The 144179-nt window shown below is 41.9% G+C and overlaps 3 protein-coding genes, 1 long non-coding RNA gene and 3 pseudogenes across 15 annotated transcripts in view; 5 read left to right on the top strand and 2 right to left on the bottom strand.

The window, feature by feature from the left end:
- The first annotated feature begins 4239 nt into the window (after positions 1-4239).
- On the top strand, positions 4240-5664 carry LOC100407040 (5'-nucleotidase domain-containing protein 1 pseudogene; annotated as a pseudogene).
- Positions 5665-10135: 4471 nt separating this feature from the next.
- Positions 10136-12980, top strand: LOC100396367 (homeobox protein Hox-A13 pseudogene; annotated as a pseudogene).
- Positions 12981-21484: 8504 nt separating this feature from the next.
- Positions 21485-42020, bottom strand: PRKAB2 (protein kinase AMP-activated non-catalytic subunit beta 2). Of its 5 annotated transcripts, XM_008984212.5 has the most exons (9): positions 40099-40240; positions 39685-39863; positions 35485-35651; positions 34587-34680; positions 34235-34355; positions 29033-29166; positions 28009-28077; positions 27117-27153; positions 21485-25990 (listed from the first exon to the last, which is right to left on the bottom strand). In XM_008984212.5, exons 2-9 carry the CDS (start codon positions 39838-39840, stop codon positions 25758-25760), a joined length of 1011 nt encoding a protein of 336 aa, XP_008982460.1. In that variant the 5' UTR covers positions 39841-39863; positions 40099-40240; the 3' UTR covers positions 21485-25757. The 5 variants fall into 5 exon arrangements, with proteins under 5 accessions (XP_008982460.1, XP_035135392.1, XP_017821694.1 ...); XM_035279501.3 differs by lacking the exons at positions 35485-35651; positions 40099-40240 and adding an exon at positions 41916-42020; XM_017966205.4 differs by lacking the exon at positions 35485-35651.
- LOC108589009 (uncharacterized) lies at positions 40376-57562 on the top strand. Of its 2 annotated transcripts, none has more exons than XR_004736450.3 (4): positions 40376-41192; positions 45670-46626; positions 54998-55251; positions 55358-57562. It is a non-coding gene; the product is annotated as an uncharacterized LOC108589009 (long non-coding RNA). The 2 variants fall into 2 exon arrangements; XR_013529301.1 differs by having other exon boundaries at positions 40376-41267; positions 55358-55656.
- Positions 45523-87683, bottom strand: FMO5 (flavin containing dimethylaniline monoxygenase 5). 5 transcript variants are annotated; one of them, XM_078355435.1, is made up of 9 exons: positions 87469-87683; positions 86982-87152; positions 68391-68579; positions 64909-65071; positions 63693-63835; positions 59767-59966; positions 54839-55191; positions 49011-49083; positions 45523-46455 (listed from the first exon to the last, which is right to left on the bottom strand). In XM_078355435.1, exons 2-9 carry the CDS (start codon positions 87114-87116, stop codon positions 46110-46112), a joined length of 1602 nt encoding a protein of 533 aa, XP_078211561.1. In that variant the 5' UTR covers positions 87117-87152; positions 87469-87683; the 3' UTR covers positions 45523-46109. The 5 variants fall into 5 exon arrangements, with proteins under 5 accessions (XP_078211561.1, XP_078211558.1, XP_078211559.1 ...); XM_078355432.1 differs by having other exon boundaries at positions 86982-87157; XM_078355433.1 differs by having other exon boundaries at positions 87364-87683.
- Positions 87684-89473: 1790 nt separating this feature from the next.
- LOC100405938 (dihydrolipoyllysine-residue succinyltransferase component of 2-oxoglutarate dehydrogenase complex, mitochondrial pseudogene) lies at positions 89474-92024 on the top strand (annotated as a pseudogene). The gene has a single exon (XR_013529300.1). The product of XR_013529300.1 is annotated as a dihydrolipoyllysine-residue succinyltransferase component of 2-oxoglutarate dehydrogenase complex, mitochondrial pseudogene (transcript).
- Positions 92025-102595: 10571 nt separating this feature from the next.
- The window catches only part of CHD1L (chromodomain helicase DNA binding protein 1 like), a 61238-nt gene continuing 19654 nt past the window's right edge, over positions 102596-144179 (top strand). Inside the window, exons 1-15 of one of the 2 annotated variants that reach the window (XM_035279488.3) lie at positions 102596-102744; positions 110785-110897; positions 113015-113121; positions 113980-114094; positions 114714-114745; positions 118665-118746; positions 125282-125444; positions 126804-126959; positions 128300-128392; positions 129662-129758; positions 131445-131518; positions 132688-132798; positions 136164-136278; positions 137170-137323; positions 141658-141823. In XM_035279488.3, coding sequence (XP_035135379.2) covers positions 102618-102744; positions 110785-110897; positions 113015-113121; positions 113980-114094; positions 114714-114745; positions 118665-118746; positions 125282-125444; positions 126804-126959; positions 128300-128392; positions 129662-129758; positions 131445-131518; positions 132688-132798; positions 136164-136278; positions 137170-137323; positions 141658-141823 — 1705 coding nt within the window. In that variant the 5' untranslated portion in view covers positions 102596-102617. Of the gene's footprint in view, positions 102745-110784; positions 110898-113014; positions 113122-113979; positions 114095-114713; positions 114746-118664; positions 118747-125281; positions 125445-126803; positions 126960-128299; positions 128393-129661; positions 129759-131444; positions 131519-132687; positions 132799-136163; positions 136279-137169; positions 137324-141657; positions 141824-144179 lie in introns of those variants that run through there. The other variant, XM_078355437.1, reaches the window with a different exon arrangement.

Here is a 144179-nt window from a genome sequence, read left to right on the forward strand (position 1 = left end):
CCTGAGACTTTGCTGAAGTTGCTTATCAGTTTCAAAAGATTTTGGGCTGAGACAATGGGGTCTTCTAGATATACTATCCTGTCATCTGCAAATAGAGACAATTTGGCTTCCTCCTTTCCTATTTGAATACGCTTTATTTCTTTTTCTTTCCTGATTGCTCTGACTAGAACTTCCAGTACTATATTGAATAGGAGTGGTGAAAGAGGGCATCCTTGTCTAGTGCCAGATTTCAAAGGGAATGCTTCCAGTTTTTGCCCATTCAGTATGATATTGGCTGTTGGTTTGTCATAAATAGCTTTTATTATTTTGAGATACGTTCCATCGATACTGAGTTTATTGAGGGTTTTTAGCATAAAGGGCTGTTGAATTTTGTCAAAAGCCTTCTCTGCATCAATTGAGGTAATCATGTGGTTTTTGTCTTCGGTTCTGTTTATGTGGTGAATTACATTTATAGACTTGTGTGTGCTGAACCAGCCTTGCCTCCCTGGGATGAATCCTACTTGATCATGGTGGATAAGCTTTTTGATGTGCTGTTGCAATCAGCTTGCCAGTATTTTATTTGAGATTTTTGCATCTATGTTCATCATGGATATTGGCCTGAAGTTTTCTTTTCTTGTTGAGTCTCTGCCGAGTTTTGGTAACAGGATGATGTTGGTCTCATAAAATGATTTGGGAAGGATTCCCTCTTTTTGGATTATTTGGAATAGTTTCAGAAGGAATGGTACCAGTTCCTCTTTGTGTGTCTGGTAGAATTCAGCTGTGAACCCATCTGAACCTGGGCTTTTTCTGTGTGGTAGGCTCTTAATTGCTGCCTCAACTTCAGATCTTGTTATTGGTCTATTCAGGGTTTCAACTTCTTCCTGCTTTAAGCTTGGGAGGAGGCAAGTGTCCAGGAATTTATCCATTTCTTCCAGGTTTACTAGTTTATGTGCATAGAGTTGTTTGTAATATTCTCTGATGATGGTTTGAATTTCTGTGGAATCTGTGATTTCCCCTTTATTGTTTTTATTGCATCTATTTGGTTATTCTCTCTTTTCTTTTTTATTAATCTGGCTAGTGGTCTATTTTGTTGATCTTTTGAAAAACCAGCTCCTGGATTTATTGACTTTTGAAGGGTTTTTTGTGTCTCTATCTCCTTCAGTTCTGCTCTGATCCTAGTTATTTCTCCTTAAGAGTATTTATGCAGTTGATAGAACTTCCCATGTGCATGTCTGCTTATGTGCACTGTTACATTTGTAAAACTTAGAAGCCAATAGTATCCCTTATTTTTAAATTTAGCATTCAATAATCTGTCCAGCAATATATAGCATTAGAGACTCTGGGATGGTCTTCAGTGATATAGCCATCAATCATGAGTCGGTACCTGATCCTGGTTAGTCTTATTTCTGATATGATTTATATAAAATGAGACCAAAGCTTTAAAATAACTAATAATAATGGGCTGAGAGGGTTTCTCTGTGGAATACTCAAAGAATCCAGTAGATCCCACTCTGCATGTGAAGTAGGAGTCCACTCCCTTCAGTATGTAAGCATCAGGACCCTGATTCTGCAGTGGAATCTGCAGTCCCCTGCTGTATCAGCTTCATTACCTCAAGGGAGAATGAATGGCCTTCAGTTTTTTATGTCTCAGTTGACATGTGCAGCATATTTGAGTGCCTCTTTAGTTATTTACCCAGATTTATGTGCAACCATGTCAAGCTTGCTCACCTGGGTGAGTCACAAGGTTACATTCCCAGTGGGTCATTACACTGTGTCACAAAAAATCAAACACGTTCATTTGTCATTATGTATCTCTCCTAAAGTTCAACCTTGATAGGATAAAAGATGGTCCACGAACAGCTTTAAAGGTGGTTTCTTAAATGTTTGTCTGTGGTTTACAAAAGTCACAATACTCAAATTAATTTCTCTTTTACTCCAGTTTTTAGTTTTCCATGTTCTGCCTCTATGAGAAAACCCAAAAGTCAGTATAAATTTATTCCCACTGATTTGTAACCAATCAACATTATGTATATTACATAGGATTCTGTAGATTGGGTTGCCAGCCTTCTTCCTTCTTTTACCTATTTCCTATTGGATGGTAAGATAATAATGGGCCAGGCTTGATGACTCAGGTTTGTAATACCAGCACTTTGGGAGGCTGAGGTGGGAGAGTCACTGAGGTGGGAGGAGTTCAGGAGTTCAAGACCAGCCTGGGCATCATAGTACAACCTCATCTTCTTTTTTAAAAATAAATGTTGTAATGTTATTTGCCACTTCTATTAATATCCCTGGACTACAGTTCTACCATGTATTTTTTTAACCATATATTATTATAAGATATCATTAAATCTGCATATTTGTAGGCATCATTAATATTAATAGGATCTATAGCAGTGAATTCTTTGGTTAAGTCAGAGACTACAATATGAAAACTAGAAATTCACCATTTCTTTCAGGTGTGTGTATGCTGTTGTGCGAATCACTCACGCTTCAGAAAAGTCACTGTGGGCCTAAGCCAACAGGTAGCCAGTCTGTGAAAGAATGAACGAAGATCCTAGAATAAATACATAGTGCCCACCGAGTGGAAAATGCGCTCAAGTTGTTTCTCTACAATTGTGGAATGTTTCCCTGAGCCAGCTCATCTGATGCATCAAAGGCCCCAAATTGTTTTCTTCATCCTCTTATGGCCATTGTCATTAACTCCATTCTGCCCTTGCCTATGCCATTGACCGTGCAACTCTTTCACTGCATGGCCCTAGACGCAGAGCCATTTTTCCAACTTTAAGTGCATTAAAGGGCTCCTGTCTCTGAAAGACAATGGAAGTCAGTGGTTCTCTTTATTTTTTGGTATTTAAAGCCATCATTAGGGTCAAGTGGGAAATACGTTTTCTCCAGACGTTTTTAGGGGCTGTTCAATGCAATAACTTTTCACTTCCTACACTACAATTGATGCCATCTGTGATGATTAATGCTGAGTGTCAACTTGATTGGACTGAAGGATAAAGGGTATTAATCCTGGCTGTGTCTGTGTGGGTGTTGCCAGAAGGGATTAACGTTTGAGTCAGTGGGCTGGGGAAGGCAGACCCACCATTGATCTGGTGGGTACAATCTAATCAGCTTCCACTGAACATAAGCAGACAGAAAAATGTGAAAAGAGAGGTGAGCCTAGCCTCCATCTTTCTCCCACGCTGGGTGCTTCCTGCCCTCGAACATTGAACCCCAAGTTCTTCAGTTTGGGGACCTGGACTGGCTCTCCTTACCCCTCAGCTTGCAGACACCCTATTGTGGGACCTTGTGATTGTGTAAGTTAACACTAATAAACTTCCATCTAATATTATATATATATTCACACACACACACACACACACACACACACACACACACACAGAGACACCCTATTAGTTCTGTCCCTCTAAGAGAACCCTATGTGCAGGGCATATAGGATAAGACATTTTTTCCTAACCAGAGAGTGGGACATTGAGAATTCTCAAAGGCAATCCCGTTCTCATCCGCGGGAGGATGTCTCAGAGAAGAAAGGATGGTGGAAGGCAGGTCTTCTCTAAAGAAGAGTGTTTGCCACAGCCTTAGAAAGTGCAGAGAATCCCCCAGAGGATTGCTGGGATAAGAAGCCAGGGAGCTAAAAGGAATTCAAATAGGGAAAGAAAGTAAAATTACGTCTGTTCATAGGCGACATAATCTTAAATGTCGTAGAATACTGAAGATTTCACAAAAAAACTATTAGAAATAATAAGTGACTTTAGCAAAGTACCAGGACACAAAATAGCACAGAAAAAGAATGTGTGTTTCTATACCCTAACAATTACCAGTTAAAGGAGGAAATTCAAAAAATAATTTTATTTACAACAGCATAAAACAATACATAGGAATTAGCCAAGGAGGTGGAAGACTTGAACAATGAAAACTACAAAATATTGCTGAAAAATATTAAAGAACACATGGAAAAAGTGGAAAGACTCCCCATATTTATGGATTGGAAGATTTAACATTTCTAAGATGTCAGTACTACCAACGGCGATATACAGATTCAATGCAACCTCTATTAAAATCCCAAAACCTTTTTTTTTTGCAAATTTAGAAAAATCCATCCTACATTCATATGGAATCTCAAGGGACCCTGAATAGACAAAACAATTTTGAAAAAGAACAAGCTGGGTGTGGTGGCTCATGTCTGTAATCCCAGCACTTTGGGAGGCTCAGGCAGGAGGATTGCTTGAGGCCAAGAGTTCAAGACTAGCCTGGGCAACATAGCAAAAACTTTTCTCTACAAAAAGCTTTTTAAAAGAACAAAGTTGGGGCACCCTCCCCGGCCGAGGTGCTCCCTGGTGCTCCTCGTGCAGCCATGGGTCAGCACTTCTCCCTGGCCACCTGCGACATGGTCGGATTTGACCTGGACCACACTCTGTGTCGCTACAACGTGCCCGAGAGCACCCCACTCATTTATAATAGCTTTGCCCAGTTCCTAGTGAAGGAGAAAGGGTATGATAAGGAATTGCTTGATGTGACCCCAGAGGATTGGGATTTCTGTTGCAAGGGTTTGGCATTGGATCTAGAAGATGGGAACTTCCTTAAACTTGCAGATAATGGCACTGTCCTCAGGGCAAGCCATGGCACCAAGACGATGACTCCAGCAGTGCTGGCAGAGGCAGATGGCAAGAAAGAGTGGAAGTGCTTGTCGGACACTGGATGGCTTGCCGCTCAGGGCAACTACTTTGACCTGCCAGGAGCTCTTCCATGTGCCAGGGTGGCAGACTATTTAACAAAACAGAGCAATGGTCAAAAAACATTGGATTTTTGGAAGGACATAGCTGCTGCTATACAACACAATTATAAAATGTCAGCTTTTAAGGAAATCTCTGGAATATACTTCCCAGAAATGAAAGGAGATCCAGGCAGGTACTTACACAGTTGTCCTGAATCTGTGAAAAATGGCTTCAACAGCTGAAGAATGCTGGGAAAATTCTTCTGTTAATTACCAGTTTTCACAGTGATTACTGTAGACTTCTCTGCGAATATATCCTTGAGAATGATTTTTGACCTTTTTGACATTGTGATTACAAATGCATTGAGGCCTGGTTTCTTCTCCCACTTACCAAGTCAGAGACCTTTCCGGACACTTGAGAATGATAAGGAACAGGAGGCACTGCCATCTCTGGATAAACCTGGCTGGTACCTCCAAGGAAACGCTGTCCACCTCGATGAACTTCTGAAGAAAATGACTGGCATTTTATTTTGGTGACAGCATGCATTTAAACATCTTCCCAGCTCAGCACTATAGTCATTGGGCGACAGTCCTTATCCTGGAAGAACTCAGAGGGGACGAAGGCACAAGGAGGCAGAGGCCTGAGGAGTCAGAGCCCCCAGAGAAGAAAGGAAAATATGAGGGACCAAAGGCAAAGCCTCTAAATACTTCATCTAAAAATGGGGCTCTTTTTTCATTGATTCAACTTTGGGACTGGAACATACAGAAGACTCCTTGGTTTATACGTGGTCTTGTAAGAGAATCAGTACTTACAGCCCTATCGCGATTCCAAGTATTGAAGCAATCACAGGATCACCTCTGGACTCCAAATTTACAAGATGCTCTTCAGGCAATTCCAAAACAGCTGGCTACTATCCAAACCCTCCTCGGTCTTATCAAGTGATGACAGACTGATAACCAAATAAGTTGTCTTTACTGAAAAATGAAGACCCATATACGCAGTTAAACAAAAGTTACTTTTCAAAAATTCCTGTAAAAGGCTTTCAGGAACAAGTTTTTAATGACAATTGACCAAGAAGTTGATACTTGTCCATAGATCTCCTTTCTATAAACCATCTTGATGTCTAGCAACTCTTATTATATTAAAATCTCAGCATCCTAGAACTTAGAACCGTATTGATGTTTTCTATACAATAGTTTTAAGATTAGAATTCACCTGGGGACTATAAGGACACATGCATACGAATGTTCATTGCAGCACTGTTTACAATAGCAAAGACTTGGAATCAACCCAAAGGCCCATCGATGATATACTGGACTGGGAAAATGTGGCACATATACACCATGGAATACTATGCAGCCATCAAAAACGATGAGTTCGTGTCCTTTGTAGGGACATGGATGAACCTGGAAACCATCATTCTCAGCAAACTGACACAAGAACAGAAAATCAAACACTGCATGTTCTCACTCATAGGTGGGTGTTGAACAATGAGAACACATGGACACAGGGAGGGGAGCACTACATGCTGGGGTCTGTTGGGGGGAAATAGGGGAGGGTCAGTGGGGGGTGGTGAGTTGGGGAGAGATAGCATGGGGAGAGATGCCAGATATAGGTGAAGGGGAGGAAGGCAGCAAATCACACTGCCACGTGTGTGCCTATGCAACAATCCTGCATGTTCTTCATATGTACCCCAAAACCTAAAATGCAATTAAAAAAGAAAAAGCAAAAAAAAATCAATAAAAAAAAATTCACCTGGGGATGGACACACACACACACACACACACACACACACACACACAAACTCAGTCTTACACATATGCCTAGTCCAGTGGTTCTCAGAGTGTGTTCCATAAACTAATAGCATAGCATGACCTGAGGACTTCATAATGCACATTTGCAGGCCCCACCCAAAACCTGCTGAATCAGAAGCTCTGAGAGTGGGGCCTACCAATATGCGGTTTAACAAGCTCAGCAGGTGATTCTGATTTACCTTATAGTTGGAGAACCCACTGGCTAGACCACATCCTCCAAATACGGGCTTAATTGGTCTGGATAAATAAAGCTGAGCACTGTTATCTTTTGTGTGCCCTAGGAAACTGCAGCCAGAATTGAAAACCAACTGACCTATACCAGTTCTTTCAACTCATAGTCAAGAACACTGAGTCCAGTCAGATTAAGTGATTTTCAAATCCTGTGTTTTCCAAAACAAGAAAATATAAAGACATGATGTGTTCTTTGTTCATACAGCAAGTATGGAAGAGAGATGCTCTAGAGGTCAACTATCTCAACCTCCATTCTTACCCACTAGGTTTTTTCCTAATCATGTTAAAGGCTGTTTAATTTACTTAATCAACTTTAAACCTTCCATTCTCAACTGGGGACAAAAATTGGTTCTTGGGGTGAAAAAAAAATCTTAGATATGGATTGTAGACTTCCAGAATCATCCTATTCAACAAAATGGTATTCCTTAGTGTTAATTGATCTCATGAGGAAGAAATGTGTAGTTAAAACTATGAATTTAATTTGAATTTGATTTCTGTAATTGGAAAGGGTGGTCATAATGAACAGCAAGTTTGAGAAATGCTTGACCGGGTTTGACAGGAATACTACAACCCAGGCCTGTTGTGTTCCGTGTGCTGGCTGTAGTCATATTAGTAGCTATTTGTTGCAAGATACTTGGAGCCAAATAATGTTTGTAGTACAGGTTCCTGGCTACTGTTTATGCTGTAATTTCATTCTGTCTGTCTGTCATGGGCAGTATTAGAAAACACACTGATTTTCACTATCTGGTTTTCAAACTCTGTCATTATTTTACCTGGATTGTAGTGGAGAATTTAGCATATCAATGCATGCAATGGAAAGAAAAGAATTTTGTTAAAATTTATAAATGTTCAGATAAATCCCAGATATACTGTGGGATGAGCATCTCAGGGTAGGTAAAAAAAAGAAAATATATATATATATATATATACTGAAATTTTTCCCTACCAGTAGCTTTGTTTGATATTTAGCAATAAGTATAGGTGATATACTTGAAATTTATTTCCAGAATGTCATTGGAATATTACAATGAGCATAAATAATCAAGCTTAGGATTAAAGGATGCTATCTCATGTATGCTTTAAATAGATAACTGGTTTCTTTTCAAAATAAAGCTATTTTTTCTTAAAATAAAATAAATAAAAAGAACAAAGTTGGAAGACTCATATCTCCTGACTTCAAAATGTAATACAAAGTTCAAGTAATCAAAACAGTGTGGTACTAACACAAAGACATATAGACCAATGAAATAAAATAAAAAGCCCAGAAATAAACCCTGTGTATATGGTCAAACGATTTCTGAGAAGGGAACCAAGACCATCCAGTGGGGAAAAGACAGTCTTTTCAACAAATGGTTCTGGGAAAGCTGGATATCTAATTGCAAAAGAAAGAAGTCGAACCCTTGTTAGGCTGCCCCTTTCCTGGTTCATGAGCTAAAGAGAGCAGACAACTAACTGTCATTTTTGGACCTTGAGGTCTAGTCAGTCTGCCCTTTTCAGAGTCTCCTTATGTTTATAATATAGAAAATGTCCAGGGTTTTAGTTCTACTTACCGGGGGGACTAGGGAAAAGCATGGCTATCCCATCTTCCTGGAAATGAAAGTCACTCTGCCAGCCATTTTGTTTTGCTTTTGTTAGAGACAAGGTGTCACTCTGTCACCCAGGCTGCAGTACAGTGCATCATAGCTCACTGCAGCCTCCCACTCCTGAGCTCAGGAAAGCAACTGCAATACCCTTGTCCCTTGTCCCAGTCTCCTGGGTAGCTAGGACCACAGGTGCGTAACACCACAGCTGACTATTTTTTTTTAGAGATGGGGTCTTGCTATATTGCCCAGGCTGGTCTCAAAGTCCTGGCCTCAAGCCATCTCCCTGCCTCAGCTTCCCAAAGTGCTGGGATTACAGGCATGAGCCATCATGCCTGGCCTCAGTTTTTTAATGTAAGTTCTTACTTCACCTTCATTTTCTGAAACATAATTTTACTGGGTAAATAATTCTAGGTTGAGGGTTTGTTTCCTTCAGTACCTAACAGATGTTGGTCCACTGTGTTCTAGCTGACAATTTTTTGATGACAAAACTGCTATCACCCTTCTTCCTTTGTACATAACTAGTTGTTTTTCCTCTGGCTGCTTTTACAATTTTCTAACAGGTTTTGAGAGATTGTATTAGGCTTTGCCTTTGTGTAGTTATTTTCCTATTTCTTGTGCTTGGGGTTAATTGAGCAAATTAGATCTGTGGCTTTATAAGGTTCATCAAATTTGGGGAAATTTGGGTCCCTATTTCTACTAATAGTTGTTCTATTCCTCTCCTTGTTCGGGCATTCCATTTGTCTTGGTTCATTCATTCCATAATAAAATACCACAGACTCGGTAATTTTGAAATAATAGAAACTTATTTCTTGTAGTTCCGGAGGCTGGGAAGCCCTGGATCGAGGCACCAGCACTGGTGTCTGGTGACAGGGGTTCTTTGCTTTCAAGAAATGCCTTAATCCCATTCACATGACCTAATCTCTTCCTAAAAGGCCCCAATTCATACCCCCACAATGGAGATTAAGTTTGAACATGAATTTTGGAGGGGACACACATAGTACCAATTATTATGCCTCTTGAACTTTTTCCACAATTCACTGATATGCTGTTCATTTTTACGCCTTTTTTTCTGTTTTATTTTGTGTAGTTTCCATTCTTTTTTTTGAGACAGAGTTTCGCTCTTGTTACCCAGGCTGGAGTGCAATGGCACGATCTTGGCTCACCGCAACCTCCACCTCCTGGGTTCAAACAATTCTCCTGCCTCAGCCTCCTGAGTAGCTGGGATTACAGGCACACACCACCATGCCCAGCTAATTTTTTTTGTATTTCTAGTAGAGACGAGGTTTCACCATGTTGACCAGGGTGGTCTCAATCTCTTGACCTCGTGATCCACCTGCCTCAGCCTCCCAAAGTGCTGGGATTACAGGCTTGAGCCACCGTGCCCGGCCTGTAGTTTCCATTCTTATGTCTTTCAAGTATAATCTTTCTTTGCAATGTCGAATCTAATGTTCATCCTATCCAGTATATTTTTCTTCTCATGATTTGTAGTTTTAATCTATGAAGTTCAATTTGGGTCTTTCAGACATGTGACAAAACAGACATATATTTATATATATAAACATGTTCAATTTTTCCTCCAGCCTTTGAACATATAAACTTATTATTGTTTCAACTGTCTGCTATTTCTATCCTCTGTATCAAGTCTGAGTCGATTTCAGTTGATGGATTTTTTTCTCATTACGGTTTTATTTTTCTATTTTTTTGAATGCCTCATAATTTCTTTCTGATGTCGGATATGGTGAATGTTTTCTTGTTTGGTGCTGAACATTTTTCTTTTCCTACAAATATTCTTGGGCTTTGTTCTAGGATGCAGGTAAGTTACTTGGAAATGACTTGATCCTATGGCTCTTGCATTTAAGATATTAGATCAGACCTTAGCCGTGTTGTATTCATTTTTTATCACTGCCGTTGACAAATTACAACAAACTTAGTGACTTAAAAACAATACAAATGTATGTCCAAAATGGGTCTTCCCTAACTACAAGCCACACTGTTTCTTCCTGGAGGCTCTGAGAATCCATTTCCTTGCTCCTAAGGCTACCCATATTCCTAGGTTTATAATTCTTTTTCATCTTCAAAAGCCAGCAACAGCAAGTTAAGCTCTTTTCATGTCCTATCGCTCTGACTTACCTCTTGCACTTACTAGATTGGGCCTAATTATATAATACAGGGTAATCTTTCCATCTCAAGGTGAGCTGATTAGCAAACGATTCCATCTGCAGTCGTAGTTACCCTTCAACACGTAACCTAACAGAATCACAGATTCTGGGAATTACTATGCAGACATCTTTGGAAGGCCGTGGTTCTGCCTACAATAAGCATTTAGTCTTAGGCTAATTGTTCTCCACCACTCATGCAAAACTCTTCTGAGTTCTGTACTTCTGTTCTCAGCTCAAGGAGTTCACCAGGCTGGAAACTCAGCTTTCCACTTGTAACCCAGAAACACTCTCAGGGCAGTAAGCTGGGCAACTAAAGGGATCACCTCATTTGTTCCCCATACTTTAGGGATCCACTGCTTGGTATTTAATGTCATTTGACCCATCTAATGTCCTCTGTCTGAGCAAAGGTCAGTCCTCAGTTCATGCGCAGAGTCAGCAAATGGGCCCCGGGGATAAAATGGCTAGAAACCTCAGTTCACCTTGGACACTTTTACCTTATCTCCTGAACTTCAGTTCATCTAGTGCCGGCTACTGTCACAATGCTCAGCTCCATCTAAAAATAAAATGCCAGATTTTGCCTCAAAATCCTCTCTGAGCTCAGACTGGCTCTTAATCTGGTAGATTTCTGGACTGTCATATTCCTTTACATCATCCCTAGATATTCTAACTCTAGACTGACCCCCTCCCAGATGACCAACAGAACACAGCCCTGCTAATTGGGGAAGAAAAAGAAACACCGTCTTCAGGTTGGCACAAGTGTTTCCAAACAGCTATAATATTCACGGCCTATCCCGACCCCCAGAAATATTTTCGAAGATTCTGTTGAGTCCAACACCCATTCCACTACCCAATCCCAATACCTGATTTATAACTGTGACCCAGAACGATGGTAATCAATAACAGAGAGCCCTCCCCATCCCCAAAGTAAGAGTTGTTCGTCATAGTTTTGAATATCAGCTGGTCTGGAGTCAGAGTCCACTCCTCAGCCCCGTCCAGGTACACAGGTCTGTGGTACCCTCCATGACTCTTTCAGGGGTTAGACATCCTTACCTAATGTCCTCATCATAAGTTGTCCCTAGCGAAAGGGCTCTGGAAGATGTCGTAAAGGGAAGTTAGTTCAGGAGTTATTGAGAGTCTGTGAAAACCTACTTTGCCTTTAACATCTCAGCCAGCATACAGACCTTAAACCTTCTAACTTCTGACAACTTTGCCTTTCTACTTAGGAAGTCAATAGAAAGGGCGAACTCTCAAGACAGGAGCCTCCTTCCGCACGCAGCTAAGTGCTGAGAGAATGTTAACTGCCAGGAGAGCACAGAGCAGCTCATCTTCAGTCAATGTATGTGCCCTGGAGCCAGGGAATGGTTCAGAGAAAGGGACGTGGTACTCCTGACCTGCATATGTGATTCTGGATCAACAGTGGTGACCACAGAGGACAGAGGAGTAGAGAGAGGAAGAGACTCGTGATGCACCATAATCACTTGTCTCATGGTTAATTGTCAACACAGGGGAGAAGGGGGTCATTGGAAGAGATACCACCAGACTCCAAGCCAAGTGGGCCAGAAAGAAATGCTTTAGAAAGTATTTCAGGGAGGGCCTGGCCCGGCGGGCCCGGCAGGCACAGAGGCCGCGAAGCAATGCAGCCCCTGCTCCTTGGGGCCCGCGGCGCTGCGCTGTGGCTATTTCGGCAGCGGCCACTACCCGTGCGCCCGCAGGGGCCCCGCACCCCAACGCTATCAAGTGGTGCGCGCAGCCCGCCTCGGCCGCCGCCGCCGCCTTGGCCGACAAGTACGTGGATACCGCCGGCCCAGCGGCCGGGGAGTTCAGCTCCGCGCTAAGGAGTTCGCCTTCTACCATCAGGGCTACGCAGCCGGGCCTTACCACCATCATCAGCCCATGCCTGGCTACCTGGATATGCCCGTGGTGCCGGGTCTCGGGGGCCCCGGCGACTCGCGCCACGAGCCCCTGGGTCTTCCCATGGAAAACTACCAGCCCTGGGCGCTGCCCAACTGCTGGAACGGCCACATGTACTGCCCCAAAGAGCAGGCGCAGCCTCCCCACCTCTGGAAGTCCACTCTGCCCGACGTGGTCTCCCATCCCTCGGATGCCAGCTCCTATAGGAGGGGGAGAAAGAAGCACGTGCCTTACACCAAGGTGCAGTTAAAAGAACTTGAACGGGAATACGCCACGAACAAATTCATTACTAAGGACAAACGGAGGCGGGTATCAGCCACGACGAACCTCTCTGAGCGGCAGGTCACAATTTGGTTCCAGAGCAGGAGGGTTAAAGAGAAAAAAGTCATCAACAAACTGAAAACCACTATTTATTGGATTAAAAAATGGAGCAAGAAGGCAACTTGAAGAAACGCTTCAGAACTCGTTGCTTTGCCCAGATAATGATAATGATGTTTAATAATAATTGAATAATGGGAAAGAGAAAGAGACAGACACTGGCATTTTGCTCTCCTGGAGGAGATCTCTTTCTCTTTAATGGAATCTACAACTGTTTTGAAATGTTAAGAAAGGTAAAGCCTGCCGGTTCTTCCGCCAATCCCACCAGCCCAGCCCGTTAAATGTCAAACGTCAAACCCCAAAATACGAAATTTCAGATAAGTTATGCAGTGACTGAAATCTTGTAAGTATTTATGTGATCGTTATATTTTAGGGCACTGCGTTAGATGGCAATAATCTGGAAGCTGGTTACAAAATCAAGAGGCCATTGTAAACATCTGCTTGTGCGTCTTAGGTCGCCATTCCCTTTGCATGTTAAGTGTCTGCTCAGGTAAATCTTAGTGAGGTTCCTACCGACGTTGTATGTCCTGCAAAACATTTTATGTATAGATTTAGAGGGAAAATGAGAAGGTACTGAAATAATGATTTTGGACTATTTGCTATGAAGGGAGAAAGGGAGAGAAAGCTCTTCTGATGATCATTTGTCTTGGTAGCATAGTAAAACCAACGAGCTGAACCTTTCAGGCTACGAACCGGGTTGCTAATATCCTTTTAAGAATAACTTTTCATTGCTTATAACAAGTATATTTTCTGGCATTTGGATTATATTTACTGCCCCAATATCAGTTATTTTCCAAAGGATTTGGTATTTTTTAAAAAAATGTTTAAATCATCAGATGATCTGCAGAATTCACTTTATGTGAAATCTTCAGGGAGTTTCCGTCCCAACATGATGAACTTTGGTTTCAACACAATTCCTTTCTTCATTTAAATTGGCATTTCTCAATATTTGCTAAACATTAGCGGGAGAAGTCATTTTCCTTTTTAAGAAAACTCAGAATGAAAATTAATTTTCCTGAAACATTTAGGTGTCTACATTCTATATTTTGAACTATTAAGAGAGTGGTGTTTTTCCTTGTTTACTGAGTTATCAGACTGCATTAGAAAGATTAGTAATTCATCTTCGCAGCACATTTTTAATCAAGCAGTTATTTCAACCAGCACATGCGTTTTGTTCATATTCACTATAGAATGATATCTTGGAAATAAAGACATTCAGCACACGGTGAAAATGTACTTCTGCACCTGCTTTTTAAATGTTTCTACTAAATAAGAAAAAAAAGTAGACCTGTAGATAGCGATATAGTGGTACTACTTCTGATGATAAAATAGTCACTGCCAATAAAATCTGAAGAAAATACTCTTTACTTTTCTATGCTAAATGTGCACTGCACAGAAAGAAAAGGAGCAGGTTTGTCTTACATAAACCGAGGACCATTCTTTATTATTATTCAGTGCTTTTTTTGCTACTAAATTTTTAAGAGGGAGAAACCCCTCATAACTAAAATCCTTAAAAATGATAAGTGCTTCAAGGAGATAAAAGTGTCAGGTATTCTGAAAGGGAGAAGAAAAGAAAGGAGGAAGAGATGGTATGAATTCCCAGGCTCCCTGTGGAAAATGAAAACCAGTTGTGTATCAGCAACGCCTAGGCTGCTTTTTTTTTTTTTTTTTTTGAGACGGAGTTTCACTGTTGTTACCCAGACTGGAGTGCAATGGCGCGATCTCGGCTCACCGCAACCTCCGCCTCCTGGGTTCAGGCAATTCTCCTGCCTCAGCCTCCTGAGTAGCTGGGATTACAGGCACGCGCCACCATGCCCAGCTAATTTTCTGTATTTTTAGTAGAGACGGGGTTTCACCATGTTGACCAGGATGGTCTCGATCTCCTGACCTCGTGATCCACCTGTCTCGGCCTCCCAAAGTGCTGGGATTACAGGCTTGAGCCACCACGCCCGGCTGGCTGCCGTATTTTATAATCTGCTGTTGGGTCCGCATGTGTCTGAGAGGGCAGGTTTTGATATTTGTTGAAATGACAAGACTACAAAAGGCCTTAAACCTTGACCTTGACGAAAAAAAGACAATTTGTGACCTTGACTTTTGACAGCTCATGAAGTGGCCTCAGCTGGATTAGTAGATCAAGGGCGCCACCTCGTGTTGACAAGCCTCCTTGTAATTCTTCAACCAAGGGAATCCAGAGCTCTTACCTCCTTGACTTCAGAAATTCAGTACTCAGTTATTTGGCTCCAGATGGAGCAAATTTGAATATATGTAAATTATACATGTCCTTGTATAAAATACATATCATATATGTGTACACATGTATACATTTGCATATTAGTGCTTGTGTGTGCTTCTATATATATTTGTAGAATCTGTACAGATATATCATTAATTGCTGATGACCCAACATACTGTAATTTAAGGTGATTTCTAGAGTTGAGGTACAAAATGTACTTTACAAGATGAAGCCTTGCTCCTTGTCTCTAATGGCTAAGTTTGGTTTATCTTCGCAGTGGCTTGCTCTGCATCAGGTTTCTGCAGATCTGCTTTAAAGCTGTACATTTTTGTTTTAGGCTAACAGGTGTTCTTAAATCACCATTCTTTCCTGGTCCTCTCCCTCCAAGGTGGTCTCTAACTCTATTTAGAGCTACTGGGGAGTCTTTAGAGCAAATTAAGATTCCGATGCCTTGCTAACTCTGGAAGTCTAGAGTTACATTTCAGAAATTCAAAGAAATCCACCTCTTGAGAGGTCAGTCTCATATCTACAAAATGACCACAGGATTGGATACAGAACGTGAGTTATCCTGGATAACTCAGAGCTGAGTACTGCTCCAGGGTCGTGTGCAATCTTATATTGATGCTTGTGAATCTGCCATTTGATTTGTGGGAGAAATAAATACATTTAATATTAGCAACTTACATCAAAACTGTAATAACAATATTATTATATCTACTGTTGACCTCTAAAAACAATCAGGTGCTGTTTTCAGAGTCATAAAGAACACATTAGTATGTTTATATATTTAATACACACATAGGATAATGTGTTTCTGTCAAATCCATCCTATGCGCACATGTATTAAAACATTGGTGGAGTCAGTAGCCATGGGATGCAGAATTGTGAGATGCAGGTTAATTTTATCTCCATATTAGAGGAAAGTAATAGCGAATGGAAGAACCAGATTCATCATTTTATGGAAAATAGTATTGATTGGTTACAAAATTGGCTGCCGGAAACCTCTCCAACCTCCCCCGAGGACTCACAGCTTCTTTAGAGATGAGAATTATGGAAAGAGTCTTCAAACCTGCCTCAAAACCAGGCTGGTGTTGAAATACACATATGGAAAGGTCCTGACAAATTCTTCATAAGTGAAGGAAAAATAAAATCCTTTGTGAACAAGCAAGTACTCAGAGATTTTGTCACCACCAGGCCTGCTTTACAAGAGCTCCTGAAAGAGGCACTACACATAGAAAGGAACAACCAGTACCAGCCACTCCAAAAACATACCAAGTGCTAAAGAGCATCAACAAAATGAAGAATCTGCATCAACTAATGGGCAAAACAGCCAGCTAGCATCAAAATGGCAGGATCAAATTCACACATAACAATATTAACCCTAAATGTAAATGGGCTAAATGCACCAATCAAAAGACACAGACTGGCAAATTGGATAAAAAGCCAAAACCCATCAGTGTGCTGTATCCAGGAAACCCATCTCACATACAAGGATACACAAAGGCTCAAAATAAAGGGATGGAGGAAGATTTACCAAGCAAATGGAGAGCAAAAAAAAGCAGGAGCTGCAATTCTCATCTCTGATAAAATAGACTTTAAAGCAACAAAGATCAAAAGAGACAAAGAAGGTCATTACATAATGGCAAAAGGATCGATACAACAAGAAGAGCTAATGATCCTAAATATATATGGACCGAATACAGGAGCACCCAGATATATAAGGCAAGTTCTTAATGACTTACAAAGAGACTTAGACTCCCACACAATAATAGTGGGAGACGTTAACACTTCACTGTCAATATTAGACAGATCAACCAGACAGAAAATTAACAAGGATATCCAGGACTTGAACTCAGACCTGGAACAAGCAAACCTGATAGACATTTACAGAACTCTCCACCCCAAATCCACAGAATATACATTCTTCTCAGCACCACATCACACCTACTCGAAAATTGACCACATAATTGGAAGTAAAGCACTCCTCAGCAAATGCAAAACAACTGAAATCATAACAAACAGTCTCTCAGACCATAGTGCAATCAAGTTAGAACTCAGAATTCAGAAACTAACTCAGAACTGCACAGCTTCATGGAAACTGAACAACTGGCTCTTGAATGTTGACTGGATAAACAATGAAATGAAGGCAGAAATAAAGATGTTCGTCGAAACCAACGAGAACGAAGACACAACATACCAGAATCTCTGGGACACATTTAAAGCAGTCTCTACAGGAAAATATATAGTAGTAAATGCCCACATGAGAAGAGTGGAGAGATCCAAAATTGACACCCTATCATCAAAATTGAAAGAGCTAGAGGAGCAAGATAAAAAAAAACTCAAAACCCAGCAGAAGACAAGAAATAACTAAGATCAGAGCAGAACTGAAGGAGATAGAGACACGAAAAACCCTTCAAAAAATCAATAAATCCAAGAGCTGGTTTTATGAAAAGATCAACAAAATAGACAGACCACTAGCCAGACTGATAAAAAAGAAAAGAGAGAACAACCAAACAGATGCAATAAAAAACGATAACGGGGAAATCACCACAGATTCCACAGAAATTCAAACCATCATCAGAGAATATTACAAACAACTCTATGCACATAAACTAGTAAACCTGGAAGAAATGGATAAATTCCTGGACACTTGTATCCTCCCAAGCCTAAACCAGGAGGAAGCTGAAACTATGAATAGACCAATAACAAGATCTGAAGTTGAGACAGCAATTAAGAGCCTACCACACAAAAAAAGCCTAGGTCCAGATGGGTTCACAGCTGAATTCTACCAGACACACAAAGAGGAACTGGTACCATTCCTTCTGAAACTATTCCAAATAATCCAAAAAGAGGGACTCCTTCCCAAATCATTTTATAAGACCAACATCATCCTGATACCAAAACCCGGCAGAGAATCAACAAGAAAAGAAAACTTCAGGGCAATATCCATGATGAACATAGATGCAAAAATCTTCAATAAAATATTGGCAAGCCAATTGCAACAGCACACCAATAAGCTTATCCACCATGATCAAGGAGGATTCATCCCAGGGATGCAAGACTGGTTCAACATACACAAGTCTATAAATGTAATTCACCACATAAACAGTACCAAAAACAAAAAGCACATCATTATCTCAATTGACGCCGAGAAGGCTTTTGACAAAATTCAACAGCCCTTTATGCTAAAAACCCTCAATAAACTCGGTATTGATGGAACGTACCTCAAAATAATAAAAGCTATTTACGACAAACCAACAGCTAATATCATACTGAATGGGGAAAAACTGGAAGCATTCCCTTTGAAATCTGGCACTAGACAAGGATGCCCTCTCTCACCACTCCTATTCAATATAGTACTGGAAGTTCTATCCAGAGCAATCAGGCAAGAAAAAGAAATAAAGAGTATTCGAATAGGAAAGGAGGAAGCCAAATTGTCTCTATTTGCAGATGACATGATTGTATACTTAGAAGACCCTATCATCTCAGCCCAAAAACTCCTGAAACTGATAAGCAACTTCAGCAAAGTCTCAGGATATAAAATCGATGTGCAAAAATCACAAGCATTCCTATACACCAATAACAGACTTAAAGAGAGCCAAATCAAGAACGAACTGCCATTCACAAATGCTACAAATAGAATAAAATACCTTGGAATACAACTTACAAGGAACATAAAGGACCTCTTCAAGGAGAACAACAAACCACTGCTCAATGAAATAAGAGAGGACACAAACAGTTGGAGAAACATTCCATGTTCATGGTTAGGAAGAATTAATATCGTGAAAATGGCTATACTGCCCAAAGTAATTTACAGATTCAATGCTATCCCCATCAAGATACCAATGACCTTCTTCACAGAACTGGAAAACACCACCTTAAATTTTATATGGAACCAAAAGAGAGCACACATAGCCAAGTCAATTCTAAGCAAAAAGAACACAGCAGGAGGCATCACACTACCGGACTTCAAACTATACTACAAGGCTACAGTAATCAAAACAGCATGGTACTGGTACCAAAACAGAGATATAGACCAATGGAACAGAACAGAGGCATCGGAGGCAACACAACATATCTACAACTATACAATCTTTGATAAACCTGACAAAAACAAGCCATGGGGAAAGGATTCCCTGTTTAATAAATGGTGTTGGGAAAACTGGCTAGCTATATGCAGAAAGCAGAAACTGGACCCCTTCCTGACACCTTACACTAAAATTAACTCCAGATGGATTAAAGACTTAAATTTAAGACCTGGCACCATAAAAACCCTAGAAGAAAATCTAGGCAAAACCATTCAGGATATAGAAATAGGCAAGGACTTCATGACCAAAACACCAAAAGCATTGGCAACAAAAACCAAAATAGACAAATGGGACCTAATCAAATGCCACAGCTTCTGCATGGCAAAAGAAACAGTCATTAGAGTGAATCGGCAACCAACAGAATGGGAAAAACATTTTGCAGTTTACCCGTCTGACAAAGGGCTGACATCAGAATTTACAAAGAACTCAAACAGATTTACAAGAAAAAAACAAACAAGCCCATTAAAAAATGGGCGAAGGATATGAACAGATACTTTACAAAAGAAGGCATACACGAGGCCAACAAACATATGAAAAAATGCTCATCATCACTGGTCATTGGAGAAATACAAATCAAAACTACATTGAGATACCATCTCACGCCAGTTAGAATGGTGATTATTTAAAAATGTGGAGACAACAGATGCTGGAGAGGATGTGGAGAAATAGGAACATTTTTACACTGTTGGTGGGAGTGTAAATTAGTTCAACCATTGTGGAAGACAGTGTGGCAATTCCTCAAGGACCTAGAAATAGAAATTCCATTTGACCCAGCAATCCCATTACTGGGTATATATCCAAAGGGCTATAAATCGTTCTACTATAATGACACATGCACACGAATGTTCGTTGCAGCACTGTTTACAATAGCAAAGACCTGGAACCAACCCAAATGTCCATCGATGATAGACTGGACTGGGAAAATGTGGCACATGTACATCATGGAATATTATACAGCAATAAAAAACGATGAGTTCATGTCCTTTGTAGGGACATGGATGAATCTGGAGAACATCATTCTCAGCAAACTGACACAAGAACAGAAAATGAAATACCACATGTTCTCACTCATAGGTGGGTGATGAACAATGAGAACACATGGACACAGGGAGGGGAGCACTACACACTGGGGTCCATTTGGGGGAATAGGGGAGGGACAGTGGTGGGGGGGGAGTTGGGGAGGGATAGCCTGGGGAGAAATGCCAGATGTGGGTGAAGGGGAGGAAGGCAGCAAATCACACTGCCACGTGTGTACCTATGCAACTATCTTGCATGTTCACATGTACCCCAAAACCTAAAATGCAATAAAAAAAAAAAGTTATCAGAAAACAACAACAACAACAACAAAAATAAAGTTACCAGGGAAGCAGTGGATGATATCACTGAAGATAAAGCATTTCAGGGCAAGTTTGGGCCCCGGTGCAATTCTGGGGCCATTTTTTCAGTGACTGCTGTACATGTTGAGACCGTTCTTCCAGAGGCTGAGTTCATGCTGTATCCCACTCTCTACCTCCAGTCTGGAGGCAATCTCTCGACCTGCTGTTGAGATTTCAGGTGAACTGTTCTGGTTGATCACTACTGTCAAAGGTCCTTGTCTTGCACCTGCACACCCTCAGCAACCGCCCTGTTCTCACACTCCACATTGTCGGCCTTTCTCCCTTAGTTCAGCTCAGTTGACTCTTCAGGGCACCAAATATATGACAGCGTGCTTGTTTTGGGAAAAGATAGTCCAGAGGCCAGTTATGTAGAAACCTTGTGAAATGATGCAATGGAAACAGAAATTACACTATAATCATGGCCCTGAACAAGGCCATCTGAGGTGAACGATCTGCTGTCAGAATAAAGTATGTAATGTTTTCAAATGCAATGAAGCATACATTCTGACCCAGAAAGAGAACAGGAAGGGTCCAAGACAGCAGTCCTCAATCCTAGATGCCTATTAGCGTTATCTGGGGGAACTTAAAAAATGCAGATGCCTGGACCCCAGACCAGAGATGTCCATTTAACTAGGGTGGAAATGGACTTGGCATCAATGTTGAGAGAGTCTTCATGGGTGATATGAATGCGCAGCCAGGGCTAAGAATCACTGGTCTGTGAGCTCAGCTTATCCAGTACAGGATGATAGCTAAATGTGCAACCAGCTCAGAGAAACCGCTGAGAAACAAATCACTGACTACGTCTGCATTCCTACAGGTAAGGTTGGCAGAGCCTGAAACAAATAGAAGAGAAAAGGCGACAGGTAGGAGGACATCATTTGTGTCCCCTACACCTAAGATTTATCTCTTTCAATTGGGTTGTTTTGCAGTTCGCATTATTTAGGCCCTGAGACACCAAGACTAACTGACATTGATAATATAATCAGTCATCAATAAATAACTCAAATATTATTGCTGTATAATAATTTTATTAAACCGTTTTATGGAAAAAACCCACATTTCTGTATGTGTCACGCCATATAATTTCCAGGTGTGTTAGAGTCCAGTGACAAATTACATTTGGAGAACAGCTTTAAAATCCACTCCTGTATCCACTCCTATATGAAATATTGAAAAGCAGCTCTGTACCTCAGCACTAAAGGTTACAAAAAGCACCATTTAAAAGAGGACTCACATATTTAACTCCCTTCAAATTAGAGTCATCTCTCTCCTTTCCAAGAGACACAGAGCTGCACTCATTCGAAATGCTGCCGTGTAATACCAACCAGCATGCTCCAATTTACCAAAATTCAAACAAGTCTCATATGTGAGACCCACGCAGAGATTAGGACTGGCCAACAGCTGTGAGCTTTGGCTGTCCCAAAGCCACAAGCTGGGCTGGGTAAGTGTTCTGTGGAGGGGAACAGAAAAGAAGTGAGATCACCAATACCTAATACATTACTTAATGTAGGTATCCGTCGGCCATTTAACCTGACACCTACAAAATCCATAGTTTGGTATTTCACACCCGTCTTACTGCAAAAGTGCTGTGCTACATACAATTAATTCAAGTTAACTCCAATTAATATTGAAACTAATAAAAAGTTAATTTGTAATAAAGCTTATTCACTTAAAAGCACAATCAAGAAAACCCAATCAAGACAAAGCCCAAACTAGAATCCCAGAAGGATTCCATTGCTAAGAATTGGACTCTATAAGTAAGAGACTTGAGTTTTTCTCTTTTTTTCCTTCTTATAATTTAAAAAAAGATTTGGCTTTTTACTCTAAAAGTCTGGGTTCATTGCAGAAATCACAGTCCTTCCATCTCCAATTGTGATTGGCACTTAAGGAGAGACAAACGCTTAGATCCAGAGTTTCGCAAGACCCCAGTTGCTACCCTCCCGGGTCCTCCATACCGTGGGTAAGTGGAGTCAGCAGCCCTGGTAGAAGACAGCAACAACTGGGCTTGAAGGATGAACGGGAATAATGCGGGAATATACCGGACATCAGCTGTTAAGCCCATGCCCTGAATCACTAGAATGTGAGGATGTAGAAATCTCTGAGAATAGAATGAATTTCAAACACACACAAACATAGACTATTGCATATCATTTTTAGTTGAGGTCAAAATTATTAAAGCCCTGTTTCCCCAGTTAAAAGCAGGGAATTCTGTTAATATGTCTTCATTCATACTCCAGATGACTAGAAACCCAGTCTAGAGGTATCCCTTCTCCAAACTTAATGTCACTTTAACAGCATACATGGAACACTGCCACTTTTCAAAGTTTTTCTCCCAGACCCATTAGATCTACAGGAGACAAGAAAGAATTGGAGCAAAGTGAATGGGCCTGGGTTTGTAGGATTCTCACAAACTTCTCTTGGATTCTTCTTTTACAAAGTTTCTCTACCATACAAGTATACGTTTAAAAAGCCAACACTACTGAGGTCAGGTATGCCCTCCAGGGGTGTGGCCTAGAATGGTTAAATCCTATCCAATTCCAAGCTTAAAGGAGGCTAATCATCATGGTGTGGAATTTCTCCATACCAGCAGCATGGCTAACCCATGTGTTTTAGACAACGTCTGACACGCTGGTAAAGTCTGCCTGACAACTGAACTTAAAGCAGAATAGAGAGGAAAGGGAACAGAATTGGAACAAGATGAAAGGGAAGATGGTTTTACACTCTAATTCTGTACAGTGATATCCAAGGACGCCACCATGTGGTGTCTGATTTAATTTCCGTTTCAAAGAGGACATTTTCTGTTCCACGTTACTCAAGCCTTTATTCTCCTATGAACTCCTCAGCTCGGCCACTCTTCTCTTCCCCACAACTCCAAAACCATGCTGCAGTTCTTTAAGGGTCAGCCCCTGTGAAGACCTATTTTTTATTCTGCCTACTTTGACTCCATAAAATTCCAACAGGCAAAGAAAAGGCTAAAAAAGATTTTTTTGCCTTTAGTCATTTTCAAAATCTGTCAAACTCTCTCCTGCATAAAATTAATTATCCCTTTAATCAACAGACGAGGATGAATGAGCAGTGCTTTGGGTTACTTCCTTCTCTCCCTCCCTCTCTTCCAGGCAGAGCGAGACAAGGCCTCTCAGAACCACGGGATACATCAGCAGTATAGAAAAGGAGCAGTGCTGAGGAGTCATCGCCCCGTTCCTCCTACCCATTCCCTTCTATGCCAGCTGGGAGGCTCCCATTTCACATCTGGCTGAGAGTTACCTCCGAACATGGGAAATTGACACTCTGCACATTTCCAGATAGAAAGATCTAAAGGTCACTAGCACCAAACCCTCTGTCACTGGAGGCAGACCCAGTTCACAAAAGCCTTGGGCCTGAGAGAAATTGAAGAGATCTCTTTTCCTGCCCCCCTCTACTGATACACCTGTGAGGAGTAAAAATTTTCACACCTGAACACGTAGATACTACATTTTGATACTGTTTACAAGAAATATGAATATAACAAACTTCATGTAACAACCAAGATTTTGGATCTTCCTAAGTGGCCCACTTATTTAATGGGTATTGGATAAGAACAAAACTCTAGTACAACTGAAGATGCTAAATCCTGAGAGTTGGTTATAACAGGCTCTGGCCTGGATTTTTAAATGGCGCACTATTCAACAAGTGTCTGGGACCATAAAATGTTCTCCACAAAAGCCTTTCGCTGCAGAAGGTGGCCTCAGATGGCTGAAGTAGTATTTACTCTTAGCAATTAACCGCCAAAGCATTTAGTTACTTGCATCCCAGTAAAACAACAACCCCATACCTTACTCTCTCACACCTGGGACCCAAGAGGTCTACAGGCCCAAAGACAACTGTGTTGTCCGCTTTGCATGGGAAAGACAGGAGGTAGCTAACCTGACCTGGAGGTGCCCTTTCAGTGTGGCTAGGCTCATCTGAGCAGTCAGGGAGTCTCTCATTCATCAACAGTTTAGCCTCCTTCAGTGCTGAATATTTGCCTTCTTATCTGTAAAACGGAAGAGCCCCCGCCACTTGAGCAAAAATATTTTATCTCTGAACCCCAAAAGTCGATTGAATATTTTTCAGTTCACAAATGGAAATCAATGACCCCACTTCATCATCAAACACCTTTAAAAAGAAGAGGCCGGAGAACAAAATGATCTTGTTAACACTTAGTTAACAGTTAACAAAGCATGATGCTTTTCATGGTTGGGGATATTAGGAATACTCTCTTGTTTCTTGGCCTAACACATCTTTGAAATGAGGGAACTCGTTAGGTGCATCAAGTTCAATGAGTTAAATGAACCTGAGCAGTTTATCTAAAGCAGTGTTTAGTTATGTGTATAGGGCTGGCCATATTAATCTAAGACCACGGAGGGCTAGACTAGAGAAGAGAATTTGAGGAAGCATTTATCAAAAGCCTGAAATTCTCCAATGCAGTCTCTTAAGATCAATGAAAAGGTATTTTTTAAATTAAAAAAAAAAAAAATGCAAGCACATAAAAATCTTTCAAGGATGAAAGACATGAGAGTACTCCCTGGTTTCACTCCTACTTTCAGAAGTGTGTGCTGAGGGAGAAGAGATGAAGTAGGGCCAGGCCAAGAGGGAAGACTTTTGGGAATTTGCCAGTACAGCCTGAACCTTGGCACCAAACTCAAACAGAAGAGCAGATGTTCTGCATTCTGCCTGCCGTATAATGCTGAGACGTATTTTCCGGAGAAGTTAAAGCAAGCACTACAGGTGGCTTGGGCCTGTGCTGGGCTAAAAAGACCTTCTGGCAGCCCTCGTCTCTGGGGTGGGTCAGGTGCCCTAAAAAGTCACGTAGCCAGTGAGTTTTGTGCTAGCGAGGGGTCAGGCACGGGAGGCTGTTCCAGGAACAATGTGAAATGAGAAGGAAGGGTTCCTGTGAGGCAGCTGGTATCACATCAATACACAGACTGTGCCGCGTACTCTGGGAATACAGAGAACCCATGCAGAAAGACTGCCCTTGCAATGAGGCAGCCGTCTAGCACAATCCCATTCCTTGGAGAGCCCAGGTAGCAGTGATAGAGCCTCCGCCCAGCAAGGATCCTAAGAGTCTGCTGTTCTTTCATTTTAGGAAAAAAGCTTCCTATATAGTTATTCCCGCAGTGCCTCCAAACAGGTCTTGGTGAAAACCCACAGGCAGAGACAATACTTCTAGCTGCGGCTAGGAGGCTTCCATTTACCTTCTTCTCATATGTATATATATTTTTTTCTTAAAATAAATTCCGTGAACTCATAAAGCTCTCGTCTGCAATCAAATGCAAAAGCAGAGCATCCTACTCAGAGGCTCTGAAACACACATATCAGCCTCAAAGCAAATCAGCCTTCCAGTCTTAGGTAAGACTGGTTCAGTCCCGAAAGGCAACGGAGATGCTTCTCCTGAATCCTTGGAGGCAAGAAGGGATCCCTTCAGATGGGCTTGTACAGCAGAGTAGTAACATACTTCTTCTTGTAGCGATGGGTTGCGCTGAGGACCATCACACTGTCCTGCAAGAAGAAACACACGCAGCCAACTCATTAGTTAAGACAGCAGGTAGCGCCTCCCAGTCACTCACTGTTAACAGAGACAGCTTGACAGAAGAGAAGAAGGTTGGTTTTGGAGTCAAATCAGTTTCAGTTCCAATCTGATTCCTATTATTATTCTACTTGTGGCCTTGGGTAATCTACTGAATATGTCCAAGTCTTTTTATCTCGTTGTTACAAAAGATAATACCTACCATTGAGGTGGCTCTGATGATTACATGAGAATATCTGGCACAGTTTCTGACATGTGAGTGCTGAAGAAATATTAGTCTCCTACCTTGCTCCCTTCCCTACTTTAAATTCTAATATTGGGCTTAAAACTAGCAAGGAAAAGAAAGAAAGAAATATTCTGGCATCCACATCTAGAAGAAAGTCTTAAAGACAAAGAGAAAAAAAGAAACAATCCTTCTAAAAAACAATTCCCAAGTCCCAAAGCAGGTCTAATTTCCATTTAGTACCAGGGATAATTCAAAAAGTCGTCTCTGATTTAGAGGAAACCTAAAAATCCCTCTCTATCTTTGAACAAAGTAAACACCAAAATCCTCTTCAGAAGGACACCCAGTCCAATGGATCAATTCCAAACCACCTAAACAATCTGAGAGAATCAGGAATGGGTCAGAACCAAGCTGAGCCACAATCATCCACACCTTCACCTGAGTCAGAACCAGTAAGAAGTGAGCAAGAGGCACCATTTCCCAGGCTGTGTTACAGACTACGGATGTACCACAGGAGGAGGTGGCAAGCCTATGCATATTCAATGACGCCCAAGGAGCAGTTACAGGAGGCAAAATCCATCGGATCCCAAATAAGCCAAGCAAATCCAATTTAGAACCAGTGTATCCTTCCACCTCCCCCCATGCTGTACTATCCACAATGAATGCCTCTCCGGTTAACATTCCAGAATCATGTTGACTAACTAAAGCCTAAATATGACAGAAGCAAGGCAGGTAAAAAATGCACTTGACAGGTTTTGTGGAAATGAGGACCAGGTGAGAAAGAGCATCTTGGAAAGACCTGGCATGATGATAACACAGGAAAGAACATGACGTCAGCATGGAGGCTGGACCTCAGTCCTGCCTCTGGTACTTACTGGCACTTTGACCTTCTCTGAGCCTTAGTTTCTTTATCTATAAAACAGGGGTTAAAAATAATACTTATCTCACAGGTTATTGTAAAAATTCCATTCAGTAATATATTTGTAAGTATTACATTGTACCAGTGATTTCCCAAATCCAGCTACACATCCAAGAAGTAAAAGCAGCTTAAAAAAATTACTAGGGCCCATCCTAGGTACAGTTATTCAGGATCTCTAGGAATGGAACTGTCGAATCTGTATTTTGACAGGAGATTCTGATGATAATCAGCCTACTTTGATAACTGCAGAGCCGTATAACTTTATTCCAATAGCCAAACCACAAAGACATAACAAGACAGAATAGAATGGCTATTTTCAACTCAGACTCTAAAGCAGCAGAAAAACCAAGGAGGACTCTAGACTTGAAGGGGACCCGGCAAATCTGGTCACATTTCTCCATTACCTCGTGTTTAGGAGACATATAAGCCCCTAAGTATATATGAATGGGGTACCTGAAAGTAGCTCAAATCTACCTGTAAAAAAGTAAAAGCCTTAACATCACATTCAAGCATTCTTTGAACTGGAAGCTAAACCTGCTTTTTCTGCAGATGAAATCCTGTACTATGAACTCAAACTTAAGTCTCTGGTATAAAGATGCTAGTCACCCAAAAAGTAACTGGGCAGCAAAAAACTCCTATCAGAGGGCAATACAACCAGCCAAGTCACAGAGACTGAGATTTTGAAACAAACAACCTAGTAATTAAAAAAAGAGAGTTCTTCCATAACTTGATCATTACTACCAGCTTCAGCTTCAGTGAAACAGCAGAGAAAGTAACCACTGAGAACGTATGTTACCCTTGTCCTCTCATTCCAGGGAGCTCTATGTAGAGCCAGGGTTTCCACTTACCTTAATGGACAATGCATAGAGATGGTTCAGCATAACATGGTTGGGCTCAGGGAGTAAGGCTGGGTCACACTAAGAGAAAGAGAAAAAAATTACTAAATGAAATTAATGCACAGACAAATCAAACAGCTTACTCTTCCTCAGAGCTCTTTGGGATGTTGAGAAATTTGATCTAGAATGTGTTATCTCTTTTTAATAATGCACCCACTCCAGTATGTATCATTGATACAATCCTATTACAGAAAATTAGAAAAATTATCAGTCCAGGGTAGAAATCCTAAGCTTCAGCATCTACTAATCTTCCTTAAGAGAGCTAAAATAAAAGCCTTGCCCATAACACACAAGGAAGAGTTGTGCTACAAGGCAAATAATCATAGCAGGAATCAAGTAGATTGAATAGGGATATAAATTATATATAAAAAACTTTTGGCCAGGCGCAGTGCTCATGCCTGTAATCACAACACTTTGTGAGGCTGAGGTGGGCAGATTATGAGGTCAGGAGTTCAAGACCAGCCTGGCCAACATGGTGAAACCCTGTCTCTTCTAAAAATACAAAAATTAGCTGGGCGTGGTGGCGGACACCTGTAATCCCAGCTACTTGGGAGGCTGAGGCCTGAGAATCACTTGAACCTGGGAGGCAGAGGTTGCAGTGAACTGAGATCACACCACCACACTCCAGCCTGGGTGACAGAGCAAAACTCAGTCTCAAGGAAAAAAAAAAAAAACTTTTATAATTCTATTGTACATCCCCAAATGGTAACTACTCCTTCATGTTGTGTTCAAACAGAAGTCTATAGCTATTATCCTGATTAGATTATGATGAGGAGACAACTACAAATTTTTATATCAGTCCCTGAAGAAGCTGTGACTCAGCACTGGAAAAAGGAAATCTGTAATGTTATTGATATGTGTATGATTTATAATGTCAAGACACCTCTGTAATAATACTAACATCGAAGATTACTGAACTTTGGTCCAAATGGTCATAGACACCCCCAGAGCCCGCAGTAATACTCAGGATACTCACAGAAATATTAGTGTCTTTGTTAAGAATAACTTGAAGTAGATGAGGAGGAAGGATGGGAGGAGATTTGAATCTTTCCTCAGATCGAAACACATACATTTCTTGACCATAAGGCCCTGGAGGTGAGCTGGAAAGGTCTGAAAGATATTTACGCAAATATGAGAAAGAGTTGGAGAATTAGCAAGAATGCATGGAAAAAGCCATCAGTACATGGCAGCTAACATTAAATATGGTAGAAGTCCTGGATCACAAACCTGTGACCTGTTGGATCTACATCTATAAGGTAACCAGAGGAAAAATCTGAGTTCCCTGGACGTAAACCACGGAGTTCCTCAACACGGCAACATGATTTGGGAGACAGACAGATGATGAGTCAGACCCAGGCTCGGGGAAAGAGCTACTGCTTTTCTCAATTGTAGGACCTTGGAAGAATCCTTCCACAAGGGTCAGTTTCTTCACAAAATAAAAATAATCTTTGCCCTATTTCATGATGTTTTTGAGGAAATCAAATTAGGTAATGGATGTGAAGATGCCTTGTACTTTCAAACAATGTGAAAATATTAGATTTTTTTCTTTTTTCCAGTCAAACAACAAAGTTATAAACTCCTACGACTACTGATACAACAATGATTGCAACAATAAGGACAAAATGTAACTGTCATTAGGGAAATGCAAATTTAACCACAATAATCCTACCACTTCATACTCATTAGGATGGCTAAAATCAAAAAGCAGACAATAACAAGTGTCAGCAAAGGAATGGAGAAACTGGAAGACTCATACTATCCCCACTGCTAGTAGGAACGTAAAGTAGTGCAGCCAGTTTGGAAAACAGTTTGGTAGTTCCTCAAATAGTTCAACATAAAGTTACCACATGACCCAGCAATTATACACCTGGGTATATACCCAAAAGAAATGAAAACATATGTCTACACAAAAACTTGTACACCAGTGTTCATAATAACATTATTTATAATAGCCAAAAAGTGGAGACAATCAAGGTGGCCATCAACTAATGAATGCATACAGTATGTCCACACAATGGACCTTTTTCAGTCATAAAAAGAGCAAAGTTCTGACAGATGGCTACAACAAGGATGAACCCTGAAAACATAGTAAGTCTAAGAAACCAGTCACAAAAGACCACATGCTGTAGGATTCCACTGATACGAAATGTCCAGAACAGGCCAACCCATAAGACAGCAAGTAGATTTGTGGTCGCCACAGACTGAGAGGAAGAGGGAATGGGATGTGACTGTTACTGGGTACAAGTAGATTTGTGGTCGCCACAGACTGAGAGGAAGAGGGAATGGGATGTGACTGTTACTGGGTACAAGTAGATTTGTGGTCGCCAGACTGAGAGGAAGAGGGAATGGGATGTGACTGTTACTGGGTACAAGTAGATTTGTGGTCGCCACAGACTGAGAGGAAGAGGGAATGGGATGTGACTGTTACTGGGTACAAGTAGATTTGTGGTCGCCAGACTGAGAGGAAGAGGGAATGGGATGTGACTGTTACTGGGTACAAGTAGATTTGTGGTCGCCAGACTGAGAGGAAGAGGGAATGGGATGTGACTGTTACTGGGTACAAGTAGATTTGTGGTCGCCAGACTGAGAGGAAGAGGGAATGGGATGTGACTGTTACTGGGTACAAGTAGATTTGTGGTCGCCAGACTGAGAGGAAGAGGGAATGGGATGTGACTGTTACTGGGTACAAGTAGATTTGTGGTCGCCAGACTGAGAGGAAGAGGGAATGGGATGTGACTGTTACTGGGTACAAGTAGATTTGTGGTCGCCAGACTGAGAGGAAGAGGGAATGGGATGTGACTGTTACTGGGTACAAGTAGATTTGTGGTCGCCAGACTGAGAGGAAGAGGGAATGGGATGTGACTGTTACTGGGTACAAGTAGATTTGTGGTCGCCAGACTGAGAGGAAGAGGGAATGGGATGTGACTGTTACTGGGTACAAGTAGATTTGTGGTCGCCAGACTGAGAGGAAGAGGGAATGGGATGTGACTGTTACTGGGTACAAGTAGATTTGTGGTCGCCAGACTGAGAGGAAGAGGGAATGGGATGTGACTGTTACTGGGTACAGAGTTTATTCTGCGAAGGATAAAAATGCTCTGGAACTGGATAGTCGTGATAATCACACAACTCCGAATCTATTAACAATTACTGAGTTGTACACTTTAAGAGTGAATCTTATCATGTCTAAATTACATCTCAAGAAAAAGTATGCAGATGAGAATATACAAAAATGATGAGAACTATATTATGATAATATCTTTTATTTAAATGTTATTGTTTCTTTTTTGAGACAAAGTCTTGCTCTGTCGCCTAGGCTGGAGTGCAGTGGCTTGATCACGGCTCACTACAGCCTTGACCTCCTGGGCTCAAGCAATCCTCCCACCTCAGCCCTCAGAGTAGGTGGCACTGCTGGGCTACTATGCTCAGCAAATTAATTTTTTTGGTAGAAACAGGGTCTCACTACGTTGCCCAGACTGGTCTCAAACCCCTGGGCTCAGGTGATCCTCCCACCTTGGCGCCCCAAGGTGCTGGGATTACAGGTGTGAGAATTCATTGTAAGAACTGAGTTCCAATGTTCCATTGCACAATAGACTGAATATAAGTAACAATAATGTAACAAAATAAAATAGCTAGAAGAAAGGATTTTGAACGTTATCACCACAAAGAAATGATGAATCTATGAGATGAATATGCTAATTACCCTGACTAGCTTATAACACATCATATAAATGTACTGAAACATCACATTGTATTTCATAAATATGTACAATTGTTATGTGTCAACTAAAAAATAAAAAATACATGTAAGGCAAAAGGAAAAAAAGTAAAAATAATACTCTGACAATAAATAATATCTTAAAAATATATGGAGCTTGAAACTTCAAAGTATTGTACTTTGTTATTTCATCACATGATAAACAAAATACCCTTGGGAAGTACATAGTTTTTATTGCCTTTTCATCAGAAAAGAAAAATACACATTGGTTATTTGCCTAAAGTTACATACATGGCTAGAGAATAAATGAGTGCACACTAAAATCCATTATCTGTAGATTCCAGTACAAAATGGATTATAAGCATTACCTCAGTAGATTGGGAAATTAGGGAGAGGAGGGAAATATCAAAAGTATGTTAGTCTTCCCTGTATATGACTACATGTTTATTATTTATTGGTTACTTTGCCAGAATCATATAACACACAAATTAGTCAAAGTGTCCTCATAATCTAATTCAGCATTTTTAAACCCTTTTAAATTATTATCCCACCAGTCAAAAATAATGTCTGAGTTTATATGATGAAAAAAAATTTTTCAAAACTTTCCTCAACAGATTATCACACTATTGACAATTCTTTTTTCTTTTTCTTTTTTTCTGAGACGACGTCTCACTCTGTTGCCCAGGCTAGAGCAAAGTGGCACCATCTTGGCTCACTGCAACCTCCGTCTCCCAGGTTCAAGTGATTCTCTCGCCTCAGCGTCCAGAATAGCTGGGATTAGAGGCATGCACCACCAAACCTGGCTAATTTGTGTATTTTTAGTAGAGACAGGATTTCACCATGTTGGCCAGATTGGTCTTGAACTCCTGACCTGAGGTGATCCAGCCGCCTTGGCCTCCCAAAGTGCTGGGATTACAAGTGTGAACCACTGTGCCCAGCCAATACCAATAATTTGTTTTAGAAACAGCAAAAACCACCCTTCTCTCTTGAGATTCAAGTATGTTCCACTTAAGGTACTGTGCCTCCTCAGCTGACATCACTGAAAGTGTAAGTCCCTGGTTTTACTGTGTAGAAACTCCGAATGAAAAGGTTGAGAGACTTGTTCATGATGGCAAAACTAGTTAGTAGCAGACGCAGGCTTTAACTCACAGGAGAGAAGTGTGCTCACTGGCACACTTCTTTAGACAGTGCACCATTCTTTAGATAGTCACAGCTCTTATTATAAAGTAACAAAATGGTAAGTACAGGTGTGGTTAGCAAAACATCCTCTGATACTATAGCAATTTTTAAGTAGAGATGAAGGCCTTGGATCAAATTATATCAGAGGAAACAAATGTGTAAAGACATTTTCCTCTACCAAAAACTTTTTTGTTAACCAAAAACTTACAAAATTTCAATTATCTACAACAGAATTGTTGCTGGGGATGAGGGTGTCTTGTTTTTGAGGCGGGACAGAGCTCTGCTGCCTGGGCTGGAGTGCAGAGGCTTAAACACCGTTCGCTGCAGCCTCAACCTCCTAGGCTCAAGCAATCCTCCCAACCTCAGCCTCCCAAGTTGTTGGGACCACAGGCATGTGCCATTACCTTCAGCTAATTTTTAAAAATTTTATGTTGAGATGGGTCTTGCCATATTGCCCAGGCTGTGGTTTTTTTTTTTTTTTTTTTTTTTACCCTTTTTTTCTTTCTTTCACACTTTTAGGGACTCATAAAAATCATGAAACTGCTAACTGAGTTCTCAAACTGGCAGGGTTAAGATGGGGCATATGGGACAAACTACAGACATGCATCACCTCTGCTGGGTAATATCATCGAAGGTCAGTGGAAAACCTGAAATATTACTAGAAATAGCTTTTCAAACTATGGGCTGTAGCCCATTACTGAGTTATAAAGGATAATGTAGCACTGTAATCCCAGCACTTTGGGAGGCCGAGGCAGGTGGATCACGAGGTCAAGAGATCGAGACCATCCTGGTCACCATGGTGAAACCCCATTTCTATTAAAAATACAAAAAGTTAGCTGGGCATGGTGGTGCGTGCCTGTAATCCCAGCTACTCAGGAGGCTGAGGCAGGAGAACTGGCTGAACCCAGGAGGCGGAGGTTGCGGTGAGCCGAGATCGCACCATTGCATTCCATCCTGGGTAACAAGAGCGAAACTCCGTCTCAAAAAAAAAAAAGATAATGTAGCAAATGGAGTGTATCACATGTGATACGGTAAACATTACACCATGAGACTTTTGTTAGCATGTGCGTGTGTGTGGGTGTCTGCAGCAAAGAAGAGACCTAAGCTTACAAGAGAAATCTCAATGTCTCTTTCCCCCTCTCCCCTTCACCCCCCGCCCCACCCTGGCTCACTCTCTTCTTCTTTCTCTGTCTCTCTCTTTCTATATATATATACATACAGAAACAACTTTTGGGAAGGTGCAAGAAAGACACAGCAAAAAAAGAGTAAATACTACAAAATTACCTCTACAAGATGCCTCAGAACTTTCCATAGAGTCTAGCTTTAAAGCATCGAACACCTCAAAATCCGATTTCTTGACATGGATCAAATTGTTAATTGTGCCGAGCTGACTGGTAACCACAGGCTGAAACAGGGAAAAGAAAAAAATACTGAATCTCTCTTTCAAATCCATCTTTTCCATCCAACCTTCCTCTTTTATCCTAAAATTTACATGTGATTAGACTCAGCACCTCCATATTTTATCAAGAGAGAAATCCTCCAGTGTAGGGGAGCAGCTGCCCATCAGTCTTGACAGAAGTGACAGCTAAAATGGGGCTGCTAAGTCAGTGGTTACCCTTGGAGATCAAGGCCTTACCTCTGATGGATCATGAACCCACTGTCCATCCACAAAGAACTTGTATTGGTGTTCTCCCTCAGGGAGGTCCAGGATGGCAACAAAGTCATTATGGCTATGAAGAAAAAGAAAAGCAAACAGGCCGAGTTCCTTTCAGAAGACCAAATATAAAAAACAAGTGGCAATCACAGTATCACATGAAGGATCTCCCAGATTCCTAAGCCACTGTATCCCCTGGTGTGAAAAACAATGTATAAACCCATTCTCCTCTTTTGTATCATCTTGGACGTGTATTTACCAGCTCCTCCCAACAACGTTAGTTCTTAACCAGTATCTGGAAAAGAATAATAAAAGCATGAATCCTCTGGAATGGTGCACCCTAGCATAACTACGTTGCTTCAGCAGAACAAGCTCCTAGCCAGTGCAAAGAAGATAGGTAGGTTCAGGACACAGTGCCTCAAGGTATCCTTTCTCTATTTCCGTGAACCTTTTCTGGAAAATGACCTACCATACAATGGGCCATTCTGACAACCAGTTAGACCATTCATTATTGCTGTGGGAGCAACAAATAACATGACTAGCTAGAACTTCAAAATGTGTTTTGCTTTAGTGCAGAAGTCAGGGCAACAAGCCTCAGCCAGTTACAGAAGACTTCCCACAAGCACAGCCCTAATGAATGGAGCCACAAAGCTATTATGAATCCCTCTGAGGCAATCATATTCGAAGGGGTAAAACATCTCTGACTCACTATGAAGTTTAAAAAAATCCCACAGATATACTAAGTGGCCACAGAAAGGGCATGTTCTAGAGAGAGTCCTTAGCAGTGGGGAAAAGTAGTCCAGTGGCGTTTCTCTTCTGAGAAAAGAAATTAGGTCACTATTCCTGGACCCTTAGATTCAACCAAGACACTTGTCTTCACCTCTTAATCAGTGGAATCTTGGTGCTCCAATTGTTGAAGGACCCAGAGATGAAGACCTCCTTGCCTCCTTCAGACCAGCGGATAACAGTGGGCCGGGCCTGCTGTGTGGGCTTTACGGAGTCCTCCAAATCCTGCTGCCAGGATACAAACTCTTTGTCCCCAGGGAGCTGTAAGAAGGAGTAGGTCATCCCTAGAATAAACTGTGACCCAAGAATTCTAAAAGGTCACTCTCCTCCCTAGGGTAGAGAAGGATGCTAGGCTTTAGCTAAGGATATAAACCCCACAATCAGCAACTAAATCTGAGTTTGAACAAATTATAGAAAAAAAAAACTCATTTAGGACCAAAAATGGTCAAATGGCCTATGCTTAAGTACCTCCTAAATCATAGCCTGACTTTTGAGTCTACCTGCATCATCCACCCTTTCCGCGCCTTAGACTCTCCTTCAAAAAAAAGCAAGAAAAAACTATTCCCTACCACTAGTTTAACTCATAAGCAGGCAATTATTATACACTTCTGAGTCTTTAAGAGAAAAAAACATATAAAAACAAAGTATGGTTCTATTAAAAAATAATATATATTTTTATAGGCAAATATGAATAGCTCTCAATTACCAGCTGTAATGGAAGTTAGAGACATCAAAATTCATAATTCATAAACGCTATTTCTGCTAATAAGTTACAAAAAGAAGAAACAGTAAAAACTCAAAAACCGGATCACTGATTTCTTAAAACTTGAGAAGTAGCTATGAAATCTTACTTGCTCCCCTGTGCTAGGTTTATACTAATTATTTCAGGAGTAGGAACAAAAATTCTAGAACCTCAAGGAGCAAGAGATCGAAAATACAGTTTCCTTTATCAAGAGTAGTAATCTTACCAAATGAGGTATGTGGGATTGCAAAAAAAAACATCTCCTGTTTCTTTTCATTATCATCCTTTGGACCAAGAGTTGGCAGACAGCCAGTGAGCCAGATGCTTTTATCAAGTTTTATTTGAAAACAGCTCCACTTATTTGTCTACCTATTATTTATTTATTGAGAAACGGCCTTGCTCTGTCACCCAGGCTAGAATGCAGTGAGTGGTGTGATCATAGCTCACTGCAGCCTTGAACTCCTGGGCTCAAGCCATGTTCCCAAGAAACTGAGACCAGAGGTGCGAGCCACCATCCCTGCCTTGTTTACCTGTATTACTTATAGCTACTTACAAGCTACAGTGGCAGAATTGCACAGCTGTAACAGAGACTGCATGGTCTACAATGTCTAAAATAGTTACTACCTGGCCCTTCACAGAAAGTTTGCTGACCCCTGTTTCAGATTGGTTTAAGTGACTCTGGTAAATGAGACTGTAGATTATTAAGCCTAAATATTACCAAATAGAATAATGTGGGCTTCCCCCCCCCCCAAAAAGGACTGGCTTATTCATTTGGGCCTTCTTTTCAAAATGGTTGACATAGTTTCCCCTCCATACATTCTCGTGATATTCCCCAAAACTACAGTACGAGACATCAGTAGCAGGATAATCCAAAGTAAACAGAGAAAGAGAATTGAAAGGACTTTCACATTATATAAGGAACTGACTTAAGAGAAAACTACATATTCTCAGAACAATGTACTCTTGCATGACTGACTGTGTTAGAATTGCAAGAATTTTACATATGCCTAAGAATAACCCTAAGATTCTGATTCAGATATAAGATCTGGGAATCTATTTTTAAAAAGCTTCCTAGATAATACTGTAATTATGTTAAAATAAAGTAAAAAAGCTTCCTAGACATACCCTGATTATGTTCAAATAAAGAAAAATCCCTCATCTTTAGAAGTAGATCTAAAATGTTACAGATAAAATAATATTTGATATAATGTCTGGAAATTTGCTTCAAAATAACTAGTGGGGAAATAGCGGACTGGGGTATAGATGTCATTCCTTAGAGATCTGATCATTCTTCAGACTGGGTGGCCCGTATATAGACATCATTATGCTGTTTCTCCTACTTTGTAAATGTTTCAAATTTTCCATAAAGTATTTAAAGAAATCTCAGGTGATTCTTATATGCAAACAGGATTGGAACCACTGAACTAGTCCACTGAAAAAGGCAAGCATTCAAAGCCCCTGCCTGTTTCTATCACTTACTTTTACGGCAGGATTTTCAGTTTAGAATTTGAAAGCTACAAACTATTAATATGCCTAGCTTTGGAGGAAAGCCCTTCCACTTATGACATGACATTTCTGTGGTAGGAATGAATGCAGCTCACTAGCAGAAAGACTGTTTACTCCAAGTTACTCAGCAAAACTACGAGGAAAACGGGCAAAACAATTAGAACTACAGTTAAATGTTGAGGTTAGAAGTAAAGAGGGCAGATTGAAAACTATAAAATTTTAGATTTAAGTAAGACCTTAAGAATTATCTGAACTAATTTTCAGACAATCTGAAAATTATCTGAATAATTTTCTAAATTCACAAAAGGCAAGACTGAGGTGAGAGATAAGAATAATCCAAAATAGGCCCCAAATCAGACAGAGCAACCTGGCTTTTAATCAGGACACCGATTACTGCAGTCACAGTTTGACAAATACACTGTATTTAAATCCTGAGTCATCAACATAGGAAAAGGATAAAAATACAATGAGGCAGATCACCTTTAGAAAGCTCCAAAGACATAAAGTCAGATGGCTTGTAGAAAGCCCAAATGATGCAGAATAAATTCTCAGGGGAAGAAAAGAATGGATAATAAACCCCAAGAAAGGCTCCTTTTAATCACTCTCACTTCTCTGTCTGTGATTTTGGTTTCTTTGTTTTTTGAGACCGAGTCTCACTCTGTCGCCCAGGCTGGAGTGCAGGTGCAGTGGCTCCATTTAGACTCACTGCAACCACGGCCACCTTCTCAAATGACTCTCCTCCCTCAGCCTCCCGAGTAGCTGGGATTACAGGCATGCCCCACAACGCCCGGCTATTTTTTTTTTTTTTTTTTTTTGTATTTTTAGTAGAGACAGGGTTTCACCATGTTGGTCAGGCTGGTCTCGAACTCCTGACCTCAAATGATCTGACCGCCTCGGCCTCCCAAAGTGATGGAATTACAAGCATGAGCCACTGCGCCCAGCTGTGATTATGTTATCAATTGAGATCCAAGGAAATCAATCATAGAATCCAAATTCCATGCGTTACCAATATGGCAAATAATCCTCTATTCACTCTCTAAAGCTCCAGTTCCTTGGGAAGTGATGAAATGATAAGAAACATCAAACACACCCCAATCTCCTCAAGCCCTCCATTTTTCCATCTCATCCCGTCAGCCTACTTGGAAGAATTACATACATCTCATCCTGACAACCCTAAAAGCGATTGGAAACATCAGAATGGCAACCACTGCTATCAGCTCCATCTGTCCTTTCTTACAGAGTGAAAATAAGTTGCCCTCTTCCTGAAAGTACTTGGAATTGAGGGCAAGGACTTCAGGGCAGATTTGGGTTGTGGATTTTTAGCCACGCAACATTTTGAAGTACCACTGGGGAGTAAACAAGTCGTGGAATCATCTGCTCTCCCACCTGAGGAGCAGCAGCGGGGCGTGAAAGTGGCACAACCTCAACCATAACTATAAAGTATGAGACAAAAATAAAGCAGTCAACCAAATGATGTCCTTAATTGGTCCCCAAGACTAGAGGAAAGTATTCCATAACTAGGTAGCTGCTGCTCACAGCCCTGCCAAAGGGAAGAGATCACAAGAGCAGAACGGCTAGAAGGGCAAAAATGATACTGATGCAGAAATTTTCAGAAAAAAAGAAATTCATTTAGCCACCTCAAGGCAAAGAAAGACCACCCATAGTCAGCAGCTCCTGCAACCTGCCTTCTGAAGTTTTCCAGCAGAGCTTACAAACTACAAATTCATCAACGCTATAGAAGAGGGCACTCGTGCATGTTAGGAAAAACCAAGGTGGTGGGGGAGGCTGTCTATTGTCCCCATCCTAAAACTGTGGCCAACAGAGTAGTCAGAACACCAGGAAAACAAAAACTCCTTCTCTTTATAATTTTGAGGCGGCACTGCAAGAGGAATTACCGTCCAACACCTCTGTCCCGGAAAAATCCCTTTAATTCAAAAAACCACCGCCCGGTTCAGTACCCCGTTGGAAAGAACCGAGAAAGGGAACGGGAGCCCGGAAACCAACCCGCTGCAGCTCAGCCACCAGCTGGGCGCGTGGGACACTTACCTTGGAGTCGGGCAGGCTGAACACGCTGGGGTCGTCCGTGCTTCCCACCATGATCTTGTGCTCCTTCCCCGGGGCATGGCCGCCGGCGCCCTCGGCGCGTGCAGCCTTGGCGCCGTGACGGTCCCCGGACACCCGGTCGCTGGCGGTGTTTCCCATGGCTGCAGCTCGGCGGGGACCACCTACCGCGGGGAACAACACCTGGCGGTGAACACCCCAGCCCCGCCCCTGCGCCGTGGGACCGCGCAAGGGATTCCCCGCCCCAGGGACGCCGAGCCCCGGAGCCCTCTCTCTCCCGGCCTGCGGGGACGCCTGCAAATGCCCCGGCGCGCTCGCTGCCGCTAGCCAGGAACCCTGCTATCGGGACGTCCCCCGCGTCCCCGCACTCACAGCCAGGGGCGCCCCCACCCCAGTCACCTCGGGCGAAGCGCTCACTCCTCCAGGGGCCACTGACGTGATGGCTGTTCTGCAGATCACGCCACCAATAAAGTTATTGAAATTGAAGCCGCACCCCGCCCTGCAGATCCGTGATTCCTCCTAAAATGGCTACAAGGCCGGCGGCGCGGAGCCCGCCCCGTGCGCGTTCCCTGCGGCCCGCAGCCGCGGCGCCCGGGGCCCGCCGGCCTCTCTAGCCGCCGCCTCGATGGTGGGCAGCCGCGCGCAGCCTCTAGCGCCAGGAGGGGGCGCCAGGCGGGGCCTGTGAAGCCTGGCGAGGCTGCGCCCGGGATGGCTGGACCGCTGGGCCCCTGAGACTACCCGGCGGAGGGACGTCCCCAAATGACACTCGGAGGCCGCATCCCTGGACTCCGGTGCTTGGTGCCGGGAGGAGCGGAGCGGCTTTCGACCCGGCCTCAGATGCGCCAGCACGTTTTCTGGGCAGCATCTGCGTGTTAGGCGACCTGGCAGGTGGGACCCTCATAGGGAAGAAGAAAACGGACTTCCAGCTCCAGGCAGAAGGAAGCAGTGGTCGTTGCTCCCGGCGCGGTGGCTCACGCCTGTAATCAAACACTGTGGGAGGCCGAGGCGGGTGGATCACGAGGTCAGGAGATCAAGACCATCCTGGCCAACATGGTGAAACCCCGTCTCTACTAAAAATACTAAAATTAGCTGGGCGTGGTGGCGCGGGCCTGTAGTCCCAGCTACTCAGGAGCCTGAGACCTGAGAATCGCTTTAACCCGGGAGGCGGAGGTTGCAGTGAGCCAAGATCGCACCACTGCACTCCAGTCCAGCCTGGCTACAGAGCAAGACTCCGTCTCAAAACAAAAAAAAATTGTTCTATGGGGAGCGACAAGGAAGGAACTGTCAGCCCTTCCTTGGACTGGGGTCGCAGGGAAGAATTCAAGATGGAGTGTTTAGGAGATAGACCTTGACAAATTAGTAAAATGTTAGTCTTAGGAGTCGGACGAAAAGACTCTCCTAGGCTACGAAACAGCATACACAGTGAAAAACCTCAGAAGAGATAAAATTCAAGGAAGAGAGCAACAACGAAAACGTCAGAAAGAACACTAAAGGTATAAAAAGGGCAAAGACAGCCCTAGCGTTGGGAGGGATCCAGGTTTTTTATGACAATTACTGAAATCTCTAAGGTATTTACAAATTCTTACTTTGTATTATAGTTATTTGTATGTCTCATTCCCTACTAGAAACGTTTATTCCTCTGCATTATACAGACTAGCAGCGTTGGCATCACCTGGGAGCCTGTTAGAAATACAGAATCGAGGCCCCAGGGTTCATAATCGAGGCCCCAGGGTTCAGAATGTGCATTTTAACGTGTGTGAGAAGCACTGCTTTGACAGCTGGGAGAGAGAAGATCCAGATTTGATTCCTTTTCATGTACAGAATGGACTTTTCATAAGCATTTGTGGAATGAAGGATACAGGAATACTGTTTACTGTAACACATTTCTAACAAGATATGCCCCTTAGGCTTAAACACGCCCAGTGATGGGAAACCCCAAGTTACATAGGCCACTCTTTCTCAGTGAGCAGCTCTGTTTGTAGAAAAGTTCATTTTTATATTAAGAAGTTGACAGCCCACTTAAGTCCAACAAATTCACTACTCCCCCATTTTTTTGCTGTGCCTCTTATAAACTCATTCTCTGGCTCATAAACCAAAGACAGTTTACAGAAAAAAATAAGGTACGATTTTCCTGCAACTTAGTCCCAAAACCTTTACCGTCTGAGTACATTGTTTTTGGTTACCCCTACCTTTCTCTCTGTACTTCAATTCCTTACCGTAGGACACTGAAGCGAGGCCCTTGAAGCTATAATTAAACCTTGGCTTGGGTAGTATTCCGTCTTCTGACCCCTAGGTGGTTTCACCATGCCAAATAATATGTCCTTGGTATGTATTTCCTTGCAGTAAGCAAATCAGATTAGCAGAAACTAAGTATGTTAGCCAATGGAACGCTTAAGGAGAGAAATAAACTGTTTTTGCACAGCTAAATGGAAATGACTTTTGGATTATCTGCTTTGGAAGATTATCCATGACACTGTTCTGCTCTGCTCTGCCCTAACAGCATTTGTAAGTCACTCAACAGTTAATAATAAAAGTCAACTCTGAATATTGCATGTTTTAGACACAGAACAAATATAATGTGACACTGTAGGAAGAATTAATTCTTCTCCTTAGTCCCAAATTCCTTTTTTTCCCTTACATTCAGGAAGGAGTAGGTAAAGATACAAGATCCACTTAACCAGTATCAGTATAATTGTTCCCTTTAGATTTATTGCTGTCACCCCAATGCTCTTCTTTTTTTCTAGAGGGAAGGAAAAGAAGGAGGTAACAGGAAAAGCAATTGGTGGGGGTTGTCCCGATGTTACGGTGTCTAGAATGTCATTGCCACTGGTTTCCTCAGATCAATCATTCTGCCTGATAAACAGGAAAATAACATGGGCAGCCTCTCATGCAATCTTTTGATCTCACTTTCTCTGAGAGGTGAGGATGTGAGAATGGGGCAAGAGTATATTGATTTTACAGAACTGGATGACAGGTTAAATTGGGCATGTGGAGGCTTATATTCCCATCTCCACTCACCAAGCTTCATCCTCCATTTATGACCAAGGATAGGTATGACATCTGATTTTGATGGCTACTGTTTCAAAAAACAATCACATCTTTTTTATAAAGTTAAGATTCACTTAATCATGCAGCATAGTAACTCCCACACCTGGGTATTTATCCAAGCAAGTTCACACAAAACCCTGTACACACATATATGTCTTTATTCATATAACAGAAAAAACAGAAACCCTAAAATGGAAAAAACATTAGTGTCCATCTCCGGAGGGTGTGGTTTGGCTCTGTGTCCCCACCCAAACCTCATCTCAAATTGTAATGCCCCAAGTTGAAGGAGGGACCTATAACCCCCACATGTCAAGGGAGGGAAGTGATTGATCACGGGCCAGTTTCCCCCATGCTGTTCTTGTGATAGTGTGTGAATTCTCACCAGAGCTGATGGTTTAAAAGTGTTCAGCGTTCCTCCTTCATTCACACACTCTCACTATCTCTTGCCTGCTGCCATGTAAGATGTGCTTGCTTCCCCTTCCACCATAACTGTGAGTTTCCGAAGGCCTCCCCAGCTATGTGGAGCTATAAGTCAATTAAACCTCTTTTCTTTATAAGTTACCTAGTCTCAGGTATGTCTTTATACCTGTGTGAAAACAGACTAATACACATGGTGAATCAATAATTACAATGTAGCATAGCTATCAATGGAACATTACTCAGTAATAAAAAGGAATAACGATATATACAATAATATTGATGAATCTCAAATGCATTATGGGAAGTAAAAGAAGTCAGGCTCCACTTATATGACTTTCTGGAAAAAGAAAGACTATATTATATGGTAGTACAGATCAGTGTTTGCCAGGAGTTGTAGATGAGGGCTGGGAGTGATTGACTACAACGAGGCATGAAGAAATTTTGAAGGGAGGTATGGAACAGATCTGTGTCTTGATTGTAGTACAGTAAGTGATAAAAAAGTTAGTTTTGTATGAAAATTATTCCTAAGTTTTAAAAAATAACAATACTATTAATAAAATCAGCTTTAGCAAAAGATACAAGTTTATACACAAGAGACTACTCAACCACTGAGTAAACTAATTATTTTTAAAACAAATACCACTGATTTTAATCTTTTCATAGTTTCTATACAGGCAGAGAAATAGAAGTGATTCCGCTCACCTAAAGGAAGATAGAGCCAATTCAAAGGTACAGAATTTTCCCCAAATCATACTGTAATTTTTCCTTTCAAATTCCAAAGGATAAGAATATATATATATATTTGTAATCTGCTTTAAAACGATTAGGAAAATGATAGAACCTTTTAATATAATTACAAGATATGGTAAGTTGATGAATATTTTTAGACATTCATCAGTAACAAGAGCTTTGTATCTTAAGTTGTTTTCAGTTCAGGTTCCTATTCACATCTTTTAGCTTGGTTGTACTAAAAAATTATTAACCAATGATTTTTTTTGTAACCTTATATAAATATGTACGAAAGAATCAATTAATTTAGAATTATATACTCATAATTCAAAAAAGAAACTGGCATACTTATTGCTGATAACTAGGAATTATATTATCAAAGGACTGTTAATTCAACAAATTTACATGCTAAAAGACAAATTTATATGTTAAAAGAAAGAAATTAAAAGGAAGCAAGAGACATTAAATTTGCTTCTGATCTGCAGAGTTAAAAATACTAGGTCCCTTTTTTTTTTTTTTTCTGAGACGGAGTTTTACTCTCGTTACCCAGGCTGGAGTGCAATGGCGCGATCTCGGCTCACGGCAACCTCTGCCTCCTGGGTTCAGGCAATTCTCCTGCCTCAGCCTCCTGAGTAGCTGGGATTACAGGCACGCACCACCATGCCCAGCTAATTTTTTGTATTTTTAGTAGAGACAGGGTTTCACCATGTTGACCAGGATGGTCTCGATATCTTGACCTCGTGATCCACCCGCCTCGGCCTCCCAAAGTGCTGGGATTACAGGCGTGAGCCACCGCGCCCGGCCCTATTTTAATAGATGATAAATCTCCAGTATCACAAGGATTAGGGATAGCAAAATACCTGGGAAGTAATATCAGTTTTCATTTCTCTAATTCTCAAAAGGCATTCCACAGGTAAATACGGTGAAATGGCAGGCAATTGTCCAAATGCTTACATAATTAAGAAGAAGTTGTAGTTCTCACATTTCTGGTTCTCTTACATGTGTTTGTATTAGGAAAGATAATACACTCTAATGTTTTTCTTTTCGGTTGTTCAAATTTATCCTGTTGTTAAGTAATAGGCAGCAATACAAATACAGACATACCACAGCTATTTTATGAACATCACCTGAGTTCAGTGTGCCTGACAGCTGACACTTAGTTAATGTCTCCATGTAACAAGAAGAGAGCGGAACTTCCACAGATGAGAAAACAGAATGATCAGCAGCACTGGGATCTAAACCCAAGTCCCTGAGTTCCATTTTGTTTGCTCTGTTTTTCAGAACTACACTTTATAAGATGAGAAAAACTGGTATAAGTAGAATGTTGTCGATTCTGATTTAATACATAAATGACTTGTTCAAATACTTATTACTTAGACTCCATGTAAGGGAGGAGAAAAGGGGAGAAAATTAGAGTGGGGGAAGATGAATCAAATCACATTTGTAGACCATACTACAACAGCTGGAAGCTACTTATTATATTTCCTAAGATAAAGTCTTGTTGGATCTTAACATGGGAACAAAGAGATTAAAAATGGTAAGACAGCTCATTTAAAATCCCACATTTCTCAACCAACTTGATCTCATTGCAGATGGTAGATTGTGAATGACTATGAGCCTGGAAAGTTGAAAGTAATTTCTTTATTCAGAAAATAAAGACCATGTATCAAGTACACTAGTGAAGAGCAAGTGAAACAAAATATCTTAATATCTATATTTCTTATCTTAGATGCATACAACTATTATAAGACCATTATTTTTCTTATTTCTCAGGAAACATTGAGTTACAATATGAAAAAAAAGTGAGCTTCTAAAAGAAAATCAAATCCTATCAGAAGAGTTACATGGAGTAAGCAATTTTATACGGATGCCGATTTACTCTCCCTACCATAAAATCTGATAAACAGCAAACATTTATTAAGCACCTACCACATGTCGAGAACTGTGCTAAGGACACATGAAGATGACTAAGAGCACCCGAGCTCACAGTCTAGGGATTACCAGAAGAAACACTGATGGATCATGAGTGGACGGGAGATGAATTAATACAAACAGCTTTCATTGTAGGAAGAAGGAAAGTGAATTAATGCTTTTGAAAGAGACAGAAAAGTAGATTTCTGGGCAATATGAAGCTGAGTGTCAATCTTGTCAGATTCTGAAGGCATCTCTAGATCAAGCTTCCCAGTGAAAATGGGGCAATGACAATAGGACAACTAGAAATAAGCTATAATTATAGCAAAGAAGGCAACAGCCAGCATAAACTTGCCTAATGTCATTTTTGAAGTCATAGAACTACTCTTTTCAACTACTCTTCCCATCAGAGGCTTCCTGATACGATCCTCTGTGGTGAGGATGGCTTTTCGAGCCTCATCCCACTTTCCAGGGCCCTGTAGACGATAGTGGATTGGAGTGCAGGGTCCCAGTAATAAGTGTAATGCCAGCTTGGGGTCAGTGAAGGCCAGAGCCAGCAGATTGGGCCTGACTCCCACCAAATCAGCAAGCTCTTCCATCGTATCTATGTAGTCTCCCTGAATGGTATGGCGTTGGCTCTCCACATACCTAAAGTAGAGAAGACAGAAATCAGGGCCTGTTAATACTTCAATCAGTCAATCAACCAATGACTGCCTTCTGAGTGCCTGCTGTTGGCTCAATATCAGACTAGGAGCTGTGGAATATAGAGAAGAAAACACCTGTCACTGTCCTTAAGGATCTTAGGATCTACAAAAGGAGGTAAGACAGATAAACATGAAGCAAAGACTTCTGAGTGGTTTCAGACTGCTAAATAGAAACGTGGAGAGGGGATAGTTAAAAGAGAGCTGTAATTGTTAGGTTCCTGAAGGGTGTGAAAGATACAAATAAGATGAGGGCAGGTATATAGCACATCCAGATACAAAGAACTCTGATGTTATGAGAGAGAAAACCCACCACAAAAATTCTCAAATATGGCATCCTCCATTATTTCCTGAGGGTAGCAATGGCAGAGTCTACAGGGTAGGACTTCCCACAGCCAGTGTTAATTTGGAATCCTGAAAGGATGATGGAGGGTGCCTCATTCCACAAGAGGAAGTAGCCCTCCAAATGCAGACAAACGAAATGATTACACCAAGCACAGATTTAAAGATTTAAAAGGACTTATTAGGAGGAAAATGTGGTTGGTTAACTGATATCTGTGTGGTGGAGTGGGATTTGGTGAGCTAATGAGTGACTTTCCCTTTTTACTTTCTGTAATGAAAAGAAGGAATGTAGGACAGAGAGGAAGAGAAAAGCCAAGTCAAGCTAATTGAAATTAAAGACCCCAAGAATAGGGACAGGGAAAAAAAATGATAGAAAATAAATTTGCAGTAGAACTGGTGAGATGGAATTTCAAAGGACCTGATAGAGGGTCAAGTAGGAATGTATTGAAATGGAACTACATTTAGGAGAGAAAACGTAAAGCAGTTAAGAATTTGAGAGCTTTCTCTTGTGAACATTATGTCGGCTCAAGGGTTTGTAGGCATGTGTTTATTTATCTTGTAATAGTAGGTCAAGAGCTATAGTATTCATGAGGTTGGACGTGGGGGCCGACGCCTGTAATTCTAACACTTTGGGAGGCCAAGGCAGGTGGATCACTTTGAGCTCAGGAGTTCAAGATCAGCCTGGGCAACATGGGGAAACCCCATCTCGACAGAAAACACCAAAATTAGCCAGGCATTGTTGGTGTGCGCCTGTAGTCCAGCTACTCGGGAGGCTCAGGAAGGAGAATTGCTTGACCCTGGGAAGTGGAGGCTGCAGTCAGCTGAGATTGTGCCATTTTACTTTAGACTGGGTAACAGACTGAGACCCCATCTCAAAAAGGAAAAAAAAAACCTATAGTATTCATGAAGGTTTCACAAAAGAGGTTCCCTAGCTCCTGCCTTGATTATGCAGATTAAATAAACTCATATAAAACAATGTATACACATAGTTGGCCTTTATTAAAGGTTATATTATATCCATGGTAAATAAACTCATATAAAACAATGTATACACATAGTTGGCCTTTATTAAAGGTTATATTATATCCATGGGTTACTGACCGCTTATGATCAGAAGGTGATTAGACAAAAATAAGTCAAAGGAAAGAGATGAGGAAAGTTAAAAATAAGACCATTTAGCGCCCGAAAGGGAAGCACTCCAAGAAGGAAGAAATGTTTAAAAGCGTCACACTCAGTAGTGAGAGGAAGGAAAATGAAGTTGGTCACAGATGACCTTTAAGAGAGCAGTTTCAGGAGTAAGGATGAACGTTCACAATGCAGAAGGCTTAGCAGGGGGCGAAAGGCGAGAATTTCGAACATTTAGCCAAGTTTCGCAGTGAAAGGAAGGAGGAAAATAGGAGAGCAGCTGGGATCGATAACGGAATTAAATAAAAACTTACTTTCTCCTCCTCTCAGACAAGGGAGAGTTATGCTAGTATAATCAGTTGAAGATAACCACCTCTTTAGGCCTGGAACAATTGTGCCTCTCACTTTTCCACAGAAATTTACAGGCTTACTATCAATTTCCACTTTGTCCAAATAAAAAACACCCAGCAGTCAAGCTTAAGTTCTGAAACTCAGGCTGCTAAATGATTGTGTTCACCAAAACACTAAGCAGCTAGCTGTTACCAGGTTCCCAGGCCACGAGGACTGTGCATCCCATGAGCCACTGTGACTTGAGTGTGCTGTCTCAGGAACGCAGCTGCAAGGCAGCCCCTGCAGACTTGTCAATCTACCTACAGATTTGTGATTCACTCATAGCTGCCTTTCATTCATTCACCATCACTTCCTTCCTCTGGCAACTCCACTAGCACTTCAGGTAATCCTCACAAAAATAATACACCTGATTTTCTTTCTATATGCTTTTTCCTATGTGACTTTTTTTTAAGGCATTAAACACAGGATTTTAAACACCTAAAACTTTTCTCTCCCTTCTCATCCATATTCAGATTGCTAGTCCTATTTCTTCATTCTATCATCACAAACTATTTTTCCTTTTTTCTTCAAGATAGAATCTAACTCCTTAAGCTAAAATCAGGAAGTTAAATAAATTACAATATTTCTCTTATTAAAAAATAAGTAGAAATAATAACCATATATCTTCCTGGGACATTTTCTTACCTTTTATCCATTTCCTCTTGAGCTTTAGATATTTCTGCCATCATTTCACTCTGTGAGGGCAATGTTTTTAGCCCTAAAGATGAAAATTAAAAATTTAACTGTAAAATTACCTCAGTAGGAACAATAATCCTATAATCCTATAAACAATTACTATGCTATGGGGAATTCAGAGAAATACAACATAGTTTCCCGTACTCAAAGAGGTTGTAGTCCACTTGAACACCTTACTCTACCGCCACTACTATATACTATTAACATCTGTAGCTTACTGTACTTACTCTGCTTTGGAAGAGATTTCCCCTACTCTGACTTCCAACCAATAACCTGCCTCCTCCTTAATGTATTCTTTCAATTGGGAAAAAAATATATAAACATGAGAAAATGGCCTTAAAAGTATATGGAAAATCAGTCACAAAGTTAAAGGGCAGGGAAGTGGGGAAACACACCTGTATCTGTATTCTTGATAACAAAGAGGCCTTATGTCACAGAAAGAGAAGGAAGCAAAAATAAAATCTTTTTTTTTTTTTTGATTGATAAGAGTAGGGGTTAAGGCTAAGAGGAATTCATAATAACTAATCTTGACTGATAAGTACAATGCACAAACAGTTCCAGTAGTAGGAATTATACACCAAGGACAGGGCTAGACAAAGGCTGAGTCTAAGTCAGTATGAATGATGCCAAGCTTAAACAATTAGTTGTATGCCCCTATAACTAGGACTATGCCATGTAGAAGATTTTGGCCACATCCAGTCCTAAGGCTGACTGGAATTATATTCTATGTTTCATAAAATTCTGGAATATAGAATTTCAGAATCGCAATATATTTTACCTGATACAAGCGTTCTTTCTACAAGTACTCCACCCTGATGGTTGTCTCATCCCTCCTTAAACATCTCCGGTGATGGGTATCCACAATAATTATATCTGAGGTGATGTCAGAATTATTTGACTGCTCTAGCTGCTGGAACAGTATTATTTTTTATTGACCCCAAGATCTGACTCTTTGCCTTTGTACCATTGGACCAAGTTCTGCCTTCTGGAGCCACAGAGTTTGATCTTGATACATGACGGCTCTTGAAACATTTGGAAACAATTATCATAACTCCTTTAAGTCTTCCCATTATCAGGCTAAACAGTGCAAGTTTCCCAAATAATGGGTTTCACATTCTCTGCCGTCGTGGTTGCCCTTCCCTGAGCGTACTCTAATAACTATCTCGGTGTATCCCTCTTAAAACATGGAACTCAGAAGGCCAACACTCTGAAACAGGCTTCGATGTCTTCCATGTGTTCTTACATTTTAGCCGTGGGAATTATTATGTATCTTCATAAATCAATTAGGAAATACTGTAATGCTTCATTTAAGATTAATCATAGGTCTCTTCGAAGAAATGCATTTTAAAGTGAATTTCCAAATTACTTCTCTCAAACCACAAGCTTTTCTAATCAGCTTCCTCAGGTTGAACACAGGTTTTACTTCTATTAGCTAGAAACATGAAGGAGGAGTTCTATTTCTGGATTGTGATTCCAATCCCAATTCATGAAAGAAAGAAAAAACCCCATCTATTTATTTTTCTATCTGTCTATATACAGATAGATAATGATGTATATGCATCTTAGTCTAGATCTCATGGGGTGAAAAAAATGTAAAAAAATTTAAAAATGTTTAAAGATGTACACATCTTTTTACCTGTATACCCTGTGGTGCAGTTATGTCTTAATTCATGAATTTTGTTTTTGCAGTGTTTCTTTGTTTAGACACATTAGTTTGAGCATATTTCGTGTCTCCCTCCATGTCTTGCTCCCCATCTTAGATTCCCAATTCAAATGAATGGCCTCTACACCTGAACAGATTCTTTTCTGCCTCTCTTCTCCAACATGCTTCTGTCACACCAAATTCTTCAGATTTGCCTGTGAAATTTCATTTAAGTCTGGCTCCTCCAGTTCCTTTAGATTGTCATTACCTTAGTTTAAAGCCCTCATGATGTCTTACTGAGACTTTTATGACAGGCTCTTACTGATCTATTTCCCACTTCACTCCCCTCTAACACATCTTCTAAACTGCAAACAGGATTTGACTCCTCTTCCAGTTAGCATCCTTCAGTGGGTATCTACTGTGTATATGAAATGCAGACTTCTTGATATTGCCTGTGAATATCTCTAGCTTCATTTGCCTTCATTCCTGTAACACTTTATTTACCAGCATTTTGAACTACTTGCAGTTCCCAGAACCCTATTTGTTCTGTCACTTCCTCTAACTTTGCATAAATAGTAGTGATTATTTCCCTTCCATGGCCAAGATTTCCTTGTCCTTTTAGTAAATTCCTACGTAGTTGTAGGGAAAATTGGGTACTTATTGCCCATTGCTCCCATAGCAGCTCTTCCACAGTTACTGGAGCACTTGCTTAGGATATAGTTAAATATCTGCTGAATGAACAAATCATTAAGTGTCTGTTTACTTGTCTGTCTTTAATGTGCTTTGGCTGTGTCCTCACCCAAATCTTATCTTGAGTTGTAGTTCCCATAATCCCCATGTGTCATGGGAAGGACCTGGTGGGAGGTGATTTAATCACGAGGTGTTTACCCTCATGCTGCTCATGCTGTTCCCATGATACTGAATTCTCACGAGATCTGATGGTTTTCTAAGGGTCTTCCCCCTTCACTCCATACTCATTCTCTCCCCTGTGGCTCTGTGAAGAGGTGCCTTCCACCCTGATTGTAAGTTTCCTGAGGCCTCCCAGCCATGCAGAACTGTGAGTCAATTAAACCTCTATTCTTTATAAACTACTCAGCCTCAGGCAGTTCTTTATAGCTGCATGAGAACAGACTAATACAATCTTCTTGCTGGACTCTGCATTCTAGAAAGATGGGGATTTTCTGTTTGGTTGCATTTGCATCACTAGCCCCTAGCAGAGGGCCTGGTACATACCAAGGGGTCAGTATATGTTATCTGAAGTGTTGAAGAACTGTGAGGAAGATCCGATGGATCCAAGACAAGGTGGGAAGGAAGAGAGCCTGAACTATAGTTCTGTGGTCGTAGGCCTTCAGTCTGCTGTCAGCCTAAAGCAGGTTGTATCTGTGTAATCCTGACTTGCCCCTCCACATTTCAGTGCATAGCTAATGCTTTGAGAGAAGAGATCTGGCTGCCATTCTGCAATTTCAGTCCAGTCCAGGCTTTTTTTTTTTTACATAACTCGAAATTGGCTAAGGTAGCCCATAAGCTGATATCCTCGGATAAGAAATTTCTACAAGAAATTTAGAACTTCATTTACCTCAAGGCTAAACTGGTATTTATTAGAATAGAGACTTATTAGATACCTCATGTGCTAGGCACTTGTCTAGGCTTGCAATACAAAGGCAAATAAACATGCATTTTAAGTAAAGAGCTATCACTAGACTACTAAGGGAGGGAAGAAATACACATAGACTTTTTCTATACAAATAAAAGGTAAAGGGAGGGCATACCAAGAAGAAAGGATGGTGGAAGCAAAAGCACAGGGTACAAGGGTACCGGCTGTGTTTGCTGCTTAGTGGGTACCTCACCCAGTGCATCTGGAGTATTGTAGGAAGTATGGTAAACACTAGTGAAAGATTGGGCCTCAAATTGGAGGCTGTATCCAGTTTGTGGAGGACCTTGAATGCCATGCTATGACATACTGCCCTCTTGTGATCCAGAGAGCTGGTGTAACTTGATGGCCTTTTCAAGGAAAGAAAGTCGCTGAGTGAAAATAAAACCCTTGCAAGAGCTGCAAAGGAGGCAAAGAAAAAAGAAACTGTGTTTCATTTCAGTCAAGGAAAGGAAGCAAATTGAGTGTTCCAGGAAAGAGTGGAGTATTTTCTTCACAAGAGAACAATAATTCCAGACGACAGAGGAAGAAGGAAAATAGGGTTTGGTTGGGGACAGACAAGGAAGGAGGCAGGCTTTCTTGGGCAGACATGAAAAAATGGGAAAAACCGGCTAATCCAAAGGGTTTTAAATTGGCATAGTGAAGGGAGAATTCAGGGAAGAGAAAGGTAAGAATGTGGGAGGCGCACAGATTGGCCATGGACAGAATGAAAAACCAGGGTTCCTGTTGGAAGTCTGGTAGAGTTACAGAATTCTGAAGATTTCTTCCTTTCAGTTATTAGAAAAAAGCTGGAGGAATTGGCACTAGGCTTCTGCTAGCATAGGAAGCTGGGTTTTTTTGTACATTTTCCCTAGGATCCCCTTATGTCATAGCCGTACTGCAAAGTCTTGCAAATACTCATCTCTATTTCCTCTCAATAATTCACTTGGTCCTGAAAAAGAGTCCCAGTTGCTTAAAGTGTAGTAAGATGCTGTCGCCTGTTTTAATGAACCATTCTCCCTTTATTTAATTGACCCAATTGGGTCACTTTAATATGACCCAATTGAAAGGTCACTTTAATTAAGCCAACCTAATGGGCTATTTGCATTTGACTACTTGCATAGTGCTCTCAGTAGTACATAATCTGCTGGATAGGACTGGGAGTGACAGAATTTTGGAGAAATTTAGAAAGGTTGTTGAATCATCAACTTTAACACCATTGCTTCTCTTTTTCTCTGCTACCATGAAGATTTTCATTAGGGAAAACAAAAAGCTGTAATTCCAACAGGAACACTAAATAGTTTTAATTGATTGCTAGTAACAATAGCAAATTTTGTTATAACAACCAAAGAATCAGTGAATTTCTTCTTTGGATGGACCCTTAAACACTGTCTTGTTTCTCTCTATTCTGAGACCTGAATTTACTTCATACCCCTTCTGCCCCGGCCCAATGAGCACCCAGTCATTTGGCATCCTTTTCCTATTCCGCGTAGAATTTCAGAAGCTGCCAGTCCCATCATGAAATGGCACAGGCTGAAAGGAGAAAGTTTTAGATTTGTTCTTAATAGTAAGCTGATGTGCAACCCTCAAGATTTCACTCCTTGATTCTGGTTTGACCCTTTGAAGCTATACTGAGTAAATCCAATCCTTCTTCCATGGACCATTCTTTCAGATGCTTGAAGGGAACTCTCATAGCTCTCCTGAAGTTTATCTTCAAGCTAAATCTCTCTCCAGCTTTTTCACTTGTACTTCAGATGGCATGTTTTCAAATCCCTTAAACCATTTTTCTCTCTCCTTATTTAATGCACTCCAGCTTCACTTTAAAAATGTATCATTAGGTGGGGTCTGGCCAGTCTGGAGAACAATTGTAATGCTGTTAAAGAAGCAATGGTGTTAAAGTTGATAGTTCAAAAAAATTACAGTTTTTAATGATGTTAGATTTAATTATTTCTTTGGAAGCTATATAATTCTAATGACACATATTAAACCTCTTCGCCCCCTTTTTTTGTGGGTACCCCTAGCCAAAACTGAAAGAGGGAAAATAAAGGGAAACTGTTAGAATTTGGGAGGTTGACTACCCTACATTATAAACTAGTCTCCAACCAGGTCTTCGTGTTTGGCCTAAATCAAGTCATACCATTTCTATATTTTATCTATAATGAAAGAAGATAAAACTATTTTACTTTACAAATATATGCCAGTTGCCTAAGATCTAGATGAGTAAATTCTAATTTGGAGTGCACATTGGAATCACTGGGGAACATTTTTCTCAAAGATTTTATAACTGCCCCAGCCCAGACTTACTAAATAAGCATGCATAGCTTGGAAAAATTTCCCAGGTATGATGTATGTCCATGGTTATAAATTGCTCCTTTAGATTCACTCAAAAATAGATTTTTCTATACCAACTTATACATGCTGTCTCTAGCTACTTAAAAACAAGTACCTAAACAGAGGTAAACATATCACCAAGTAATTAAGTAGTCTATTTGCATGGTCACTTACCTTTAAATACCTGAGTGGCCCAGCGTCCTTGGAGCTCTGCAATGGGCATAATGGCTCCTATGGGCTGAATCAAGCCTATGATTGCAAGAGTTGGCCTCTCCAGGTTGGGAGGGAAGACCTTTTTATACAAGGATATCTTGTTTTTTTCCACTTTGACAGAATCATCCAGAAAAGGAAAGGCAAAGGTATAGCCTGTTGCAAAGATGACAGCATCAATGTCATCCTCCCTGGAGCCATCCTCAAATATGGCAGCTGTCTCAGTGAATTCCTTCACATTTCCTTTAACTTTCACCATGCCGGAAATGATACGATTTGGCAGGTCATCATTTATGGTTGGATGCTGACTCAGAGCTCTGTGAGTGGTGGTAAAGATCAAGTGAAGGAGAAATGAGAGAAAGAGAAATCAGTACCATGTAAGTAAAATTTTGCTTTGGTGGACGTAAACAATATGCCAATAATCTGCACCTCGGTCAATGCATAAAGTTTGGGAAAGGTCTGATTTACACTATCTTGGCACAGATCAAGATCAGAGCTGAAGTTGGACCCTGGCTGGCACTGAAAGGGAGAGTGTTGGAGGAGTGAAGGAAGAAGAGTCTTGTCTGAGGAGTGCATGTATGATTTCTCAAGTTACAATAATGTTCTGTATGTGATATGATGAGGCCGCAGGCCAATAGTTTCTATTCTCATATCAAGAAGCCTGACAGAACTAAACTGTCAACATTCTGTCCAGTCTCACTTCCAGTTTCAAAGGCTCAAGAGCTAGGTTTAGGCCACTATTTTCCAAACTGTATAATAAATTACATGTATGTAGCAATTTACAGTTTATAAGTTGCTTTTACATGCATCAACTTATTTGACTCTCTCAAAACTCTATGAAGGAAGTAGGTGTCATTATCCAGGTTTTATAAATGAGGAAATTGAGGCCTAGAAAAGTTACATGATTTGTCCAATGTTACGCAGCCTAGGATTTTAGAATTTATCTCAAAGTTGTTTTCAATGAATTATCTTGGAGTACTTTGGGCCTGTTATTGTTTCCTAGGGACAACAATAACATTGTGTTGGTACAAAAGTAATTGCCTTTTTTGATGAAGTCTTGCTCTGTCACCAGGCTGGAATGCAGTGGCATAATCTCTGCTTACTGCAACCTCTGCCTTCCGAGTTCAAGCGATTCTCCTGCCTCAGCCTCCTGAGTAGCTGGGACTACAGGAGTGCGCCACCATACCCATCTAATTTTTGTGTTTTTAGTATAGACAGGGTGTTATGTTGGCCAGGATGGTCTCGATCTCTTGACCTTGTGATCCACCTGCCTCGGCATCCCAAAGTGCTGGGATTACAGATGTGAGCCACTGTGCCTGGCCTGCCATTACTTTCTTTTAATAATAATAAGGGTGGTTTCCAGTATCACAGATCTTTCTAAAAAGCCATCTTTTTTTCTTTTGAAAAAGACCTACTCCTTTTCACCTTATCTATATCACCTTATACAGTTGATCAAATTTTGCATAATTACTGTGGGATATACTGACATCGTGTGGTTTTAACGTGACCCACTGAGATCAACGTCACCTGTGTAGTCTATGCGTCAAAAACATTTAACCTGAATATAATAAAGGAAAAAAACTATGCAAGTCTAAATTTAGAGACTTTCTACAAAACAATGCCTTGGGTTCTTAAAAAGGAAGCCCATGTCAAAGAGAGAATTATTTCAGATTAAGAGAGATTAAAGAGACATGACAACTACATGTAATGGTGTGATTGATTACCTGGCAGGATACTAGATTTAAAAAGATTTTTTAAAGCCATATAAAATATTATTGGGGCAACTGTGGATACTGCCAACGTGTTAGATAATGTATTTTAAATTTCCCAAGTGTGATAATTATATGATGGTTATGTAAGAGAGTGCCCTTTTTCTTATACGATATACACTGCAGTATTTAAAGTGTCTTAATGACTGCAACGTACCCAAATGGCTTCAGAAAAAAAATGTGCTTGTGTGTGTATGCTCTATATGTGTGGATCTATCTACAGAGAGGGGGAAGCAGCAGAAGCAAATACAGCAAACTGTTAACAGGTGAATCCAGGTGAAGGGTATATGGGCGCTGATTGTACTTATTATTTTGCAACTTTTGTATAGATCTGAACATTTAAAAAAATAAAAACTTGGAGGTAAAATAAATTTAGAATCAGCCTCTAGAAATGTTTTCCCTCCCTGGCTCCTCAACTTTCGTAGCACTCTGTGTACCTCTTTATTATACTCTGTTCTCTTTCTTCTCATTAGAGTATTTAAGGTAAGATCCATTTATTGAGTCTGTCATTCATTACTCGTGTTGCCCTCAGGAAAGTTACTTAGTTTCTATATGTCTTAATTTTTATATTTGTAAAATGTACATAGAAAATTATGGAGGCCAAAGCAACTCCCATCTTAGAAGCTAATCTACCATATTGATTTCTGATCAACCTCAGTTCCAGGAAGACCTCTGAGATTTCCAGTTAATCTGTTGTTTAAGAGCATGTACTTATCCTTAATTCCGCCCCCACCATAGGGCAAACTCCTACCCATTCTCGCTGAAGCATGTGTGCCCCTCCCTTATAGTATATAAGGCACGTTATATCCTGGGTCGGGAGATAATGGTACGGGGATCTAACATCTTGTCTCCCCACTGCCTGAGACACAGACGTGGCTTCTGTTCGTAAGTCCCTATTAAATGTTTCTAAGCAACTGAATTTGTCAGCTTCTTTCTTCAGCCTCTCAGCTTCCTCAGCCTTTGGGGTAGGTTTGCATAGACCTCCTCATTGTGAAACCCAACTGATGGGGCCATTGTGAGGATGAAGTGAGATACCGCCTGTAACTCATTTAGCACTACGTTTATCTTGTAGAAAGTTCTCAGAAACGTGAGTGCAATGTCTGTTGCCATTACTATTATGTCTTTTCTCTCTGCATTTCGTGCCCACATATGATACCTGGCTCATAACAGGTACTCAATGAGTAAATGATGCACCGCCCTCAGCTACCACTTTGTTGTTGGGCATCATATAAAAAGAACTGACATCTGGGGGAATGAGCAAAGGGTTAATGCCAAAGAGAAGTCCACACTAGAAACCCACAGACCAATAGAGCTTGGGCATCTGTGGGGACAAAGCAGAAATCTGATTTCAGATTCTTTGGGTCTTATAGGTTTTCTTTCTTTCTTTTTTTTGAGACAGAGTCTCACCTTGTCACCCAGGCTGGAGTGTAGTGACACAATCTCAGCTCACTGCAACCTCTGTTTCCAGGGCTCAGGCGATTCTCCTGCCTCAGAATCCTGACTAGCTGGGACTACAGACAGGCGCCACCATGCCTGGCTAATTTTGTATTTTTAGTAGAGATTGGGTTTCACCATATTGGCCAGGCTGGTCTCGAACTCCTGACCTCAGATGATATGCCTTCCTTGGCCTTCCAAAGTGCTGGGATTATAGGCATGAGCCACAGTGCCCGGCCACTATGAGTTTTCTTAATGTGTGGGTAGAGGTAGCTCTACTATTAGCAAAGTGTGAATGAACAGTCCTTATTCTTGTGCTTTGGACATTACCCCTGCACTCCCCTCCTGGGGACACACCTGTGTTACCCCTGCACTCCCCTCCTGGGGACACACCTGTGTTACCCCTGCACTCCCCTCCTGGGGACACGCCTGTGTTACCCCTGCACTCCCCTCCTGGGGACACGCCTGTGTTACCCCTGCACTCCCCTCCTGGGGACACGCCTGTGTTACCCCTGCACTCCCCTCCTGGGGACACGCCTGTGTTACCCCTGCACTCCCCTCCTGGGGACACGCCTGTGTTACCCCTGCACTCCCCTCCTGGGGACACGCCTGTGTTACCCCTGCACTCCCCTCCTGGGGACACGCCTGTGTTACCCCTGCACTCCCCTCCTGGGGACACGCCTGTGTTACCCCTGCACTCCCCTCCTGGGGACACGCCTGTGTTACCCCTGCACTCCCCTCCTGGGGACACGCCTGTGTTACCCCTGCACTCCCCTCCTGGGGACACGCCTGTGTTACCCCTGCACTCCCCTCCTGGGGACACGCCTGTGTTACCCCTGCACTCCCCTCCTGGGGACACGCCTGTGTTACCCCTGCACTCCCCTCCTGGGGACACGCCTGTGTTACCCCTGCACTCCCCTCCTGGGGACACGCCTGTGTTACCCCTGCACTCCCCTCCTGGGGACACGCCTGTGTTACCCCTGCACTCCCCTCCTGGGGACACGCCTGTGTTACCCCTGCACTCCCCTCCTGGGGACACGCCTGTGTTACCCCTGCACTCCCCTCCTGGGGACACGCCTGTGTTACCCCTGCACTCCCCTCCTGGGGACACGCCTGTGTTACCCCTGCACTCCCCTCCTGGGGACACGCCTGTGTTACCCCTGCACTCCCCTCCTGGGGACACGCCTGTGTTACCCCTGCACTCCCCTCCTGGGGACACGCCTGTGTTACCCCTGCACTCCCCTCCTGGGGACACGCCTGTGTTACCCCTGCACTCCCCTCCTGGGGACACGCCTGTGTTACCCCTGCACTCCCCTCCTGGGGACACGCCTGTGTTACCCCTGCACTCCCCTCCTGGGGACACGCCTGTGTTACCCCTGCACTCCCCTCCTGGGGACACGCCTGTGTTACCCCTGCACTCCCCTCCTGGGGACACGCCTGTGTTACCCCTGCACTCCCCTCCTGGGGACACGCCTGTGTTACCCCTGCACTCCCCTCCTGGGGACACGCCTGTGTTACCCCTGCACTCCCCTCCTGGGGACACACCTGTGTTACCCCTGCACTCCCCTCCTGGGGACACACCTGTGTTACCCCTGCACTCCCCTCCTGGGGACACACCTGTGTTACCCCTGCACTCCCCTCCTGGGGACACACCTGTGTTACCCCTGCACTCCTCTCCTGGGGACATACCTGTGTTTAGGCTTCAGGCCAAACATTTCATGGTCAAACCTTTGATTCATCTTTCTTTCCAAATATGTGTTTGTTATTGACTGGCCACAGATCTTCGACATAAAATATTTAAGTCGAGAAGACAACAACACATCAGCAGGATATCCATAGTCTCCTACACGATTCAAGATCCAAGCCCCTCTCCTGGTGCTGAGGAAAACCTGGGACATGGGAGAAATTGTTTGCCTTTGTCACTCAGGATCATAAACCTTCAAAAGCACCCCCATTTTCTTCAAGAATCATTTCAAACTCATTAGCCTGGCTTTTCAGCCCCTGCACAATCTTTGTGGGTTTTTGTGTTTGGTTCCTGCCATTTTCTTTCCCAAACACGAAACTTACAATTAAATCGGTGTATCTACTGTGCAGGAACATGTCTTGCTGAGATCCACCATTGCATTTCTGTTTAGTGCCATTGTGCCTCCCTGGAATGCCTTCTCTCCTCTTAACTCTCTAAAGTCTGTTCATTTTTTTTTTTTTTTTGAGACGGAGTTTTGCTGTTGTTGCCCAGGCTGGAGTGCAATGGTGCAGTCTCGGCTCATTGCAACCTCTACCTCCCAGGTTCAAGCGATTCTCCTCACTCAGCCTCCTGAGTAGCTGGGATTACAGGCATGCGCCATCATGCGTGGCTAATTTTATATTTTTAGTAGAGATGGGGTTTCTCTGTGTTTGTCAGGCTGGTCTTGAACTCCCGACCTCAGGTGATCCGCCCACCGTGGCCTCCGAAAGTGCTGGGATTACAGGCATGAGCCACCAGCCCAGCCCAAAGCTGTTCAGTTTTTAAGACCCAAATCAAGACTGCCTCCTCCATGAAGACACCACTGACCATTCACTCTGACAGGTTTTCTCTCCATCCTTTGAACTTATCTAGCACTTATAACCTGTAGAACTCATTAAAAATCATGGAATGGTAAAGTTGAAAGCAGCTGGAAACCGTTTAATCTAAAACCCTCATTCTTTTGCCATTGACATTTACATTATTACAAAAATCCCTGTTATTTATATTTTTGATGATATTTAACTTTCTACACTCTTAATTTCTGTCTCTTCAAAGGTATTTTCTCAAGGGTAGGAGATATAGCCTACACATCTCCATAGCAGATTATCATCACTTTCGTTTATTGGGATTTTTGGCCTTTAAGTCACTGTGTAGGTCCTTCATCTATATGACAAAACCTCTTAAGGGAAATATTACTACACCCATGTTATAGTTGATGGGCATGGAGAGGATGAATAACTTGCCTGAGATCACAGAGCTAGTAAGTGGCAGAGCTGAATTTCCAACCCAGGTCTGACTGACTCCAAAGCCTGTGCTCAAGGAACGTTTGATTGATTATTTAACAGAGAAAAATAAGATTGCTAGTAGAACAATAGGAAGCTTGCTAGTCTTTCTGTGTCCTCCACTGGCTAAAATCTATGTTCAGAGCTGATAAAGACTATATTCAGTTACCTGGCAAAAGGATCACTTTTTCTACATTGTGAAACTCTCTGGAGATGGCTTCCAGACTGTAAGACATGTAAGTACATTGCTTCAGCGTCTTTTTGTCTAAGATGGCCTGTCTACAGAGGGCTAATTGTTTCCTTCATAAATCTTACCTCACCTATGATGACTGGAAGCGCTGGGATAATTATGTACTTCCACATGTCACAGTTGAAAGAGCACAAATGGTCTTAGAAATTGAACAGTTTTGTGTGCTGGCTATATAACTTCTGATGACTGATGAAAACAGTCAGAACCCTAAAAAAAGGCTTCCTATTTATGAAATCGTAACGATAATACGCATATCACAAGGCTGTTGTGATAAGTAGCATTCTTGTGAAACGTATAGTGTATAGTAAACACTTGATAAGTGCCTAACAGCTGTTACATTTCTTATTTCAGTTTTCTCAGTGTGCTATACTTTGTTTTAAGCAAATAACATTTACAAATCAGATTTATAAGGAAAACAGTTTCATCCATGTAATCTTACATGAAATTAATCTTGAAAGAAAGGGATGTTTTCTCTCTACAAAAGTATCCCCTAGAATTATCTGAAAAACTTCCATGATATACTGAAATATATAGGTCCATTTAAAATTTTTGATTTATAAACAAATCCTCATGAATGCAATTTAAAATATAAAGCAAGAAGTTCGAACTCAGCAATTGAGTTTCTTCACCTTTTGTTGTTGGTGTGGCAGTGCTGCCTTCGCTATGCAGATATACTTTTCCTTTGCCTTTTCACGGGCCACCTTCTCTGTACCCACACAAAAATGCTTTGTTATTTGATAACCTGCAATTCCCCAGGGCAGGTAAGGCCAAGCTCCCTTAGAACTGCCCATTTGAAAAACCAATGATTTCCCCCGCCCCACCAAGAGGAGTTTCGCTCTTCTTACCCAGGCTGGAGTGCAATGGCGCGGTCTCGGCTCACCGCAATCTCCGCCTCCTGGGTTCAGGCAATTCTCCTGCCTCAGCCTCCCGAATAGCTGGGATTACAGGCACACGCCACCATGCCCAGCTAATTTCTTGTACTTTTTTTAGTAGAGACGGGGTTTCACCATGTTGACCAGGATGGTCTCGATCTCTTGACCTCGTGATCCACCCGCCTCGGCCTCCCAAAGTGCAGGGATTACAGGCGTGAGCCACCGCGCCCGGCCAAAACTGATGCTATTAAAGAAGGCTGTTGCCATGGGTCCCCACTCCATATTTTGCACATTCTTCTACCATAACACCCATACAAGCTTTAACCCTTGTTGTTTATATAATTATTTCCTGATGAATGTTTGTTGAATTAATTCATGAAGTAACATGAAATCATTTTTGTGGCTATAAATGAGCATAGTACTGAGAAGTGTTTTTTGAACAAAGTTGCTGAGTCATTTAACAGAATTGCAGCACTAAGCTTCTAATTAAAGTAAAACCATTTAAAATATATTTGTAGAGAGGCACGACTTAATGAAGGTTACCAAAGGACAGCCAAGACATCTACCTATTGCCAATAGAGTTCGATTCAATAAAAACATTAATAAAATACAATATTGGCATGTCTTTCTCCAGGAATTTATCCTGAAGACACTTGCTTCTCAGTTCAAAATATGCTACACAAAAACCAAAACAAAGAAATATAAATTGCTTTAGAATGAATGTTACTCTGTTACCTAACTGTATGCATAGCCTGGGGCAAACTGCTTGCACGTGTTACAGTTTGGATGCACGTGTTATAGTGGGTATATGAATACCCACACTGTCTTTGGGAAGATAAGACTGCTACTTTTTTCCTTTTGGGGAGTGTAAAGGGAAAATCATGCAGCATCCTATGAATGAAAAGTTTTCAGTGATCACAGTGTGCTTTCCTGTATGTAAGAACGTAGCACTTCTGCTGGCCAAAAGAAGAACCACACTCTCAATACTGCTTTCTAACAACCTCTCCCAGCAATGACTTCATCTTCATCAAAGACAAGGGCACACTCTGAGAAGATGCCTGGTTAGGATAACGAGCCCAGACTGTAGTCATGATCCAGTTCCTTGGTGTGAGGAGACAAGGGCACACTCTGAGAAGATGCCTGGTTAGGATAACGAGCCCAGACTGTAGTCATGATCCAGTTCCTTGGTGTGAGGAGACAAGGGCACACTCTGAGAAGATGCCTGGTTAGGATAACGAGCCCAGACTGTAGTCATGATCCAGTTCCTTGGTGTGAGGCAGCTGCATGATGGAACTCTAACTGGAAGCCTTACCTCCTCTATTAACATCAGTCACAATGTTGCCATCTAAGCCCAAGATTTGCCACGGGCACTGGTGGGCTATGTGCAGGTATCCCTACTCTCCCTACTCTCTGTGGGGACCACCTGCAGCTTCCGTGGGGAAACTGAAGCTACAGTGAAACAAAGTAATTAATTGACTGATTCAAACCTGTTTGGCTGTGTGGCTAATCTCCACAGCCAAATCCCCTCCAGAATTCCCGATGCCAATTATAATGACTCTCTTTCCAGTGAATCCCTCTGGGTTCTTATAGTCTCGACTGTGGAAGTACTGCCCTTTGAACTTCTCAATTCCTACAAGAGAAGGGAAAATAAGTATCAGGTAATGGTTTATATGATGGATATCATTTGTCAGCTCACTTGGTCTTTTTGCAGACTTAAGTTTAAGCACATATTCTCCAAGTGTTCTCTCTTGGAGGCTACTTTCTTGCCTTTCTCAATATTTTTGCCTATTTTCTTTTCCCATAGCCTCAGAGTAGTACCATGTGACTTTCTTATCATATGTACTTTGCTTAACTCAGGATTTGTTTGTATTTTGGATTTATAGATATAAATACAAACTGTCTCAGAAAACCTCCATTCTATTTTGTCTTTTCATCCACTTAAATACCTAATCTCCGGCCAGGCACGGTGGCTCACGCCTGTAATCCCAGCACTTTGGGAGGCCGAGGTGGTCAGATCACAAGGTCAGGAGATCAAGACCATCCTGGCCAACGTGGTGAAACCCCATTGCTACTAAAAATACAAAAATATTAGCTGGATGTGGTGACGTGTGCCTGTAATCCCATCTACTCAGGAGGCTGAGGCAGGAGAATTGCTTGAACCAGGGAGTCAGAGGTTGCAGTGAGCCGAGATCGCGCCATTGCACTCCACCCTGGTCACAGAGTGAGACTCCATCTCAACAAAAAGAAAACCTGCTCCTATTTCACTTACAGCACATATATTTTTATATACTCTAGAGTACACAGAGTGCCTCTTTTTTTCTTTAATGAAAATCCAGGCCAAACACTGAAATTCTTCAAGCTTTCATTTCTTCTTTAGAAATTCAATATTTCAGTTTACTTTATTGCTGAAAAATTCCTCATTCAGCCTAATGCTCCTCAAGAACTCCACATTCTTCCTTCTGATACTTAGAAAACTAAAGTCATTGTAAAACTAAATAGACCTCAAATTTTGCTCTAATCTCCAAAAAATACAAAAATGGGAATAACACAAGTTACCCCAACATGGTTCTGGGGAACATGAAGAATTAGGATAAGTCTTATTTCATTCCAAAGTAGGAATTACTCACAGCACAGTCCTCCCGCTTCTCAGGGGTCAGGTCACAGGCATGGGTCAAGGGTCTTCCAGCATGGCAAGTTACTCACCAGGGAAGCTGTCCAGAGGTAGATGAGCATTGGTGTGATGGCCAGTGCAAACCATGACTGCATCAAAGACGTCTGTCTCCTTTTTCCCTTCAGACTCAGTGACCACTTCCCACTGGCCTGAAGTTGCGAAATCAGGCCGCTTTTTCACAGTGCACACGGTGGTCTGAAAAGGAAAACGACAACCACAGGGGACACCCCTGACATGACTCTCCTTGCAGAATCTTACACAGCGGGCTGATACCACAGGCACGCACTCTCACATAATAGGATCCCTGCAGGGATATTTGATTTTCATACTCCACAAATAAAAACTGTTTTGTTTTGGGCTGTGGTCAGAATGAGAAAACTTGTAGTGTTCGCGCCAAGGGCTCGAGACAGCTAGTTGACTCGCCCCAGTTTGGCTGCTGGACCTGTCTGCATTTCCCCACCTCGAGGGCTGTCGAGTGAGACAAAGGGCCTCGAGCTGAGTCACTGAAGCAATAACAGAATGCAAAGCAAAGGCCTGCAGTTTATGAGGACATTGTGCTGTCTGCTTCCATGTCCCCATCAGTCTCTGTGTAAGCAATAAACTTACTGCAATTGAGATGCCTAAGAGGAGCAGAGACCTCTGCCTATATTTTCCCTGGGGCCAAGCCTTTGTTTTAGCTCCTGGTGAAAAACAGGTTTAACCAGCCACCTTAAGGGCGCCATTGTATCTTTGAAATGTAAAATCTTTGAAATGTAAACTACTACCACAAGCCCCCTTAAACTGCTTTCTGAGCGGATATCACAAGCCCCTGATAACTATTTCTATGGAGTTTCTATTTCCTTTCTGTTTACCCTTTTTTTTTCTTTCTACTGTGATTAAGTAAATGTAACAAGAAAAAAGTATAAAAGCTGTAACCCACAGGAATAAAATCGCTGTGGCTGTCGCTGTGGCTCGCTGTGGCTCGCTGTGGCTGCTGCTGCGCTGCCCAGCCCTCCAGACTCCACTTTTCTGTATTCTTTCTCTTCCGCGCACTCTCTCTCTCAGGTTGAAAGAGACATCTACGTTGTCGGTCTCGGGGACTCCCGCATGTCAGTAGTCCCCCGGCAGATGTGCCAGACCCCGACAAAAACTTCCACAAGGCAGAAAAAAACAATCACATATTGTTGGCAGGCCAGTGTACCTTCCTCTTCTAGAAAAATGCGAGTCCCTAGGCCTTTTAGTTCTCATCCTAAGGCACTGTAACACCTGATTAAGCCTGGGCTTCTCCTGTGCTTTTATGACACTCCATGCACTACATGCCTATTCTTCTGACCCCCAAATGTCCTGAGACCTTCTGATGTCTTCTAACTCCAGGTTCTCTTCTCCTGGCTAACTTTAAACACGTGACTGAGATCTAGGGCTCCTTTTCCTGGTAGAGCAGAAAAACCCCTGATGGCTCTCATTTTATATAAATGAATCTCCCTTTGACTCCCATAGATACCCACTTTACCAGGAACTATAAAGAAAGAGGCTGTGAAACAGGATAGAGGTATGATTATAGCTTTTAAAAAAATAATAAACACAGGTTATTCTACTTAGGTTAAGGAAACACTATGAGCTTCTCAGGGCCTATGACCATAATGTCTTGGACTAATAGCGACACCACCCCTGCCTGGGCGTGGTGGCTCATGCCTGTAATCCCAGCACTTTGTGAGGCTGAGGCAGGTAGATCACCTAAGGTTGGGAGTTCGAGACCAGCTTGACCAATATGGAGAAACCCCATCTCTCCAAAATTAGCCAGGCATGGTATGTGCACCTGTAGTCCCAGCTACTCAGGAGGCTGAGGCAGGAGAACTGCTTGAACCTGGGAGGTGGAGGTTGAAGTGAGCCAATATAGTGTCACCGCACTCCAGTCTTGGCAACAGAGCAAGACTCTGTCTCAAAAAGGAAAAAAAAAAAAAAAGGAGGGGATACCACCCCTGCATGTCTTGGCCATCCAGCACTATTTATAGTTCCTCTATCATGTTCTTTTACACAGGCTGGTGCCTCTGCCTGGATCGCCCTTTTATTCCTTATTTAGTAGATTCCTATTAACCCTTCAAGACTCAGCTTTAAGAAAACTTTATCTCCTTTAAGAAAACTTCCCTGGAACCTGATACTTTGTGCTCTGATGGGTTCAACATCTCTCCTCTGAGCTGCAATGTATAGATTTCTAGCATTTGTCCCCATGTGACTCTTTATTTTTATTAATTATAATACAATTTTTCTTCATTTTTTATCCCCTTAACTAGACTATAAAGTTACTGATTTTTCCCTTTTGTCTTTGCATCCTCAATACTTAATATGATAACAAACTTGTTCAATAAGTATTATTTAAACAAGTGAAGAGAGGCACCATTGGAATGTAAATGACTCACTTTAGAAGTTATCACTAGATGTTTTCATTTTGTTTTGTTTTGTTTTTTGAGAAGGAGTTTCACTGTTGTTACCCAGACTGGAGTGCAATGGCACGATCTCAGCTCACCGCAACCTCCGCCTTCTGGGTTCAGGCAATTCTCCTGCCTCAGCCTCCTGAGTAGCTGGGATTACAGGCACGCACCACCATGCCCAGCTAATTTTTTTGTATTTTTAGTAGAGACGGGGTTTCACCTCGTTGACCAGGATGGTCTTGATCTCTTGACCTCGTGATCCCCCCACCTCGGCCTCCCAAAGTGCTGGGATTATAGGCGTGAGCCACCGCACCCGGCTGTTTTCATTTTGTTATTGTTGTTAAGCAGAAAAAGTCATGACTTAGCAGGATGATCACAAGGCAGAAGGTGTGGGCTTTTTGCCAACTGTCAGAAACATCTGATCTTTTATGGTCATGATCAGAAATTATAGAGAAGTCATAGAATATTTTAGAGCAGAAAGGAACCACTGAAGTGATCTAGTTCGATCATCTTGTTTTACAAACAAGGACATTTTAAAATTGGAAATTGAGGAACTTGCTTGTCTAACATCTAAGTTAGTCAGTGGTAGGGCAAGGACCAGAATTCAGGTCTTTGTTCTGCAATTCCATGTTCTTCCCTCTACACCAGAGTTAACTACCCAACCACTATACTTTGCTGGGTTTTTATGATGTTCATGTAAACAAATACATTGGGAAGTACTTCTGAAAGTCTAAAAGGGCTAAGCAGTCATGAACAAGTTGTAGAACCAGAAGGTTTTAAAGTCCCCGTGCCTATCGGTTCCTTCCGTAATGGGGAAAACATTTCCCCTCATCTGTTTTATTGCAATCAAATTGTGTGAAATGAAGGTAATGAAAACACTCTGCCAGGTAGCTTCCTGTATATGCAGCCAAAATACGTAAAAGAGAGACCTTCACTTGAATATTCTTGAGGGGCAAGGAGGACAAAGAATGGAGTTTTTGCCTGAGTAGACAGATGCATGTGCAAGTCAAGCCAATCTTTAGAAGTGAATATTGATCATTAAAACCACATTATTCATTTACTTGGCAAACAACTTCAAACACAAAGATACCCACAAAATTTTCTACCTTAAATCGAATATACTTTAGAAGGCCAAATTCTTTGGCATACATCCTGAAATACTCCAGGACCTGGGTATTATGCATGAAGTTCGGATAATGATCTGGGATTGGATAGTCGCTGAAGCACATCATCTCTTTAGAAGTATTGATGATCACTGATTTGTAAATACTGGCCCTTCCTTCTTCGGGATTTTCCTGCAATAAATAGAAAGTATGCTTAGCAACTTGAGAATCATCTTTATGATTTGTAAATATGAAAAAGTTTTCTGAAAGAAGAGTCAAATCACACACACACACACACACACACACACACAAACACACACACATCTTCCAGTATTTGTGCCGTTATATAGTCCTTCCCCTTGAATCTCATTTGTCTTTATGACTTGCTTTTGACCATCAGCATGCAGTTGAAATGACACTGCATGACTTCCAAGGCCAAGTCATAAGCAGCCTTGCAGATTCTGCGTGGGTCTCAGAAAGCTCGCTCTGGTAGAAGCTAGCAGCCATATGAGAGATCCAACTACCGCAAGACCACCTTCGTATGAGGAAGTCGAACCTCACCACATGAAGAGAATGTCTGGGAGAGAAAATATGTCGCTAGTCCCCAGAAATTCTACCTACTCCAGCTGAAGTTCTAAACACATAAACAGAGAGTTACTGACACTGAGGAACCCTCTTTAAATGAGTAACAGGCAAAATGGGAACATATACTGGAAAGAGTGTAACAGTTTCCACATACTGGAAAGAGCATAACATCTTCATTGTTTTCTGGAGAGCAAATGTGTATCAAACTCCTTGCAATTTACCTAGCCTTTAAAAAAAATATTCAGCATCACTGAGGAAGATTTATGCTAAAGGTGTTAATAGTAGCATTATTCATAATGTAAAAGGAAACAAGCTGCGTGCCCAACAAAATAACTGAAATTTGAGAACCACTGCTCTAGATTCTTACTCCCAAAGTGTGGTCTCTAGACCAGCAGCAGGGGCTTCATTTGCGAGATTGTTAGTTAGAAATGCAGACTCTCAGGCCGCAACTCAGACCTACTAAATCAGAACCTGCATCTTAGCAAAATCTTCAAGTGATTCAGACGCCATTGCAAACTGAGATGCACTTCATTAGATGACATGAATCCCTAATTCACTGTTCTTTCCCCTACAAGAAACTTCTTTGCTTCCTATTGAGGCCAGGCACATGGCTTATGCCTGTAATCCCAGCACTTTGGGAGGCTGAGGCAGGCGGACCACCTGAGGTCCAGAGTTGGAGACCAGCCTGACCAACATGGAGAAACCCCATCTCTACTAAAAATTCAAAATTAGCCGGACATAGTGGCACATGCCTATAATCCCAACTACTTGGGAGGCTGAGGCAGGAGAATCACTTGAACCTGGGAGGTGGAGATTGTGGTGAGCTCGGATTGTGCCACTGCACTCCAGCCTGGGGAACAAGAGCAAAACTCCATCTCAAAAACAAACAAACAAAACTTACTATTAACTACCTTATGGCGCTGTTGTGTTGATCACATAAAGTAACGCAATGATGCAATCTACCCAGCCTGTTGTTATGTCACGGAGATGTCACAAATGAGTTTTCAGATTTTTAGATTTTCAAAAATTGTTTTGATTATGGAAAATCACCTGAATCAATTTGGATTCCCTCCCTTTTTATTCTAGAAATGAACAGATATTGAGTATTATGAAACATACATAGCCACAAAGGAGAACATTTGTTGCCTTTGTCCATTTTTAGGGTGGTTTTTCTCCCATTTTTATTGCATAATTATTCAATCCAGGAATCCTACATTGATTATTCCCATTTCTCTGCCCCATGATCCATAGTCTCATTTCTTTAACTGCTGATCACATTTTCACAAGTCTCCTTCGAAGCCTTTTCTTCTAATCTATCCTACCTATTTCAACCAAAGTGTTCTCTCTAAGGTGTGGCTGGACTGCATCTCTGCCCTAATTAAGATTTTAGATGTTGCCCCATTTCCTGTAGAATAAAGTTTCTATTTCTCAGATTAGGATTCAAAGACCTCCATGACATTCTGTAATATATTCCTTATCATCCCAACTTGATTGTAAGCCCCTTGAATTGTACTCCTGGTTTTCCCCACAGCATACAAAATGATAAATAGCACTCAACAAATGTTTATTGGATGCATATCAAATTGTATTGAGAAAGGGATATATAAGATAAGATGTAAGTTCACAAAATGCAAAACAAAACTAATAAAACACATCAACATTCATCTCAAAGAGTTCAATAAGATATATGCATCTCACTCCCAAAATGTTGTCCTAAGAAAAATTGCAAAATAATATAAAGTCAAATTCATAGATATGTTTTTATATTACTTAACTAGCAATTAATCAGAAACAATGTTAAATGTTCCCAAAACAGATGAATGGTTTAGTAAGTTATCGTATCTCAACATGCCAAATTTATCTTCCACACCACTCCATGGGTATTCTGATAAATGCAAACGAGATCCTGCCACCCTACTGCTTAATGCTTCTCTTGATTCCAGAAAATAAAATTTCTTATTTTGAAATTTAGCACATTTCACAATCTAGCCTGGTTTACCTTTTAATCTTCATCCAATGTTCTCCTCATTTAATCTCAAATTTTTAAGTTACCAAATTTTTCCCAGAACATTTTAGGCTCTTGCACAACTTAAAACCTTTGTACATATTACTGTTTATTCACATGGAAAATTTCCTCTCCTTCAAGAGGAATTAGATACAATGTTAAATGTTTCTAACATCAAATGTCACTTCCTTCAGGAAGACTTTTCTAATTTCTCCAGAAAGTTAGATTCCCCCATTCATCCTCCAATCTCCCAAAACTCTGTTCATATTCCTACAAACATAACGTAAGCACACTTTATTATCACACATTTGTTTCCACAGTTGTGAGAAACCAGCTTTGGCCTTTGTCTTTTTTAAAATCTCTATTGTTAGGACATGTATGTATTAGATGTGCAATGAATGCTTTCAAAATAACTAGTTAATGAATTATGGAAAGTGAATTTGGAGACACCAAAAACCATGATTCTGAAGTCTGTGCAGGAACATTGAAACATGGCCTGTGATAGAACTTTAAGTGAAAAAGCAATTGTCAAATTAAATCTAGATTCTAATCACCAAATACGTAATATTATGTCTACCTATGGGTACCTAATTATAATTGTATAATTGCTCCCTGTTAGATATGTCACTTTTGAGTATACTTTATTTATTTTAAATAGAAAAAATTGAAAATACAGAAAACCACTTGATTTATTAAGGCAGTAGGATTTCTATATTTTTCTTTTATTTTTGTTAAAATGTTTGTTCATCACCCCTTTATGATAAAAACTCTTAGCAAACTAGGAATAGAGATAAATGTCCTCAATTTGATAAAGAAGATCTACCAAATACCTATAACTAACATCGTACTTAATAGTTGGAAACTAGACCCTTTTCCCCTAAGACTGGGAACAAGGTAAGGAAGTCCTCTCCCACCACTCCTATTGAACGTTGTACTGGAAGTCTTAGCTAGTACAATATAGAACAAAGAAAAGTAAAGGATATACTGATTGGAAAGGAATAAAGACAACTTTTTAATCTGCAGATGACCTGACTCTATGTAGAGAATTCCAAAGAATTATCAAAAAAAAAAAAAAGGGCGGGGGGCGCAGTGGTTCATGCCTGTAATCCCAGCACTGTGGGAGTTCAAGGTGGGCGGATCACAAAGTCAGGAGACCAGTCAGGCCAATATGATAAAACCCAGTCTCTACTAAAAATGCAAAAAAGGTAGCTGGGTGTGGTGGCATGCACCTGTAATCCCAGCTATGCGGGAGACTGAGACAGAGAATTACTTGAACCCGGGACGGAGGTTGCAGTGAGCCGAGATTGCGCCACTGTCTTCCAGCCGGGGCGACAGAGCGAGACTCTGTCTCAGGAAAAAAAAAAAAAAAATTCCTAGAGACAATAAGTGAGTAGTCAGGGTTGCAGGATACATGGTTAACATACAAAAATTGTTTTTTTATATATCAGAATGAACAACTGGAATTCAAAATTAAAAAAAAAATCCATCTATAGTAATACCCCCGAAATTACATGCATAGGTTTAAATATAACAAAATACATCTAGGACTTATAAACATGATTTACAAAACACAGATGAGGAAGATCTAAGATTTAAATAAATGGAGAGAGAGGCTGATTCATAGACTGGAAGACTAAATATTGTTAGGATGTCAGTTCTTTCCAACTTGACCTGTAGACACAATGCAATCCCAATCAACAGCCCAGCAAGCTATTTTAGAATCCAAGCTAACACATGGATTCTAAAGTCCATATGGAAAGACAGAAGGTCTGAAATAGAAGACTTTGTCCTTAAATTGTGGGCTATGCATAGTGACTTTGTTCCAAAGAGTACAGTATGGCAAGGGAGAAAAAAGAGCAAACTTACTGTGGCAAAAACTGACAAACACTACTTCAAGCCGGACGTCAAGGTTAACATCAACAGTGATATTTCTAGGGTTTTTATAGTTTTAGGTTTTACATTTAACTTTTTTTTTCCTTTTTCTTTCCTTTTTTTTTTTGAGACAGAGTCTTGCTCTGTGGCCAGGCGCCAGGCTGGAGTGCAGTGGCATGATCTCGGCTCACTGCAACCTCCGCCTCCCAGGTTCAAGCAATTCTCCTGCCTCAGCCTCCCAAGTAGCTGGGACTAGAGGCGCCGCCACCACGCCCAGCTAATTTTTGTATTTTTTAGTAGAGACGGGGTTTCACCATGTTGACCAGGATGGTCTCGATCTCTTGACCTCGTGATCCGCCCACCTCGGCCTTCCAAAGTGCTGGGATTACAGGCGTGAGCCACCGCACCTGGCCTACATTTAACTTTTTAATCCATGTTCAGTTGATTTTCATATATGGCAAAAGGAAGGGATCCAGTATCAGTCTTCTGCATATGGCCAGCAGTTATCCCAACCCTGTACAATTTATCCTTGTAAAAAACCTTCATTTGTACCCCCTGAACCTAAAATAAAAGTTGGAACAAGAAAAATAAAAAAGGTGGAACAAACTTACATTTCAACAAAGATATATTTTGGCATACATTGAATGGTAATTTCTTACTTATAATAATATAATGAGGTTTAAGTTTCAAAATAAAAAAACAGTGGATATAATGTTGATAGCATGTACCCTTGACGGGATGTGAGAAGAACGATACTTTACCTTTATAATATTCCTCCCCAGAATTTATAACCCCAGTTTAACCATGAGAAAAAAGTCAAATAAATCCCAACTGAGGGATATTCTACAACATACCTGACCAGTAAGTAATTCCCAAAACTATCAAGGGCATCAAAAGCAAGGAAAGTCTAAGAAATTTTATAGACAAAAGAGCCTGAGGAGATATGACTATTGAATGTAATACGGCATCCTGGGTGGCATCCTGGAACAGAAAATGGCCATTAGGAAAAACTGAGTAAATCTGAATAAAGTATGGACTTAGTTAATAATAATGTGTCAATATTGGTTCATTCATTATTTTAAGATGTTAATAATGGGGGAACTGGATGTGAGGTATACTGTAATTCTCTGTACTGTCTTCCTAATAAATTTTATAAGTCTAAAGCTGTTCTAGAATTAAAAGTTTATTTAACCATGTTTATACATGAGTGTATTTTTTTAATTAAGGTAAATTAATGAATGGCAGGGTCATTTTGGAATTAAGATGTTTGTTTGCATGGCGCGCAGGGGAGGCACATTCCTAACTACTGAATTTTATTTCATTTATTCATTGAAAATATATTTATAAAGTCCCTCTGTAATAAAATATTTTATTAGGTACTGATGAATACAAGTCTGTACCTGTATTCCAATGTTTCAAAGCTTACAAAGAGTAGAGCCATGCTTTTCACAGCAGGTCTGTTGGGATCACTGAGTGAAATGAATGACAGATCTCACCTCTAGGAGATACTCGTATATTTCAACTCTTTTTCAAATCACTAACCACAGCAAAGTGTTATCCTGTGTCAACAAAATCCTTCAAACCACCTGACTGAATCTGAGGTAAGGTTTATCACTGTGCCAATCTAAGCTTTACAAAAGAGTGAACACAGAGTAGTAGTGGGTTAGTGAGTAGAAGAAAAAGAAGCTTCTGCTCCTGGATTTTACAGTTTTCTACCATTGATGAATAAATCTTCCCTCTATAAATTTTGAATACCAATTATATTTCCTACCGAGGCACAAGGCTCACACATTTGAGCAGGAAATCTATTTAAGAATAAAGAGGCCAGGTGCCTTTTTATTTGCAGATGACCTAACTGTCTCATGCCTGTAATCCCCACACTTTGGAACGCTGAGGTGAGCAGATCACTTGAGCACAGGAGTTCATGCGCTCAAGTGATCTGCTCACCTCAGCTAACATGGTGAAACCCAGTCTGTACTAAAAATACAAAAATTAGCCAGGTGTGGTGGTGCACGCGTAATTCCAGCTACTTGAAAGGCTGAGGCATGAGAATTGCTTGAACCCAGGAGGCAGAGATTGCGGTGAGCCAAACTCATGCCACTGTACTTCAGACTCAGTCTCAGAGAGAGAGAGAGAAAAAGAGAGAAAGCAGGGGATGGCAGCTGGGATAATTGGAACTGATAGGATTGGAAGCACCAATAAGGACAGAAGAAAGGAGAATTTAAATGGGAGGAATGAGGACAGTTTGGGTCTTCTTGTCAGATTCTCAAAATCCCATAAAATAGTAACTCTCTTTGAACTGTCGTTCTTACCCTTGTCTGCACACTGGAATCATCTGGGTCGGGGGAGTTTTAAAAATGGAGAGAGTAAAATACATGCTTGGCTGTAGAAATACAATGGTGACCCACACATCCAATCAGGTGGTTCAAAAGACTTGAAAGACTCTGTTGACACAGATGTGGTCTGTTGTAACAGAAGTCAGAGTGTTACGATAAACATGGCTTATTTATGTGCAAGGAGGCAGCTTATAAAGTGTTAAAACTTTGCCAAGTGGATAATCAGAAGAAAAACCTCCACATTAAGTCTTTAGCAGAGAAGTTTAAACCACATTGGAGATAAAAAACAGAAACCTGAGAATCAGACAGGATGACTCTCTCAACCTCCTCCCATCCTCAATTGATTTCATGCTTGTTCAGTAACTGCCAAACCCGGCTAAGATGCTTAGTAAAGACACACGTGTGAGTCCCACCCTAACCTACTGAAGAATAACGGACATGCTATTAAGGGAAGAACTGGGCGTGAGATACACTGTAATTCTGTGAATCCCACCCTAACCTACTGAAGAATAACGGACATGCTATTAAGGGAAGAACTGGGCGTGAGATACACTGTCATTCTGTGAGTCCCACCCTAACCTACTGAATAATAACGGACATGCTATTAAGAGAAGAACTGGGCGTGAGATATACTGTAATTCTGTGAGTGCCACCCTAAACTACTGAATAATAACGGACATGCTATTAAGGGAAGAACTGGGCGTGAGATATACTGTAATTCTGTGAGTCCCACCCTAACCTACTGTAATGGACATGCTATTAAGGGAAGAACTGGGCGTGAGATACACTGTAATTCTGTGAGTCCCACCCTAACCTACTGAATAATAACGGACATGCTATTAAGGGAAGAACTGGGTGTGAGATATACTGTAATTCTCTGTCCTATCTTCCTAATAAATTTTGTAAGTCTAAAACTGTTCCAAAATTAAGTTTATTTAAACATGTTTGTGCGGAAGTGTATTTTTTGAAAACTAAGGTAAATTAATGAATGGCAGGGTCATTTTAGAATCAAGAAGTTTGTTTGCATGGAGAGCAGGGGAGTCACTGAATAATAACTGACATGTAGCACTATGCACCTGGCACTGTTGTAAGTGATTGGCATAATTATTCATTCACTCACTCCAGACAATAACTCTATAAAGTGGATACTATTATTACCCACTTCTTAAAGATGAAGAAACAGAGGTGCAGTTAGGCTTAATGATGTGCCCAAGGTCACACTGCTAGTAGATGACAGAAATGAAATAAAGTTTGAACCCAAGACTGTGTTCTTTCTTTTTTTTTTTTTTTTTTGAGACGGAGTTTCGCTCTTATTACCCAGGCTGGAGTGCAATGGCGCAATATCGGCTCACTGCAACCTCCGCCTCCTGGATTCAGGCAATTCTCCTGCCTTAGCCTCCTGAGTAGCTGGGATTACAGGCACGCGCCACCACGCCCAGCTAATTTTTTGTATTTTTAGTAGAGACGGGGTTTCACCATGGTGACCAGGATGGTCTCGATCTCTTGACCTCATGATCCACCTGCTTCGGCCTCCCAAAGTGCTGGGATTACAGGCTTGAGCCACTGCGCCTGGCCCAAGACTCCATACCATGTTGTGGCTGGATTTTCAGAGCAGAATTTTCTCCCATTTAGTAAAAACAACAGGTTTTTAGCCCATATCCAAGACTGATGATGGTAGAGGTATACAGGTCAGCGAAGGGAATCCACTCTAAATCTGAATAAGGATCATTGTCACATGAAGTCAGTCCCCAAAACAGAGTCAGGACGCAAAAGGACTGTATTTCTGTTCAATTAAGAAATGCTATAAAGCCACTTTTATGTAGCTGGCCAAGACTGTTAGTTTTTATGAAATATGAAATGCAGAACAGATCTAGGGCACCTCAGTACTATTCACTGTTCAGAAACTAGTTTAAAAGCAAATCCGTTCTCCTCTAGCCACCCTAGATGCCAATAGGAAAAAAGCCTAAGGGAAAGAAGGAGGCCCCCGACCCTGCTATCATGAAGTAGCAGGAAGCCAAAAAAGTGGTGAATGCTCTGTTTGAGAAAAGCCTAAGAATTTTAGCATTGGACAGGACATCCAGCCCCTGAGGGACCTCACCCTCTTTGTCAAATTCTGCCCCATATCAGGTTGCAACAGCAAAGAGCTATCCTATAAGCCGCTGAAAGCACTTCCTGCCACTAACCCATTCATCCAGGCCTCACACTGCCAAAGAGCTACTGACGGCTTAAGTGGGGCCCACAAGCACAGAACAGACAAAACAGGAAAAGAAGCAGAGACTGATGTTCTGGACTGATAAAAAGCTGCTGACCAAGGGGATATCCCCACCAAGACACCACCCGTACTTCCTGCAGGGGTTAATACCATCGCCACCTTGGTGGAGAACAAGAAGGCTCAGCTGGGGTGATTGCACACAACGTGGATCCCATCAAACTGGTGGTCTTCCTGCCTGCCTGGTGTCCTGAAAGGCGGTCCCTTACTGCATTATCAAGGGGAAGGTAAGATGGTGACTTCCAGTCCACAGGAAGACCTGCACCACGCTGCCTTCACACAGGTTCACTAGGAAGACAAAGGAAGTGTGGGTGGCTAAGTTGGTGGCAGTTTTCAGAACCAATTATATTGACAGATATGATGAGATCAGCTGCCACTGGGGAGACCATTTCCTGGGTCCTAATCTGTGGCTCGAATCACCAACCTGGAAAAGGGAAAGGTGAAAGAAGTTGCTACTAACCTGGGTTAAATGTACACTGCTGAATTTTCTGTAAATAGAAGTAATAAAAATTTTCCTTCAGGAGAAGATCTAAGATGGCCTATTAAGAGCAGCTCAGGATTGCAGCTCCCAGTGAAAGTGCAGAGGGTGAGTGGACACCACATTTCCAGACGGATTTTTATTGCCCACAGACCAGGAGATTCCCAGGTGGAGGAGCCTCACGGGTCGCCAGTGCGGCTGTTTGGGCCGGCATGGCGGTTCTCCATACAAAATACACTGATCTGGCAATTAGAGCTCTGGGAAGGCAGAGTCACCCATACATCTGATTAAAAAGGGGACTGAAACAGGGAGCCAGGCCAGGAGATTCCCGGGCAAAAAAGCGCCACGAATCTCAGTGCTGCTGTTTCAGCCAGTGCAGTGGGTCGCCACATGGGAAATCACACAGATCCTGGCGTCTTTTCAACAGGTAACTGGAACACCTGGGAGAGAGTTGACCATTCAACTAAAAAAAAAAGAAAAGGCTGTGAGACAGGTAGCCAGGTGATCAGGCTCGGCTGGTACCACCCGCACACAAGAAAACAGCAATTGGAAATGCTCTGGACTGAGAGTTTTACAAAAAGCACAGCTGAACCTGGGACGGTCCAGCTCTGTGGGGGAGGGGCGTCCACCATTACCGAGGCACTCCACCCCTATGGAGGTAATCTGCCATTGCTGAGGCAGCCCGCTATTGCCAAGGCAACCCACCATAACAGAGAGAGTCCGCCATTACAGAGGTGGGCCACCATTGCCGAGGCAGCTCTAACTACACCCATATAAACAGGACTGCAGAGAAGTTCACATGGCAGCTGGGCGGAGCCCACAGCAGCTCAGCAAAGCCTCTGCAGGCAGACAGTGACTAGGCTGCCACCTTGCTGGGCAGGGCAGCCCTAAAAAAAAGGCAGCAGCACAGTGGAAACTCATAAATAAAGCCCTAACTCCCCAGGACAGAACCCCTGGGGAAAAAAATGGGTTTATGAGTTCTGCTGCAGCAGACTTAAACATACCTTCCCAGCTTCTCTGAATGAACAATGGAGCTCACAGCTCAGCGCTTGAACTTGTATAAAGGACAGACTGTCTCCTCAAGTGGCTCCCTGACCCCCGTATATCCAAAGAGTCACCTCACAAAGGACTGATCAGACTGACATTTGTTGGGGATCATTCTGGGACAAAGACAGCAGAAGAAGAAACTGGGAGCAACCCTTACTGTTCTGCAGCTGCTACAGGTGATCCCCAGGCAAGCAGGGCCTGGAGTGGACCTCAGCAGTCCTACAGCAAAGGGGCCAGACTGTTAGAAGGAAAACTAAGAAACAGAAATAACTTCATCCTCAACAAACTGGACGTCCACTCAGAGACCCAATCTGAAAGTCAGCAACTACAAAGACGACAGATGGATAAATCCACAAAGATGGGAAGAAACCAGCACAAAAAGGATGAAAACATCCGAAACCAGAACACCTCTCCTCCTACAAGGGATCACAACTCCTAACCAGCAAGGGAACAAGGCTGGATGGAGAATGAGTGTGATGAAATGACAGAATCAGGCTTCAGAAGGTGGGTAATAAGAAACTTCTGTGAGCTAAAAGAACATGTTCTAATCCAATGCAAAGAAACTAAGATGCTTGAAAAAAGACTTGACGAAATGCTAATGAGAATGGACAATTTAGAGAGGAATATAAGTGAATTGATGGAGCTGAAAAACACAACACGAGAATTTTGCGAAGCATGCACAAGTTTCAACAGCCGAATTGACCAAGCAGAAGAAAGGATCTCAGAGGTCGAAGATCAACTCAATGAAATAAAACGAGAAGGCGAGATTAGACAAAAAAGGGTAAAAAGGATGAACAAAGTCTCCAAGAAATATGGGACTATGTGAGAAGACCTAATCTACGTTTGATAGGTATACCTGAATGTTACGAACAGAATGAATCCAAGCTGGAAAATATTCTTGAAAATATCATCCAGGAAAACTTCCCCAACCTAGCAAGCCAGGCTAATATTTAAGTCCAGGAAATACAGAGAACACCACAAAGATATTCCTCAAGAAGTGCAACCCCCAAGACACATAGTTGTCAGATTCACCAGGGTTGAAATGAAGGAGAAAATGCCAAGGGCAGACAGAGAGAAAGGTCGGGTTACCCACAAAGGGAAGCCCTTCAGACTCACAGCAGATCTCTCAGCAGAAGCCCTACAAGCCAGAAGAGAGTGGGGGTGAGGGATCTGTGAGGATCGCTCCCGTGTGAGGCCCCTAGGAAATGGGCCTTGCCATACGGTGAGCTTGAGCCCGGACACAGATCCCCGGTTGGGGTAGTCAAGCTGAGGGAAAGCAGGGACCGAGAGAGGGACTATGCTATTCAAAATAATTAACAGACATTACTTTATGGATATGAGGACTTGGGAGGCATGGTGTCCACTTTCGGCTTCTTATGGTTTATTGCTTGATTGTGTTCATTTTGGACCCTTGCTACCTTCATTGTAAAATATTAACTTAAGTATTTACACTTGGTAACTTACTTACCGTAACTTACTGGGTGTAACTGTAACTTACCATAACTTACTGGGCGTAACTGTAACTTACTTAAGGTAACTTACTGGGCATAACTGTAACTTGCTTACAATTGTTAAGTACTTACTGGGTGTAAATTACTTGCTGGGCGTAACTTACTTATTGTAACTTACTGGGCTTAACTTACTTACTGGGCGTAACTTAGTGGGTGTAACTTGCTTACTGTAACTTAAATATGTTGATCTGGCATAAACAACATTAACTTCAGAAAGGTATATAATGGAACATATTGCAAAAATAAAATTGCTGCTTGGACATAGCCTAAGCCAGCCCTCCAGACTCAGCTTTTCTCTTTTCTTTCACTTCTGCGCACTCTCTCCTTCAGGTTGAACGAGACATCTACGTTGGCGGTCTCGGGGACTCCCGCAGGTCAGTAGCCCCCCGGCAGACATGCTGGACCCCAACATGGGGGCCAATATTCAACATCCTTAAATTCTGGATATCAACCCAGAATTTAATATCCAGCCAAACAAAGCTTCATAAGTGATGGAAAAATAAAATCCTTTGCGAACAGCAAGTACTCAGAGATTTCATCACCACCATGCCTGCTTTACGAGAGCTCCTGAAAGAGGCACTACACATGGAAAGGAACAACCAGTACCAGCCACTCCAAAAACATACCAAATGCTAAAGAGCATCAACACAATGAAGAAGCTGCATTAACTAACGGGCAAAGCAGCCAGCTAGCATCAAAATGGCAGGATCAAATTCACACATAACAATATTAACCCTAAATGTAAATGGGCTAAATGCACCAATCAAAAGACACAGACTGGCAAATTGGATAAAAATCCAAAACCCATCAGTGTGCTATATCCAGGAAACCCATCTCACATGCAAGGATACACAAAGGCTCAAAATAAAGGGATGGAGGAAGATTTACCAAGCAAATGGAGAGCAAAAAAAAGCAGGAGTTGCAATTCTCCTCTATGATAAAATAGACTTTAAAGCAACAAAGATCAAAAGAGACAAAGAAGGACATTACATAATGGTAAAAAGATCAATGCAACAAGAAGAGCTAACAATCCTAAATATATACGCACCCAATAAAGGAGCACCCAGGTACATAAAGGCAAGTTCTTAATGACTTACAAAGAGACTTAGACTCCCACACAATAATAGTGGGAGACTTTAACACCCCATTGTCAATATTAGATCAACCAGGCAGAAAATTACAAGGATATCCAGGACTTGAACTCAGACCTGGAACAAGCAAAACTAATAGACATTTACAGAACTCTACCCCCAAATCCAAGGAATATACATTCTTCTCAGCACCACATCACACCTACTCGAAAATTGACCACATAATTGGAAGTAAATCACTCCTCAGCAAATGCAAAAGAACGGAAATCATAACGAACAGTGTCTCAGACCACAGTGTAATCAAGTTAGAATTCAGAATTCAGAAACTAACTCAGAACCGCACAGCTTCATGGAAACTGAACAACTGGCTCTTGAATGTTGACTGGATAAACAATGAAATGAAGGCAGAAATAAAGATGTTCGTCGAAACCAACGAGAACGAAGACACAACATACCAGTAACTCTGGGACACATTTAAAGCAGTCTCTAGAGGAAAATATATAGCAATAAATGCCCACATGAGAAGCAAGGAGAGATCTAAAATTGACACCCTATTGTCAAAATTGAAAGAGCTAGAGGAGCAAGATCAAAAAAACTCAAAACCTAGCAAAAGACAAGAAATAACTAAGATCAGAGAAGAACTGAAAGAGATTGAGACCCAAAGAACCCTTCAAAAAATCAATAAATCCAGGAGCTGATTTTTCAAAAAGATAACAAAATAGACAGACCACTAGCCAGATAAATAAAAAAGAAAAGAGAGAACAACCAAATAGATGCAATAAAAAATTATAAAGCGGATATCACCACAGATTCCACAGAAATTCAAACCATCACCAGAAATTATTACAAACAACTATATGCACATAAACTAGTAAACCTGGAAGAAATGGCTAAATTCCTGGACACTTGCCTCCTCCCAAGCTTAAACCAGGAAGAAGTCGAAACCCTGAATAGGAAATAACAAACTCTGAAGTTGAGGCACCAATTAAGAGCCTATCACCCAAAAAAAGCCCAGGTCCAGATGGGTTCACAGCCAAATTCTACCAGACATCTAAAGAGGAGCTGTTACCTTCTGAAACTATTCCAAATAATCCAAAAAGAGGGAATCCTTCCCAAATCATTTTATGAGACCAACCAACATCATCCTGATACCAAAACCTGGCAGAGACTCAACATGAAAAGAAAACTTCAGGCCAATATCCATGATGAACATAGATGCAAAAATCTTTAATAAAATACTGGCAAGCCGATTGCAACAGCACATCAGAAAGCTTATCCACCATGATCAAGGAGGATTCTTCCCGGGGATGCAAGGCTATTTCAACATACACAAGTCTATAAATGTAATTCACCTCATAAACAGAACCAAAGACAAAAACCACATGATTATCTCAATTGATGCACAGAAGGCCTCTGAAAAATTCAACAGCCCTTTATGCTAAAAACCCTCAATAAACTCGGTATTGACAAAACGTATCTCAAAATAATAAAAGCTATTTACAACAAACCCACAGCCAATATCATACTGAATGGGCAAAAACTGGAAGCATTCCCTTTGAAATCTGGCACTAGACGAGGATGCCCTCTCTCACACTCCTATTCAATATAGTACTGGAAGTTCTATCCAGAGCAATCAGGCAAGAAAAAGAAATAAAGGGTATTCGAATAGGAAAGGAGGAAGCCAAATTGTCTCTATTTGCAGACGACATGATAGTATATCTAGAAGACCCCATCATCTCAGCCCAAAAACTCCTGAAACTGATAAGCAACTTCAGCAAAGTCTCAGGATACAAAATCAATGTGCAAAAAATCACAAGCATTCCTATACACCAATAACAGACTTAAAGAGAGCCAAATCAAGAACGAACTGCCATTCACAATTGCTACAAAGAGAATAAAATACCTAGGATACAACTAACAAGGAATGTAAAGGACCTCTTCAAGGAGAACTACAAACCACTACTCAATGAAATGAGAGAGGACACAAACAGATGGAGAAACATTCCATGTTCATGGTTAGGAAGCATCAATATCGTGAAAATGGCTATACTGCGCAAAGTAATTTACAGGTTCAATGCTATCCCCATTAAGCTACCAATGACCTTCTTCACAGAACTGGAAAAAGCCACCTTAAACTTCATATGGAACCAAAAGAGAGCCCACATAGCCAGGGCAATTCTAACCAAAAAGAACAAAGCAGGAGGCATCACACTACCGGACTTCAAACTATACTACAAGGCTACAGTAATCAAAACAGCATGGTACTGGAACCAAAACAGAGATACAGACCAATGGAACAGAACAGAGGCTTCGGAGGCAACACAACATATCTACAACCATCCGATCTTTGACAAACCTGACAAAAACAAACAATGGGGAAAGGATTCCCTGTTTAATAAATGGTGTTGGGAACACTGGCCAGCCATGTGCAGAAAGCAGAAACTGGACCCATTCCTGACACCTTACACTAAAATTAACTCCAGTGGATTAGAGACTTAAACATAAGACAAAATACCATAAAAACCCAGAAGAAAATCTAGACAATACCATTCAGAACATAGGCGTAGGCAAGGACTTCATGACCAAAACACCAAAAGCATTGGCAACAAAAGCCAAAATAGACAAATGGGACCTAACCAAACTCCACAGCTTCTGCACAGTAAAAGAAACAGGCATCAGAGTGAATTGGCAACCAATAGAATGGAAAAAAATTTTTGCAGTTTACCCATCTGACAAAGGGCTGATATCCAGAATCTACAAAGAACTAAAACAGATATACAAGATAAAAACAAACAAGCCCATTCAAAAGTGGGTGACGGATATGAACAGACACTTTACAAAAGAAGACATACATGAGGCCAACAAACATATGAAAAAATGCTCATCATCAGTGGTCATTAGAGAAATGCAAATCAAAACTACTCTGAGATATTATCTCATGCCAGTTAGAATGGCGATCACTAAAAAATCTAGAGAGGGGGCCGGGTGTGGTGGCTCAGGGCCGGGAGCGGTGGCTCACGCCTGTAATCACAACACTTTGGGAGGCCAAGGCGGGTGGATCACAAGGTCAAGAGATCAAGACCATCCTGGTCAACATGATGAAACCCCGCCTCTACTAAAAATACAAAAAATTAGCTGGGCATGGTGGCACATGCCTGTAATCCCAGCTACTTGGGAGGCTGAGGCAGGAGAATTGCCTAAACCCAGGAGGCAGAGGTTGCAGTGAGCTGAGATCGCGCCATTGCACTCGAGCCTGGGTAACAAGAGCAAAACTCCGTCTCAAAAAAAAAACAAAAAAAAAATCTGGAGACAACAGATGCTGGAGAGGATGTGAAGAAATAGGAACATTTTTACACTGTTGGTGGGAGAGTAAATTAGTTCAACCATTGTGGAAGACAGTGTGGCGATTCCTCAAGGACCTAGAAATAGAAATTCCATTTGACCCAGCAATCCCATTACTGGGTATATATCCAAAGGGTTATAAATCGTTCTACTGTAAGGACACATGCACACGAATGTTCATTGCAGCACTGTTTACAATAGCAAAGACCTGGAACCAACCCAAATGCCCATCGATGATAGACTGGACAGGGAAAATGTGGCATATAATCACCATGGAATATTATTCAGTCATCAAAAACAATGAGTTCATGTCCTTTGTAGGGACATGGATGAACCTGGAAACCATCATTCTCAGCAAACTGACACAAGAACAGAATATCAAACACTGCATGTTCTCACTCATAGGTGGGTGTTGAACAATGAGAACACATGGACACAGGGAGGGGAGCATCACACACTGGGGTGTGTTGGGGGGAAATAGGGGAGGGACGGGGGGGTGGGGAGTTGGGGAGAGATAGCATGGGGAGAAATGCCAGATATAGGTGAAGGGGAGGAAGGCAGCAAATCACACTGCTATGTGTGTACCTATGCAACAATCTTGCATGTTCTTCACATGTACCCCAAAACCTAAAATGCAATTTTAAAAAAAGAGGAGAAAAAAAAGAAAAAAAATTATCCTTCAAAAAAGTGAAAAATAAAAGCAAACACAATGCACGTCATTTTGGAGACCAATACAGGTGGTTGATATCCTTTGGAATGTAACAAGTTTATTTTTTTTTGAGAGAGAGAAAGTGTCTCACTCTGTGGCTTAGGCTGGAGTGCAGTGGCATGATCTCGGCTCCCAGGCTTCAAGTGATTCTCGAGCCTCAGCCTCCCAAGTAGCTGGAATCACAGGTGTGAGTCACCACACTCACCTAATTTTTGTATTTTTAGTAGAGACGGGCTTTTGCCACGTTGGCCAGGCTGGTGTTAAACTTCTGACCTTAAGTGATCTACCCCCTTTAGCCTCCCAAAGTGCTGGGATTATAGACATGAGCCACTGCTCCCAGTTTAACTATGATTTAAGTAAACAGTATTTTAATACTGTTTCTAAAAAGTTGCAGAGCTGGATGTGCCTATTCAAACAATTGGAATTTAAAACAGTAAATGAAAGACAACAGAGTTGCAGGTGCACTCTGCTCTCTTCTGAAGGTGGGACTTTGGAATTCTCAAGGGAAGGAAAAGTTCAAAGCAAACGAGGTAGCCAGATTTTTTTTTCGAGACAGAGTTTAGCTCTTGTTACCCAGGCTGGAGTGCAATGGCGCGATCTCGGCTCACCGCAACCTCCGCCTCCTGGGTTCAGGCAATTCTCCTGCCTCAGCGTCCCGAGTGGCTGGGATTACAGGCGCACGCCACCGTGCCCAGCTAATTTTTTGCATTTTTAGTAGAGACGGGGTTTCACCATGTTGACCAGGATGGTCTCAATCTCTTGACCTCGTGATCCACCTGCCTCGGCCTCCAAAAGTGCTGGGATTACAGGCGTGGGACACAGCGCCCGGCCGCCAGATTTTATATTCTATTAAAGCGCTAGGATGGTCAGAGAATTACCTAAAGTGAACCAGAATTAAAAATAAAGAAAGGTTAGAGAAGATTGAAAAGAGGGACTCCTGGAAGGGACTGTAAGCAGATAATTTGAGCTCATTTACTTACTAATACAGACCATAAGCAAGCCCTGCATTTTCCAACCCCTGCAGGTTTTCTAACGTTTGTGATTTTGTTACCCTTCAGATCCTTTCACTCTTCTGAACAGCAGCAAAACTCATTCCATGAAAATGGTCTCTGGGCCATTTACATAGACAACAGAAAAGGAAAAATAATATCTGTGTCCCATTTTGCTGCCAGCCTAAGGCAAGACGAACCTTCATAAAGCCCGAAGTAACAGCTGCTAACTAAGGAAGGATCAGCAGGCTAGCAGATGTAATCGCTGCCAAGTCCATCACAGTCCCGGACACAACACAAAGTGTCACATGCACCTAGTTGCAGGGAGGGCTTCAAGTACTGAGTGACCAGGAGATATACCTGGAACCTCCAGAGCCCTCCGATGTCATCAGTCCTCTCAAAGCAGACAGGTTCCAAGCCTTCTTCTAGGCAGCACTTGATGGAAGAGAGCCCGCTCACTCCCCCTCCAATCACAGCAATTCTTTTCTTAGTCATGGTCTCCAGAGATCTTCACGTGTGGCTCAGTGCCGCCTGTCCTAAAGAAGGGATGACAAAGGACAAAAAGCACACATCGGTCAACATTTTTCCAGGAAGACCTTGGCCATGGCATTCGAATAAATTCGTACAAGAGGGGCTTTGGGAGGACAGATTCAACAGTCCTTTGCACCCTAGGGAATCGCTCTGCTGGGTGGGGCAGCCCTGCGCCTGCAAGCCCAGAGGTGAGAGTGCTCTGCTGCGGTACCAGATCTCGCCGCCTGTCCTGAAGAGCCAGGCAGAGCCTTCAGCGGCTATGCGGAGGCGACTCGACTCTTGAGTGTCGTCAAATAAAGATAAACCAACAACGTACAAACAACAGCGAGAGTCAACGGGAGGGGCTTAGCGCTCCGCCTCCGTTCAGCGCCCACTCCCCGGCCCACTCAGTGGCACCCGTTCCCTCCCTCCATGGGAATAAAACACGGGCTGAAGCTGCTTTGGGCGAACAGGTTAATCCGGCAACTTCTCGATTTTCAGCGGCAGTTGCCTGCACTCCCAACTACTTTCTCGGAAAACAAAGTGTCCCCTAGCCTCCTCTGCGCCCGCCCCTGCATCCACTTTTAACTTCCTGGTTTTTGTCTTAAAGTGACAAACTGCCAACAACGCCAAAGCAACTCCTCCTGCTCCAAATGCTTAAGTGAACACCTCCCCTTCAGGCGATCTATTCAACCCTTCCGCACCCGGCAGGCCTATACCTCTCTCCTCCCCTTCTCACAATCTGGATCTAAGAATCTGCACTTCTGGCAGAAATTTACCTTTATATCCCCACGCACTGAACTGAGTGCGGGGGTGGGGGTGGTGTGGGAGTATAGTGAGGAATATATTGTTTCCTACTCAGCGGACCTTACAGTTGTGGAGGAGACCAAAACATAAACAGATAATTTCAATGAAATAAAAGTATTTTTAATAGTGCTTTCACGCAGTTATGTGGGTAACCAAATAGACAAATTATCCACTTCTAAAATGCAACTTTTCAAATATTAAGTCCTGTAGAACCACCAATATAACAGATATAAGATTTCAGGCACTGGGTGAGAACAAGGGCACATCCAGCCCAGGGTTCTATCTGACGGCCGTGAGGGGTGTAAGAGGCCTGGACTGCGGTTCATGCCTCGGATCCTTGCCCACCTCCTACCACTCCTTGAGTCAGTTTTGCTCTTCTAATCTGCACCTGCTAATCTTGGACATTAACATGAGAGACAATTGCTATTTTGTTTGAGCCACTGAATTTTTAAATTGTATTTATGTATAACAACTTAGCAGACTCTAATTAACATTAGTATGTTTTGGAACTGTCCAACTTTCTTATTTCTTGAAACAGGGTCTCGCTCTGGCACCCAGGCTGGAGTGCAGTGGTGGAATCATGGCTCAGTGCAGCCTCTGCCTCCTGGGCTCAAGCCATCCTCCCACCTCAGCCTCCTGAGTACGAACTACAGCTGTGTGCCACCACACCTGGTAATTTTTGTATTTTTTGTAGAAATGAGGTTTCACTGTGTTGCCCAAGCTGGTCTTGAACTCCTGGGCTCAAGCCATCCTCCCACCTCAGCCTCCTGAGTACGAACTACAGCTGTGTGCCACCACACCTGGTAATTTTTGTATTTTTTGTAGAAATCAGGTTTCACTGTGTTGCCCAAGCTGGTCTTGAACTCCTGGGCTCAAGTGATCCACCTGCCTTGGCCTCCCAAAGTGCTGGGATTACAGCGTGAGCCACCAAAGCCAGCCAGCCTGTAAAATGTTTTAAAGACTAATATCTTTCACAAAGCATTCAGATATAAATGTAAATTTATACTAAAAGGGTATCTTTTAAAAATAAAATTCTGAAGAGAGTGTTTCAACACAACCATTTTATATGCTGGAAGTTAACTTAAAAATAAATTATTTGTAAATTGAATAATTTTGAATGCACTAGAAGAAATGCCTAAAGGAAAACATGAATACTTTTATAAACTGAGTATTAATCTTCTCCTCCTACTGAATCAGTTTTACAAATTCAAAATAATGCAATAATTTACTTTTAAAATCTAGTTAACAATGTAATTTTATTTTAATGTCTCTCTGCTTCAATTGTGTCCTATAATTTAATTAATTACTTTTAAACTTGGCAAACATGTTTCGTGTGGTTTTAAAATTACTTATACAACGTTTTCAGCCTTGTGTAAACTTTTCCCTGTCTTGGCTAGCTGACAATTTGCAAGCTAGTCAATTTCTTCATTGAGCAAGAACTTGATATACCCAAATTAATATAGACTCAACTCAATTACTCCTGCTATTGGGGGAGAGCAATATTACAAGTGAGAGATAACAATGACTAATTCCGTGCCGTGATGCTGTCCCGGTCCTGCTGTGTGTCTCGGGCATTTAGCCACTCGCTCTCCTCCTTCCAGAAGGGGAACTGCCCTCTAGGGAGACGTTCCCTGCCTGGGGTCTCCTTATGCCAGGGACCAGGTTACCCTAACAGCAGGAAGGTTGTCATTAACAACAGTAGTGTCTTCAGTGTTCGCTTCTTCAGAACTACGGCTGTGTGCAAGGATGAGTTGGTTACAGTCAAAACCCCAGCATTTGCAGAATCTGTTACAGAGGGAGATGCCAGGTGGGAGAAAGCTGTTGGAGACACAGTTGCAGAAGATGAAGTGGTTTGTGAGATTGAAACTGACAAGACATCTGTGCAGGTTCCATCACCAGCAAATGGCGTGATTGAAGCTCTTTTGGTACCTGATGGGGGAAAAGTCGAAGGAGGCACTCCACTTTTCACACTCAGGAAAACTGGTGCTGCTCCTGCTAAGGCCAAGCCAGCCGAAGCTCCTGCTGCTGCAGCCCCAAAAGCAGAGCCTACAGCAGTGGCAGTTCCTCCTCCCACTGCAGCACCCATACCCACTCAGATGCCACCAGTGCCCTTGCCCTCACAACCTCTTTCTAGCAAACCTGTGTCTGCAGTAAAACCCACTGCTGCCCCTCCACTAACTGAGCCAGGAGCTGGCAAAGGTAGTCTGCGTTCAGAACATCGGGAGAAAATGAACAGGATGCGGCAGCGCATTGCTCAGCGTCTGAAGGAGGCCCAGAATACATGTGCAATGCTGACAACTTTTAATGAGATTGACATGAGTAACATCCAGGAGATGAGGGCTCGGCACAAAGAGGCTTTTTTGAAGAAACATAACCTCAAACTAGGCTTCATGTCAGCATTTGTGAAGGCCTCAGCCCTTGCCTTGCAGGAACAGCCTGTTGTAAACGCAGCGATTGACGATACAACCAAAGAGGTGGTGTACAGGGATTATACTGACATCAGTGTTGCAGTGGCCACCCCACGGGGTCTGGTGGTTCCAGTCATCAGGAATGTGGAAGCTATGAATTATGCAGATATTGAACGGACCATCACTGAACTGGGAGAGAAGGCCTGAAAGAATGAACTTGCCATTGAAGATATGGATGGTGGTACCTTCACCATTAGCAATGGAGGAGTTTTTGGCTCCCTCTTTGGAACGCCCATAATCAACCCCCCTCAGTCTGCCATCCTGGGCATGCATGCCATCTTTGACAGGCCTGTGGCTATAGGAGGCAAGGTGGAGGTGCGGCCCATGATGTACGTGGCACTGACCTACGATCACCGGCTGATTGACGGCAGAGAGGCTGTGACTTTCCTCCACAAAATCAAGGCGGCGGTAGAGGATCCCAGAGTCCTCCTCCTGGATCTTTAGGAGGAAGCCACACACCCTACAAATCATGCAGGAACTGAAAAACCAGTCTTACCCCTGCCCCCTCATGGGTCCCAGGTTTGCCTGGTGACAGGCAGGCACATGCTGTTGGCCTCAAGCAAGGAAGCAGAGCACTATGTAACCAGCAGTCACAGGTCTTTTATTGGTGTTCCTGCCAGGCTCTCTCCCTCTCTGCACTTGTCTCACCCTTGAATATCTTAATTCTTTAGGCTTGAGAGAGAGAGCCTTAATGGATGTTCATTAATATTCCTGCCTTTCTTCCATCAGCCCTCTGCAAAGATGATTTTCCTTCTCCTTAGTGCCAGTATACTATAGAGAAACCCCCGGGGACCACATGACTAAGTTCCTGTCTTCTGAAAGTCTGTTCTGCAGAGACAGCTAGGAGGATGCTGTGCCTCTCAAGCACAGAGCAGCCTCTGTCCTGGCTGTGCACATTCTCACTTGATTCCACCTGTGTGGAGGGATTGAACACAGGCAAAGAGGTGCTGCTTTGTTTCTTAAATGGCACCTTCATTCTCTGTTGTCATTGACTTCAAGATACCTCTTCTACCTCTTCCAGGAAGCACAGGCCAGGGGATCTCGGTGGGTGAGTGGGAGAAGAGGGCAGAGGTCCCCTGAGGTCACATGTAATCCTCATGGAAGGAGAGCCCAGACCTGCCCTCACGCTCTCCATCATAGGCTCACACCAAGAAGATCTGTCTTGGCACAGTCTCTCTCAGCTGGGGTTGTGGCAACCCTTTCTAAACCCTTTCCTGGTTGCTGGGCCTCATTCCAGCACCTTGTTCTTATTTAAAGCAGATTCTACCACATCATGGCAGTGGGACCAAGCATGGTTCCGAGGAAGGGCCAGAGCCTGGTAGAGACTAGGGAAGGGAGGTCTCCCTCAAATTGACTTGAGCTTTTCAGTTAAGTTGGTGTAAGCACGTGGGCTGAGGAGGCAGTTCTTGTTCCTTCCTTCGTTATAGCGGGGCCTTGTCTCTTCCTCTGCAGGACACAGTTCTGGAGGACAATGGACTATGGTAGGAAGCCACCCTGAGGGTGTTAGTACATTGTGGCGAAATGGTTGAGGTCATTTCCAAGGTGTGCTACCCTTGGATCTGGGCACAATCATTGGATTTCCTTGGAGTATGGTTAAATGCAAGTATCTTGTGAAAGCTACTGGGATTCATGGCTTTGTATCTAACTGCATCCAGGCCTGAGGCTGCTGACATTTGACATTGGGGCCATTAGAAAGTGCCCTTTCATATCTTGAGCCAAGAAGTGAGGCCTGGGGGTGGGGGAGGGGGGAAGGGGTGGGAGCCAATACTGAGTGCCTGCAGCATCTACTACTCTGTCTTCACTATTCAGAACTTGTAACTGAAGTATTTAAAGAAACAGATTTTAAATGCAAATTAAAGGGCAGATGTTCTCAAAAAAAAAAAAAAAAAAAAAAAAAAAAAAAAAAAAGACTAATTCCAAGATAATATGTGAGGCTTTTTAAGGAGTGTGTGTGTATGGATACACATACATGTGGAATTGGGTTCGCAGAGTCTCTGCAAAGGTCCAACCCAGGAAGAGCTTTCAAACAATACAGTCTCAAGTCTACTCTGATGCTCTCCTGTTTTCCAATTCTTTCCATTACGTTTGCATTTTGCCTGCATTCATTCAGCAAATATTCTCTTTTGGAGGCCACTTTTAAATGGCATCTTTATAAGACAGAATAGGCTTGGATCTTTTCGGAAGGAGAGCTTCCAAGGAAAGGTGCCTGACAAGCATGGGATTGTGACGCGAGTGAGAAATACACTTTCGCTGAATTAAAAAGCGGAGAGCTGTATGTTCAGTAGTAAACCCTTAATAAGTCAATCCTGACTAGTGCAGGAGAAGTTTCTAGCACAGCATCCGTTCTATGCCTGCTATGTGCTAGGTACTCGGTTACCCAGAGAGAAGGAAGGGAAAATGCATATCTAAAAAAGATGAGGAGATAAATCGCAGACACTGTGGCAGGCTGAAAACATGGTCCCCAAAGATATGCATGTCCTAAACCACAGAACCTATGGATGTCATAATACATGTAAAGTGTCCACACATGGCCTGGCATGTAGTTGGAGCTCAACAAGTAGTAGTTGGCATTAATCGTAAAAAATTATTTTGTTTTCTAACTTAAATATGTTTTCACTAATTTATTTTTAATTAACAAATAACAATTGTCTATATTTATGGAGTAATCGTGAAAAATTTGAAATGACTTCATCAAATGACAGGGAAGGACTATGTTACATATATATATATATTTAATGAGATGAATTTATACTGACATGAAAAAATTAGCAAAGATTTTAACCAGCATAGCCCTTATTTCATTTGTATACTTTCCATGGCAGATGGTAGGAACAATTTGGGCAAGCCCATTTAAAGCTTCAACTTATATACTAAGGTAAATCACATCTATTCACATTCCATCGGCCAAAGCAAATCACAGGGGTTCTTCCTATCAGGAGGCACTGAAAGTCACATGACTAAGGGCATGAATGTGTAACTATCTTATGGGGATAAAGTAGATCGTCAGGGACAATAATACAATCTATCAAAGCTGGCTAGAGCCCAGCATGGAGTAGATATCCCACACTCGTGTGTGTGTGTGTGTGTGTGTATTTCTGTTTACCTTCATGACCCATATCTGTGGGCCACACATATGGGGAAAACACTATGCCTGCAGACACCCCAGCAAATGAGATTACCATGGAACCTCAACAATGAGGGCAACCCCAAATTTTTTAAGTCTCTACTGATGAGATGCAGATACTTGAGTAATCCCCAGGCTCGTTTCCAAGTAAAGTTTTTTGGTCCTTCATAATATCTTGGACATTCAAATTTGTATTTAGTATCCTGTGAAAAAAAGTTTAACTTTCACAATAGCATTAGAGGATAGCTACAAATTATCCTTATAATTTACTATGCATTATGGGCCCTCCAGAAGCACTCTGACTGTTAAAACCCTCTAATTGCCGGGCGCGGTGGCTCAACCCTGTAATCCCAGCACTTTGGGGGCCTGAGGTGGGTGGATCACGAGGTCGAGAGATCGAGACCAACCTGGTCAACATGGTGAAACCCCGTCTCTACTAAAATACAAAAAATTAGCTGGGCATGGTGGCGCGTGCCTGTAATCCCAGCTACACAGGAGGCTGAGGCAGGAGAATTGCCTGAACCCAGGAGGCGGAGGTTGCGGTGAGCTGAGATCGCGCCATTGCACTCCAGCCTGGGTAACAAGAGCGAAACTCCGTCTCAAAAACAAACAAACAAACAAAAAAAACCCCCTCTAATTAGGAAGACCAATTGTGCATGGCATTTTTTAGCAGTTTGAGGGGATAGAGGTGGGGGGAACTCCCTTGAATCAAAGTTACAACTGTGCCTCAGTTCCTCTCTTCTCTTTCTCTCCTTCTCTCTTTTCTCCTTCTTGTTGTCTGCAATGTGGTGAGCATGGCATGTGTTTCAGCCCTGTTTGTGTTACAACTCTTTTATCTCCAACATTTGGTGTTCTGCGTTCGGGAAGAATGATGTAAGTGGACAAGTGGAGGGTGAGCAAGATAAAGCAGAAGTTTATTGAATGACAGAACAGCTCAGAGAAGACCCACATTGGGTAGCTCCTCTGCACAGGCAGCTTCTCCCACCGGGTGTTCAGCTCTCAGCAGAAAGGAAACCCTGAAGTAGGTAGCTTCTCTCTGCAGCTGGTTGTCTCAACGTCTGCTCAGCTCTCAACAGAGAGGAGACCCTGGAGTGAGAAGCTCCTTTTCACAGCTGGAAGGTCATCATCATCTTCTCAGCTCTCAGCAGAGAGGAGACCCTGGGGTCGGTAGCTGTCGTCTCAAGTCTGGCTGAGTCTGGGGCTTTTATGGGCCTCAGAGGAGAGGAAGTGTGCACCAATTGGTCCAGGGGCAACCATTAAAAAACACAAATTCTCACTCTGATCTTTAGGACCAGCAGCCCAGCCTCCAGGCTTCAGACCCTCCCCAGCTTGAGGGTGTGTCTTTACCAGGGACCTGCCCCCTTCCACCCAGGAGCCTGCCTCCTGCTGCCATTCATGGCACCCAGACTGTTTGTGCAAAGGGACACCTGAAGGCCAGCTCCAAGGCTAAGCTGCCCTTAGCACCCCCTCAGCCTCCCTCTCGTGCTGGCACCCAAAGTCCAGAGGGGGCCAAAGCCATGTGTATGCACACCTAGCCAGGCTGCAACAGTGCCCAGGCTCAGCCCCAATCTTGCTCCAAAAATGCAGCAGGTGCTGGGAGCAGGGAGAGGCCAGGCAGTGGGAACAGACAACTCTGAGTGTGTGGGAGCAAGGTGGGACTTCCAGGACTCCCAAGAGTGCAGAGATGCCCAGGTCTAGAGCTCTGGCTTGGGCAGCAGTAGCTGTACCCAGGAGGGTGAGACTCCTGCCTGCTCTGAGCCCCCCAAAACACAGGGAGGCCCAGTTGGTGGACATGACTTGGACAGGTGCAGCTGTGCCCAGGAGGGTGAGACTCTTGCCTGCTCTCAGCCCCAAAGAGCACAGGGATGCGCAGGTCTGCACCTGCAGCTAGGCAGCCATAGCTGCGCCTGGGAACAGGGAGCTCCTGCCCTGCCAACTCAGAAGGGGCCGGGGCTTCCACCTGTTCCTGGTTCCCCCTGGCTCCATGGAGCTGGCAGCCCTGGTATGCCACTCGCACTGCAGCTAGCATAATGAGAGCAGCTCTTCTAGACAGGCCATCACTGCTATCAATATGTCACAAAAGTTAAAATTCAAGAGTTAGCAAACTCGAAAGCTTTCAGGGACTAGCTAGATAGATTGCATAAATGTTATACTGCTGGCTGGAGAACATAGAATGAAATTGCATGTGACTGATGTGATGGCATGGCATGACAGTCAAAAGGCAGCTAGTTAAAAAGGAAAACACTGTCCTTTCCTTTTTAGTTTTTAGGCAGAGTCTCACTCCATCACCAGGCACCAGGCTGGAGTGCAGTGGTGCGACCTCGGCTCACTGCAACTTCTGCCTCCTGGGTTCAAGCAATTCTCCCGCCTCAGCCTCCCGAGTAGCTGGGACTACAGGCACGCACCACCACACCCAGCTAATTTTTTTGTATTTTTAGTAGAGACGGGGTTTCACCAAGTTGGCCAGGATGGTCTCAATCTCTTGACCTCATGATTCACCCGCCTTGGCCTCCCAAAGTGCTGGGATTACAGGCGTGAGCCACCGCGCCTGGCCAACACCGTCCTTTCAAGCAAAAAGACTGTGGGCAAAGTTTGACATACAGATACCTATAATTTCTAAACTATATTCTCAAATATTTACTTGATAATATTGCTGCTTTATGACCTCACCTTTGATAGTAAAGGGGAGTGGTAATTATCTGAGGTGATTAGGCAAGAGTCCTATGAAGCCAACTCACTTTGTTTCTATGCTTCTATACTTCAGTGTATTTCCCCTGGCTTTCTGGGTTCTAAATTTATTACCTGTTATTTCATGACAAAGAGGTATAATGACATCAAAAGTCAAAATACAGTTTTTCATTTATTGAAAGGAAGAAAACCCAAGTCTTTTTCATCCCAGCACAAAAATTTTCCACCTAGGGACACTGACTGAACTCTAGCCTAAGCCCAATGTTCCAAGTTCATTTACGCAAGAGGTCTGAATAAAGTTCGCTTTCGGTCACAGCTTTATCCGAGTTCCATATCTGATTCACTAGGTGTTTCTAACCGGGGCCCCGATATTACCTAACAGAGCAAACACAACTTGTTTCTAGTTCCTGCTCAGTCATGCTTGTTTTGGTAACGTTTTCACTAATGACAGCGTGACTTGGTTACCTTTAATCTTAAGTTGCTGTTGCCAGAGGACATATCCGTTCTGTGGAGGAATAAAACAAAGAATTAACAGGAGCATCACTATCGTATAACCTGAACAATGAGTGAGAAAAGAGTTGAAGCTAAGCTTCATTCTGGCAGTTAATGTTGACTTGCCAGAAAACATCTGACCAGCTTCCTAAACTTTATGTGCCTTGGTTTGCCCAGCTGTGAAATGTCCTCTCTATACTTCAAAGTTATAACAATCACATGCCCTAGATTTTAGAACTGCTCCACAGACACCTCATTCAAACATTCAGCAATATTTACTGAGTGCCTACTGTGTGTCCAGCATTGTTTGTACAAATCCAACACATCCTAAAGGTGAGTTCCTCTTTCCTTCAAACCCGCTTTTGTCTCCAATGTTTTCCATCTCAGTGATGACATCCCCATCCATCCAGTCATCCAAGGCGGAAACTACTGGGAGTCAACTTCAACTCCTCTCTCTCTCCTTCAGCCCTACATCTGATTAGTGGCCAAGTCTTCTTTAAGCGCACCCCTACTCATTTTTAAAATCTCTTACTCTCTTGCTAATCCTGCCTGAATGTCTTTGCACTTGTCTGTCTGCCTTAAACATTTTTTCTCCAGTTTCACAAAGCTGGCTTCTCATCATTCAGATCTTAGCTCCAATGTCATCTTTTTGGTGATACTCCCTTCAGTCCATTCTATCCAGAGCTGCTCCCCAACCTCACAATCTCATTACCCTGTCTTACTATCTTATTAGCACTACACTACCTGATAACTTATTTGTATTCCTCCCTTTCTATTTCTTCATCCGTAGAATCTGAGCTCTATAAGTGCAGGGACCTTATCCATCTTATTTACCCCTATCTAGACACTGGGGATATGACCAGTAAAATCACTCTTTATTGTACTCGTCTGGCAGAAATCCAACCCTGGCAAAATGTAATTCTCTAACTTTTTCCCACTTACCCAATAGTATCATGCTACTTGGCTTAATGATGATAAATCTCAAGTGATCGTCATTGCGGCTTGCCAACGTTACCGTGTTTCTCTAGTCAACTGACTGTCCGCTCCCCTCGCAATTATCCTCCTTAAACCTCTAAAACCTCCTTCTTTCTCTTCAAGCTCACCTTATGATGTTGCTTTTTTATTTCACCTGGACGGTAGCAACAACTGGGAGAGATCTTCCATGTGTTCTCACCACCACCTCTGTTTCTATCTGGTGCCTTCTGCTTGCTTTGGATGAGCTGTCTATGCCAATCCTGCTATGTGTATTCGATCCCTCCTTCTTTCACTCAGGGACATCACTCTTATTTGATCAGTTTTTCTCTTTACTGGATCATTCCTATCAGTATTCAACATGCTTGACTATCCCCTATCAGTTACAACTTCCAGTTTTCTGCTCCTTTTTTTCCCCTGCAAAACATTTTTTTCTTTCCTTTGGAGACAGGGTGTTTCTCTGGAGTGCAGTAGTGCGATTACAGCTCTCTGTCGGCTCGGTTTCCCAGACTCAGTCTCCCAAGTAGCTGGGACTATCGATGCATGCCACTATGCTTGACTAAATTACTGTATTTTTACAAAAATTTAGAGATGGGTTTTTGCCATGTTACTTGGGCTGGGTCTCGAACTCCTGGGCTCAAGTGATCCACTTGCCTCAGCCTCCCAAAATGCTGGGACTACAGGCATGAGCCATCACACCAAGCCAGCAAAACCCTTAAAAGAGGCATGAGACATCCTATCTTTCTTTCCTCCCATTGTAGTTTTCAATCCACTACAATCAGGCTTTTGACTCCACCAATACATAGAAATTGTTCTTGTCAAGATCATCAGTGACATCATACTACCTACTCTAATGGTTATTTCTCTACTCCACCTGCTGCATTTGACACAGACAACCGCGCTCTTCTTGAAATTGCTCTTCATTTGCCCTCAGGAATACCATGCTCTTAGCTCTCATTCTGTGCCATTGGCTACTCTTCCTGATCCTTCCTGCGGCTTCCTCCTTCTCTTCTCAACATCTAAATATTAGCTGTCCAAGTTGTAGTCTTTTACAGCTCCAGTCATCCCCTAGGGGGTCCCATCCAGACCCAAAGCTTCAGTCTCATCCTAAAATGATGACTTCCATTTTATACATTCAGTTCTAACCTCTTCTCTTAACGCCAGACTTGTTTATCCAACCATCTATTCACAATTCTACTCGGGTGTTGAATAACCATTTCATATTACCTTGTCCAAAAATGAATTTTTTTTTTCTTAGAACACTTTATGTTTCCCAAACCTTCTCATTCTCAATCTTCCTCTCTCCAGGCATCTTCATTCCACCGGTTGCTCGGCCCCCGTCACCGAAGCCATCTTTTGCTTTTCCATTTCTTCCAGATGCTCAATCAGTGAATCCTATCAGCTCTACCCTTTCAACATACCTAGTTTCAGATCACTACTCACCACTCCACTATCGCTATGCTGGCCCCAAAACTATCAACTCTTGCCCAGACTACTGCAATAGTTTCCAGACTGGCCTCCTTGTTTCCATCCTGCTCATCTATAGATCTTTTCATGCAGTATCCAGAGCACAACTTCTATGTGTCACCTCACTGGCAGACCTGGAGTGTCTCAGCTACCTTTCTTAGCTGTATTTTAGGTATACCTAAACAGTATAACAACAGTCTACTTAGCTTATAGCTAGGGCTCTATCATCCGGTATTCTGTGACAACAAATGTACTTGAAGTGAAAAATAATAAACAGGCTTGTATTTAAGTGGCAAGTGGTCGATATGGCTGCTGTAGCAGATAAGTCTACTGGTAGAATCTAGAGGGTAGGAAATAAATCAAACACGGAGAGTAAGATGCAAAAACCACTCATGAGCAGCCACATAGGACAGAGGTCCCACTGGAGAAGCCACCAAAGGATGTAAATCCTGTCTTCAGATTTGTTTTAACATCCAAGCAGGAGAGCTGCTGTACAAAATTACTATTGCCCCATTATGTGACTCCTTTACTTTTAGCACGAATCCTACCTGATTTTTATTTCTTTATTGCTTATCTCCTTCTTTTAAAATATATGCTCCATGACATTAGTGACCTCTATCATAACCACGTACTATGTGCCAAGCACATTTTCTTCTTCCTTTTTTTTTGTAGATGGAGTTTCACTCTTGTTGCCCAGGCAGGAGTGCAGTGCCGCGATCTTGGCTCACTGCAACCTCCACCTCCCGGATTCAGGCGATTCTCCTGCCTCAGACTCTCCAGTAGCTGGGATTACAGACATGCGCCACCATGCTCAGTTAATTTTGTAGTTTTAGTAGAGACAGGGTTTCTCCATGATGGTCAGGTTGGTCTCACACTCCCGACCTCAGGTGATCTGCCAGCCTTGGCCTCCCAAAGTGCTGGGATTACAGGTGTGAGCCACTGCGCCCAGCCCCTAACAGGCACTCTTTATGGTGCTGATCAGTCACCTCTATCATAACCACGTACTATGTGCCAAGCACTCTTTATCGTGCTGAGCAGTGACCTCTATCATAACCATGTACTATGTGCCAAGCACTCTTTATGGTATCAGTGCCAAGCACTCTTTATGGTATCCATAAAGAGTGGTATCAGTGCCAAGAACTCTTTATCAATACCATGGTCTTTATGGATACCATGAAGTGCTTGGCACTGATACCATAAAGACTGCTTGGCACATAGTACGTGGTTATGATAGGTATCAGTACCATAAAGAGTGCTTGGCACATAGTACGTGGTTATGATAGGTATCAGTACCATAAAGAGTGCTTGGCACATAGTACGTGGTTATGATAGGTATCAGTACCATAAAGAGTGCTTGGCACATAGTACGTGGTTATGATAGGTATCAGTCCCATAGAGTGCTTGGCACATAGTATGTGGTTATGATAGGTATCAGTACCATAAAGACTTCTTGGCACATAGTACGTGGTTATGATAGATATCAGTACCATAGAGTGCTTGGCACATAGTACGTGGTTATGATAGGAATCAGTACCATAGACTGTTTGGCACATAGTACGTGGTTATGATAGGTATCAGTACCATAGAGTGCTTGGCACATAGTACGTGGTTATGATAGGTTATCAGTACCATAAAGAGTGCTAGGCACATAGTACGTGGTTATGATAGGTATCAGTACCATAGACTGCTTGGCACATAGTACGTGGTTATGATAGGTTGTCAGTACCATAAAGAGTGCTTGGCACATAGTACGTGGTTATGATAGGTATCAGTACCATAGAGTGCTTGGCACATAGTACGTGGTTATGATAGGTATCAGTACCATAGAGTGCTTGGCACATAGTACGTGGTTATGATAGGTATCAGTACCATAAAGAGTGCTTGGCAGATAGTACGTGGTTATGATAGGTTATCAGTACCATAGAGTGCTTGGCACATAGTACGTGGTTCTGTCAGTATTTATGGATGGCTCAAGACACAAAATAGCTTTATAAAACAGTGCTTTGCTTGAGTTTTTATGAATAAATCAATCTGAAGTCATCTCTCTTGTGGCTCAGAACGAATTTCTCCCTTTTATCTTAGGGGAAGACAAGAATAAGGGAGTATGTAACTTTAACATGAGTTTATCAAAGAAGGAAGCACCAAGATTATTAACCTAAATGAGAATACTATTCTAATGATATTAGCCAGAGAATAATATAGTTCCTGTTTCAGAATTGCCAATTACCATTCCAAGTCACAGTATCTTCATTTATAATGTGGGGACAACTATAATACCTAATTATTGGTTATTGTGAGGGTTAAACAGGAAAATATACTTAAAGCCCTTAGGATACCACCTAGAACTTCATCAACAAATGCACCTATTTTGTTATTATCATCTTCATATTAGTGGTGCATTCAACCATAAAGCCACTCAAAGCTGATGCTGAGTCACGGTGACCCCTAACTAACACATCGCATCAATCTGCTCCCTGTAATGTACTCGAGATACCCACTGCAGCAATGACGTCTTTGATGATTTTAATTTACTACTATTCACAGGTTCCCAGTTTTGGCCTACAGGTCACGGGGAATAAGAAAGGGATGTCGGCCAGGTGCGGTATCTCACGCCTGTAATCCCAGCACTTTGGGAGGCTGAGGCGGATGGATCGCGAGGTCAAGAAGTCGAGACCATCCTGGCCAACATGGTGAAACCCCGTCTCTACTAAAAGTACAAAAATTAGCCAGGCGTTTGGCAAGCGCCTGTGGTCCCAGCTACTTGGGAGGCTGAGGCGGAAGAATCGCTTGAACCCGGGAGGCCGAGGTTGCAGTGAGCCGAGACTGCGCCACTGTGCTCCAGCCTGGCTACAGAGCAAGACTCTGTCTCAAAAAATGAAAATAAAAAAAAGAACGGGATTTCACGGTCTAAACCAGTTTATCAGTATGTAAACCGAACAAGTACAGTTTGAGCTTCTCGTGAATCACTGGAGCGCAAGGACAAAGTCTTAGCCACTTCTACAACCCCCAGCGGAGAATCTGACACGTGACGGTCGATGTTGAGTAAATAATAAATGCGTGATAAGCACATGCCACCTCCGTGACGGTCAGTTCAGGCAATCGGACGCCTAGCGCTTCAGAAGCACACCTGGTGAGAAGTGGGCGGCCTTTCCACGCTCCGCGCCGCAAGAACTGCCTGGGTCGGAGGCCAGCTGCCCCAGCAGCGCTGCAGACGCCGAGGCAGGACGCGCCCTCTGGCGGCGCCCCGCCCGCTCCCGCCCGCCCCAGCGCGCCGCCGCCCGCCCCGTCCGCCCCGCCCGCCCCAGCGCGCCGCCGCCCGTCCCCGTCCGCCCGGCCCGCCCCAGCGCGCCGCCGCCCGCCCCCGCCCGCTCCCGCCCGCTCCCGCCCGCCCCAGCGCGCCGCCGCCCATCCGGAGAGTCTGAGGCAAAGGCGCGCAGGCCCGCGCCGGGCGGGGCCTCTCCCGGCCTGATGGAGGGCACTGCGGGTCGTGGGGGCCAAGCGCCCGGCTTCTTACTTCGGTTTCAGACTGAGGGCCGAGCCGAGGCGGCGCGGGCGCGGGTGCAGGAGCAGGATTTACAGCAATGGGGGCTGACAGGTGAGCGGGCTACGGGCGGGCTTCGCCCAGGCGGGTCGGGGGCGCAGCAGGGGGCCGCCCGGTGGGTTGTTTACCAGCCAGCGACAGGGCTTTCCTGCGTTCCTGCCGTGGGCGGGGAGAAAACGCGTCCGGGCTGGGTGGCCGCGGGCCAGCGAACGCGGGATGAATGTGGTCCGGTCCCGGGCCTGTGAAAGGGGAAACGTGGTGAGGGCAGCGCCCCCTGCAGGCTCCGAGGAACAGTCGGAAGGCCCGGCGCACCAGGGATGTAAGTTTCGAGCGCTCACTACCGCAGTAACTCGATTTATTGACACTGGCCCTTTCGGAGAGTCTTGTAGGGCACGCTGGGAGCCCGATGCAGGGCTGAGGGCCCCACAGCGTCGTGGGGTGAGCCTTATGCTGTGCTGAGGCGCAGGATCCGAGAAATAAAGAGACAGGACACAGAAGTACAAGAAAAACGCGGCTGGGCTCGGGGGGCCACGCCACCTATGTGCGGAGTCAGGCGAGGCCCCGAATGTCCAGAAGTGTGAGTATTTATTGTGTATAGGTTAGGGGGCAGGGCAGTGAGTGAAATCATCTTTAAGGATAGTGATAGGGTCGTGAGCAATAAAACATGGGGTCCACCCCCCATTAGGTCACCTAGGCCAGGAGGTGGACAGTGCACAGCAAAGGGCCCGTTCCCACGAAGGCAAGGGCCGTGCGCAGTAAGGGGTCCACCCCCCATTAGGTCACCGAGGTTTGAAGGTGGGCCGTGCATAGTGTGCAATACTTCTATCTATGGTCAAACTACTTCTAGGAAGATTCATAGGAGGATGCTTTAAGTCGCATAGCAGTGACAGAGCTGTCAGGGTTACCGCCACCTCCTGGCAGCTTCCAATGGGTTCTATGGGAAGATGCTTTTCAAGCAGCGTGGTAGCAAGAGCTGATGAAGTTCACAGTCACCAACGTGCGATTGCTGGTCTGAGGGCAGCCTCCCACAAGAATCGGAGCAAGGTCCTACAACTCCTTATCAGGAGGAGTGGTTCTCGTCCCAAGCCTGCCATACAGCGGGTATCTTTGATACTGAACGCTGCCGCCTGGGCCATGGATTCTTGTCCTGGCATAACTGTTTTTCCCTTAAATCATGCTGTGCACTGTGTCTGCTCTTAGGCATTCCTCCGATTATAGGCTGCTTATTCCTTAATTCATGCTCTGTACTGTGTCCACTCTAGGCATTCCTCCGATATGAACTAAGATATAATTATAGGTATATATGTAGGGAAATATTCTGTAGGCACTCATTAACTATTATATGATTATATATAGAGGATTATATAAAGGGATTCGTCAAGCCCTAATTCTTTAATATATGATTATATAAAGGATTATATAAAAGGATATAGCTGAGTGGTAACACTATAAAGTGAGATATTCCTCAAGCCCTAACTGTGCCAGGGTTCTGCTTAGCTCTCATTCCTCAGTGTCTATATGGGGGGTTACCCACAGAGTCTGAAAGCGCGAACTTTACACTACCCCCAGCCCTGCCGCTTCCTGCAGCCCTGAGACTCCGCTCTACTCCCGGGTCTGCGCTGACTCCCCACTGAACCCCCCAGTCCCCACCACCCAGCCTCGTTTTCCTTATTGCAAAGTGGGGAACGTGCGGGCCTTGACTGTATTAACAGAATCGTGCATCAGTAGTAATAATACAGTCGTTTATTCTTGACTTACTGAATGCTCCTGGGAGCCTATTCTTAGGTATTGGCTACAGAGATGAGTAAAACAAATATGCAGCCTTCCTACCTAGAGTTTTGGACTAGTGAGTGAGAGTTCATTTAAAAGTATGAATTATAATTTATTTGAGTGCTCAATACCACGAAAGAGTGAGGTTTGTCATTCTAGGAATGAAGCAAAAGGTGCAGTTCTGTGTTTAACTTAGAATAGAGAAGGATGAAGTTGAGTGGAGAGAATGCGGACGTGAAAGAGAAAGCCCTCTCTCCTTGATTCCCGGAGTCTAAGAATGTGTCCGTGGCTGTAAGGAGTGTGTATCCAATATAAGTATGAGCTTTAGACTGGTCTTTTTTTGTTTGACTTTATCCTGACTAAAGTTAATGTCTGTGTGTTTGCCTATTTCTTTGCAAGTGTTAGGAATGGTTCTTTAAGAACTTGTGTGAGAGAAGGCTCAGAAACGTGTGCCAGTTGATACTTAGCTGTAGGTAACAGCCAGGAGAAATGTACATATATGGGCGGGTGTTTTAGTGAAAATGAGACGAGAGTTGCAAGTTTGAGTGGATGGAGTAAAAGCAGAATTAAGTAGGCAAATGTGGCAACTGGTTTAAACTGGTTGTGGAGAGAAAGAAAAATAGAAAAGCGTAGTCAAAGGAATAGCTACTGAATATTGTAACTTGTAATCCTCTATCTGTTTACCAGAATAAATTAATATTATGAGAAACTATTCTTCATGAATTGATTACAAAAATTCTTCCTGCTTTTTTTTTCTTTTGGTTACAGAAATAGTACATATTCTCTGTAAAACATTTAGGGAAATAGCCAATGCATAAGGAAAATACATTTGAATCTCCATAGTCTCTTTGCTGTTATCATGTTCTCAATATCCTTATAACCAAAGATTTATTATAGCTTTTGACTTTTCATTCTGAAAGGTATGCAAAATTTTTGCTTATTTCTCCAAATTTCTGTCTTACAAAAGTTTTATATTTTGGCTGAAATTTATCATTTTTTTCTCTTGGGGATAGTTTTTTTTGTTTAGTGTCAAATATAAGAACTCATTGCCTACTCCCAGATCCTAAAGAGTTTTTTCTAAGTTTTACAGTTTTGTATTTAAGTCTGTGATCTACTTTTTTTGTCCCACAAATTTTGATATGTTGTATTTTCATTTAGTTCAGTGTATTTATTTCCCTGGAGACTTCCTCTATTGATGGACTGTTTAGAGGTGTGTTGTCTAGGTTCCAAGTGCTGAGAGATTTACCTCTAATGTTTCTGTCCATTAATTCTAATTTTATTACATTGTGTTCAGAGAACATACTCTGTACAATTTCACTTCTTTTAAATGTGTTGAGGTTTTCAGGCCGTGCTGTAGTTTGGATCTGGATTATTTGTCCTCACCAAATCTCATGTTGAAATTTGATCCCCAGTGTTGGAGGTGGGGCCTAATGAAAGGTGTTTGGGTTTTGGGGGGCAAATCCCTCCTGAGTAGATTAATGCTCTCCCTAGCAGGGAGCAGAGAGAATGAGTCACTTCTTATATATCAGTTTCCAGAGAGCTGATTGTTAAAAAGATCCTGGCATCTCCTCTTCTCTCACCATGTGATCTCTATACAAGCCAGCCCCACTTCTCCTGCCGTTAGTGGAAGCAGTCTAAAGCCCTCACCTGAAGCAGATGTTGTTGCCATGCTTCTTATACAGTCTGTAGAACCATGAGCCAAATAAACCTTTTTTTAAAATAAATTATCCAGCCTCGGGTGTTCCAAAGCAACACTAAATGGACTAAGGCCCTGAATGTGTTGTATAGTCCATGGCCCTTGAAAAGAATGTGTATTCTCCTGTCATTGGGTATCAGCAGAGCTGCATTCCTTTCTGGAGACTCTAGGAGAGAGTATATTTCCCAGCATCCAGAGGCTGCCCCCATTCCTTGATTCCTGGCTGCTTTCCTCCAACTTCAAAGCCAGCGACATTTCATCTCTTTGATCCTTTTCTAGTCAGCTTTGTCTCTAAGCACAGCTGTTAAAGGTTCTCTGAATGATGCCTGTGATTAGACTGCATGTCCAGTGTATTACCCAGGCCCACCGGGATAATTCAGAATGCTCTTCCCATCTCTGGGTCCTTAACCTTATTTATGTCTTCAGAATGCCTTTTGCCATGTGAGGTAACTTACTGATTCCAGGAGCAGGGCTTGGACATCTTTGTGAGGCCACTGTTTATCTACCACTTCATCCTTTTACTTCTCACTTGTTTAGCTAATTATTTTTGGGTTGAATTTCTTGTAGACAATTTATAATTGGGTTATGTTTTAAAATCCACTCTGGAAGTCTTTGTCTTTTAATTGATATATGATTTATATTTCATGTAATATGCTTGAGCTTAAGTCTGCCATCTTATTTTTATTATTTTAGTTTATCTCTGTTTTCTTTTTCTTGCCTTCCTGTGAATTATTTGAACATTTTTTAGAATTTCATTTTTGTTTATTTACAGTGTTTTTTAGTTTATCTCTTTGTATAGCTTTTTAATGGTTGTGACAGGTATTGTATATTTATGTACGTGAGTGTATAAAATCACCGACTACTGATACTGTCATTTTACCTAGTTGAGTAAAGTATGGAAACCTTACTTCTCTTTATATCTCTTTACCTTCTATTTATAATTGTCTTAAATATTTCCTTTACATGCCTTTAGAACCACATCAGTCACTGTTACAGTCTTTGCTTCAGCTGTCAAACATAAATTTAAAACTCAAGAAAGCTGCATTCTCACGTTCTTCCTGGTGTTCCAAGATTCGATCTTTTGTCATTTCCCTTTTTCCAAGGACTTCTTTTAGCCATTCTTTGAGGGTAGGTTTGTTGGTGATAAATTCTCTGTTTTCCTTCATCTGAGAATTTCCTCTTCGTTCCTGAATTCTAGTTTTCTTGATTACAGGAGTCTGGGTTGACAGTTCTTTTCTTTCAATACTTAAAAAAAAGTTGTGCCGGTTCTTTCTGGCCTTTAAGATTTCTGACAAGAAATCTGCTTGCATTTGAATAGATTTTTCCCTCTTTAAATAAGGTGTTTGTTTCCTTTCTGGCTGCATTTAAGATATTTTATTTGTCTTTTGTTTTCAGCATTTAAATAATTACATATCTTGGTATGTATTTCTTTGGATTTTTTTCTGAGATGGAGTTACTGTGTTGCCAGGCTAGAGCGCAGGGGCTTGATCTCGGCTCACTGCAACCTCCACCTCTGAGTTCAAGCGATTCTCCTGCCTCAGCCTCCCGAGTAGCTGGGACTGCAGGCACATGCCACCATACCCAGCTAATTTTTGTATTTTTAGTAATGATGGGGTTTCTCCTTGTTGGCCAGAATGGTCTCAATCTCAACCTTGTGATCTACCCATCTCAGTCTCCCAAGTGCTAGGATTATAGGCATGAGCCACTGCGCCTGGCAGGATTTTTTTATGTTTGAGGTTTACTCAGTTTCTTGGAACTGTAGGTCTTTAGTGAGATTTGGGAAGTTTTCAGCTGTTATTTCTTTAAGTACTTTTTCAGCCCCTTTCCTCCTCTTTTTTTTTTTATTGGACGCCACTGAACAAATGTAGATCTTTTGTGGTAGTCCTGGAGTTCCCTGAGGATCATTTGTTTTCAGTCTGTTTTCTCTCTCTTCTGATTGTAATCTCTGTAATTTCTATTCTCTTCTGATTGTAAGCTCTCTGTAACTTCCATTCTGTCTTACAGATTCTTTCTTCACTTCCTTCCATTCTGCTGTTGATCTCATAAACAGCCTCAGTAGCCTTTTATTTTGGTTATTGTATTTTTCAGTTTTAAAATTTCTAATTGGTCTTTCTTTGTATCTTTTATGTCATTGCTGAGATTTCTGTTTCTTACCTGAGGTTTTTTTGGTTTTTGAATTGTTCACATGCATTTATAGCTACTTGTTGAAGCATTTTTATCATTACTGCTTTGAAGTCTTTGTCAGATAATTCTGTGTCATCTGGGTGTTGGCACCTATTGATTATCTTTTTTTGTTCAATTTGAAACTTCCCAGTTCTTGATATAATGAATGATTTTTTATAATAATTAGAGCCAGGCGTTTTTGTATCATGTTTAAACCTCTTGTTTGACTATCTTGGTCTGTCACTGCTCTGGCAGGAGAAGAGAGTCTGTTGCCTTGATATTGCAAGGTGGGGACAGAAGTCCAGGCCCCCCTTTCAGCCTCCGTCTACATCTGGGGATGGGGAAGGGGCCTCTCCTTCCTGCTGGGTGAGGGTCGAGTTGTGGCTCCCTCCTGAGTCTCTACTGATCCTGCAGGGGAAGCCAAGGGGTTGGTCCTCATTACTGATTGGTAGGGATAAAAATCCCAGCTCCCTACTTGGCCTTCTCTTGTACCATCTTGGTTGGGGTGCGGGGGCACTCGTTATAGCTGTAGGGGGTGGGACATCAGGTTTATTCCTGTGTTGTTTAGCTAGAATAGAGCAGTTATTATCTAAAAGTTTCCTGACTTGCTAGGCTGCCATTTTCTAGCAGGAGCAGGCTTATGAAGGGTGAGGTGGTTAATATGGTTTGGCTATGTCCCCAACCAAATGTCACCTTGAATTGTAATAATCTCCACGTGTCAATGATGGCCCAGGTGGAGATAATTGAACTATTGGGCAGTTCTCCCATATTATTCTCATGGTAGTGAATAAATCTCACAAGATCTGATGGTTTTATAAGTGGGAGTTCTCTGCACAAGCTCTCTTACCCATGTGAGATGTGACTTTGCTCCTCATTTGCCTTCCACCATGATTGTGAGGCCTCCCCATCCATGTGGAACAATGAGTCAAGTAAACCTCTTTTCTTTATAAATTACCCGATCTCAGGCATGTCTTTGTTATCAGCGTGTCTTTATTATCAGACTAATACAGGGGGTGTTCTGATTTGTTTAGGTTTGGGTCTACACCAGTTGGTGTTTCCAGTTTGCTGATTTCTTGACCTCTCAGACTGGGCTATATAAGGCAAAAATAAATTCTGGGGAACTCACTACCCTGCCCTTCCTCAGGTCCCAAGGTCCCTAGCCAATCTGCTTCTTCACTGCACCTTTCAGAGACTTATGCTTGCTTTATCTATCATGTCTAGGGTTTTTATTTCTACTTAGCAGTAGGAATAGGGGAACGTATATATACTCCCATCAGAAATAGAAATCTCTTGAGTTTTCTAATGTATAAAATGGGGATAACATCTACTCTGTAGAATTCTTACAAGCATTACATGAGATACTGCAATTTATTTATTTATTTATTTTGAGATGGAGTCTCGCTCTGTCACCAAGGCTGGAGCACAGTGGTGCAGTCTCAGCTCCCTGCAACCTCGACCTCCTAGGTTCAAGCAATTCTCCCTGCCTCAGCCTCCCAAGTAGCTGGGATTACAGGTACCCACCACCATGCCCAGCTAATTTTTGTATTATTAAGTAGAGATGGGTTTCACCAAGTTGGCCAGGCTGGTCTTGAACTCCTCACCTCAGGTGATCCACCTACTTCGGCCTCCCAAGGTGCTGAGATTACAGGTGTGAGCCACCACCCCCAGCCCGAGATACTGTAATTTATGTAAAGTGTTTACTACTCCTCTGGTATTTGTAAGTGCCTATGAAAAATACCTATTTTTTAAAAATGTTGTACAATTACATATTTTGAAGATTTGTAAAGCTATAAGTTAAACCAGAAAGTTCTATTTTTTGCAAATAGTTCTTATATAAAGTATGCTGACGGTCTTTCACCTTCCTAAGATATGGCTATTCTTTGAAACTGGATTTTTTTTTCACCAAGGGAGAGAGAGTCAGTAGAAGCTTCATGTGGATTTCATGTGTTTTGCCATCCCTGTACACAGTGAAACACCCTTTCCATTCTTAAAAACAGCCCTTCTGTGTTGAAGCATTATTTAGTGTAGTCCTGAGTTTTTCCCTTTAGCACTCATGGCACATTTAAATGGATGCAGTGAAGCAAGCAGACACATGTACAATCTATCTGTTGTTGCTTGTTGTTAAGTGCTATCAGTAATGCCTCATTTCCCGGAATGGACACTGGTGTGAGTCTCAGGCAGTACAGAGGCCACATCCCAAGTTGACTTTCTCATCTCTCAAGTGAATCAGGTAAACTGACAGGCTCCTTTGGGACTTTGAATATAGTGGTGAATACGTCTCCTCAAAAAGTAGTTTGGAAGTCAGCAAGTGTTTAGATACCCATAGCTCCTCAGCAAAGGACATGGCCAGTGAAGTCTAGGGTTATGTGACTTTAGGCCGTGTTCCTCATTCGGACTCCTAGAACATTGCCTCTGCATGTGCTGAAATGTCCACTGTTCAGATTTGCTGTATTTTTTGTTTCTAGGGGTTCACCTACGCTCTTATCAACTGGAGGGAGTCAACTGGCTTGCCCAGCGCTTCCATGGTCAGAATGGCTGCATCCTGGGAGACGAGATGGGCTTGGGGAAGACCTGCCAGGTATGTTACTGTGTAACGAGTACTGCTCACCGCCACTGAAGTACCTTCTTATAACTCATTCTGCAGCTGAGCGCTCTGAAGCTAGAACAACGTTCAGTTTCACAGATGTCTCTGGGATCCAGGCTGGCTGGCTCTTGCACCAGGAAAGGGCCTTCCCTTTAGTCTTCTCTGCTTCAATCATTGCAGTTGCCCTACTGATTTTATTCAGGGCCAGCAAATGCTACTTGTCCTTTCCTCAGATGTTCACATAACTCTGCTTTAAGCTCTCTAAAAAGATACCACCTCCAAATTTGTTTTGCTAAAATTTTGTTTAGACTTTTTGCATCTATGTTCATGAAAGACATTGGTCTGTAATTTTCTTGTAATGTCATTATCTGATTTTAGTATTGGAGTAAAGCTGCCCTCATGGAGTGAGTTGAGAAGTATGCCGTTCTCTTCAATTTTCTGGAAGAATTTATGTAGAATTGCTGTAATTTTTTTCTTAAATTCTTGCTAGAATTCGCTAGTGACTCCACACTTGTTTTGTGGACAATCTGGTTTATAATAATGAAAGATAAATTTTCTCTAAATTACATCCTCAGGAAAGCTAGAATGAATGGTTTTAGTTCAGTTACTAAAGAATGGTTCTGGGCACCATTTGAACTGAGAAGCCATAGATAGTTTAAAAAGAAAATTATTTCTGTTATAAAAATTAACTGCCACCCTGTAATGAAGCACTCAGACCACAACCATGAATAGCAATGCATGTTTTGCATGATTGAATTTTTGTTTTGTTTTATTTTTGAGACAGGGTCTTGCCCCATCACCCAGGCTGGAATGCAGTGGCATGATCTCAGCACACTGCAACCTCTGCCTCCCAGGCTCAAGCAGTCCTCAGTCTCCCAAGTAGGTGGTACCACAGGTGCATGCCACCACGCACAGCTTATGCGTAAATTTTTTGTAGAGATGAGGTCTCGCTATATTGTCCAGGCTGGCCTTGAACTTATGGGAACAAGTGATCCTCCTACCTCGGCCTCCCAGCGTGCTGGGATCACAGGTGTGAGCCACTGTACCCAGCCCATGGTTGAAATTATAGTGTGTATATAGTCTGTATTTGTTAATGTAACAGTGTCACTGTAGTTTTTTACTTTATTATATTCGTAATCATTATTATCAATATTGTATGTTATTACATCAAGAGAATCATCATAATTAAATGTCCTACAGATGAGAAATGCTGATTCCTCCCTTTTTTGTGCTGTTTGATCTTGATAGGAACACGTTTGTGCATATAGCTTTCTCAGGATTTTGAATTCTATCCTTAGGACAGATTTTTCTCAGAAACAGCTCAGCATTTGAAGATGGGGTCTCTTGACGCATTCTTGTTTTAAAATAGGTTATTTTCTCTGTATATTACAGCGACATTCAAATCATAAATGTGTACTAGAATCTTCTCAAGTATGTCCATTTGTCTTTACCAAAGTTCCATTTTCTACCCTTCCCTAAGCTTAGGAGGATCATATATTGCCTGTTTTCCCCATTAGATTGAGTCCTCCAGGAGAGCTGGGTGTTTTGTTTTGTTCACTGTTGTGTAACTGGAGTATAGGACACTGCTTAGCAAATAGCAGACACCCTGTAAATACATATGAAAGAAGGGAAAACAGTAGGGGAAGGTGGGAGGAAGTGAGGGAGGCAGGAAAGCATTCTCCCTCAGGAAAGCCTGGCAAGCAGCAGAGGGCTGCCATGCGATTGGCTGTTTTGCAGTCATATCTTGGCACTTCTTCCTTAATGTTTTCAGAGTATTGCTGATCTTGGCCATCAGTTGGATTTTCAGTGATTTCTGTTGTCTTTCCTGACTTTTTCTTTACAGTAAAGGTTCAGTTACCTAAACATTGAGCCTCATTGCTTGTTAACTACTGAAGTAATTGAGTTCCATAAATTTCTGTGGCAAGTATATTAAGGCTTACATGATTTCACTCCACGAATGGATTACTCCTAATGTGCAGAAGATTGTACAATATTTCTTTGTAAAACAAGTCTTATACAAGTGTGTGCGTTCCCTACAGGGTTGTGGGAACTTCGTGGTTGTTTCTCATGGGAAAATGCGATCAAAACTGCCTTGTTTTTCTGTGTTCCAGACGATTGCTCTCTTCATTTACTTAGCAGGAAGATTAAATGATGAAGGACCATTTCTGATTCTTTGTCCCTTGTCTGTTTTGAGCAACTGGAAAGAAGAAATGCAGAGGTACAGAGTAGATGTAGCTGCAATTTTATTGTATATCTTGATTAAGTTTTTTTTCTGGATGATGTGTGAAATGTGAGAAAATAACCTATTGTTATAATCAGTAAGTTTATTCCAGAAAACTGTGAACTGTGGCCGGGCACAGTGGCTCACACTTGTAATCCCAGCACTTTGGGAGGCTGAGGCGGGCTGATCACCTGAGGTCGGGAGTTCAAGACCAGCCTGACCAATATGGAGAAACCCCATCTCTACTAAAAATACAGAATTAGCTGGGGCATGGTGGTGCATGCCTGTATTCCCAGCTACTCAGGAAGCTGAGACAGGAAATGGCTTGAACCCAGGAGGCGTAGGTTGCGGTGAGCCAAGATCGCACCATTGCACTCCAGACTAGGCAACAAAAGCGAAACTCCGTCTCAAAAACAAAAAGAAAGAAAGGAAAGAAAACTGTAAACTAATGCAGTGTAGGTAGACACCAAGGATGTAATGGGAAGTGCCCAGTGGATATTATTACTGTTTGGCGATTTGAAGGTCAGTAATCATTGATAGTATTGATGAACTATCGTAGAAGCCATTGCTTTTCATAGTGGCGTAGGAAGTAACTAATGTGGAAGAGATCATTTTATTTTTAGAGTCAGCATAAGACCTTTTTAGATCTGATCCTTCTACCTATTCACATAGGAACTTGCTCTGAGGTTCAACCATTGCTTTAGATAAGATTCAGAGCCCTAAGACTCTGGTGGTAGGACCTCATGAGGTCTGCATGTGAATGTAATCCTCCCATGAAATGTAATTTTCCAGGTATGTATATCCTGTCACATGAATCTACTGTTTATATTCATCTACTTCTTTTCTTGGATTCAGATTTGCTCCAGGTCTTTCCTGTGTAACGTATGCAGGTGACAAGGAGGAAAGAGCCCACCTTCAGCAAGACCTAAAACAGGACTCACGTTTTCATGTGCTACTGACTACCTATGAGGTATCCATTCGTTTCTCTATGGGAACAACTTCTAACCTGTGACTTTAGAAGTTGTAGAGTCTGAAGAAATTATATTTAAGTTTTGTTGAGAACACACACACTTCTCTGGGCAGGGACTCTACCTTCATCAGGTTCTCAAAAGAGGGCTCTGAGTAAAAGAAGTGAAGGACCATTGTGCTTCAAATTAGTTAGATCTTTTCCTTTCCTGGTGGATCAAGGGGGAAGGCTTCTCAGGAAGGAGGCACTTGAGCTGCCTCTTGGTTAATGAACAGGAGCCAGGCAGGCAGGCAGGCAGGCAGGGGAAAGGGTTTTGTGGGCTGAGGAATCATGTCTGTTAACTGGAGGATAGGAATGGAAGACAGTTCCGGCTTATTTTAAGTGTTTGTTCTTTAGTTTAAGACTGTGTGCTGCTCACCTTCTGCTTAGTCAGGCTTTTCTTCTCTTTGTTTTTAAGATGGTGCTACTTAGAAATTATTCTCAGAACTTTTTTTTTTCGTGAACAAATGAGACTTAGATAAATCCTGTAGTTTAAGAGAGTTCATGGAAAACTAGCTTATCAATATCAGAGTTTATCAATGCCAGCCTTTATGTTTTATAATATGTCTTCCTAATTTTTCAGATTTGCTTGAAAGATGCCTCATTTCTAAAATTGTGAGTACTGTTTGAGAACTTGCATTGAATGTATCGGGCCTGTCATGTCTTTCCTGCCATTTTCGTGCTTTGCCTCTCCTGGCATGTCTGCTATGTCTTCCATGAGTTCCGTTTATGCATAGGCGGAATGCTGGGGGTCCTGTGTTACAGCCCTCTGCTCATTAGCTGTGTGTCCTTGGGTTAGTTATTTCATCTCCATCAACTTCAGTTTCTTCATCTGTAAAATGGGGATAATTATTTCTTAACCTTGAATAGCTGTTAGGAAAATTAAGTGAGATTAAACACACTTTGTATGGTTAATAGATATTAGGCTCTTTACATGCAACTTGCATAGACCCCTTTCAGTACTAACATTTGGAGATTTTACTGTAATGTAGGAGGAGAATCACTTGAGCTGTTTGCTGGAAATAACCTAGGGTAGTAATCAGTGCTATGGAATTAACTTTTTAGAAAGAGTATTTTAAATGTGCTTCTAATTAGTTAACTTTTAGACCTCATATTGGCCCATGAAGTCGGAAACTCAGATTTAACTCTCAATACCAGCTGACAATGGGAATGACAAGATCACGTCACGGTAACAGGATAATGCAAATTAAACAAGGGCTAGAGTTTAGGTAAGAGAAAGATATGTTCAACTATCTTGCATGTTCTGCACATGTACCCCAAAACCTAAAATGCAATAAAAAAAATAAAAAAAAAAAGAAAGATATGTTGGCAGGGTTTCAATCTCTATAACTTCTGTAGTTAATACATGGTGAGGTGGATATTCTGCATCTTTTCTTTCTTTTTCTAAGATGGAGTCTCGCTCTGTCGCCGAGGCTTGGAGTGCAGTGGCGTGATCTCAGTTCACTGCAACCTCAGCTTCCCGGGTTCAGGTGATTCCCTGCCTTAGCCTTTCAAGTAGCTGGGATTACAGGTGCCCGCTACCATGGCCTCGCAAATTTTTTGTATTTTTAGTAGAGACAGGGTTTTACTATGCTGGCCAGTCTGGTCTTGAACTCCTGACCTCAGGTGATCTGCCTGCCTCAGCCTCCCAAAGTGCTGGGATTACAGGCATGAGCCACTGCGCCCAGCCCTGCATCTTTAATATTAAAAAATTCTTCTTTTCCCAAAGTATTAATATTTTAGATGATATTTCTCATCCAGATTCCTGTGAGTTGGATTTCTATTTTCTTGTTATTCTGAATACTAGAGGCTAGGTCACAGATTTCATGACTTCTATCTTCGTATTTCATTTAAGTGAGCATATTATCTTACCTTTCTTAAGATATACGTTCCCTCCCTTTTTATTAATATTTAACTTAATATTTGTTGAAAGTCACTTCTGGACAGATACTGTTCTGAGAGTTACTGGCAATATCAGGAAAGTAAATCTTAGAGCTACCCGAGGAAAACATGAACTCCATTGGAGGGATGAGAAGTGTACAGGTAATCCCAGCACTTTGGGAGGCCAAGGCGGGTGGATCAAGAGATCGAGACCATCCTGGTCAACATGGTGAAACCCCGTCTCTACTAAAAACACAAAAAATTAGCTGGGCATGGTGGCGCGTGCCTGCAATCCCAGCTACTCAGGAGGCTGAGGCAGGAGAATTGCCTGAACCCAGGAGGTGGAGGTTGCGGTGAGCCGAGATCACGCCATTGCACTCCAGCCTGGGTAACAAGAGTGAAACTCTGTCTCAAAAAAAAAAAAAAGGAAGTGTACAGATATCCATAATACATAGCAAGATATGGGAAGTCTCAAAAGACAATGAAATTTGGACATAAATGTTGTTGGGTACTTTACATAAATTATCCCATGTAATAATGAAAACCCTACAAGGCAGCTGTTATCAACCATTTTATGGGTGAGGAACGTAAGAGATTCAGTAATCCATCCAAGGTTATGTTGCTGACGATAAATAGCAAAGCTTGCATTTAAACCCAGCATTTGGTGCTGTGGAGCCTCTTTTTGAGAGAACTTCTCAAAATAGCTAGTTGTACTGGAGTTTTACATTATTCAGTAGAAACAGAATTTTTCTAGTTGAGATAACCTGTTTTCAATGCATTTTCAGGTAGATTTAAGAACCTAAGTAACAGAAGGACATTCATAATGCTGTCTTGTATGAATCCCAGCAGCATAGATACATTCTTTCAATGTCTTTGGAAAGTTATATTGCTTATTACTGTATTGTACATTCAGAGAATAGCAGGGAAGTGTAATATCATCTCTGCACTAAAGAGATTTGTTATGGAGAGTTAAGGCTGTGCATGTTACAGAAATGAAAAATTTGAAATGTTTTGGGCAATAGACTTGTAAAACTGTTTGGATCAAGGGGATTAGAAGCTACCTTATCAGACTTTACATTCAGTGTTGGGATTCCCTCCATCGCTTCCTCTTCAGGGAGCACCCTTTAGAGTATCTTTTGATGAGTGACTTGATCCACTTCCTTTCACGAGCCAAAATCTACCTCACTGGAGCCTGTTTCACAGGCAAGCGTTTGTTAGACACTGAGTGTCTAGTTCTTCACAAGGGAATAGGACCTAACCTGTTTTGAAAGGTAATTCAAACAGAGCCAGCCACCATACTAGAGAAACTTCCAGACCTTATCTCATGACCACTGGGCAACTTCGTCTGGACCCTTGTTTCTTACCATCCTTAGATGCATCCTCTGCTCATGCCACCCAGCCTTTTCCTTCGGCTTCCTTGTCTCTCTTTGGACCCTCAGTCCTCCCTCCACACACTCCTGTCGGTAGGTAAATGGTAGTATAGTAGGAACCTCTGTTTTTCCACCTGTCCTCTGGAGTTTATCTGTAACCTCAGGAAGAGGGCCTTCTACTTGTAAGGTGAACCTCTGCTGATCTTTCTCTAATTTGGGGGGAATTTTCCTTTCCATTCCTACTATTTTTCCAATATTCTCTTTTACCTGTATATACATTTAGTTTTTTTAAAATATGAAAATAATGTAATGGGACTCCAGAATGTTTATAATCAAAATAAAAAGTTAAACATCTTATAATTTCCACTTTTTTATTTTTGCATGTTTTCACATTTGTAAAAGAGGATATATGATATTAACATCTTTTTTATTGTGTAGGCCTTTTACATTACAATATAATCATATTTATCATTTTAAATGCCACATAATCTTTTACCACTTATTATTGGACATTTAGGTTCATTTCCATTTTTTGCTGTTTTAAATAATACAACTTGAAACATTGCCACATATTTTTCTGTATTTTGTTTTTTGAAATAGCTTTCCAGTAATGTTTGTCAAAGTATTTGCTTTTCTGACTGAAACTTCTTGAGAAATTGCTGATGTGACCCACTGTGTTACAGAATGTTTTCTGGCAGCAGCCACCAATCAAATCCAGTGGATATGTCTTCCTGGACATATCTGTAACATTGACTCTATTTACCAGTTCCCCATTTTAAAGTCACACTTCTTAAGTTGCTACACCACCACTGTCTCTTGATTTTTCCTTCTGTGCTTGAACGTCACCTCTGTCTTTATGACCCTCACCAAGTCACCTAACCTTTCTGAGCTTTAGCGTCTTTGCTAGTAAAACGAGCACAACTGTCTGCTTGCTATGCTCTTTTGGACCAAATAACACATAAAGCCCTGAGGTCAGTGTCTAGTGCAAAGTAGAAGATCATAAATGCTTCCTTTTCCTTTCTGTCTCTGGCTTCTTCCTTTCTGCATAGGTCTTTCCCATTTTGTAAAAAAAAAAAAAAAAAAAATTATCTTAGTTTTACTACCTTATTTAGATATTGTATTAAGCACACGGTAGCCTCTCAGGTAGGAAGGTAATTTGGTTGCATTTTTTAATAGAATGGCCTTACTGTTAGTCTTTTTAACAACAGTCATGGTTTTATAGTAAGATTGTGAAATATATGTTTAAATTACACAAAACTGAAAGCTTGGGTTTTCTCTCACAGATTCCCTTGGAGTGTTCTTGTTGTGGATGAAGCTCACAGGTTGAAAAACCAAAGCTCTCTGCTGCATAAGACCTTGTCAGAGGTAAACTCACAGTGTAGCCCTTCTTTTTTAAACAGACATTTTTTTAGAGTAATTTTAGATTCACAACGAAATTGAACAGACACTACAAATGTTTCCCATACATGTACAGCTTCCCCATTATCAGCGTACCCCACCAGAGTGGCACAGTTGCAGCTGATGAACCTACATTGATACGTCGTTATCACCCAAAGCCCGTAGTTTACATTTGGGTTCTGTCTTCGTGGTATACATTCTGTAGGTTTGGACAAATGTACAAAACCATGATATTTACTGTTGTAGTATCACACAGAGTACTTTCACTGCCCTAAAAACTCTGTGTTCCACATATTCATCCTTTCTTCATAACTCTTTTTTTTTAAAAAAAAATTAGTTTAGGCCTATGTAGAGTCAATTAAATTGAAACTTTTTTTTGAGTTTGATTTCTGCAGCGTAAAGGAACATTTTGTGGAAGACAGAAGTAGTACTTAATATGGCCTAACTTCTTCTTTCTGTCCTTTGTATAGGAGAGAGGCTTAACTAAAATCTGGTGAATAAGAACTCTACCCCAATAAAATGCATTTTATTTTGGAAATGTTTCAATTCTCCTTTGATCATCTTCAAAGGGACGATTTCTTTTAAAAAATAATCTTATAATTATTCTTTATGCAATAATAGATATATCAGACATGTTGTACCCCTCCTCCAATTTACCTGTTGAAAAAATTTGATAGTTCACATGGGGTCATTAGGAGACCAATTACATGCTATTAAATGTTACTTCCAGTCTGTCCTGTTCTGTCTTGTCTTTGTCCTCCTTTTGAGCATAATATACTTGCTTTCATTCCTTTCTCTGGATCTGTTGAATCATTCTGGCATAGTGGATGAGAAATCATTGTAGCTTAGATTGGCCCTTTTTTCTGAGGAGCCAGTGCAATGTGAAATACCCTTCTTACTGACTTGGTAAAGGTTTGTTCATTGATGAGACCACATATGTTAATTTCTCTGATGAGAATTTAAGTTTGGCCCTTGTCCTATAATAAATCAATTAATAAATTTAGAGGCCATTTCGAGGAAAGTCTTAGATATGAAATCTATATTTACTGGCTTAAAAGTTGCAGTTTTTGGAGTGTTAATGTAGATATGCTCACTGTCTATATTAGTCCAGTCTCAAAGGTTGCTGCCCCCTGGTGGGGCCTCTCTATCCCTGGTGTCCTTTGCCGCTTCTGTAGGGACTTTAACAGTCGACTCTCCTTCTGAGAGTTTGTCTTGGTCTGTTTTTCACAGACTGGGTAATTCACTGTTCTAGAGGCTGGGAAGTCCAAGATCAAGGTGCTGGCATTTGGCAGGAGCCCTCTTACTGACTGCATCCTCTCATGACAGAAGGTGGATGGGCAAGAGGGAACAGAAGAACAAGCTGTCCAAATGCTGCATGACACTTTAAAAAAAAAAAGACCTTAATTCTATTCATGAGGGAAAAGCTCTCATCAACTAACCACCTCTTAAAGGCCCTACCTCTTAATACTATCACATTGGCAACACCTGGATTTTGGAGGCAACACTTTCAATCCATAGCAGTTGTCCATCTCGGTATTTAACCATATAAAAGACTGCTTCATAAACTACTGCGCCAGTTTACTGATATACAGTGGGAGGAGAGAAGCAGGCACAGTGAAGAACCTGGATTTGGAGTGGGGAAACTGAGTTCTGTTGCTGGCCCCAGAGCCTTTTCTTTTTTTTTTGTTTGAGATGGAGTTTTGCTCTCGTTACCCAGGCTGGAGTGCAATGGCACGATCTCGGCTCACCGCAACCTCCACCTCCTGGGTTCAGGCAATTCTCCTGCCTCAGCCTCCTGAGTACCTGGGAATACAGGCACGCACCACCATGCCCAGCTAATTTTTTGTATTTTTGGTAGAGACGGGGTTTCACCATGCTGACAGGATGGTCTCGATCTCTTGACCTCATGATCCACCCGCCTCGGTCTCCCAAAGTGCTGGGATTACAGGCGTGAGCCACCATGCCTGGCCCCCCAGAGCCTTTTCTTGTTGCTCATAAGGAAACTAAGGCTCAGAGGAGTTAAGTGAGGAAACGGTTCTGGGTCATCTCAGCATTCCGTTTTAGATAAGGCTTAGGTTGTAGATAACTGATAAGTTAGAAAATACATTTATTTATTGGGCTGAGAGGTAGGGAGGGGGATACTGCCTTTTGTTTCTTCCTAATACTGTTTTCAGTTTGTAAAAGTTGGAAGCAAACTAAACATGAAATAAAAGGATTACAGGGAATGCACAGGTTATGCAATTTATGTCCCATTCACACAGTGCATTTACAGAAGTAAGGCTACCTTGAACAGTCATGTAAAGAATATAGAAAATGTTTACAAAGTATTTCATATACTCAAAAAAGCTTGCAAAATACTGTTTACAAACAGAGATGGTCTCTGAACCTTTACCCAGTTAGAAGAAGTTTTGGTCCCAGAATGGATCCAACTGAATCAGAATGTTAATTTGTGACACAGGGTAATACCTGTAGTGACTAGCAGCCTTGGTGACCTTTGTGACCTCACAGACTTCATTCATCTCAGCTCTTTCCTTGGTGAACACATATTGTAAAAATGTGAATTGATTATTGGAAACATTTCTTCTGACAAGGTCCCACACTTGAAAAATACGCTGGGAGCAGTGGCTCACACCTGTAATCCCAGCACTTTGGGAGGCCAAGGCGGGCAATTCACGAGGTCAAGAGATTGAGACCATCCTGGCCAACATGGTGAAACCCCGTCTTTACTAAAAAATACAAAAATTAGCTGGGCGTGGTGGTGCGCACCTGTAGTACCAGCTGTCGGGATGCTGGGGCAGGAGAATTGCTTGAACCCAGGAGGTAGAGATTGCAGTGAGCCGAGATTGTGCCATTGCACTCCAGCCTGGTGCCTAGCAACAGAACAAGACTGTCTCAAAAAAAAAAAGAAAGAAAAATACTTCAAAAACATCACCTAACAAGCAGAACAAGCATGAATGGGTAGACACTGATTAGACATTTAAAAATAAAAGGGAGAAGGCAAAAATTATTTTTGTTTACATTTGTTTTAATTGTGTTATTTATTGATCATTTTTTATATTATAAAATCAGTATCTTTCTATGACCCCCTCCCAAATCAAAATATAGAAAGATAAGAAGAAAAGGAAAACATACCAGTGACCCTTCTCCCGCATTAACACTTTAATGGTATGTGTGCTCCCGTAATCTTTCCTGTGCACACACACCCAAAAAGTAATGTATATAGGCATATATATTTAAAAAGTCAAAATGTGTATTATTTTAGTTTATTTTTAATAATCATTGGGACCTGCAAGTTTTTTTTTTCCTTTCTCTTTTTTTTTTGAAAGAAAGAAAAAGAGTGGAGAGGAAGAAAAAGAGGGAGAGAAAATGGGAATGTAGCTTTATTCTAAAAATGGGTATTAATAATGGCCGATCAATATTTTGTGTATTTAAGGTGGAGAATGTATATTTTGTATATTTAAAATGGAGAGCTCTATAAATATTTGAGTTTACTTGTTCCGGATCTGAGTTCAAGTCCTGGATATCCTTATTAATTTTCTGTCTTGTTGAGTCTAAATTTCTCTATGAGTCTTATGTATATGGGTGTTAGGATCGTTAGCTCTTATTGTTGCACTGATCCTTTTACCACTGTATCTTTGTTGCTTTGAAATCTATTTTATCAGATGTGAGAATTGCAACTCTTGCTTTTTATTTATTTATTTATTTTTGCTCTCCATTTGGTTGGTAAATCTTTCTCCATCTCTTGGTTTTAAGTCTTCGTGTATCTTTGGATGTGAAATGGGTCTGGATGTAGCATATCATTAGGTGTTGGCTGTATCTTTTGATTGGGGGATTTAGTCGCCTTAAATTTAGGGTTACTGCTATTTGATGTTAACTGGCTATTTTATTCATTCATTGACATAGATTCTTCTTTATGTTGATGCTCTTTACTTTTTGGTATATTTTTAGAAAGGCTAATACTGGTTCTTCCTTTCTATGTATAATGCTTCTTTCAGAAGCTCTTGTAAAGCCGGCCTGGTGGTAATAAAATCTCTGAGTACTTGCTTGTTCATAAAAGATTTTATTTTTCCTTCAGTTGTGAAGATTAGTTTGGCAGGATATGAAATTCTGGGCTGCAAGTTCTGTTCTTTAAGGATGTTATATATCGGCCCCCACTCTCTTCTGGCTTGTAGGATTTCTGCTGAGAGATCTGCTGTAAGTCTAATAGGCTTCCCTTTGTGGGTAATATGACCTTTCTCTCTGGCTGCCCTTAGTATTTTCTCCTTTGTTTCAACCCTGGTGAATCTAACAATTATGTGCCTTGGGGTTGCTCCTCTTGAGGAGTATCTTTATGGTGTTCTCTGTATTACCTGAGGTTGAATATTGTGCTGCTTTGCTAGATTTGGAAAGTTTTCCTGAATAATATCCTGAAGAGTATTTTCCAGCTTGGATTCATTCTCTTCATCATATTCAGGTACACCTATCAAACGTAAATTAGGTCTTTTCATGTAGTCCCATATTTCTTGGAGACTTTGCTCATTCCTTTTTATCCTTTTTTCTCTATTCTTGTCTTCTCGTTTTATGTCATTAAGTAGGTCTTCGACCTCTGATATCCTTTATTCTGCTTCATCAATTCGGCTATTCAAACTTGTGCATATTTTGCTAAGTTTTTGTGTTGTGTTTTTCAACTTCGTTAGTTCATTTATATTCCTCTCTATATTGTCTATTCTTGTTAGCATTTCGTCAAACCTTTTTTCAAAGTTCTTAGTTTCTTTACATTGGGTTAGAACAAGTTCTTTTAACTCCCAGAAGTTTCTTATCATCCACCTTCTAAAGCCTACTTCTGATAATGGCACACAGTCCTGTTCCATCAAGGCGTGTTCCGTTGCTGATGAGGAACTGTGATCCCCTGTAGAGGGAGAGGGGTTCTGATTTTGGGTATTCTCAGTCTTTTTAGGCTGGTTTCTTCCCTTTGTTATAAATTTATCCATCTGTTGTCTTTACAATTACCGCCTTTCTAGTTGGTTTTCTGAGTGGATGCCCAGTTTATTGATTCCCGGTGCTGGAATCTGAGCAACCCACTGTGCTGGCCAAAACAGCAGCGATAAGACTGATGGTGCTCTTCTGCCCGGGAATCTCCTCCAGTTTACTCTGCACGAAGAGCTGCCGCGCCGAGGAGCCGGCCACAAGCGTCACGCTGGCGACCCATGGGGCCCCTCCACTGGGAATCTTCTGGTCCGTGAGCGACGAAAATTCGTCTGAAAGTGTGGCGTCCTCTCGTTCTTTGCGCTTTGACTGGGAGCTACAATCCCGAACTGTTAGCGATCAGCCATCTTAGATCTCTCTTTGTATATTATTTTCAATATCAAAATACAGTATACTTGTGTATGTACATACATATATGTGTGTGTATATGTGCATATATATACACATGTACATACATATATATATGTGCATATTTACATACTGTATTTTGACATTTAAAACAGACCAGGTGTGGTGGCTCACACCTGTAATCGCAGCACTTTGGGAGACCTAGGCAGGAAGATCACTTGAGCCCAAGAGTTCAAGAGCAGTCTGGGCGATATAGAGAGACTTTGTCTCTACCAAAAAAAATAAAGAAATTAGCTGAGTGTGGTGGCGAGTGCCTGTAACCCCAGCTACTGGTGAGGCTGAAGTGGGAGGAATCACTTGAGCCTGGAAGGAGGAGGTTACAGTGAGCCAAGATCATGCCACTGTACTCCAGCCTGGGTAATACAGGACCGTATCTCAAAAAAAAGAAAAAAGATATACATGCTCAAGATGTCAAGATGTGGCTTCCGCATTTTGCTATATTATTTCCCCTAGTGTAAGTTCTTGTGAACGTCAGTTTAGAGGATATCTTTTACTTGACCTAATAGCTTTTCTTCCTTTTCCTAACGTTCTACCTCATCTGTCTCTTACTTACTCTTGGTGTTCTTCTCTGTTGTTCAGAATTTAAATAAATTTTTTTCCATTTGAGACTCTCTGTGTTCCTATGTCTAGAAACATCCAGAAATCTTAATGTCTTGCATCTGCTGCACCGTTAACTTTTATAAAAGGACTGTCTCCTGTGATAAATCTTGCTGCTTGTTTGCGGTGGTGGGGCCTGATGCTATAGCATTGGGTTCTCAAACTGCATGAGTGTGTGCATTCTGTCCCCCACACAGGCAGTAACACATAGTTTGAATCGCCACATAAATAGCATAGTAGCCGTAGGAAATACTCGTGCAGTACTTCAGAGTTCACACAGTGTTATTATATCCTTATAACAGTATTTTCTTCACAGGATTATTATCCCCTTCTTGTGGTTGAAACTGAAGAGGTATTACTTCCTGCATCCAACAGCTAGTATACGGCTTGAACCTAAGCTGTCTGATTGCATGTCTCCTTGGTCATGCCATTAAATCATGCCTTTCTCTGTTTGGGTAAAGATCGTGATGGGTAACTCAGCCTTGCCTTTCAGTGTTATGGAATTTTTATTTTATTTATTTATGTATTTGAGTTCTCAGTAGTCTTCAGTCTCCTGTTGACTGGAACTCCCATCCAGAACAGCCTCCAAGAGCTCTACTCCCTCCTCAGTTTTGTGGAACCTGATCTTTTTTCCAAGGAAGAGGTGGGAGATTTTGTTCGACGGTACCAGGATATTGAGAAAGAGTCTGAGTCAGGCAAGTTCCTTTCCTACTAATTATCCCCAAGAAGTCTTGGCACAGAAACCATCCTCATGCATAATGGTTATAGGTAGAAGAGAACTGATGGCCAGAGACCACCTTCCAGGGAGACAGAGAGCCACAGATATTTGGGAGATATTAGATCACACACGTTGTTCCCAGTTGTCTGCTATTCATGACTCTCTTAATTGTTTACTATATGATTCCATAGCAGGGCTTCTCTAGTTCATTTTTGGAAGAAATAGGAAGTGCCTGCTGATTTGCAGACTATTTTTTTCCAACTTGTATTTTCAATAAAGACTTTGTTATCTTTATATGTCACTTCCTGAGGGAGAAAAGGATGTGAATGCTGTAGTCTCAAACTACTGTTTAGCATTCTGCAGCACTGGTATTTCTTTTAATGCTGCACCAAAACCAGAATTCTGAGATGGGAACCCTTCCTCTTTCATATAGCCGAGAGTTATAGTCTTCTCTTCTTGTATCTTTGTGCCTCTGTGTTGTAGGATTATCTGTCTATTTTTGTGATATTCTCCTGGGATGATTTTTCAAAACAGATGGGAGGTATGCCAAATAGTGAGTTTGTTATGTACTTGGTAAGTGTGAGTTCGAGGGGCTTCTCAGAGCAAAAATCCCCAGACCACAGACTGAAGATTACGTGGCGAACTTGCTCTGATTACTCCCATGTTTTGGGTTACCTGATAAAATATAAGACTTCTAGTCAAATGCATGACATACTTGTATTACATAGGACACACTTGTGTTAAAAAGTTGTTCATTATTTATATGAAATTCCCATTGAACTAGGCACCTATATTTGCATATCTGGGAATCCTACAGGGGTGTAATTCTAATTTAGAATAATTTTTGAAATTCAAGACATCTGGGGAAAGAATAAGGGATTTAAAGTCATAAAACCAAATTTGAATGCTGGCCACATTCACATCCAGCTGTGTGACTTCGGATAAGTTGCCCAGTTTCTGAGCCTCATTTAACTCAGCTATAAATAAAAATGGGGACAGTATTTCTCTCACCTGAAATTTCTAAGCTGTTATGCTGAGCAATGAGATTAAATACAAAAATGCTCTAGAAACAAAAGAGCTTTGTTGATATGAGATTAGTAAGAATCAAGTTGTTTGGGTGTTCCTAGTTCTTGGGTTAAGAACCAGTAATGATTCCAGAAATAATTGGGAAGAAGATCCTAGTGAAGGAAGAAGTGCTGTGAAAAATGACCATCTGGCCAAGTGCAGAATAAGCGTGAAATGAGAAGCAAAAAGAAATTCCTTTAAGTTCTCTAGTAGTTCATTGCCTTGGTTCTACTTTTGTCCCTTGCTTCTTGTATTTTTTTTTATTATATAGCTAGTGAGCTGCACAAACTCTTGCAGCCATTTCTGCTGAGGCGAGTGAAAGCTGAGGTAGCTACAGAGCTGCCCAGGAAGACAGAAGTAGTGATATACCACGGCATGTCAGCATTGCAGAAGAAATACTACAAGGCCATTTTGATGAAAGACCTAGGTAATCAGAGGGCACCTGTTCATTTAGAAACTAAATGAGGATGTGATTTCATGTAGTAAAATATTTTATAATCACACTTATTTGTATGATCCCAAGAATATGAGGTGGAATTTTGTATTGCGAATAATTCCGGTCAGCTACCACGGGACTGTGGTGGAGCTTCTTAAATGTAACTCAGCCTTGGTTGGTGCAGTTGTGAAATTTCCTTTTCTCCCCTCACTCAGTTTTTCTTACTGCCTGTAATTAAGCAAACACTTCTAAGTGTCCTAGTCATGCCTTTCATCCTCCCCCCCGTCAGATATGGTAGTCCACCCTCATCTGCAGTTTTGCTCTCCAAGGTTTCAGTTACCTGCACTGAACTAGAGTCTGAAAATATTAAATGGAAGATTCCAAAAATAATTCGTGAATTTTAAATTAAACTCTATTGTTAGTAGCGTGATGAAATCTCACTCCGTTCCACCCAGGACATGAATCCTCCTTTTGTTCTGTTATCCACGCCGTCCGCATTAGTGGCTGCTCTGTCATCAGTCCGATAGTCGTGGTATCGTAGTGCTTTTGTTCAGGTGACCTTTATTTTACCTAAAAATGGCCCCAAAGCACAAGAGTAGTGATGCCTGCATTTTGACTATGCCAAAGAAGCCATAGAGTGCTTCTTTTAAGCAAAAAAGGTTTAAGTTCTCAAAAAAATGAAAAAAAAATTCTATACCGAGATTGCTAACAACAAATCTTCTGTGACATTGTGAACAGTATATTGTTATAATTGTTGTATTTTTATTATGAGTCATTGTTAATCTTTTACTTTGCCAAATCAAACTTTATCATAGGTATATAGGAGAAAACACAGAATGCATATAGGGTTTGGTACTATCTGTGTTTCTAGTATCCACTGGGGGTCTTAGAACATATTCCCCATGGATAAGGGAGAACTGCTGTGTTTAAGAGAATGCAAAACTTTTTTGTTGAATCAAATTCACTGGGAGGAATTGGGAGTGGCAAGGGAGAGAGAGGGGTGAAATAATTTCTCAGTTTGCATTTCTTTGTCCCTTGACTCCACAACAACAGTTAAAGAAAATTTAGAATTTGCAGAAGAGTAACAGAGTACTCCTGAGTTCAATTTATACTTGAGGGGTCTTTCCTAAAACAAAATGGTTAGGGAAATTTTATACGAACATGATGTTAATTCTCAGTTCAATTCAGTGAAATTTGGGAGGTTAACGTAGGTTCGAAGGATATAATTGAAATGATTACGGTTATTTCTAGAAACTCAGGGTTTTGGTTTTTGTTTTGTTCAGTAGGCCATCTCTCTCTTTCTCTCCCCCCCCCTTTTTTTTAAATTTCAGATGCATTTGAAAATGAGACAGGAAAGAAAGTTAAACTTCAGAACATCTTGTCCCAGCTTCGAAAGTGTGTGGATCACCCATACTTGTTTGATGGTGAGGCAGTGCCCTTTCCTCCACATTATTCTTTGTTAACATTTCTGTGGCCGAATCATACCAAAATTCTTCAGAATAATTGCATATACTTACTGTGTCTACTTTGTTTATTCTCAGTTTTCTGTATTAGTGTTAAGTCATATATTGTTCATTTTCAAATATCCTCAGTTGTCCATCTAATATCCATCCCTTCTAACTATGTTTTTTTTGTTGTTAAATCCATGATCAGTCCTAGACCCTGCAGATCCTGCACTGCATTTGTCATGTCTTTTTATTTTCCTATAAAACCTACAAACATTTTTCAGAGTGTTTTTTTTTGCCCTTTTTTTCTTTCATGCATGAAGAGTCAAGACCGATAGTTCTATGAAATGCATGATAATTTGGATGGATTTGATCATTTCTTCGTGATTCGATTTCCCATTGTCTTGAACCCACTCAGCCTTTCGTCACCACTGTTCCAGGTCTGCCAGTGATCGCCCTGTTGCCCAGCTGGTGGTTATTTGTTAGTTCATGTTTCAGTTACCCTCTCAGAAGCCTTGAGCACAGCTGATCACTTCTTTCTTGAAGCCCTTCCTCCCTCGGCTTCTGGGATATACTTTCTCTTCTCCATCTGCTTCTTCTCAGTCTCCTTCGCTGCTTCCCCTCATCATGCAGACCTCTGTAAATTTCCCCTGAGCACTGTTGTAGCTGCGTCCTAGGGATTTTGATGTGTAGTGTTTTTGTTTTTCTTCAGACTGGGGCTTTTTTGATTCCCCGATTGTTAGCCCTTGGAGCAAGCACTCCTGTGGCCGTGGATACTCTACGCATGATCAGTACAGAGGGTTTGCTGCAGTTACTTTAAGGGGATCTCTGCCGAGCGGTGCTACAAACTATTTAAAGATAGTACAAAATCTTAAGTAGGCACATATGAGAACTTTTTTAAGAGGAGGGGGCAGTGGGAACACGTAGGTTTTGAAAGAAGCCCTCCAGGTTATTCTGACTGCCATTTTGATTTATTTTGTAGAGTGAGTCTCAGGATTTCAGTTTTAGGTCTCCTTGACCTTTAGCATCCTCTTCTGCGTCAGTTTTCTGAAGAGTGGTTTTATTCCTTAGATAGACGTTTATTAGGCTTGTTAGATATGCCAGACTCTAACTGGTGTTAAGCAGAACTGAGATCATCATGCAAACAACTACTTATAAGAGGAGCTTGGCTTCTCTTCCTGTAGCCTAACTATTGGCTTCTGCCCTTACTGAGGGCACATGACTGGGAGTGGGTTCTTTCTTTTCTAGGTGTGGAGCCAGAGCCTTTTGAAGTTGGAGACCACCTGATTGAGGCTAGTGGGAAACTTCACCTGCTGGATAAGCTACTAGCATTCCTGTATTCCAGGTAGGTGGTAGGTTCACATTTGCTGCTCTGAGCTAATGACTGTTGCGACTTTATTGAGGAACTCACTGAGTTGTTGAGGCCAATTCCAGTTTTCTTTTTTTCTTAATGCTGTTTCAGGTTTTGCCTTCTCTGTGACGACACTCGCACCCCATCCCTTCCACAATCATTCTTTTCTTTCCTGAGTTTCTACAGCACTTAGGATCCCAATCCAGCACTTGGCAGTGGGCTGCGTTAATCTGCTGTCTGGTTAATTGGTGTTTGTTAACTCTGTCACTCCAGCTATGTTGTTTGGCTCCACAAGGACAGAGACAACACTGAGCATTTCTTTTATAGTTGCCTGTAGTAACTTGCATTGAATTGACACATAATGAAGGCTCAGTAAGCATTCATTTTTGTTAACCTGTGGGGTTTGATTTGAACTCATCGGGAAATTGAAGGACTCTTTCTCAGAGACATGATTTGGGCATTAGAAGACCAGATTCAGTTAGTGTTCAGCAGCCATGTGTTCAGCTTATAGCTGAATCCTCCTAGTCACCAGAGAGAAAGCAGGGTCTAGGAATGTGCAAGTGAAATAATTTCATGTCTTACTGTATTTCACTGGTTCTCATACAGCTGCCGTAAGTATGTTAGAGTTGGAAAAGGACCCATAATTGCCTTCTCCCCAGTTTTTTATTTCACAGACCCAGAAAGGTTACATGACTTGCCCAAGGTCACACAGCCAGCAAATGGCAGAAATGAGATTAGAATTGAGGTTTTCAGGTTCAGCTCTTTCTCTAACCGTTTGAGGCTTGAATCTTGAAAGAGTTCCCCATAATTACTCCTCTTAAACTTGTTGCAAGCTCAGATTAAATAAGTTTTTATAATGAGAATATTGTTTTGACAGCGCTGTGCTTCTTTGTTTATGTAAATTTAGAATAATAGCCACTAACGAGGGACTCTGGGCTTGACTTTATTCTTGACTAATACGTTTTTATAATGAGAATATTGTTTCGACAGTGCTATGCTTTTTTGTTTATGTAAATTTAGCATAATAGCCACTAACAAGGGACTCTGGGCTTGACTTTGCTCTTGACTTACTCCATCATTTTGCCTCCTCCTTTCTTCCCTCCTCTCATGTATACAAAAATTTTCTCATGTATCATGGAAAGTGAGAGGTCACTTACCCCTTGCTTTTCTAATGTAATGCTTCTCAGACTTTTCAACCAATATAGCTGTAAATGAGAGGATAGTGACTATATCCCCAAACAGGGAACAGCTGTAGATGACTAAACACAAGCTTTCTTCAGAGTCTCCAGTATTCCTTTTTTTGTGCATATGAATTTTGCATTTTACACTTCACATCTGTATTTATTTTGCTACTAAAATGAAAGCTTCTATTTCTTTCCATTGAGCAAATGGACATTCCAGAAAGAGGCACCGTGTTTATTCTAGGGCTTATATCCCCTGTTGCATTGGCATGTCCCCTGGGAATAATCTCCACTCTGGTTCTGAGGGATGCAGCTACCTGTGGAGGTATATTCTTGTAGAAAGCATTTGCAGTTTCTAAGGCAGTCTATAAATTATATGACATTTATATTTCTACTTCAGTATTTATAAACTTGTATTCTTTGGTAAGTTTTGACTGAGGGAAATTTACCTTGAATATCACTAGACTTGCAGTGTTTCCATTTCTCTTTTTCTTGCCAGGGGCCATCGGGTTTTACTTTTCTCCCAGATGACGCAGATGTTGGATATTCTCCAAGACTATATGGATTACAGAGGTGACACCTTTTGGCCACTACATTACCTAAGGCTCTATTAGACATAATAGGCCAGACAGGTCCATGAAGAATAATATGGGATATGAGAATATTTCAAAGGAAAGCAGAGTGAGAACATTATTCAGAACCAAAAGATCAAAAGTAAAGTGAGAGGAGAGTGATAGGTGAAGGCAAGGATGGAGAGCAGAGAAGAACACGTGGGCAGAAATAAACACCTACGTTCCCATCAGTTATGTGATGTAAAATGATAGGCCGTGGAGCAAATGTCGTGAAAATGTTGGTGTTTCTGAAAATGTATATAAACAAAGTTTTGGTGACTAGAGCTTTTAGTGTCTTGTAACAGTCACCTCAATAGTTGAGCACTTAGGATCAGTAAAAAGGTGAATATTGAAATTATAGAGATACCAAATAAGGCAGGGGAAAAGTAAGATCAACTTTTTCTATATAGATGATAGAGAATGTAGTTTATTACCTGGGAAGTCTGTTTAATATGTGATAAGATTTATGTGAAATGATGAGAAAAGGCTCTAACATGAGTTGATCTTGAACCCAGTGGTAAAGAACTGTCAGCTCCAGACCTTACAATTTAAAAAAGTAGTCCAGACCGGGTCTCTGTGTATCTGGTCCAGTGGACACTTGGAGGAATGCTGATGGCACACGCCACTGGCCATTGAGAGGTCCCCAGATGCACAAACACAGCCTGAGCTTGTAGCCACCCTTCCCCACATGGATGCATGGAGACAGGTGGTGACCTCTTAAAGCCTCATTGAAAGGCAGATTGCTGGGCCATTAGAAGGGCTCACTCACCTGCTTCCAAGTGCTTGTCTTCTGTTTACATAGGTAAGAATTATGTGTCAGTAAAATTGAAGCTACCACACAGGATAGATGTTCAGGGTTGCTTACAAATAGTCAAAACTGAGGATTAACTCCATAAATGCCAAGGCTTCATGTATTTAAAAAATCCAGAGTATGTTATATGGTAAGTTCTTTTGTAAAATGATCATTGTCCCTGTTTAAATTTTTCCTGTGGAATTTGCTTAAAGCAGGGCCATGCCTGTATATGAAAAGGGACAAAATTGGCCTTTGGTTTTGGGCTAACTTAATTTTTTTATTCCCCAAAGACTACTTGAAAAGGGTTACAATTTCTGTTTTTCTTCCTCTCTCTAAAGGCTACAGCTATGAGCGTGTGGACGGTTCTGTGAGAGGAGAAGAGAGACACTTGGCCATTAAGAACTTCGGACAGCAGCCCATTTTTGTTTTCCTCCTGAGTACTAGGGCAGGTAGGCTGCATAGGCATTAATGGAAACAGACAATGAGGAGTAACAAGAGTACTATTGCATCCCACTATTGCTACACTTTTTTCCTTAATTCTCTGAAAGGTGAGGTTATTACTGAATGTAAACAGGGTACTGGACTTCAAGCATAGTGCTCTGTTCTATCCAAGCTGTCCAAGATGTCATCTCATCAAAGACGTTAAGGCTGAAACCTGGGGTTATTGGAAGGTAATTCTCATCTACTTTGACCATTCACCTGAGAATGTCCTGAAAGTTTTCTGTAATTTTGTGGAATGTTTCATTTATATTCAGTGGAGGTAGCTCTTCTTCCTAACCATGAATTTGGGAAATAAGGTAACGGTTTGTCTGCTAGTTGTCCTTCCTTTATAAGTATTTCTGGAATAATGTTGAAAAGCTTAGCAAAAATCCAGTTGTTTAAAAAATGTTATTATGTTGAAACTACCAACTTTTTAGAATTCTTTATAACATTGTCCATATATCACTTAAATCATAAATAATATGGCATTTGTAATGCTTTACCAGTCACAGAATGCTTTCATATATTCTTACATAATTTGGAATCAGCTCTTGGAGATGAAATGATTCTCTAAGTCATTATGGTGTCTGAAAAAAAAAAAAAAACTGGTGCAGTGGCTTATGCCTGTAATCCCAGGACTTTGGGAGGCCAAGGTAGGTGGATCACTGGAGGTCGGGAGTTGAAGACCAGCCTGGCCAGCATGGTGAAACCCTATCTGTACTAAAAAAAAATACAAAACTTAGCTGGGTGTGGTGGTGCGTGCCTGTAATCCCAACTACTAGGGAGGCTGAGACAGGAGAATTGCTTGAACCCAGGAGGCAGAGGTTGCAGTGAGCTGAGATTGCACCACTGCACTCCAGCCTGGGTGACAGAGTGACTCTGTCTCAAAAATAAAATAAATTATTCTCATGTCCTGGAGCAAGCTGACCTTAGTTTTGAACTCATAGGATCCTAGTTTCATTATCTTATTTTTATAGACATAAATCTTGATGGAATACATGCAGGAACATTAAAGGGATATGTGTGCTCTATTAAAGACAGATTGATATTTTTCTGAAAAAATAGAGTTCAGTCTTATGTAGAAACTGTTATAAATGTCTAGTACTATAAGGGCATATGAAAGAAGTGTTAGATATAATCTGTGATTATAAGGAGATTATTTCACCTGTGTTTGTTTTATCTCCCTAATAAAAATAACACAAGATTCATATGGCCTTACTGTTCAAAGATCGTAAACTGCACACAGAATCGCGCCATTTTCTCATGTGATCTAGTCTCAGGGCTAGTCTTAGGAGAAAATGAAAGAATAAGGCAGTGCATCATCACTGTCGGGGAGACAATTTTATTTATGCTTTGATGATTTCATCATCTTCATATTCAGAGAGCAGCATTATATTTGAAATGTCTAAAATTAGGAAAAAAGAGATCTCTGCTTTTCAGTTCATCTCCTTGGAGGACTCAGGGTAGATCTTCTGGGAACTGAAGCAGTCTCGGACATGCCTTTTCCAAACACTGACTGTTGTGTTTGCTGTGGTTTTACAGGATTTTCATTTATTTAACAGGTATCCTTCCAGCTTTCAAATATTTCTGTGATTGAGTCATATTGCCAGCAGATGGCAGTGATAGCTCATGAATATGTTTCAAACACGGCTGTAGCTTATTTATAAAAATCTCACCCCTCAGTGAAGAAGAGCTGCACTTAGACAACAGGAATTCAAGGAGATAATTTTATGGAACACATTTTGAAATGCAATAAGTGCCTGAACAGTATTACAGTATAGTGGATAAAAGCTCGGGCTCTGGACCCAGACTGCAAAGGAATGAATCTTTCACCTTCTAGCCTTGTAACTTCAGAGAAGTCCCTTACCTGCCCTTTCAACATTTATAAAGTGGGGATAATCATAGCAATTGCTCAGCTTCCCAACAGAGTTGTTATGAGGGCTAAAGGAGTTAATATATAGAGAGTGCTCAGAACAATGCCTGGCAAGTTGTAAGCACAGCGTAAGTGTAACTATCATTATTATTAGGTATAATTTATCATCGCTCAGTAATCATTCATGATTACCTCCTTGTTCCAACTTCAACTTGATATGAAGACTTTAATTAGAATATTCCTGCCTGACTTATCTGGAGATCCAGTTTATGGCAAATAGTCCTTCTCAAAAGTTAGTCCCTAATTCAGGTTCATGGAACAAGCCCTTCCAGGCTTGCTGGTTTCAATACCAATAAGTCTAGCAACCCTGGCAAGAGGGAGTCGGCTTTTTACTTGTTGTCACATTAATCAGAGAAAGCCGCAATTTACCTTCATCGTTCTCTTAATTAATTCCTGTAATCCAAGGTACCTCCTCAGCTTTCTTCCTGCAGCACCGAGGAAAGACCAGCAGGTTGTTCCATGGAGTTTTCTTGTCTTGCCATTGGTTTTGTTACTTTCTCTTTGATTAATGTGGAAACAAGTACAAAAAAGATGGACTGGAGTGTTCTCTAATGACAGGGAGGTGGTTTCCCACTCTGCCCAGGAGTATATCATCCCTTCTTCTTGTTACCTTTTTATCAGCGATCAGCGATCTTACTACCTAGTTGTAACTTGCAGGCGACATTCAGCGCTCTTGACAGTGCCCACAGCAGATCTTGTAGTTAGATCTGTTTTCTTTCTTTCTTTTTTCTTTCTTTCTTTCTTTTTTTTTTTTTTTTGTGAGATAGTCTTACTCTGTTGCCCAGTCTGGAGTGCAGTGGTGTAATCTCGACTCACTGCAACCTCTGCCTCCTCAGTTCAAGCGATTCTCCTGCCTTGGCTTCCCGAGTAGCTGGGACTACAGGCACATGCCATCACACCCAGCTAATTTTTGTATTTTTAGTAGAGATGGGGTTTCACCATATTGGCCAGGATAGTCTTGATCTCTTGACCTCATGATCCACCTGCCTCAGCCTCCCAAAGTGCTGGGATTACAGGCTTGAGCCACCCAGTCTAGGTCTGCTTTCTGAAAGAGCATGTGTCCTTTTCCTGAGACTACTCAAATCAAAATCTAATCAAGATTTTTAAGCAGAAGAGATAAAGTGGCACTAACTTAAGTATCCACTTTTGCCACTTGCCCTTGTTCCACTCATTCTGTTGCATTCAGTAATAAAATTTTCCCATCAGGCAGTAAGAGGTCAGGTAGCACTTCTCGCTGCCAGAACAAGGCTCTGGAGTTGGGGGTATGGGTTCATTTGAAGGATGAAGCCAGTTTATTTGGTTGATTTCCATTTGTCGGTGTAACCCACACTAGCCTTGTGTTTATTTTCTAGCTCCTTGTCCGTGTGCTGCTGATTCCGTTCCTTTTTGCATTGTTTTCAGGTGGAGTTGGCATGAACTTAACGGCAGCAGATACTGTGATTTTTGTGGACAGTGACTTCAACCCTCAGAATGACTTGCAAGCAGCTGCCAGGGCTCATCGAATTGGCCAAAACAAGTGAGTGGTTTGTTTTCTGCTTCCTTGGCTTGCCCAGCAGCAGTTCCAGGTTGTGAGGTAGGTGAAGAATATAGTCCTGGCGACAGTCCCACACTGGGAGCTGAGGGACCACCAGGTCTTAGCCCATCTGTGCTGTTGACTCCTAGGTTAGTATTGGAGGGTGGGTCACATCAGTCCAGACTGACTTTATTAGAAAGAGTAAAATCACACTGTGAAAGGATTAGAAAGAAACTTTAGAAGTTATTTAACTCATCCTTGAGTTAGGCTGTAACTCAGTTAAAAAATGGGGTTATGGGCCGGGTGCGGTGGCTCATGCCTGTAATCCCAGCACTTTGGGAGGCCGAGGCGGGTGGATCACGAGGTCAAGAGATTGAGACCATCCTGGTCAACATGGTGAAACCTCGTCTCTACTAAAAATACAAAAAAATTAGCTGGGCATGGTGGCGCGTGCCTGTAATCCCAGCTACTCAGGAGGCTGAGGCAGGAGAATTGCCTGAATCCAGGAGGTGGAGGTTGCAGTGAGCCGAGATCGCGCCATTGCACCACAGCCTGGGTAACGAGCGAAACTCCATCTCAAAAAAAAAACAATGGGGTTATGGAGCTAAGCTTAAAAAAAATAGATGTTACCGTTTGATCTGAGGATAATTTGATCTTCCAGAGGTTTTCCTTGGCCATAGGTAAGGAATCCCAGTCATGGTTTCCCCATCATTCTTTCCTTGACTCTTCCAACGGTTCAGAGAGAATTTGAGGCGAGTTCTCTCTAACAAGTACTCAGGTCCAAATGAAACAGTCTCCCTTTCGTTGTTGGCTTTTAGATCTATTTACGCCACATACTTCTGCCCAGTTTTGCAGACCCTTATAGCGCACTACTCTGGTTTGACGTATGTCTAGGTCAGTTAAAGTTATTCGGCTGATTGGCCGAGACACTGTGGAAGAAATCGTCTATAGGAAAGCAGCCTCCAAACTGCAGCTCACCAACATGATCATAGAAGGAGGCCATTTCACTCTGGGAGCCCAGAAACCCTCAGCCGATGCTGACCTCCAGGTATGATACATTGTTCTTTGCTTTGGAATATGCCAGTACCCTTTGTGGAGGACAATGTGAATGAAAAGAACCAGCACTCCCCAGCCGCTCTCCCCAGCTACACATTCGTTCCCTGGCCTCCCTCATACCTGCCGCAGTGCTGGCTGTGTGCAGAGTCTGTAGAAACCAAGGATTCAGATCCAAGCCTCATCACTTCTTGGCTCTCTGGGTTTGAGCAGCTTTTTAACCGCTTAGATCTACTCTTTTTGCATTTCTAAAAGTAAAGACACCACTGGTTACCTCAGAGGGCTGTTAAGAGAATTAGTTAAAATAAAGAACTCAGCATAGTCAGTAACAATTAATTCTGTACTTCCTCCTTAATCCCAGACTCTTTGATCAGTGACTTACATTACTTCATACTCAGAGGAGGGCGAATGAGATCAGGAATTCAAAATTGTACCATAGGAAAAATGGGTGAAAGAACTAGAGGTAATTTGCTTGAAGAAGGGAATACTGGATGGGAGACAGATGTGGGTTTGGAAGATTTTAGAGCTCTCTTTTGGAAGAGGACTTAGAGTTATTCTGTAGCAGCCCTTGGGTTAAAATTAGAACTCATAGTATTTCCTGGATCTGTTGGAAATGGACTTTTGCCCTAAGGATGAGGGGCTGGATGCAAAGAGACCAACTCCCTAGGATATGAGAAAGATGCAGATATGAACGGAGTAATGAATGTCTGTCAAGGGCAGTATCAGTGGGAGGATCTGGTGTGAGAAGCATTGTAAAAGAGGGAAGGATGGGAGTCGGCTGCTATTTAGAGGTGGGTCTCAACAGTGGGGAGATAGAAAATTCAAAGACTGTGAGGTTTGGAGCCATATGATGAGGAGAGTAGAAAGGAAAATAGGTAGGTCAGAATTTTAGGAAGATAAAGGTAATTTAGGCTTTAGAGTATGTAGTAAAAATACAATATAAACATAAACTATTGTTAGAGGCAGACTGAGGGACAAAAGGAAAGAATTTTATTTGCAAAAGTTTGCAAGAAAGACTAGGCTTTGAAAGGACTAGTCTATCAAAAAGTACAAGTGTTTAAGAGGAAAAAATTATGCAATAATACAAGCAGAGTTACCAAGTTTGTAATTAGTCTGAGCATGGGTTAGAAAGCAGTCTTCTTTCACGTGGTTACCATATGTGCAAAGGCCAGTGCGTATCTTTACCTATCAGCATTGCAAAAGCAGGGATCGTGTCTTTGTTAGGGAGTCAGTCATTACAGGAAAGGTTCAAGGGTTCATTAATTTGGGGACTAGAACTAGAAAGAGTAACCCTGAGTGTTATTTATTTGTTCTTTGTGTATCTTAGGGGGTAAGTGTGGCTTTTTTCTTTTTCTGTCTTTCCTTTTGTTGCTGATTCGGCATCACATGCTTGCTTAATTAACCACAGTGGTGGTAGGGCAGGCTGTACATTTTAATTTCACACTAAGAGACAGTTACAAACATGAGAAGAAAGCTGGAGAGAGGTAGAAGTACACGGTAGATACTTTCATTTTTTAAATTTTTATTTTACTTTTTAGTATACTTTAAGTTCTGGGTTACACGCACAGAACGTGCAGGACTGTTACATAGGTATGCATGTGCCGTGGTGATGTGCTGCATCTAATACCCCGTCATCTACATTAGGTATTTCTCCTAATGCTCTCCCTCCCCTAGCCCCCCACCCCATGACAGGCCCTGTGTGTGATGTTCCCCTCCCTGTGTCCATGTGTTCTCATTGTTCAACTCCCACTTATGAGTGAGAACATGTGATATTTGGTTTTCTGTTCTTGTGTTAGTTTGCTGAGAATGATGGTTTCCAGCTTCATCCATGTCCCTGCCAAGGACATGAACTCGTTCTTTTTTATGGCTGCATGGTATTCCATGGTGTAGATGTGCCACATTTTCTTTATCCAGTCTATCATTGATGGGCATTCCAAGTCTTTGCTATTGTGAATAGTCCTGCAATAAACATATGTGTGCATGTGTTTATTGTCTGTGTCTTTATAGTAGAATGATTTGTAATCCTTTGGGTATATACCCAATAATGGGATTTCTGGGTCAAATGGTATTTCAGGTTTTAGATTGAGGAATTGCCACTCTGTCTTCCGGTACACTGTAGATACTCTTAAATGCAGTTTTCCACAGAACAGTTCCCCATAGAACCTGAGAGAAGGTCATGGCTGGGCATGGTGAAGGGGTAAATGACAGAGCCTCAGAAGGCTTGCATTCTCTTTAGAGGAGGAAGGATGTCATAAGGTGTTTGCACTCTCCCAGTAGAGGGAGCTCCAGGGTTCCAGTGAGAAGTATGTGGGCTGCTGGACACATCATTGGGAAATGTGTAGACACACCTCCACCCCAGGGGGCCACATACTAGTGGGAACATAGACTGCTGGCTGAGAGCAACTCTCTTGGACTTCTTGTGCAACTCATGGTTACCAGACAGTTACTTTCTGACTCAAATGTCTGATTCATCTCTTCCCCATCCAGACGCTATGAGTTATTTGTGGTTGCCAAAAACAAAGATGATAACCCAATCCTTGTCTCAAAAGAAAGCAGGGGATTTCTCTTTAATACCAAAAAACCAGAAGTAAAAGATGTGGTTCTGATTTGGTAAATCTAAGCAGTAGGTATGGAGTTCTGAAAGAAGGAAGCATGTTTATTATCCTGCAGGGAGGACAGAGTAGAAGGAGATGCAGGGAGGTGCAGGCGTGGTGAGCACTTAGGAAATGCTGTGTGCTGAGCGTTGTCTGAGGTGCTCTTTTCCAGTTGTTTCAGTAAATAAGAATAACAGCAGGATGAGATAGACACTGTCTTTATCCCCATCGTAAGTAATTTGCCCAAGGTAATTCAGATTTCAGATTCCAAACCAAGCACTCTAACTTCCAAGCACATGCCCTTAATTACTGGAATATACAGCTTCTCATAAAAACACATATAATTTCCTTAATGACTAGGACACCTTGCAAGTGAGCAATAACAAGGGAGAGCCAGGAGGCAAGCATAAGTGCAAGGGGGTTGGGGGTAGGGTCCCAGTATAGACAAATTCGTATCATAAATACTTGGTTTTCTACTATTTTTAGTACCAGCTGCCCAAGCCAGTCATCCTGGTTATGTAAAGGGAGATAATCTAGGTGCATTCATGCTTAAGTGAGCTGTCTTTTTTTCAAGCTATTACAGAATACCTTAAGATTTCCAATTACTCACAAAATAGATGATCTAGAGATAATTAACCCAGTCTGAAAGGACAGGTTTGAATCCACCTTGGGTCAGGATCTCAGAGTTAGTACTTAGGAGGTACAAAGTTGGAATTAGCAAGTGAAAGCCAGGAAAAATTATGTATGCTTTCTGTGTGGTTCCTGTGGCCATAGGGAACAGGCTGACAGTACTCCAGAGAGGGATGAGGGGAGAGAAGCAGGATAGTGCAGTGCCAGAGGAACATCAGGAAAGTTCAAACTGAGAAAAGCCCTTCGGGTCTGGTGGTCAGAAGTTGTTACTGGTGTTTGCCAAGGTGATTTCTGTAGAAACCAAATTTCTATGGAAATTGTTAGGAGAACATATTGCCAAAGAAAAGGAGTCAGTTTATAGTAGAGGTAGAGTACCCAGTGTAGCCGTCTCTTTCTACGGACTCTGTCAGTGGGGAGGTCAGAAAGTAGCTAATAGGGTCTCTGACTTCTCATGTGACTGCTGGGAATGCTTATGAAAAAGAGTCAGCCGGGTGCAGTGGCTCATGTCTGTAATCCCAGCACTTTGACAGGCTGAGGTGGGCAGATCATGAGGTCAGGAGTTCGAGACCAGCCCGACTAACATGGTGAAAGCCCATCTCTACTAAAAATATTAAAAAATTAGCTGGGCGCGGTGGAGCGTGCCTGTAATCCCAGCTACTGAGGGGTCCGAGGCAGGAGAATCATTTGAACCCAGGAGGCAGAGGTTGCAGTGAGCCAAGATCATGCCACTGCACTGCAGCCTTGGTGATAGAGCGAGACTCCGTCTCAAAAAAATAGAAAAAGAAAGTCAGCGAGAGGAGCCATAGGAAATGCAGGAAATTACTGTTGTTCTTCAAAAAAAATTGGAAGCTTATACATTTTGTTGTTTTTATGGAGAATTGTCAAAGTCAGTACCTCTAATAATCATTTATCACCTCTCTGCTTTCCCATCATCCAACTGTTAAATGGCCATGGCTGTTACCATTTATGGTGGGGAGAGCAGAAAGACTGCCTATTCATCAGAGTAGGACCGTGCTTTGTGTTGTTATCCACTTAGCCAGTCACTAATATCCTAAAGTTTGTTTTCATGAGAACTTACTAGACTTTTTTGTTTTCTCTACCCCAGTTGAGTGAGATACTCAAATTCGGTTTGGATAAACTGCTGGCCTCTGAAGGGAGCACCGTGGATGAAATAGACCTGGAGGCCATCCTGGGAGAAACAAAAGATGGCCAGTGGACTTCTGATGCCTTGCCTGCAGCAGAAGGAGGGAGCAGAGAGCAAGAGGAAGGAAGTAAGTTGGAGGTTAGAGCAGAGCAAATGGCACAACCACCCCAAGCTAGAGCTCACGTCCCCATGGAAAGCTCTGGATGCTGCTCTCTGGGACATCTTTTTTCTACCCAACCCTACTGTCTTCTTGGGCACACTGTTTAAGACTTGCTTGGTACAAGAACTTTTCCCAGACTAACTGCAGATTTGCATGGGTCTTCCCTTGTAGCTGAACTGTGAACCAAAAATCATAGTGTTAATGTTTATGACACTGTCACTCTTGAGGCTTTGCATTTGTACCTTTTCTCCCTTGGTTGCAAGCATCCTCTCCTTTGTTCATTAGTAAAGCCTCCTGTCCTTGCTGTGATGTTTCACACACAGTGATTCCTCTTCTAAGCGGTGGAATTGTTTGTGTTTTAATTGCAGCTAACATTGAGCACTTACTTTGCATTCACCAACAGAGCAGACTTTGTCATGTGCTTTTCTCCGTTTAACTTTCATAATACACCATGGGCTGTAGGAGATCATTCTGTCTTTCTCTTAATTTTCTTTTCTGAATTTGGTCAACATTTGTCATTTTGTTCTTTTCTATTCTGAGTATTTTAGTTTCTGACTTGTGTACTTTTTCACATGGTAGCTTTGTAAAGGTATTCCCTGGCATCTCAAAGTTACTTTGAAATGACTTGTTTTTCTGTACCAGCTGCAGCAGAGATTCAATATGGACTGGGGGGAGAGGTTTGGGAGTGTTAGGCTTCATTCACCAGTACTTTCTTTCAGTAATAGAGAACAGTGCTGTTTCTTTGCTAGATGGTAGCTGCTTTCTATGTTGAGTAGTAGTGGCATGATTTCTGGTTTTGTAGTTCCCTTTTGTTTCTTTTGGACTGTGAATTCACATCACTTGCTTTGTCTTTCTTTGCCACAGACTTGTCTAAGGATGTCTCCCCACTTCTAAGTTGTCTCTGTCTTCCTGCCAGAAGCAGTGCCTTTCCAAATTCCTGGCTGCGTGTATTTTCATGCCTGCCTTTCCTTTCATTTCCTTAGTAGCCACTGCTCTGATCCACCAGGCCTCAGACCTGTCCTCATTATCTTCCCACTTGGAATGTGACCCTCTTTTGGGGGTGGATTTTATCTGTCTGTCCTTGCTGGATCCCCCTCCCTGCCCACCCTCTCCTCTGCATAGTCTCTGCCTGACTGTCTGCTCTAGTGTAGGCCTTGGAGCTGGCTTGGCTGGTTTTGGAGGTTATTTCTCTAGTTACCGACCATAAGTCGAAGTGTGTAGTATAGTCTGACTTCTAATGTTGTAGTAGGCATGGATTGGGATGGTTTTATTGTCCTCGTTGGTCTGTATAGTTTTTGTGGGAGAGGTGGAAAAGCTGGAATTTGGGCAGCCGGTGTTGTTTTACAGGAAGCTGCTCTTTGACTCTTCTGATATTTTATCTTTACAATTCTTTATGAAATATTCTGTTTATATTCTTCAAGAACTCTTTCTTGTTCTCCACTTATTGTTTTCATTGTACCCTGTTCTCATTTCAAGGACATACTGTCTTCTCTGGGGACATTTATTACAGCTTTTTCATATATATTTTAGGGAGGATATTATCTTTTTAAAAAGTATTTCTCTTCCCACTGCATTGACTTTTACTTATCTTTCTTCCTCTTTTTAAAAAACCAAAACTATATTTATTTATTTATAGAAATTGGCAGATAAAATCATATTTATCATGTACAACATGATTCCTTAAAGCCTGTATACACTGTGGAATCGTTAAATCTAGCTAATGAACACACTTCATATGCTTATCATATTTGTGGTGGTTATGAACATCACTTCATATGGTTATATTTGTGGTGAGAACACTTCACATCCACCCTCTTAGTATTTCTGAGGAATACAATATATCATCATTAGCTATAGTCACTATGGTACCTCTTTTTCTTAAAAAAAAAAAAAAATTGTTTGGGGTCTCTTGTTCTCCTCGATAGTTTCCCTGACCATCTGGTATCCCCTGGCTGTCTGATCACATGTGCTGATGAAGTGCCATAAAGCTGATGGCAGCTCCAGCATGAGCAGGTCCATGGGCCCCGGGGCCTTATTCCTGGTTGATGAGTCAGCTTTTACATGGAGGGCACCTTCCCTGGTATGCATGTTTGAAGTCTTCACTGGGCAACCCATTTTCTCCAAAGACCAATCCTCTAGTATTCTCCCTGGGAGGTTGAGGATGGAGTTCACCTGGTTACTCAGTCTGAAAAGGCAGGATGAGTCAAGGGCTCACTGCTTTGTGGGGTGCAGATCTTTCTCAGTTCTGCCCCGTGCAGTATGCTGCACTTGTAAGCCCTAAGCTCTTGGGGGATTGAGAGGGTCTCTAGACTCATAATGAGCC

This window comes from Callithrix jacchus, chromosome 18, assembly GCF_049354715.1.
Source record: "Callithrix jacchus isolate 240 chromosome 18, calJac240_pri, whole genome shotgun sequence".
Lineage (NCBI taxonomy): Eukaryota > Metazoa > Chordata > Mammalia > Primates > Cebidae > Callithrix > Callithrix jacchus.

What these genes read in the sequence shown, in the direction of transcription:
- FMO5 (XM_078355435.1), bottom strand. Translation starts at nt 87,116, where the DNA reads ATGACTAAGAAAAGAATTGCTGTGATTGGAGGGGGAGTGAGCGGGCTC. An exon ending in ACCTCTGGACAGCTTCCCTG is followed by an intron (nt 63,836 to 64,908) that starts GTGAGTAACTTG and finishes CTTCTCTTGTAG; the next exon opens with GAATTGAGAAGTTCAAAGGG. An exon ending in CAAGAGGAAATGGATAAAAG is followed by an intron (nt 46,456 to 49,010) that starts GTAAGAAAATGT and finishes TCTCTACTTTAG; the next exon opens with GTATGTGGAGAGCCAACGCC.
- PRKAB2 (XM_008984212.5), bottom strand. Translation starts at nt 39,840, where the DNA reads ATGGGAAACACCGCCAGCGACCGGGTGTCCGGGGACCGTCACGGCGCC. An exon ending in GGGTTCATGATCCATCAGAG is followed by an intron (nt 34,356 to 34,586) that starts GTAAGGCCTTGA and finishes TCCCTGTTTCAG; the next exon opens with CCTGTGGTTACCAGTCAGCT. An exon ending in TTCTGAGGCATCTTGTAGAG is followed by an intron (nt 29,167 to 34,234) that starts GTAATTTTGTAG and finishes AATATCTTTCAG; the next exon opens with ACCTTTCCAGCTCACCTCCA.